This window comes from Callorhinchus milii, unplaced genomic scaffold (assembly GCF_018977255.1).
Source record: "Callorhinchus milii isolate IMCB2004 unplaced genomic scaffold, IMCB_Cmil_1.0 Scaffold16, whole genome shotgun sequence".
Taxonomy (NCBI): Eukaryota; Metazoa; Chordata; class Chondrichthyes; order Chimaeriformes; family Callorhinchidae; genus Callorhinchus; species Callorhinchus milii.
The window spans coordinates 8,688,571-8,817,327 of record NW_024704757.1 but is presented as its reverse complement, the minus strand read 5'-3'; the positions used below and the strand labels follow the sequence as shown (position 1 = coordinate 8,817,327).

Here is a 128,757-nt window from a genome sequence, read left to right as displayed (position 1 = left end):
GTTGCCAGTTAATTGAAATTTCTGGAGTGAATTTTGGTGAGAGTAAAATAAAAGCTAGGATAATTGGGAGGAAAAACTCCACTTTTCTTACAAATTACTAGATAGAGCCAGAGATTTATTAGTGTCCACCTGACTCAAGACAAGTGGGACCCAAATTAATGACTCAATCAAAGGGGACAGTTGAGTGTGAGGTTTGGTATGAAAATACAAACTGGCTCCATGTTATCTGGGTGCATCTTCGAAGCTAAATGTTTAGTCACCTGTTGGTAATTTTATGATTACAAGGATAAAATCAAACCATGAAACCGGACAGTGAAGATTCTAAAATATTAACTCAATATTCCTGAAATGTGTGGTCTTAACTTACCAAAATGTTAAAAGAATATATAAAGCCTAAAACCCCCAGTGTAACTCAAGCTTCACATTACAAGGAAAGGTAGGCAGGTAAGTGCACATTAAAACAGTTTGAAATTGTTGCAGAAATAAAATTATTAAACAAGCATAACTTTCTCAGAAAAATTCTCAACTGAAAGTATTATCCCAGACTTGTCTGATGGGAATGGATTTCTACACGTGGGTAAGCGTGCAATATTTGGTACATTTTTTCCCCAGGAAGCACTAGAATGCAAGGTTAAAGACCAGTTCAGCTTAGTGCTTGGCGTCTTTCTCCAATGAAGGATTTACTTATGTAGCTCTAGCCTCTTCTGCTTCTTATCCCCCAGCTTTTATAGCTACTGTATTTCCCCAATCAAGCAGTTCAGTGTTTCTACCATAAATACCATGACTGCAATTTAACCAATTATTGTGAATTTTTTATCAAGGCCCAACTTGTAATAGAGCAAATCTTCACCTATTCTGCTTAAGAAAGTGACTTGAACTGAAGCATCATTTCATGGACGACAATAGATCTCGTCTATCTTGCCCAAGTGGCTATTCGTGAATGAGCCTCAAGTTATTTGACCAAGTTGAGCTACCTTGCTGTAGAAAGGTTGCTGGGTAGAAAGCAGAAACATTTTCAACCCCATTACGATGTCATGGATATTGAAGTCAAATGTATTATACCTCTGCCCTGCAGTCAGTACATTTTCATGATGTAGATTTGTAAAACATCTGACTATCCTAATAAAGGTGTGGTTGGGCAATGATATGGAACTCAAATTCTAGGCTTAAATGTAAATGTGTTAGGTTAAAGTGGTTAAAAAATACCTGATGTGGGGTTTGAACCCACAACCTTCTGCCTCAGAAGTAGCAAAATCATCACTATTGTAAGCTATCAACATAAGATAGACTCCAGTGACAATGGGATCAAACTGGTGTTTATAAAGGGATTTTAAAAGGTAGTTAAATAACTATTCCTCCCTTAAAATAGGGCAATGCAGACAAGTATCTAAAAGTATCTCATAACTACAACTTGCAAACAGGAAATTTTCAGTAAGCAAAATTGCACCATTCTTAGCTGTGGGAACTCCACTCTGTATTCTATTTCTACAGCAGTTAATGCAGGTAAGGTAAATCTCTGTAAGGTACTTTCCAGTTTTCAGAATTAATTCTCATGTAGGATTCCTTATTTAGAAATTGCCAGGTTTCAGACTTGAAGAGTCAATCATGAATAATAAATTATAAATTAATAATAAATAATAAAAAAAATAATTTTGACAAGGGCACTATACATTTGATATAGTGCCCTTGTCACATCTTTGAGCCATCTAAAACACTTCACAGAATAAACTGTAAAGTGAATTGAATGTATATTTGTGGGCGAACGCGGCAGCCAATTGCACACAGCAATGTCCCGCAAATAGTCGTGGATCGAGTAACCAAATTTTTTTTTTGGAAGGGATTTATTATCCCCAGAAAAGCAATTCGCCAATCGACTAACATCCGGGTTCCTACTTACTTCTCGGTAAACAGAGGTGTGTGGAGTAAGGAAACTTGCCCAACACATCACCCCCCCCCCACCCCCGGGAATAAAACCCACGTCCTCTTGCTTGCGAGGCGAGTGCTCAACCCACTAAAAGCTACAGAACTCCCAAGTATGAATCTAGAAAATATTTCTTCACCCTAAAGGGCAACACAAATAAAGAATACATTTCCCCTATAAAACCAAAGAACCAAATGGTGTTAAAAGGAGATATCAGAACCCGCTCCCTAATTACCCCCATAAGCACTCCCTCTATTCAATTCTCCCTATAGCATTCTTGATTTTTATTCTAATTACTTTGGTTTGTGAAAACTTAGGATCTTCCCAGAACCCAATTGGAAAGGTTTCTATCCACTTTCTCTCATGTGAGGACCAGGAGATGAAAACTGATGGGTTATTTGGGGGTTAATTGCAAAATGCAATTACTACAAACACAATTTGCTAAAGTCGGCTCTATCGCTTTGGAGGAACTCTGCAATTCTCTGTGACCAGTGCACAACTAATACCTCGTTGCATGACACCTGGTAGTGTGACTTCTGATATCTCCTGACAATACCAATTGGTGCTGCAGCATAAAGCACCTGTTAAGAGTTCTGTGTGTGTGTGTGTGCGCGCCTCCAGGTGCGCTTACACCAGAGATGCCCATCACTGTGTCTGTGTGTCTGGAGCCACAGGTGAGCACAGGAGGAACCCAGATCCTGTTTGCAGACAGAATCCGCCCCTCCACCGTCTCATTGGAAGAGGGTAAAGTGTACGTGTACAAAACTCAGCCTGCGAGACATGATCCTCCAGCCCTCCAGCTCCCCAGCTATAACCATTCACCTTCCACCCCACCACTCTGAGGGTAATGCAGGTAAGGGGGAAATGCTTTTGTTGGGTAAAAAAAATATATTGCAGACACACAAAAAAAATCAGAACCTTGCAACAACACCTGCTGCCAATTTACCTGCCCTGCACCTGTCTTGTTATTCTTTTTTTTTAAAAAAATGAGGGGTTTTGACTGCCTGAGCCGATCGCTGTTTAATAATAATTGTTTAATTCTGCTGAACAGTTGCTAAGAGCAGTTTAAAACTTGCTTTGCCAGCGAATGATGAAAGCAGTTGGGAGGGAGCCCTCCAAATGAGCCATCATTTAACGTTGTGCAATTAGAAATATCTACATTTAAACCCAAATGAAGGCAATCGTTTATTTATTTATTTTGGGTGGGGGGGGGTGGGTTGGCAGATTCATTATTACATTCTCAAAAAAATTATTTGCTTATTATAAAAATCGCCCTTAAGAAAAGCATTCCCTCGCTTTAACTCGCTTCACAATGAATTCTATTTATCCAGAGAACAACGATATGTGATTGTACAATAGATTGGCCGCCCTCTTGCGTTTGTCTTCATATTTAAATGTGTTTGTATGTGTCTTTATATTTAAAGAAACACACACGCGCGCACAGAAAAGTGGTGACTTTTGCCCCGTGTGGTCGGTCCGTTGTGGGGTTTGTCACGTTTGCCGGCGAGGGAAGCGAATTTGCACGTCCATTTCTTTCTCGCGGCCGTTTGCACCAGAGAGCGAGCGAGGGAGCAAGCGAATGAGCGAGTCGGTGCCTGGCTCAGGGAGCTGAGGATGTACTTGCATAGATTGCACAAGCTGAGGTGAGCTTCTCAGGCAAACAACAACAACAACTTACACTTGTGCAGCGCCCTTCACGTCAGGCAGACAGACAACCAGACACAGACAGACAGACAGCTCCCACAATGAGAAGCCGGTTCAGCGGTGGTGGCCACTCGGAGATGGACCTACGCTTGCAAACCCAGACCGACACCAACGCCTCCACTTGCAGCAAAGGCCAGAGAGAGGGGCAGCGGGCACGGGGCCGGAGCTGCAGACAGGCGGGGGCTGCCCGGGGCACGAGCCCCAGCGGGGGGGCAGAGGCGGCGGTGGGGACGCGCAGGAAGCATGCGCTCAGCGTCCGCGAGCGTAACCTGCGGCGAATCGAGAGTAACGAGCGCGAGCGCCAGCGAATGCACAACCTGAACGCCGCCTTCCAGGCCTTGCGGGAGGTCATCCCCCATGTGGAGGCCGACAAGAAGCTGTCCAAAATCGAGACCCTCACCTTGGCCAAGAACTACATCAAGTCGCTCACCACCACCATCCTCAGCATGTCCAAGGAGCCCTCCCCCCGGCCCCTGTCCTCCAGGGAGCTCAAGGGCTCCCAACCCCCCCTCGCTCGCCGCCTCCCTTGGAAGGAGAAAAATATAAGAACGTAAGGAAGCAGGGGAATGAAGAGGCCACTCGTCCCATCAAGCCTTGATCTGTCCACAGACGGTGATTAATTTACCCATTTCCATCACCCGAAGATTCTCCTGGACCATATCTGAAGATTTCAGAAGGGCAAGGGGGTGGTGGGAAAACGACTCATTACAAAGCTCACTCTTAAAGTTTCTCTACTGTTTTAAAAGGAACCCTTTCCTCGATTCGGTTCGACACACGCCAACATTCAATGCCTTTTCCTCTGTCCTGATGATATCAGGTGAACTGCATGTCTGTACCTGTGCGGAAAGCTTTTTTTTTAATTATTGGAATTGTACAGAATGAGGGAGATCTTACCTACACTGCATGGATGTTAACGGGTGCTTAAATAGAAAATCCCAGTATTTAAGGTCTTGGACCTGTGATTTGAACAGTCTTTTATTCCAAAGTGAAGATGCGAACAGAAGACAAAGCAACGGGGACCAGCAGAGCTGCCACTTGTCTTTTTCTAAAGAAACCTGAGGCAAATCCATCTCTCATCTTTTAGTCTTGTATTTTTAATGAAATATCTATCTTTTTAGTTTATGAATGTTAAGAGTTTGTAAGAAACAGTGTCACTTCATAATTGCAAACCTCTACTTGATTTCCCCATCTCCAAATAGACAAGGACACAAGCTTTTCATTTAAGGATTATATGACCCACGTCCTTACAAATATTCCATAACTTCCAAGCACCATCCTTTTATGGGCACATCTGGATTAGATTATTGTAGTCGATATGAACCATGAATTAATCATATTCAGAGGGATGAGTGGTAACTCACAATTTAATGAACGAGTTTAGATAAATGTATCTCGAGAGTTTCAAATTCCCATTTGGAACTCGGCAACCTTGGTTTAGCTGCATTCCAAATATTGTCCCCTGAAAGAGCAGTCTCTCTAATTTCCCATGGGTTGTACAAACCAATTCTTTTTCCACCACCCTCCCACCTAAAATGGATGCTCTGTCCATGATGTTCTCAGCTACATACCCATCGCTCGAAACTTGTAGCGAGTTTTGCCACAATATCAACCAAACAAGGTGATCTGACTGATATACTCACTGCCAACCCCCCCAACTATTGTTAGTAATACACAAAGAAGTTCATCCCCCTCCATAATATACATTACGTTTTGTAAAAGAAATGCACACAGATCACAAGGATATGCTGGAGCTTTGGAGTGAGATTGGGAATCACTGAAGTTTGCATTCATCAGGACATGCTCACTTTGATCAAGCACAGAAGTTTTAACGACAAAAAGTATTGTAGGCGTCTTTTTGAAGATTCCTAAAGTACCCAAACCGTCAGAAATGTCAGGGGCAGCTGACTACCATTGAGCAGAGATGCATTTTCATCCCCAACAGGTCTGCTTTGCCCAGAGTGCTCAAACAGCAGTGTGACTTGGTGGACAATCTCGAACAACCCTGTTCTTACAATGTTAAGGCAGCATTAGTACTGGTCAATAGCAAACTCTGAAATTTCTCAATCTCATGACAAAATCATTTCAATTATATGGTCACCGAAGCCTGTGTCAAACTGAACATGATTGACTTGGCCAACCTGTGAGGTTCGTTCAGCACATTGTGCAAACCATGTCCCACAACTCACACAATGTAATGCACATTATTTGACAATAATGAGATGCTGGCACTGCCTGGATATATAAATTACATATATTTTATAGTTGTGCTCTGGGAATATTTTTAAAAGAATAGCTTATTCTCAGGTGAATCAGAGAGTTCATCGGTTTTACTATTGCAAAAATCCTTAAAATGTGGAAAAGCGTTCCGGGACGCCAGCTGGTATTATGTGGTTGTTGAAAGTGGCTTTAAGAATCATCCTAGATTTACTCTGGCTCTTGCTCCTGAGAATGATAAAATCAAATGAGCAGTTTTTTTTTTCCACTATGAAGCCCATCTTTTGGTGCCAAGGTCAATGTAACTCTTACCCTTGATTTCTGTGCCAAGAATTATTTTAAAAATGTAGTTTTGTTTAAAAAAACCTAAAGAGGTCTAGGCCAGGTACTTTCAGTTATAAACGTACAGTGGAAAGCATTCTTTTTCTCTGTAATTAGAAAACGGAAGTGATCTCCTATCTGTGGGGAGATGTGGGTTTAGTTATTGATTTTACTTTCCCCAGGGATGAGGGTTATATAGTAACAGCTGAGTACGCCACAGTACAGAGGCAATTACATGCATAACGTGGTCACTTGTAGATTAGTTCTTCCTCCCAGGTCAGTGCAAAATTCACACAGAAATGGATGCAACAAACTTGGAACATCAACAACCATTGGGATAACCATCGAGTGGGAGGCGAGGTGAAAAACCTCACTGAGTTAATATCTGCAAAGCGGGGGGTGGGAGATTATTAGATACTGTACTATGTTCAACGTTTTAAAACCCCCATTTTAAATGAAAGTCAACTGAACTGTCCTTAAAGTGCCTCTCTCATACTTCCCCTGCTCCTTGAACAATTATAACTTCACAGAAGATTGTATATATTTGAAGTGATGAAACATTGGCTCAAATAGTATTTCATTTTGTGAAATTAAAACATCTGGGATCTACATTATAGTATAATAATGAGGATTGACTATAGTCTCTTTTGTTAAACTTTAAGATTTAACACTAGTATTTCCTTTTTTTTAAAAAAAAGAGTCGAAAGGATTTCTTTTGCTGAATTATGCTGTGTGGAGCTTTCTCTCTCTCTCTACCTTGCTTCAAATTAGGTCTAAACCCACAGTTTTTGCTGCTCTGCGAGACTGTACATTACCAATAGTTAATTGGCTTTTTTTTTAGAAAACAGCCAAGGCTCCTGTGCCAATACCCTAAGGGTGGACATTGACATGGCACAGAGGGCAACCTGGATACAAAGGCTGCAGCTCCATAATCATAGTCCAGTTGCGCTGGAGCCAGGCAGGAACTGGACTGAGTGCGCTCGGTGTTACATTAGCTCTTGTGTGTGTGTGTGTGTGTATATATATATATATAAATAATACGGCATCACTCACTGCTATAATCTCAGCATTTGTTGATAAACATTGCATTGCAGCCTGAGACTGATTCCCCACAAACAGGGTCGCGTTAAAAATCCAGCGTTAATGACAGGCGAGTTACCAACACAGTTTGGGAACAATCTTACCGCACGGTTTTGCAATGTAAGAGAGTGGTGAGTAAGTCGCCGATCAGACTGCATCCTCTCTACTAGAAACAAGCAGCTCGCTTTAAAGTTAACTTCTGCTATTTGTGCAAGATTTAAACAATTCTCAGTGCAATGAGACCAGGCCGTTGCTTCAATACTGGGAGGGGGGAGGAAGGGTTATCCTTTCACCGCTTAGTTCTGGGTTAGAACCCACCTAGGCTGAATATGCGTTGACAGTGTCCTAAATAAATTTGGGCCAGCTGACTGGATACATACATAGCTGCCCCACCAAAGAGATCCGAACAATGTAGTGAAACATTGTCCTTTCAACTGAAAGACTACAAGCAATGGTTAGTTGATGAAATAATATTGTCACTATTGTACAGGCAGTGTATAAAGGGAATCATGCGTCTAACCAGATATATTTAAATTGCTTGGTGTAATTTTCCAGTTCTGACATGTCTGGAAAGAAGGTGCCCCGAAATGGAGTGGAAATATTGTCCCAAACTTTATAAGCGTTTCTTGGACGTAGGAATGAAAGAAAAATTATAAACTTGCACCTACTATAGTATGTACATTATTTCACTTCCCCATTTCAGTTGCTAGAAGTTGTTGGTTTTACTCATGATTATTGTGTGTTACAGATGTAGAATGTACTTTTAGATTTAAACCCTGCCAAGCAACATGTGCCACCTTTTAATATCTTGTATTTATTTGTTTGTATAGTTGTAGGACCAAATTGGTACGAGACGCGTTTTACACTTCAATGTGAACCAAAACGGAGATTAAAAGTATAATAACTCTTCGCAATTTCACAAGGAATCAATTGTGAATTTAAACACAAGAAATTCAGGCACAATGCTTGCGTTGAAACTACAAGTATACGTTGGAAATGCCTGTTATCAAATGTGATTACATCAAGTATTTTTTTTCTGCCAAGATCACTAGAAAATGGCTCTGTTGAGGCCAAGGTGCACAAACAACCAGCAGCTGATGCCTGTCTGTCCACGTGGAAAATAGAACTCTAGCCCCAAAATTAGGGAGGTTAGGGAAGCTCTACAGATCAAGGGCAAAAACAGCTTATTGTTTCTGAACGCAGTGTTCTAGTGCACAACAAAGCAGGCCCACAATGTACAGTAATCATTCATTAGCTACAGACTCTTTCTTGCCTTCACATGCCAATATTAATTTCTACAGGGTTGCAAATCTGTCTCAATTTGGGTAAATGTTAGATTGTAAACAGGAATTCGACGTAATCGGGCTTCAGCGAAAGGTAGATTGTTAAAAGATAAAATTAGAAAACTGCAGAACAGTTCACAACTCTCCCAATACATGACGCATTCAGCAATTGATTGCTTGTGATAAGATGCTATAAATATTTGCAAATCGTAAGCATTTCAATATTTGAAATTACATTTTTACATTTTCCTATCCCAACCTGCAGGGCAAACAATCAAATCAAAACTGTAAAACAAGTTACCTTGTAAGTAAGGCGGTCTTAATTCTTGGAATGACAATGTCCTTCACACGTTGCTGCGTACTAACACTTTTAAGTCCTTTTTTGTTGTGGAAAAAAAAGGGAAAAATGTCATTATCTTTGAGGCAGGAACCATGAGCTTGAAGGATAATGGCAATAGGGCGAGGCAAGTGGGAATGAACGAACAGCTTACTCTGAGTACGTGCAGACGCTTAAATTACTCAACTGATTTCACCTGTGGTTTCCTGGTCATAGTTGCTACTGTGATGATTACTAAGAGATTCAATGGATTTTGCAATGAGGCAGATTGCTGGAGAAGGGCTGGTTATTATAGGCTCATATAGAATTGATTGGAAGTAACCACATTTGAACCTGATCCAGTCATCACCTGACACTCACACAAGTGTACTTGCAACAGGAGTCACTGGATAGTTGTGATTATAAGTGGAAACGAGCCTGTTTTTTATTCTAGCTATCACAGGGGCCTAAGGCCAATTTTACTGTTCCAACTGGATCATTGGTTGTAATCATCTAATTTAGGGCCGGATCCTTCCAATGTGCACATCCTAGAGCTACAATAGACTTTGATTGTAATCCACCAAGGCATTGAGGTAGCTCAAAAAAATACTTAAATAAAAAGGATTCAAATAGAAAATAGGATTTAAACTGTGATGACCTGACAGTACAGCAGTTCCCCAACATTACAATCGAGTATCAACCTGGACTATAGGCAGCTCAAAGTCTTGAAATTCAATTTGTACCTACAGTTGTCTGACCCAGAAGTGATGGGGTTAACTGAGTCAATCTGACATGTTCTCACACACATTGAATTATTGACAGCTGCTAATATTCAGACATTACTACAAAGAACAGATTTGAACACGATCATGAATGCAATACTGATCAGGTCTAGATGTGCAAATTGTTTTACAAACGGCATTCGTTTGCGTGATCAAAGAATCAAATGAGTAGCTCAGTCTTTGTTTCGACCAATCAACTGTATTAAAAAGCACACACAATATCAGCAAAGCACAAAGAAAAGGAATTCATGTCATATGGTATTCTGGTAAACACTGCATTACAAACAGTTTGTTGTAATATACATTCACACCTGCATCACGTTCAGCAAAAACATTTACAAGCATAAAGAAACCCAAGCCCCTTCTAAAAGTTAACAAAAATAAAAAAGCCTTTTTAAATAAAAAGTATGCATCACTTTGTCTGCTTTCATATAACTTAGCACATGGTTAATTCCAGCAGTGTTTTCAAAGACTTCAGTGATCTACAGCACTTTATTATTCACACATTTTGGAAAAGAATGGAACCACTGTGAAATACATTGTTAAGATTGGAATAAACGTAAGTCAAAAATTCCCACCGAACAAACCTTTTCACGCTGGAAATGTCTAATTTTCATTGCCACTCTTTTACAGTATGTACGTATTTTTAACATTATCATTATTGGTTTACTGATGAATTAAATCACATTAACTGGGTGTAGCAAATGACCAGCAACCTAAACACCTCGTGATAATAATAAACAACAAAGATACTAGAAGTGCTTTGTGTAGAAGATGCAGAGAGAGACCTGGCGTTTGGAGTTTCACATCATTCTTAACAGTCCGTAACTTTTCTAAACGCAGCAAAAATATAGTAACGGTGTCACCATAAATAATTGATTATATTAAGAATTAAAGCAGTTTGCAATTTGTGTTTACAGAAATACACATGCAAAATAATCCATTAAATTCAAGAATCATCAAACATTACACATATCAAAAATACAAGCCCAACAAGAAAAATACTTTCCACGCCTGTAAGTCATTCTCACATTATTGTTAGGGACTTGTTTTGAATACAGTGATACAGATTTAATGGGTCAGTATTGAAGAGGACAGGTTTTGTCTACAGAAGTGTTATCTTTGATTTTTTGCTTTGATTTCTAAATAAATCACTTTAAAACATCCACTGATTGTCAACAAAGTAAATCTCCTCACTTTAAATAATTTGTCATTGTGGACCAATATCATATTTAATTTCCCCTCCCAATTTTCTCAATGCACTACTGAAGGCAGTGTTTGGATACAATTCCACAGACATTGGTAGCTTTCCAGTATCTCACCCAAGAAGCTGTTCTTCACTTGCAAAGTTTAAACAGTAAGTATGACAGCATTACAACAGAGCCTAATCTTATGTCAAAGAACAATTGATCATAAAGAGTGAAAAGCCTGGATGTTTTTCCCACCACTGTTGAAATCAGCTGACTTAAAAGACTTGGGATGAACCTTGGATCGTTTAGCTCTGTATGGACAGGTGGAGCATTTACTATGGAACCATTACAGTAAAAAACATTAAATATCTACTCCAGTTTTAGTGCTAGTAAGTGGACAATTAAGCCTCTGGGGTAAAGTCAGTTAGAGAAACCAATGTCAGGCTGAACACTCGGTTGCACCCACAGAAGAATTGTAACACATTAAATATTAGGTGGATAACAAAAATCCAGTGTAATACCTGTATCCAACACTATTGATACTCTGCTCGTGCAATACAAGTCTGTGGACAAATAATAACTATAAATGTCAACTCCTGCTTATTTTTTTAAAAAAACAATGTTTTCTATGAATCAGTCATTTTGGATTGGCAACAATAGTCCTTGGTTATAGTTCTGAATGTACCTGAGCAGATCTGAGATTCAAGGCAATAATATTTTTATTATTCCTTCATTCCTTTACTCTCCTCATCCCTTTGGTGAGATTATCCAGCAAATAACTGAACCATAGAGACACAGACGATCCAAGGTTTGACCCCTGAGCTGTACTGGTTTTGCTTCTGTGCTGCACAGTCTGAAATAAAAGCCTTCTATATTTAGATTTCAACCAAATTTGGATCCGTTATGATTTGTTTAATTGGGGAAATGGGTCAATACCAAGCTGATCTCTAACATGAAAATTATGAAAGAATATTCTCTCTTTTAATAAATGGGTTAGACTCAGATGGATGAAGTTGTTCTGGGTAAAATGCTAGTAGTTATTCAGACTGATAATACAGAAAGTAGATACAATTATGATATCAACTGTCAACAGTTAACAGCATTTTTATTAAGTTCCTGCTGTTTGTTGACAAATAAAGTGCTCAAAGAACTATTGCCGCCATATCCTTCCTGGTTAGCTGATTTTAGTGGTGTGCTGTGAGGCGTCGGGGGAACATAATGATGTGCAGGTTTCAAAGAGGTTCCTCTTACTGTAATGTGGTCCCATCCACCCTTAAAAGATAAGAATATCACAAAGAGTTAACTCATTGGAATACATCTAATTCATAAATAATAATTAATCATTGCATTTGATATGGTGCTTATCAAGGCACAGAATATAGTGGAAAGTGTAGGTGCCTGTGTACGTTGCAGTACACATTGACTGTGTACAAGGCAGTCAATGTGTGCACAGCAATGTCCAATAAATACCTATGAGATTAATGACCAACTGGCCCAAAAAAAGTTCTTTATGGAATTTTAACACATTTGAATTTAAGGGTCTGCAAGCTATTTGTTTGCAGGATGCCACATAGTGTGCAACAATCCTGAATTTCCCTTCCCTGTCCTAGAGACATTGAGACCAATTATATTACCCCAAATGGTAATATAAATCATAAATTATATTTATTCATCTGATTCTAACCCATTTAGTAAAAGAGCCCCGGCTGAGATCAGCTAACGTTGCATAGTCTTTCTAGTCTATATGGCATAATATTTCACTGGACCTTTACCCATTAATCCATCAGAGGAGATTGAAAGTAGTCTTTTAGAAGCATTGCTATATAAATGCAAGCAAAATATTGAAATCTTTGATACTTTTAGTATTATTCCAGACTGATTATCATAATGTGCAGAGATATTATTCTAATTTGTAAGGCTTAAATATACTTAACTACCGGCTAGTTAAATCCTGTTCAACTTACTCCAATTCCGTAGTCCCAAGAGTGACCCATAGGCTCCAGTGGTTGGACTCCAGTGCGGTGGCACACTGTCCCACAGCTCAAGCTATGGCTACCTTGGACTTTGTCTGCAGTTATCCAAACCTGCATCAAATAAATATCATTTTGGTTTATTGCCACCTAAAACAATTCTTCAAAAGACGTAGATAAACAAGTACCCAAATTCATCAATAGCAGCTTCAGAAAGATCTTTGACTCTGTATTCAACACAAAAAAACACCTTGTCTGGATTCTTGTCTGAAATGAGAATGTCCGAGTCCATTATTTCTATAAGATCCAGTCGTCAATGTCTATCTCAAACTGAAATGATATTTTAGGATTCAGACGAGATGAAGGAAGGAAAGATTCTGTAGGTCTTATTGTTTTTTGGTCAGCCGGGTGTCTGACACGTGCGGAAACCCATTACCATGCTTAAGAGTATGCAAACCAAGCTGAGAATTCCATGCATCCCAGACAGATTGTTGGAGGGAAGTTAGGCCTTAGTTAAAGAGCATCTTGAAGGAATAGATATGCCTCCCGATTTTCTATCTCTGCAGTTTACCAGAATATTAAAATACAATAAACATGAATAGCGAATCCATGAAACAGATACATTTTTGCACAATTAATCAAATGCTGACCTGATCAAGAGGCCCAACAGAGACTTTGCGAACATTATTGGAAACGTATTCCCAGCTGGATCCTTGAGGATAACTTGGTGCAATACCTTGGCGATACCACAAATTACCTAGAATAAAAGTACCAAACTATTGAATTCAGTATTCTGCAGAAATGAAGCTAAAAGTTACATCTCTTCTCAGTGAAAAGGTAGAGGGATATCAGCGAAAAAAAAACTACACATGCTGGAAATGAACAGCAGGTCAATTAGTATTTTCAGGAGAAAAACAGGTCAGTGTTTGGGTAGGTTCTTCATCAATTTTCCTCTTTTAACTGACTGACCTGCTCTAGATTCTTAGTATTTCTGTTACTTCATGTACATACAACATGTTGGTGTTGGAGAACAGAACATCCAATGTCAGAATCAAACATTTCTAGAGTGAAGCCCTTTTCTACTCTGCCTCGACAATGTTTTACCTCCTGCATTAGAAGAGCAATTCTTTCCCCACCAGTGTGACATTACAATTTCTCACATCTCTGTGTCACTAACAACTTAGTCCAAATTGATGCCATGTTTCTGCTGTTGACCCATGCTTACTGACAATGCCTGAGGTCATTCAAACTCATTTCAAACAAAACCTTAACATCAGCAAAAAGAACAGAATTTAAACCCATCAGTCTGTCCTGGCTTCAATTTCGCACCCTACTCAGACTCAGTACTCACTACAGGAATGCCCTGCCGAATAGCCCTGTCTATATTATTTACCATATTGACATCAATGGATTCAGATTATCAATGTATCCAGTGAATACATATAGTGCTGCAACTTACCATTGTCATCCACAGTAAACACGGACATCTGACCCACAGAGACTTGTTTGAGTTTCTGCTTGGCAGGGGGAGGCATGTGATACCAACAATCACCTGATTAAACAAAAAGATACAGCAGCCGATGAAGAATTCCTACAAAATTTGTTTAAGCAAAGGTAACCTATCAGTCACCATAAGAGTATCAGAAGGTACAGGTTACCAAGATACCTACTGAACAAAAGAAAGCCCATTATACCTGAACAATGCACCCAAAAAGGCTTTTTTTTAAAAAAAAGAACATGTTATAGAACAGTGACACGGTCCTTTGCACATTGAGGCTACGTGCAGAAAGTGTTGCTGACATCACATCTTGTGACGGACATGAGCCGTGCACAGGAGGCCAGCCAGTCAGCTGGAAGCCAGAAGTGTTCCATGCTTCTATGTAGCATAGATCCATGGAATAACTACACCACAAACAGACCCAAGTTAAACTGAAGTGCTATTTAACGGCATTGGGCTGTATTACAGAGCATGAGTCTGTTCCACATAATTTTCAAGTTGAAGTAGTTTTAATACTGCAATTCAGATTTAGAGAAGTGCTGCTGAACCACCACTAGGAGGCAACCTGTTACCGCTTTGACTTTGTATCACTTGTAGTGCAACTTTGACTAAAGCAAAGCAAACCTTCTTACTCCAGTTTAAACAGTTCTAATCTCCTTTAGAACTTAACATTAGTGAAGCAACACTTACAGCTCTTCAGAGTGTAAACAGATATTTAGTGGAGCTCTGCTTTACTCAACCTTTACAACTACATAAAAGTTGTTTTTTATTACTTTACAGGTTTATATGATGCTTGTAGTATAACTGTGTTACACTATTTATATTTACGAGTCTAAATAACACTCCATGAAACTTGGAATGCCCAACTAATAAAATCCAATTTGTTTAAGTTGTTCTAGTGGAATATGTAAACCAGCTTGCTGAGGATTGTGCTGTAGTTCCAGCATTAAACATGTAAAAATCTAAACCAGAAAAAATATCACTTTCAAAAATCAGACGTTGAATACTTAAAATACTTCCAATACTTGGAATTTTTCTGTTATTTTGGTAACATATTCAGATAGTATATACTTTTTCCTTCTGATGTAAATGAGGGCTAGCAACCTGTATATTATGCATCCGAGGAAAGAAAAGTTAAAGAAACACTTCGCAAAAGGAGTGAAGAAAAGCAAACATGAAAGTAAGTTAGAAATATTGGTTACAAATTCAATGGAATCTCGTAATGAGGTAGTTGGGAAGCCATTTCACTGCACATGCACACAGAAAGATGGCCAACTCCGTCAGCATTTCAAACGCGCCTACATTAACAAGCATCAAATACAAGGTGGTGATGTTAATTTTGCACAATACATTGGTTAGGAGCATTGCATTTCAATTTGTGCACTTTATATTAGAAAGGACAGCTCAACCTTGTAGAGGATACAGCAGAGATTTACCAAGATGATACCACAGTTATGTGCGTGAACATGAAACATTTCCTTTCATGATGGGACTAGAGCATATGAAGGAGCATCAAATATAATGTTTTTAAAAATATATATAAATGGCTCTGATGTAATAGAGAGAACTATTGTGTTTACCTGCAGGGTTCTGCGAAGAAACTGATCCACGGTAGAAAGCAGCACCATCTCTGGCAATGGCCCAAACCTGGTGGTAGGCACCAATAGAGATGGATACGAAGGGTTGATCTGTACCAATGTGCAGCCATGATGTTCCCTGAAATCCAGTTTACTATTTAAGATATGTTTTGGTGATGTACACAATTAATTTACAAAACATGCTGCAATTATTAAATAACCCTCGAGTGATTAAAACAATAATTTCCCAAATTCAAATTACAGTAAAATCTGAATTTATATTTAGATTAGATTACAATCTTGAAACATCTCCATTTAAAAAAATCAATATAGTATTAATTTCTTTAATAGAGGGGCGTGAGATTGTGGAGTGCCTGTCACGGACAGCCCAAATGAGGTGTTTGAGTGAAATAGATAGGTAATTGTAAAGTAAGTTCATTAAAGAATATGGAAAAATAGAAGGTTAAAAAGATAAGATTAATCCATGAACTAATAATCAATAATGGCCCAATGGCTGAATCAGGGAGCAGTCAGAAATAGATAAAGGGCAAGCACAAATATTTTAAAAGATGCAAGAAAAATAAGAGTGAGATCTGGGTCTTTTACAAAATTAATTTGTGGATACATTTTGCAGTAGAAAAGGCAAATAGAACAACAAATTACACTTGTATAGCATCTTTCACGTCAGGAGGATGTCCCAAGGCCTTGAAACAATAGGGAGATGGACCGCAGATAACAACAGATGGAATTGAAAAAAAATTGAAAAAAAATATTAAAGAGGGACAGAAAATGCCACTGGTGTTTTCACATCATATTTCACAAATGGGAATGTGGAAGTTGAGATGATCTAATCATTTGTCTCAAGATTGTGCTCTCAAGGAGCTCTTGCTGTTAGTAAATGTACAGACAATCATTCTAAGTTGGAGAAAAAGTTTTGCCCTGTCTGTTGAGTTTTATTGAAAGCACCCAGGCTATCCGTGAAGAGACTCAAGAAATTAAATGACTGGAGACACCTGGATCAACCCCTTGATTGTCCAGCGCCTTTCATGTCAGGATGTCCTCCCGACATGAAAGGTGCTGTATAAATGCAACTTGTTGCTGTTGTTGGATCTGAGGGCACTGTTCAGTATTGTTCATTGGGCATTGTTCATTGTTCATAAAGGCTGCTCTAGAAGACTGCAGGATAAAAATATCAACGTTGTATAAATGTGGGAATAATAGACCACTGAATCCAACATTCAACATGTGGAAAATGTTCAAGGTGGCATTGATTTTACAGGATAGCAACATATACGACTAATATGTTATGCCTGTCTGTCAAGGTGAATGCATCTATAGATAACAATAACCCTCTACTATCCCCCAACCTCAATCATATGCCTGTTTTTGAAGTCATTGGAAGAGAGGATTCTTAACTAACCAGTTTAAAATGTGTTTGCTTACTGATTGGTTTTGCTTTGTTACTCCAAGCCTACACAAGACATCTCCTTTGCTGCTGATAGCCCAAAGTGCTGCTTCATCATCCACCTTCTGTGCGAAACTTGGAATCAGTGAGATATCCCGAAGTGGTATTGGTGGAACTTCAAACCAGGGTCCTGTCGTAACTATTTTACACTTTCTACCAACGCAAAATAGAAAAGAGTAGTTGTTCAGTTTTCTATTCTAACACTGATTTGTTCTCTACCAAATAGACTTGTAGTTTTAAAAAGTTAAATTGAAATAAAAGATTTACAACCAAGTCTTAAGTTTCAATATTCACCTTGCCCATCGCCGACGTCGTACAAAATCCTTTATTGTCTTATAACCGTGATAAGAGCTGAAACAGAAAATCTTGTTGGGCAATGAAGGGATGCAATTTACATGTATTAAAACTTTTTTTTGGATAAAGCTGGAATTTTTAAAAACAATGATTTAATATAAAAATTCTACCGATAACTATAAATCTTTTAAATATATCAAATGGGTATGGGGGCTTCACAACAGTATAGTTTTCGTAATAGTAATAGAAAATAACTACTTTCACGGCCTTCACAGAATACGTTGCATACATTGCACGGCAGCAGCAGGGTTCCTTTCCAACTGCTCTGTGCTCTTACAAAAATATCAACAACCTTTTCAGACCCCCCAGAAATATACTTTTTGTTCCATTTCTAAAGTCAGAGTAATCGTTGTTACTACTCAATGGTGGCATATAATTTACGTCATTCAGGATATTCAGCTTTACTTAAACATGCATTTAATTAGCATGCTTTGAAAGCCAACATTTACTACATGCTTTCTTTGGACTCTGCACTATGAATTACAATGCAAAAAGGACTATTAGTTTTAAGTGCCTAAGTTATAAAGGCAACTATTAAGAACAGAAAATAACATATAGAGCTTCAATAACTTCAACAGAAGAAATTTGTTTCATGACAAAAATGTTTCAAGTGCACTCCAAGTTTAGACGACATACACATTGTGAGAAGACAATACTATTTCTGATGTAAATTAAGAAATTGCCAGCACCGTGCAAGATTTAGAACTATAAAGTCCAATTTTTTACAGTTCCAGACAGATACTTACGCAGGAAAATCTGCTGCAAACTGCCAGCCTTCCCTGTCAGTACCACCTGGAGCGTTGAAATCAATATACCAATCAGAGACCTGGCAACAAAACACACACAGCATCTCATCACAGCTTCAAACATCTTGTCAAATTTGAATTCAAGATCCTCATCCTCACTTTCAAGGCCATCCATGGCCTTGCCCCTCCTATCTCTCTGACCTGCTAACTCCCTACCAACCTGCCCGCTCCCTCCATTCAGCGGGCTCCAGCCTGCTCCATGTCTCCCGCCAGACCCGCCCTACCATCGGTGGCTGGGTTTTCAGCCTCTCTGCACCCACACTCTGGAACTCCATCCCACGTTCCCTTCACCTCGCTTCCTCCCTTGCCTCCTTCAAGGCCGGTCTCAAGACCCTCCTCTTCGATCGTGCCTTCAGTCGCCCTCCCACCTCTCTGCCTTCCCTCAGCCCTCCCCCATGCTCGGGTCCTGATCCCTGACTGTTCAGCGCTTTGGGACGTCCTCCCGACGTGAAAGGCGCTCTATAAATGTAATTTTGTTTTGTTGTTGTCTTCTAAATAATATTTACAGAAGTTTGCAGCTGCTGAGACAGAAGCAAGTTTGACGGATGGGTTAAATCCCTCACCAGCAAATGTGAATATTAGGATTTGTGCACGTTTGCCTTCGGAGCACCTAGGTTATCAATAGAACAGTAATTTAATGCCTTGCGACTGAAACAAGGTATCATATTCTATTTGCAGTTGATATAGTGCCTTATCACGTCTTTGAGACGTATCAAAGCACTTCACGGAATATACAGGTACCGTAAAGTGAATTGACTGTATATTTTGTGGGCAAAATATGGAAGTGTTTAAAGTTATTGGACGTGTTCGATAAGGTGGACATTAATAGGTTGTTTCCATTCCTTGGTAACGTCCATACCGAAGGCGTGTTAAATATAAGAGGGTGACTGACGGTCTGACGGAGGGTTTAGGAGGCTATTCTGGACGGATGAGATCAGATGGGCCGAAGGACCTTCTTCATCCAAACTACTCTTGTGAGGGAGGTTCTTTAACCAGAGGGTGGTGAGAATGTGGAATTATATTATTATTATTATTGCTTCCAGAAGCCATTGGGCAAAGCAGAAAGCATTTAAGAGGAAACTCGATGCATCCTTGAGGGAGACCTGTCTCATCGGCGTGACATAAGAGGGGCGGACCTGGAAGTGGGGAATTCTTTTCCACATGGAGTCAATTTCCACATGTATGCGGATAACACCCCACTCTACATCTCTGCCTCCACCCTTGACTCCAGGACCACTGCTGTCCTGCCAGAATGTCTGTCAGACATCAAGACATCAACCACAAGGGACACTGTGAGGCACACTTACCCATATCCACTGTGACGGTGGTTTAGTGTGTGCCTTTGTACATTCCTGTAAACCTGATGCATCACTCCACATATACCTATCTGTTGGCAGGCCTCTGCAAAGAAAATGTTAAGTTGAACCCCGAAGAGATATACAAAATGAAATCTGTATTATAGCACATAAAGTACAGCAAATCTGTCGCCACAAGAAATTATCTAACATTAACTAATATTCAGATACTTTTCTTGCCTCAAAACCTCTGCGAGTAGAGTACAGAACGCAATCTTCTATGCAAGTATGTATCTAAATCACATTTCATACCTACTGCTGTATCCACTAACAGGATTCCAACGCTGGTTTTCATAAATGTAGACACACTTCACATCGGTCTGCGTGTAAATATTATCAGTGCTGCCAGCCAGGCCTGAAGAAACAAACGGCTCATGTCACAAAAATAACACAGATTTCTGAAATGCCTTCAACATTTCCACACAGTTCATTGCCTCAGATGTTCTCCATGAGTAAATGTTCGAAGAAACTATACAAATGCAAATTGTCATTGTTGTTGGATGGATTAATACCAAAGCAGCTGATCTTGAATTATCACAACCTGCTGGACTTTCACAGGCTAGTTTCCTCAAAGCAAGCTCAGCTCAGGAAGATCTCACATGATGTCTTCTTACACCCTTCAAGGAATCTAATTTTGGACATTCTTGCACTAACGTGACACTACACTTACAGACTGCTATACACCAACATATGAAGATTATAGCACTGTTTAGTAAGTACAAAACGGCAGTTTGAAAATAATAAAGACAAGGAGAAAGTGAGTGAGACAGGGAGAGAGTGAGTGATGCAGAGAATTATAGGAGAAATTTCCAGAGGCTAGGTGCATATGTGGCGAAAGGAATGGAGAGAGTGAGGAATGTGTAGTTATTACATAAAAAGTAATGTTAAAGAAAACCTTGAAAGAAACCGCCTCCATATCCACCAGTGTAAACCCAGGCTGTGTGGTTGTATCCAATACCCCACACTATCCCTTGATTGTTACATTCGACTAAACGAAGATGTCCTCCAATCTGACGCCAAAACCTAAAGGAAGGAAATAAGTTTGAACATCTACAATACAAATTTACATTTATATAGCACCTTTAAATCAGAAGGACATCCCAAGGCTTTTGACAATACCCGTTTTGGTACCTGAGTTGGGGGTGGGAGCTGAGAGGGGAAGGAGGGGAAAGATAACTAAATGGCAAAGAGGAAGGTTATGGGACAGATGTGAGAAAAAGGTGAGGAAGGGAATTAGAGGGACTCCAGGCTGTAGTTCCAGAGAGAGGCAAATGGGCTCAAAGTCCCACTGCCAATGGTGAGGTGGGTAGGGCCGGGCACAGAACATGAAGCAGAATAGTCCCCTCTGAACACAGGGAGCGCATATGCACAAAACCTGTTAGGTATCTTTATAAGAATTTGATACAATTAAGTAGGGAAGTTTTGTAGTCTGGAGGACGTCCAGATTTTATGCTCCCTACTGCCCTTTCCTGTTTGGTTAATGAGATTATCAAATCTAATGTCGTGAAGTTCACATTCCAGAGGCAAGGAAATGGGATTGTGGCTCTACATTTCTTTTTGTTTTAGTTGGTTGTTGGGTGTAAAGGTAACTATTGTAATTTGGAATCTATGGGTGATTCCACTGCCTTTGCCATCCCCTTTTGAATGGCTTTGCTGTGGGTTTGTTTGCACAGGATTAATGCTCAATGTTTGTTCTCCATTTGTAACTCTTACACATACCGAAGAATTTTTCCTGCCCTTTCAAATAATATTAGCTTATATTTACCAAACAAACACTGTCTTTATATCAAAAACTGATCTGGCGTTTAAGAAAAGTCAGCCTCATCTCCAGAGTAAAAACTTACAATTGATCCGATGGCATGGCATGTGATGTTGATTCCAGACTCTGAGTTGGCTCACTGACAAAGATGTCTCCTTTACAAGTGATGGACCAAATGGCCTGACTGGATGGGGATCCTTGGATTTCTCGGCTGTCACAACATGCTAAACTCAGGATGGCAAGCTGGGAAAAGGAACATAAAACAATGTAATACTACAGTGAGTACATAGTTTAAGGAGTCACAATGACTTACACACTTTGACTTGTAGACTAAGTGCTTTTCATCCTGGGACAGTGAGCTCTGTATTTCTTTCAAACCACTTGACAACCAAATGATTACATAAGTCAAATCACAACTGCATTACCTAGTTTAGGACATCAGGTAAATTGATCATTTCAGTTCTTACGAAAAGTAATCTAACAAATGAAATCATATTTGTTAAAGGCCCATGATAGTCAAGTTGCTGCAATACTTTGATAAAATTCTGTGCGGTGCAGAGTTCCCTGACCCAATATATAGCCCCTAAAAATCAAACCAAAGGCTTTCAACTTGCTGATCCAAACTATAAAGGCAATTACATAGAACTCAGCTCCCAGTATGTTTTCACAGATGTATAATAGTTTGTATAATTCTCAGTTTAAGAAAAATGTATCATTCAATAGAGATTCCAGAATCACTTTTTTTAAGTAATGTTAACATTAAGGTCACCTTGTGGTTTCCATAAGGCAGATCTTTACTATTTTGGATACTTACCCAATCATTCATTTCCTGCTCAGTGCTGGTTGCTAATCTAATTGGCCATCTCTGTTTTGTCCTCTCTGGGGTGTAAATAGCAAATGAATGCTTGGTTTCAATGGCAATCGGTACCAAAATTGTAACTTCATTTAAAAATAAGTGCAGGTACTGTAGTGATAAGAAGACAAAAATAAGCCTGTCAGATACTTTCAAATAGATTGGATTAAAGGAGGTGTGAGTTTCACTCAGGTAATAGCAGCCTTAACGCTGAGCCAGAGGATGTGGGTTCACCAGCTAGACAGACACCTCAACGTTGTACAGAGTGAGCGTTATTCAAGGTGCTGTCCTTTGGATGAGACATTCAAACGTTTGCCTGATGTAATCCAGATGGATCGCCATGGAAGTATTTTTAAACACATGGTATTCTTCCACTTTGCGAGCTAACTTCCCTCACCACAAACAAATTGGTCATCTCATTGCTGCCGCAGATTTGCTATACCACAAATTCTAAATAACTCACCGTGTCAAGTGCTTTAAGACTGCACAACATTAACCGCCATATCAAATCCACATGCACTTGTTTATGCAAAGCACACAATAGCTGTGTTTACACATGGTCCTATGCTGCTGGGAATCTGCTGTCAGGCATCTACTAGCTGCTCAACAAAATGGTGGACCTAGCAGGGTAAATTTGCTGGCAATTTCTGTAAGGTAGAAAATCGACAGCACTAACATGAGATCCTTTCTACACCTTAATGACAAGGAATCAGTTTGTTATAGCATGGTACGGTTAATTGCAATCTTCAAATCTTATTCTTTGTTGCATCTCTTCATTATGATTCTCTTTAGGTCTCCCATATCCGACACGAAAAATGTAGCAAGCAGCTTAATTTCCATTTTTTGCCAAGTTTCTATCTCTCTGGCTCCGCGCAAGTGCTGATGCTTAGTCACAAGGAAAAGAGGCAAGCAGTGCAAGAAGGAATTACGAAAGGGAGTGAGAATACAGAAGAGGTAGAAATAGATGTGTGCTGCAAAATCGATATTAAGCTTTCCATCAGCTCTATGAATGCTGGGATAAGCCTGCCCCTTAACAGCAAATTATACTTGTATAGCTCCCTTCACGTCGGAAAGACATGCCAGGGCGCTGGACAATCGGGGGTTTGAAACCCAAGCTGGGGTCAGAAGGGATGGAGGGCAGGGGGCGTGGGGGTTGGTGGTTGGGGGTGAGAGAGTGGCCGAAGGCACGGTCGAAGAGGAAGGTCTTTAGACAGGACTTGAAAAAGGCAAGAGAGGGGGTGAGGCTTTTTCTTGCTGGAGAATAGAATGAGGGAATAGCAATAAATCCATTCTCTGCGTAAGTCTGGACAACAACATATGAAATGGGTCAGAAAACACATGAAGCAGTTGGTCTGCCAAGAGCCACAGTGAAACACCCCGCTGGATTTGAACATTCTACCAGTATAAACCAATCGCAGTGCATGGTGTTAGAATACAACTTTACAATAATGCATAGTTTACAATGCAAGAGAGAAAACGAACTCACCTTCTTTTCATCATTGAATGTATAGTAAATGAATAGGATGCCATCCCGTTTACCATCATTCCCTGTAAACTGTTCCAGTGCAACCTTAACATCTATCCACTTATGTGGTTTCCCATCTCTCCACCACTGCAAGCTTCCCTTCTTTATCCACACAGACTATAATAGGAGAGGGGAAAGAGAGAGAGGGGAAATAGTAAAAAAAATAGCAGTTAGTCATTGCAACCCACAAGTGTATGTTCACAGATGTATAAATAAATGGACCACATCCCAGCCTACCCGTTTTCAATCTAATCACAGAATTTGAGACAGGATAATTATCTGTGAAACACAAAATTGCTGAAGATTTTTTGATTAAAAGATTGACACAGATGTAACTAGGATCCCCCCAATATTACAATGTACAGTAAATACAATTGAATTTAAGCTACTGAGACCTCTGGTGCTGAGGAAATTGTGCAGCTTACACTGCAGATGCTAATTATAAGTACCAGCCCCACTGATTAAGGAAGGTCACTGTAGGCTAGTAATGCAAACACGTCACTAGCTCATATAGTAAGATTGAAAACTCAGCTCAAGTCCAGATAAATAACAATTGTAGCAATATTTGCACCTCCTTGGAATTTTATACAGAAAATGACTTTTCTGGCAGAGGAGACAACACACCTTTTGCTTTTAAGCACCGCTGCTCGAGTCCAAGGTGGTGTGGGACAGGCTGAACAAACATTTGGAGCCATCATCAGCATTGCACATATTATAATCAGAAAAGGAGCAGTCTTTCCTGATAAAATATGACGTAGAGAAACTGCAAGCTGTTAAGAATTCAAGAGTCATTCTTAACCAGTTTACCTGCTCCACAGCCTGCTCGTAATGCTTAAAGTTCTCCAGTTCTCGTTTGGTCCTTTCATTTAATTGATGAACAATCTGTTTCCGCCAAACTGTTTGCTGGGTTGGAGAATAGGGCATTGAGAATGACTGCGTAGAGAGGGGCTGACCTGAAAATTATGACAAAGTAAACATTGTAACAGAGATACTTTGAATGTTGCTTTTACTTATTGTTTTCTCTGCTTCTTTGAATTTCTCACTCCCTTCCTCTGTCCTTTCTTACCATTTTTTTCTTATTCTGAATCATGCTGATAGGAAGTGCTTCTGATCATGTTTTGTATTTGCATATCTTTTCAAACACCTACCACTCATTACATTAAACAAAGCTTGTTTAATAATTAGTTTTTTTTCACAGCTTCCAGAAAAAAAAATATTGCTGCATTGTACCCACATTTCATTTCACTTATTCCTGACTGGATATTAACCTCCAGCATTGGCGGTAGCATTGGCATTAACAACAAATATGTTTTAGAAGAAGATTGCTACCTGAATGGACAGTGAACCAATTCAGCTGTGAGTGAGATTCTATATCACAACCCCCTCCACTGATCCAAGCCCAGAGTGGGCGCTCCTCGGACACGTAATGCTCTTCAATTCCAAAAGAATAGGTTCCTGCAGACGAAATGCTGGATGTTTCAGTTAAATCTGAAGTTATTGTGTTTGAGTCGGAATGAACACCTTCATTGCTATCCCCTGGAGGACGATCTCGATATGTCAAGTTCTCAGATCCGTAAGCAGAAACGACTGGTTCCAAATCTGACGGCGTTCGTTTTTGTGAAGAGTCTTCGACTGTAGAAACCGTCTCAAGTACATTCAGATGAGACACAGTGTTATTTTCACATTTGTTCGGTGTGGTCGATCCAGAAGCAAGGATCTCTCCATCTACTGCAGTTCCAGGGCAACTTACATTCTCGCCAATAGATTCAAGAACATTTTCAGTTTTCTTTGCTAATTTATCCATTTCAGAGGAAAATTCAACATCAGTATCAGTGGATCCTAGAGAAGGTACCCTAACTTCATCCCCAAAGAAACAGCCAGCGCTATAATCAAACGTAAAACATAACACTGAATCAACATTCATGATTGTAAATTCAACTCATTATTTGCAAATTTTTCAGATAAATGCAACCGAGTCTTTGAAGGCACATTGCATAGTAATTCCCAGGAAATAATATAATTTAATTTACGTAAATATAGTGCCTTGCATGTCAGGAGGACATCTAAAGAAGTAAAGAATTCCTTTACAGTTATGTTACTTTTTGCATTTAAAGTTTGGACAAAAGGTATTCCCTCTGGATTTCAGCTAAACTTTGAATTGAAGCTAATGCAAACATTAATTTCTGTATGTGATGCAACCACTATGACAGAAGAATCATACTTCAATCACATTCTTATCTTATTATTGATAATATTAAAACCGGGTTACAAAGAACCATCCTGAATTTTGAGAAAAATCTAAATCTATGGATGGTTGCATTATTACGGAGAGTTACCTTGTGAGACTGTTGGCACTGCCTGCGTGAGAAGCTCGGTCAGTTTCTCTATTAACTACTATTGGTTTCCATGTCTTTCCACTGTACTCCGTAGGTGTTATACCTTGACGAAAATAGATAGTGCGATCTTCATAGCCAATTCCCCAGACCTTCAATTAGAAAGAGACAGAAATAGGATGTGATCCTAGAACTCAAAATGTGCATTTCATTTTAGATCTGACCCGAATCACATTTCAACAAAAGAATTAGCAACTCAGTGAAGAAACACAATACTGAATGAAGTTAAATGAAGGTGATGGGAGCACAACCCAAACTGACCCTTTTTGCAAGAGTATTGTTGTAAATGAGCAGAGAAACCTGAGGTGTACTAGGCTTTTTCAGGAAAGGCCAAAAAAAACAATAAAAATAATTTGGTCACTCAATCCCCGACTGTTTGTGGGATACTGGTGTGTGCAAATGGCTGCCACATTTCTCCCACAAATGCAGAATCAATTTACTTTACCGTATATTCTGTGAAGACGTCTTGAGACGTCTCAACAATGCAATGAGGCCCTATATCAAATGCAAGGATTATTATATATATATATATAAACCAAAGATAAATGAGCAGGTAAAATGAGCATTCTCACCTGATCATTTAATCCCACATTCAGCATCACCATCTCGATATTCATACCAATCCAACCTGCTCCAATGGGATTCTCTGAACAAACACCTCTTCGAAACCAAACCTGTTAAAATAACGTTCAGTCAACCTATATCCATCTTGAATTAAGTTTATTTTCCAGTTTTTGCTTCTAATAATGTTGTCCTCCAGAATGCAGTACTGTTAATTATTATCCTGACGTCCTCCCGACGTGAAAGGTGCTATACAAATGTAATTTTGTTGTTGTAAACTTTTGTTGTTTCTTACAAACATTTCATGAATAGAGAGGAGTGGAGTGCAGAAACGAAAATTTCAGAGTACGTGTTGAAATGGCTCAAAGTTGCATTAATTATTGTCTGTGCATATCAGTTACATATTTCTGATGAAACATTTGAGATTGTGATATTTTATTGTATACTAACTATAAATACTGGAATGGCAATTTCACATGTGTAACGTGACTTATGCACACAAGTACTAAGAGTTTCGCATATATGTACTTACTCTTCTGTCTCGTGAGATAGCCCACAGTACATTGATGCCAACTGAGACATGGACAATGCCATTGTCAGAGTCTGGAGGTTCAACGATCTTCCAGGAATTCCCTGTATACAAGTACCAGAGAAATCAAAATGTAGTGAAAATATCTCCATTATTATAGATTGGTATTATGAGGGAATGGAAATCAAATAAATTCAGGAGATAAGGGAGAAAACTGGAGCAAACAGTAGATTAACATGTCAAATTAGAGGAGAATAGTACAAACATCACAGCTGAATTACAAACATCTCCCATGAAACAGGGGCCGTACCTTTAGGGTTTTCTCGGTTTACTCCTTCCCGCACCATCAACTGACCCTCCCATAATACAGCACACAACAGGTCACCGGGGCCACAGCTGATCTGGATTACTTCACCAAGAGCAGGAATTTCAGTCCATGATGAACCCTCAGGATTCTGATCATTTACATTTTCCCTGTAAAATATCTGAAAAAAATGAACATACTGTCAATTCTGCTTAATTGTTATTTTCCCCTGAAAAAAATACTCTTTAAGGAGTTAATAAATGGGTCCAACCAACTCTTCTTTGGCTGAATAAATTACTGGGATGTTTGCACTTGGTATTTTTAAACACATACATTACTACAATGCTGTCCCAAATATATTGGCTAGAACTTTAAAGACCTTTCCAGAATAGCCAGTAATCAGAAAACATAAGATCAAATTCTGATCCCTGCTCTGTCCTATCAATCTCTGTTGGGCAGCAATACAAAAACTTACGGAGAGAGATGTAATCATTAGTCAGCCCCCTTGAAAAGGTGTGTGTGGGGCAGACAATGATAGGATCATGCTTAACAGTGAACTCTCCACCCCCCTTGGTCAGCTATCAACACTCACTGTTCAAGTTAAATGTGAAGAACTAGCCTTTGGGGGGAGATACCAGAGGCCTGACATGAAGTGTACCTCAACACTAGTCACAACCTTCAGAAGAAATGGAATGAATGTTTTTTGAGAGACACACTAATCCGTAAATTGTGACATTCATGATATGTGGTTGGTGGAATACAAGTGCAAGTTGTTGTTGCAGTAAATTATACAGTATATTCAATCTTTGGTGTAACAGAAAAGCACAGACAAAAACGAGTCTTGAACCAAGTTTTGAAGGAGGCACACATTTATCAGGCAATTCTTCCATAAAGTAACCCCTAGGAGCTTCATGTGACAAAACTATTTACTCTATGAAATCATTTACTCTATTTGGATCTTAAAAATGTAACAATGGAGATTATCTCAGTACAAAAGTAGGATTAAAACAAATCTGATTCAGGAGACATCCATCCTAAAAGAGGAACTGCCACTTGTGCTACATTGACACATTTCAACACAAATCGCGGTAGTGCTTTGTGTGTTTAGGAAAACTAAATAAAAAACATTTGGCAACTGTTTTTCAACATTGACGACCCCATGAAGTTTCTGAAATGTACACTGTACCTTCCCTTGTACTGTAACAGCCCAGACTGAAAGATGTCCTGCAGGCTCATCAGTAATTTCCCATCCTCCAACTGTGATGTCATTAAAGGGATCTGGTAGTTGTTCATCTTCTCGTGAAGGAATCTGAATGGTAAAGGATTTAAAGACCGTACATAACAAACTTCCATTTCATGTTAAATTTGCCCACAAAATATAGTCAATTCACTTTACAGTATATTCCGTGAAACCCTTTGAGAAGACTCAATGACATGATAAGGCACTATATCAAATCAAGGATTATTATTAATAGTAAATATTAACTCATAATCACACAGCACTGGGCAGCCTCTTAGTATGTAATGGTGCATTGTAGTCTATGATTATTAAAACACTACTGTTACCTGAAACAAAATAGAACTGTATACCTTAGCCCACATGTCACACGACTTGTATTTTCTGTATCGGATCCATCGTCGGCGACGCACACAAGAATTCCATCTTTTACCTTTTGTGTAAGTTGCAGGAAAATCGATAGCATACGTCCAACCCTAGATAACAGATGTGATGCAGTTCTGATACAGATAACCATCATCAAGCCAAACCTTATACAGAATTCTAATAAAACTGATGATAATTAAGTGAGTGAAGCGCACACTGACACTCATGATTTTAATGGAACATGTTCCACTATGTGACGTTCTGAAGAGAACCAGACTCTCTTACCCCTTTTTCCGTTGGCTCTCCTCCAATATTTTCATCCACATACCAGTCAGATTCCCATTTCCAGTGGTCAGATTGGAGCTTGAATTCAGGGATCGGTTGATGTATCAGCCCTGTGACATCGCTCCATTGCCAGCGGTCACTTGGAAGCAATCGTTCGCTATAACCATCCACAGGATTCCAACGCTTTGTAAAACAAACCCCAAACAAGGTTTGAAGCAGACTGTACACAGAAGTTACTTTTTTTTAATAAATTGACATACACAAGCTGTCATTCCTTCTAATCTAACATTGCTATGAAGAACAATTTACATTATTTCCCTACTGAAATATTTATACCATATAGTCCATAAAGTAGTAGGTTTGAGCCTGCTTCAGTTCGGTCTTAAGCTGAGCTCCCTGAATTTAACTGAGGCTGGAGTTTGGTGCTAGAATTGCCCTCAGTATCTCTGGATGAGGAAGGGGATAGTCAGCATGGGTTCCATCATGGGTTCTCATTGCTATTTTCTGAAAACATCTTTGTGTTTGTTGGATGAGAACAGCATCACATTCAGCTATTGCCCTCCACATAATCAAATAGCCTTCTAATCCTCACTAAGCTTAACACATGAACAATGCTCACTTGAATGAGGTACTGAAGGTACTCTGTGAAACGAAAAATGGAGTTAAATGTTTTCAGAGGGGGATACAGGAAGAAAAATTGAAAACTGAACCAATTCCATACCTGATTTTCATATGTCTCCTCTTGATATCGGATTGGAACATCATTGAAGTAGATACAGACGTAGACCTGTTGGTCACATGCTATTCCCCAACAACACTGTTTGACAGCTGCCAACCTCTTAAATTCTAAGTTCCCATCTTTGCACAACTCCCAATACTGTCCAGCTGTAGATAGAGTATACACTCTTCCATGTACATCCACAGCCCACAAGAGGGAACTAGGCATGGCAATATCTAGTAAGAAAAAAGGAATGTGGTGAATAAATTAGACCATATACCAAAACCCTCATATCTCAATTTATTCCAGTATCGCAGCGTTAATATTTCAGTGTTAAATTTGTTTATCATGAAACCAATTCTAAAAGATAATTAACAAACCAGAAATTTATTCGGAGCAATCTTTGATGATCAGTCTTTATATCCAGTTATCCTCTTGCTATGCTGTACTGTCCTCAGTTCATTAAAAATGGACATAAAGCCCAATGATGAATTTTCCAAAGTAACAGTAATGACATTTTGGAAAATTCTGGCAGTGGTGGGCGGATCTTATGTGTTAATGTTACCATTAAAAAAATATTGCTGTGGGAGACAAATCTCCCCTCACTCTCACTCTGCCAGCTCTCTGTCACTTTCTTCCTGGGTACTCTGTCATTTTCCTGACTTGTTCCTTCCGTAAGCCCACACTATGCAGCATCTTTCTTGGCAGCTGATTTTGTCTGCAAGCTGGTCTCCATTCCAGTTTCATTTTACACAGGTCCCTGGGACCTGTAACCATATACTGTTTCCAATAACACTGGTCTCTAGTATTTCTCAGTGAATCATGGAAATAAACTGCTTGTACAACAAATATTGTTGTGGCTCACACTGGAGGGTGACCCTGCATTACCCAGTGGTATATTTTCAATAAAATGCTATCCAGCATTTATTTTGTGTTTCACACAATACCTATTAAACCTGTCATACTCCAAATCTTCTACTTAATATTCCTATCACGTTATCAATGAAAGCCTACTTGTTTGAGCTCAAATGGTGATCAGATATGCCAACCATAGTTTTGAGTGTTTTCAGATAAACCAGAATTACTCAATGATTACTCATTGCAAGATCTAAGTAGATGCTGTATTATGCTGGAGAACAAACCTGCTGGTGAAGCCCAAGGACAATTGCCGAATAAAGGTTCTACACCAACAATTGCATACCCACCCACAATTTAAGAATGGCCAATTCTTTAAGGGGAAAGAAACGATTATTTATCTCTTAGAATAAGAATATATAGTTTTGATTGTTCCCTTGGGACGTCCTCACGACATGAAAGGCACTATACAAATGTAATTTGTATTGTATAAGGAACAACATAGGAACTCCTTAACTCATGGAATTTCAGCACTGATCACGACTGGTAAAAGAGAATTCAAACATCTGTTATATCTTCGCTTACCTTCTGACATTGCTTAATCGGAGGTCTAGTTGGATATTTAGAATTAAGACACTACAGCAACTTTATAACATTGATTTTACATTGGTGCAATGGAAAGATATACACCACACTGTTAAGTATATGGTTGTTGTGTGTTTCTTAAAATAGCATGAAAGCAATATCCTACAAACCTGAATTAAAATACTTTTGACTTTTTGGGAGGTGGGGGCGGGCCGGGGGGCATTTCACCTGGATTACCGTGGGGCCTCAAGGATTTTCAAACGAACACATTAAGGAAATGTGTACCACCAAAAACGTGCATTTATATAACGACAACAACAAGATCATAGTTGTATAGCGCCTTTCACATCGGGAGGACGTCCCGAGGCGCTGTCCAAGGCAAAGGAGCAGCCTGTCAAAAGAGCTTACGATACTGGACACCGCGCAGGAAAGCGACGACGACAACAACTTGCGTTTATAGAGAGCGCTTGACACGGGCAGCGCCTCAGAGCGCGCAATGGCGAGCGGAGCCAGACGGAGATGACCGATAGGCACGGCCGAAGAGGAGGAAGGTCTTCAGTCCTGATCTAAATGAAGGGGGGGGTAGGGGGTGGGGGGTAGGGAGGGGGGTGGGGGGGGTAGGGAGGGGGGTGGGGGGCTAGGGTGGGGGGTAGGGAGGGGGGTGGGGGTAGGGAGGGGGGGTGGGGGGGTAGGGAGGGGGGTGGGGGGGGTAGGGGGGGGGGGGGGGGGGGGGGGGGGGGGGGGGGGGGGGGGGGGGTAGGGAGGGGGGTGGGGGGTAGGGAGGGGGGGGGGTGGGGGGGGGGGGGGTAGGGAGGGGGGGTGGGGGGTAGGGAGGGGGGGGGGGTGGGGGGATTAGGGAGGGGGGTGGGGCAAGGCAGAGGGGTTAAAATTTCACATTTAAATCCATGCCTTATAAGGAGGTTGAGGAGGATGTCGGGCTCGGCTGAAGAGGATGCGGGGAGACAGGTAGCAGCCACCAAGTGGTTCGAGGGGGGCGGTGGGGAGATGGCAAGGGCAGGGGGGCGAGGGTGAGGGTGTGGGTGAGTGCCAGACAGCAAGGCCGAGGGTAAAGGCAGCAGCAGGTACAGCACTGGGGAGCAGACAGACAGACAGACAGACCCGGGGGGGGGTGATGGTGAGGCCCGGGGGCAGGTCAGAACCTCAATTAAAACTCTGAAATCCAAACCCTCCCCGGGGAGGCCTCGGGCTCGCCCTGCAGCCCAGACCGTGACCGGCCGAGAAGCTAACGAACACTCACTTCACCGGAGACGGCGGCGGCGGCGGCGACGGCAGCACCACCGCACCCGCCATTCAAACCGGACCAGCTTCCGGAACCTTCTCTGTTGACATGTCGACAGCAGTCGCCGCCCGAACTCCCGCCTCCCTCGGCACTCTGATTGGTCGGCTCGGGCTCGGGCGCGCCTCGGGCTCGGCTCGAATCGAACGGCCTCATTGGTCGGCTGTGCTGCCAATCAGCGGGCGACGCGTTGACGTAATCCGCAATGCGTAACAGCGTACCCCTCCCTCCCTCCCTCCCTCTGGTCCAGGGCAGTGCACGGGATGCTGTTGATGAACCAACCCATTGGGTGGGTTGTCTGATCTGCCAGTTCATGCTGTTTGGGATATGATGTACCACCGCGCATTGTAACCTGCACTAACCTAACGAATGTAATAACCAATGCGCGTCAAAGCGCTCTGAGACGCCGTCCGGCGTGGAGGGCGCGATATACATCCGCGTTGTTGTTGTTGTTGTTGTATGAGGCAAATGTGATTTCAATTAATAGAAAGGAATCCGACCCGGTCTTCAACCCTCGGGACCCCTGCCTCGACTCCAGATGCACATTCCTGAGCGATATTGTAACCTTGGGTACCCAGCTAGGACTGGAGGGGGAAAGGTCTGCAAAGCACCCATGTGCCAGGCCTAGGAAGATCAGGAGCAGACTTCCCAATTAAGGAGGATAAGCTGCTCAAAGAACGTCCCAAGGCCAGTCCTGAATAACATCATCATAGACAAGACAACGGGGACTCACCTTATCAACCCCGGTCGGGCTGGCGCTAAAGGGTATGTGTGGGCACAGCTGGAGACGCACAAGACTCCCGTGTTTTCATTTCAAATTAATTCTTGAGACGTGAGAGACACTGGCAATTATTGCCCATCTCTAGATTAATAATAAATAATCCTTGCATTTGATATAGCGCTTTTCACGTCAGGAGGACGTCCCAAAGCGCTTCACAGAACACACTGTAAAGTGAATTGACTGTATATTTGTGGGCGAACGCGGCAGCCAATAGCGCACAGCAATGTCCCACAAACAGTCATAGATTGAAAATGACCAATTTATTATTGTTTTTGGTTTTGGAGGGATTATTATTAGTCTCTGTGTGGAGTAAGGAAACTTGCCCAAGGTTTTGCCCTCTGCCTGGAATTGAACTCAGGTCTCTCGCTTGCAAAGCGAATGCTCTAACCACTGAGCTACAGGACTCCACAATTAGATGGGTTCTGACGAAGGGTCGTGGACCCGAAACGTCGACTCACTTTCCTTTCTCCGTAGATGCTGCCTGACCTGCTGAGTTTTTCCCAGCTCTCTCTGTTTTTGTTTTAGATTGCCTCGAATCCTTCCCTTTAAATTGCTGTTGTCATTGTGTGCCCCGCTCCCAGAGTAAACTCATTTTTTTCTTTCTATAATATTCCGCTATTGCCTTCTTTTGTCTTGTGCCATCAACACCTCTGATCTCATCATCTTCTGTCCTCCACCTAAATTTTTCCCTTTTCTTTCCCTTGCCTCCTTCTCTGCTTGTCCTTATAATCTGAAGAAAGTTAGCTCTCATCCAGGACTTGATGTCTGACAGACATTCTGTCAGGACAGCAGTGGTCCTGGAATCGAGGGTGGAGGCAGAAAGGTAGAGCTGGGTGTCATCCACATACATCCGCGTTTTCAAGAAATTAAATGTATTTCATGGTAAAGAGGTACAGAATATAAATGCATGTTGTGACTCAAGGGCATGAGTGCCTCATTCATATAAGGCAGTTATTACAGCACAAGCCAGATCATTTAATTTTCTCATTTTCACCAATTTATAACAGAAAACAAAATTAATAAATCAAACATTAAAAAAATTGACATTCTAAAGTTTGACTTTATCCTTTCAAGATAAAAAAATCATCTTCTACAGGCTTTTCTTTGTGGATTTCATCTAGTTCCCTTCTTCCTTGATTTCTCGTGGTCATGAGCCAACTTAGATGATAAAATCCCAGTTTATTCTCGTGCCAGCAGAATATTACAACGTTCATTATAAACAATACAATGTGGGCTTTCAGACATAATCCTGCTCTAGAGCTCTGGTTTTCCCTGATGTAGTAGATTCAAGCTATGATATTTAATGTGATTTAGACATTACAGGCTGGACAGAAACCCCAAGTACACTATTATCTTCTCTGTTGAAGGAAAACATTCTTGACACATGTTAATTCATTTGTTCAAAGTAAACAATCAGCACAGCTGTTGAGATCATCTTATTGATAATATTTTTTCAAAACCTCATAAAGGCTATTTTGTACTTAAAATACTGTAGCAATGAATATGTGCAAGTATCACTGGAGGTACAGATTTCCCCCTCGCTCCACTCAGAATATCCTCCAAACTCTTTATAAGGTGATTATCACTGGGGTAATTCCACAGATGCTGGCTAACCCGCTAGGCATGTTGCAAGTGCCCAATCGTCCTATGCGAGTCTGGAGAGCAAGTGTCAGTCAATGTAGTGGATGATACATCACAACCAAATTCAATACTGTCTTTACTTTCCATTGGTGACACTGAATAACAAACAATGTCAGATTGGTTCAATTGGTAGTACTCTCACTTATAGTTCAGAAATATGAGTTCAAGCTCCTTGTTGAAATTTTGTCAATCCATGGCCCAATATTCCATTGTGGTGTTGGAGAACACTTAATTGTCTGAGGTGTCATCCTTCAGATGAAATGTTCCCACTGGAACTCCTTGTTTCAATTCCTTCACCTTGTCCCCATTTGTCCATATTCAAATCACACTTGAAGACTTTCCTCTCAGACTGTGCCTACCGTCACCTCCGCTTTCTCCCCAGCTCGACACCCAAACCACGCCATCATTAAGCGCTCCAAGACACTACCCTAAAGTGTAGCTATATAAATGCAAGTTCTTGTTGATGTTAAACCGAGATACAGTCTTTTTGGTCAGGTATATAATAATAATAATCGTTGCATTTGATATATCAATAGTTCATCGGTATGCCAGTAGATGGCGGTGCAAATGATCTCTACTCCTAAACAAGGAAAACAAATACAGCCAAAGTTGCTGCTCCTGAAATTGAAGTCATCAGGGAGATGGTGGTCCTGTTAGCAAGCAAGGACAGTAAGGCTCATCTGTGATGGTTCCCCAGATTCTTACCGATATGCACCTGTTAGCTGTGTAAGCTCACACGGGAAGAATGGATATTTCAAAAAAATATTATCCTACATTATCCTGCATGAAGGGTGCTGCATAAATGCAATGTGTTGTTCTGATTAAACTATATAGTAATCCTTGCATTTTGATATAGCAGCTTATCATATCATTGATATATATCATGTTACAGGATATACTGTAAAGTGGTTTGACTGCATATTTTGTGGGTGAAATGTGGCAACCAGTTGCGCACAACAGTGTCCCACAATCAACCATGGAGTGAGTGACCAATTTTATTTGGAGGATTTGTTGGCCGGAACACTGGGAGAAACTCTCTTCTGCTTTCGATTAGTACCATGGGATCCTTAACATGGGATTTATGTGATTCCAAGTTGTGCCATAGGGCTTGAACCCACAACCTTTGGACTCAGAGATGAGAGTGCTACCACTGAGTTAGAAACACATTTATAAACAAAATAAGCTTTCCTGTCTCATGCTCTTTGTTTATTGATGGTGTAATGCTGATACGTCATAAATGAATCACAAGACAGCCTTTGGTCTGTAGTCAGTAAGTTTCTGCCTCAACCACATTTAGGTCTGCTGGAATTAAGAAGCCGAGTTCAGATTCTATTTATTTTGGGGGTTCACAGTTAAATCACAACCTGACCCATCAATAATTCTTACATATTTTTGCATTATAAATTGTACTTATTTTGTTAAGATTTATTTCTGGTTATTAAAAATGAAATGTTGTTTGCATTTCTAATTTAATTTCCTCCATAATTCTATTCATTTATAATTCTTAGCACAAGCTTAACATTTCAAGATAGAGTTTTAATACAACTTGCACTTATAATAACGCCTTTCACGTAAGAGAATGTCTCAAATTGTTTAGTTGGGCAGTGTACAATAGCAACCAATGAGGGAAGGAGGATATCGAAAGGTGACTAAAGACAGCGTCAATATGTTTTTATAAGAAAAACAATTTTCGGTCAAAGTTGGCATAGTTGAATAAGGACTCTTTGACTGATAGCTGTGCAAGATTGTTCTCCCGGTTGCCATTTGGTGCACTACCTTCCACAAGGATGAGATCAGATCTGCCAAAATATCAAGCGAGTCATCAATGAATCTTTGCGGGCTGGGGGAGAACGAATGTGTTGGGGATTGTGACCCTTTAAGACATCCTCTTTAGGCGTCTGTAGGCTGGGAAAGAATTAATGTAGTCAGGAATGCTATCTCTTTAAGGCAGGCTGCATGGAGAATAAAAGTAGTGTGTGTGGGGTGTGGGCAGTATCTTTTAAGGTAGACTTTACAACTTGTGGGGAGTATGAATTTAGTTGTGGATGGGGAATGTCCCTTGAATGCAAACTTTGCAGAATTGGGGCGGAGGGGAGAGGAACTGGGTGGGGGGAGGGGGAAAGGGGGAGAGAAGTGGGGGGAGAAGGGGAAGGGAGGGAGAAGGGAAAAGGGGGGAGAGGGGAGAAAGGAAGGGGGAGGAGTGGGCCGAAGCCAATGAATGTGGATAGGGGTCTGTATTCCTTTAAGGCAGACTTTTCAGTTTTAATAACAATAATAATCCTTGCATTTGACATAGGTCCTTATCACATCATCGCGACGTCTCAAAGCGCTTCAAAGAATATGCTGTGAAGTGGATTGACTGTATTTTGTGGGCAAAATCAGCAGCCACTTCCTGGATAGCAGTGTACAGTGGTAGATTTCGTGACCAAATTCAAAATGTATTATTGTTTTCAAGGGAATATTACACCGGAAAGGCTTGGGAAAAGACAATGGATGTAATGGGGGGGTGGGGTCTGTGTGGTTGAGGGCTCTGGGGCGCTATCGTGGATTAGGGGGCGCAATATTAAATGCAAGTTGTTGTTGTTGTGTTCCTTTCAGATAGTCTTTGCAGGCGGGGAAAAATAAGAGACACAAACACAAAACATTGCAGATGCTGGAAATCTAATAATAATAATAATTTATTGCAATCATTTATTATTATTATTATTAACTTATTGTGCTTGGAAACCTGAAACAAAAAAAAACAGAAGTCGCTGGAAACACTCAAGCAGGTCAGGCAGCATCTATGGAGAAAAGGGGGGGGGGGGATCCCCCGAAACGTTTTCCTCCGTCCACTGATGCTGCCTGACCCTGACCTGTTCTTTGAGTGTTCCCAGCGACTTGCGAGAGGAGGCGGTGTCCCTTTAAGGCCATGTGTGGTGTGAGGGGGGCGGGGCGCGGGGGAGGAGGGGGGCGGGGCGAAGGGGGGGGGCGGGGCGGAAGGGGGGGGGGGGGGCGGGGCGCAGGGGGGAGGGGCGCGGGGGGGGGGAGGGGGTGAGTCACGCGGCTCCAGGTCACGTGCTGACAGTCTTGTGACTGACTCGCGCCGCTCGCTCGGAGTTGGGGGAAAGAGTCAAATCCCGGGGAGCGCGAGGCGAGGCCGTCACGTCACCACCCGACCCCCCCCTCACCCCCTCCTCCACCCCCACAAACTTACTTGTGTTTTTTTAATAATAATAATTTTTTTTAATATATCAATACGATCATTATTCCGTTCTGTTTTTGGTGGCTGTGTGTGTGTGTGGTGGGGGGAGGAGGGGAGGAGTGCCCCTCCCGGACGAGAGACGACTCTCTCAACCGCCTGTGAGGCTCGTGAAACAGCCCCTCCTCTCCACCTCCCCGGTCCTCCCGTTCCCTCCCTTTAATGCCCAAGTTTTCCGGTAAAAAGTGACATAAGTCCATCGTAACGGTTTCCCGCTCTCTCCCTCCCTCTCCCCCCCCCTCTCTCTCTCTCACTCACTCACTCCTCCTCACTCACTCACTCCTCCTCTCTCCGGGAAGGAGGCGATCTCCCGAGCAGCGATGGATAACAAACCGCTCTTATCGGAAAGGCCGCCGGCCTACGCCGCCCTGCCAGCGGGTTACGAGTACGGTCAGACCTACGGGACGATCACGCCGCCCGGTTACCAGCCGCCTCCGCCGCCTTACTACACGCAACCAGGTGCGGCTCCGGTGCCCCTTCCCTCGGTCCCCGGGTCTCTCCCTCCGGTCGGTGGTTTAAAATCACGGGGTGGGGGGGGGATTCCCGGGGGGGGGGGGTTTCCCGTCGAGCGGCCGCTGAACCTCTTTATTCGCCTCAGAATAGTCTGGGGGGAGGTTTTACAGCCCTGTGACCGCTTGTCATTCCTTCTGAACCCACTTTTTTTTAAAAAAAACCACAATTAAAACAAACTCCCGGGTTTGGGTGACTCTTGTTGTTGTTGTTGTTGTTGGGGACCGTTTATCTACGTGTGAGTGTGTGTGTTTTTTTTTCGTGTTAACGACGCCCGTCTCCAGCTGCAGACACCGAGGTTCAGAGGTCTCTCTGGTGTAAAATTAAGTGTCTTTTAACTCGGGGAGGATTGACGTGTTGGTGCCTCTTTAACGTCTGGTTATAAATAAGCCCTAATAATTTGGTCACTGGAGCCATAACTGTTTGTGGGACCCCCGGCGGTCCGCCATTGGCTGCTGTGAATGCACTTAACAGTAATATCCTGCGAAGCGCTTTGAGACCCCACTGTGACTTAATAATATTAATAATAACAATCCTTGCATTTGATATAGCGCTCTTCACGCCGGGAGGACGTCCCGAAGCGCTTCGCAGCACGCACTGTAAGGCGCTATATCAAATGCAAGGATTATTATCGTTGATCAGCCATTGGGGTTTGCAAACTCGGTATTTCGTTTTTAATTTTAGTTTCTGCCTCAAATCAGCAGGTGCGTAACTTAATTTGAAGGTTGTTTTCGTCCTGTATTTGGTAATTGTGGTTTGCGATCTGCTGACAGATTGCTCAGATAACTAGATCGGTTAATGAATTTCTTATTTCCGTGAGCGATGACTATCTGGTATGTTGCTGTTTCCTTTCACATGAGTAATGTGTAAAAAAAATGGAGGCTCCATAGTTTGCTTGATGTAAAGTACTCCCGAGGTTTGGGAGCAGGATTGTTTACTAATGCTGATTTTTTTTCCCCCCCCTTGTGATGTTTTGATTTTTCTACTGAGCAGAGGTGCCAATCGCCCTCCTCCACCTTGCTTAAGTGGCTAACAAATTAACAAATGAGGTGTGATTGTGAAGCTGGTGCGTTTGCTTCTGCGTCTATAACTGTGTGTGTTTGTGGGGAGGGGAACTTAATGTTGTATCTTACCATTCCTATTCTCACCTGGAGCACCTTCTTTTGGGTTAGCTGTGCTTTTGACAATTGCAGAAACACTTCCACCATGGTTGCCGCATCCAGATCAAACCAGAGATCCACCTATGCTTGGAAATTTCCTCGTGTTTGGAATGGAGTACACACACTCTCCTCAGAGGAACATGCCCCGCTTATCTAATTCTGGAACCTGTTAGGGGCAGGTTGGCAAAAGCTGAGGCTTGAGGATGTGTATTGCGGTAACAGCTGGAATTTAACCAGCCAAAACTACACAACATATTGGGGATCCCACTTGGCAAGCTCACGTTGCTTGTCCAACCCGGACCACCCTAGCTGTTAGGGCTTTGGTTTGCAGGGTTTGCAAGAGCTGAGTGGGAAGAATCCCTGCTACCAGCCACTCGTTCGCCTTTCCCAATTCTACCGATGAGCTAGACTGACTGGCAGTAATTAGCAGTGTTTTAGGACACTGTGGACCCGTCTGGCTCAGGAAGCAAGCTCCTATTTACTTTGACCTCTGCCATTTTCCCCTCCCAGTAGATGAGCACTTTAATCACTGCATGAGCAGCAGGACCCCTCCTTAATCTGGGGAGTTCAAGCTAATTGTAGTGTCCTAGCAGAAAAGGTAACGTGGCACAGACTGGATATCAAACTGCTGTGTAAACTGACTATCTATTGTAGAACATCTTGTTCCTCTTTAATCCCTATCACTAGTTCTCACTGGTGTATCTGTGGGGGGGTTATTTTATTTGTAGTGTCTTTTTTAAAAAAAATGTTTGCATCTTCTGTAATGGTTCTCCTATCTGGTTTCTAGGTTACAATCCTCCTCCTCTTCCACCATTGGGGCTTCAGCAGCCCACTTGCCCAGTGCCAGCCTTTCCCAATACTTACATCATCACTCAGCAGCCCACTCCCGCCTCAGTCGTGGTAGTAGGCGGATGTCCAGCATGCAGGTAAAACGAGATTTAAAAAATCTTTTTTTGTTGTGATTTAAAATCACTTGCTCAGCAATTAGTAATTCATACTCCACAAGAAGTTCATATCCTGGGTTCACTGGAGCTGTGTGAAGCACTTTGAAGAATCCTCCCAATATGGAAGGTTATATTAAATGTTTTTTGTCCAGCTGGGTGCCTGAGATATATGGAAACCCATCAACATGCTGAAGAGTATCCAAACAGGTTTCTATGCATCCGACCTACACATGGAAATTCCGGAGAGATGAATGGAATGCCCACTTTCTCTCTCTCTCTCTTTCTCCCTGGAGGGACACATCCTGCTTACCTAATTCTGGAAAGTTTTAGATAGAAGGTTGGGAAGAGCATATAGGCTTGGGGACCCCAGAATGTTTATATGACATTGTGGTTTAAACCTCTTGGGTAGTGTGATCCATCTGTAGAAAGTTTTTAAATCTTGTCTTTTCAGGATTTTAGTTTTAAGAAGTAGGAATTCCTAAGGCGGTTTTCTCCACCTTACTCCCTGCTCACAGTCCACCCTCACCACTGTAAAATGCTTCAAGATGTCATTCTACATAAAAGGTGCTATATAAATGTGAGGTGTTGTTGCTTAATGCTTTAAGAGATCTGATAACTATTCAGTTTTCTGTAACTGAATATCTGCTTTATAATCACAAGGGAAAGTACAGTCGGAGCTTCTAAACTTTTGTATGGGAATCAAAAGAGTTGCATGCACACAGCTGGACAAATGGAAAATTGCAACAAAGTTGAGCTAACAAATGACCTGGACATGTTCCGTAACCAGCACATCCTCATTCGTACAGATTTGTTTTAACTGGAAGCCTTGTGACTTCCATTCGTCATTGTGAACTTTCAAAACACCAGTTGCCACATTTTCAAGGTTGTACTGCTGAAAAATGTAAACAACAACTCGCACTTATATAGCGCTCGTCATGTTGGCTGCTGTGTTTCACCCACAAATATACCGTCAATTCACTTTACAGTATACTCTGTGAAGCGCTTTAAGACGTCTAGAAGATGTGAAAAGCACTATATCAGAGGCAAGGATTATTATTATTAATAAAATTTCCATGTTGGTTTCTAAATTTGTGAACCACGTTTAGGTGTCTAGATTCATTAGTAATTAAAAAAAATTCTGCTGCCCAATACCTTTTTAAGAGTGGTCAATGCAGACAGTTATCTTAAACGGTCACTTAAGAATCTCCAATTGTAAACAGTGGAAATCTGTTTTTTATAAAATGTTTTTAATCTGTGCCACTTTATACAACATCTTTCACGTTGAGAGGATGCCCCAAGGTGCTGGACAGTCAGGAACTAGGATCCGAGCTGGGCGTGTGTGTGGGAGGAGGGGTGGTGTTTGGGAGGATGGAGGGCAGAGAGGGTAGCCGAAGGCATAGGCAAAGAGGAGGGTCTTGAGGTGTGCCTTGAAGGAGGCAAGGGAGGAAGTGAGGTGAAGGGAATGTGGAATGGAGTTCCAGAGGATGGGGGCAGAGGGGCTGAAGGCCCAACTTCTGATGGTGGGATGGCCAGATCTCTGGGGTCATGGAGGAGGCCGGAGCCTGCTGAGCGGACAGGTTGATCAGGAGTTAGCAGGTAGGAGGGTTGGGCAATGGAGAACCTTGAAGACGACTATGAGAATTTTGAACATAATCCTCTGAGGGATGTGGAGCTGGGTGAGGGTGGGGTGTGATGGGATCACGGAGCCTGGTGCAGGAGAGGACACAAGCTGCAGAGTTCTGGATGATCTACAGCGTGTGGAAGGAAGAGTCGGGAAGGCTGACAACCAGGGCGTTGGCATAGTTGTGCCTGGTTGTATGAGTTTTGGTGGCAGTGGTGGAGTTGGGGCAGTGTTGCGGAAGTGGGGGAAGGCAGAGCGAGACATGGCGTGGATGTGGGGGAGAAAGGAGAGATGACGGTCGAACAAGACGCCCAGGTTCCTGACTGGTTTGGTGAGGTGGAGTGTGCATCCGTTGATGCTTCCGTGCCTGAGGTGCGGAGGTGCTGGCGCGAGCCAATCAGGAGAGCCTCGGTCTTGCTGACGTTCAACTGTAGAAAGTTGGCACTCATCCAGGCAGTCTGTCAGGACATCAGTGGTCCTGGGGTCGAGGGTGGAAGCAGAGAAATAGATTTGAGTGTCATCTGCATATATGTGGAAGTTGACCCGATGATTGCGGATGATGTCACCAAAGGGAGCAATTATAGGTTGAAGAGCAGAGGATTGAGCACAGAGCCTTGAGGAACACCGCACAAGATGGTACGGGGGCTGGAAAAGAAGCCATTTGTGGAGGCCAAGTGGAGCCGGTGTGACAGATAGGATCTGAACCATTCAAGGACAGACTTGTAACTGATTTATGTAAATAACTGATTCCTGTGTCCCTATATTCCAAGTATTGTGTTCTATGGATTGTTTATAGTGAGGAATCTTTGCTTTATACGGTCAATTCACTTTATAGTATATTCTGTGAAGCACTTTGAGACATCTCAAAGATGTGATAAGGAGCTATATCAAATGCAAGGATTACTATTATATTATTATTTAATGTTCTGGGATTCATCTTTCCACACCAGCTGCTCTGTGGGGCATGTTATGGAGAGGAGCTGAAACAGCTTGGAATTTAGTCAGGTGGGAATTTTGGATTGGTCTAGGAGCAGATTCGCAAGGGCTGTCCCACCCTGGGAAAGTTTAGGGCTGACTGGATTGTAGTTTTACTGTGTCAACCATCCATCCAGGAGTTGAGCAATTCCAAGATTGATTCTTTGCTGGTCCAAAGTTCATGGTTGAGCAAATCCAGCTCCTGGTTGTAATGATCACAGGAGGTGGAATTGTTCTGTGTATCATAACAGCAAATAGGTCATTGCTACTCCCATTGTTTCATCGTGTTATTTCCCTATTTCTAATCTATTTCAAAATACTTGGACCAAAAGGTATCTCCTGTTGTAATTTACAAATGACTTAAAAAGGATCTTTTGTTAAACAATGTACCAGTTATTTCTGCAGTTGACTTTTTACAAACATCAACAGACATTTTTGCGGAAGTGGGGGAGGTGTGGGGTAGGAGAGAATGTGAAGTGTATCAGAACAAGATCAATGCAATTGCAATTACAAGCAACACATAATGTCAGTATCAACTGCAAGGAACTCCCTCTCTCCTTTGCCAGTGCATCACTGTAATATGAAGTGTATTCAGGGAGAGAGCGCCTGTGATTTACAAATCAAATGAATTGAGCAGGTACTTGAATTTCGTTACGGAAATGCAATGTCTGGAGTTCAGGAATAGTTGTCGCTGACCATTGCAAAATTGGTGGGCCCTGCCGTACAGGCTGCCTGCAGATATGTGATACTTGCACAAACGACATTAAAACGGTCCTTAATTAAGTAGTGCCCCCTTGCTGAGCGACAACTGCATTGTCCTAAAAGTGCATCACATATACCACTCGAAATGATTGTGGTCAGTTTGCAAGGTGTTCTGTTTAATGTACTTGCATGTGGTCAGACGTGTATGTGTGGTTGTGTGTATGTATATTATATATATTATTATATATATAAAATATACCCAATTAAATTTGACCAGAACATTTAAGAGTTCAATTCCTGGTTCTCATTTTAACAAGACTGCTCCAATTTATTGTGGAAGACATTTTCTCTGGTCACGCTGGTGAGGCGCAGGGACAGGGTCAAGGACACTGGGGAGTAAAAATTAGAACATTGTAACATTGAATGTCCTTTTAAGAGTTGACACAAAAATGAGTAAATTAATTGAATCTGTTTTTGACCCTTGTTGTATTGCAGTTACGAATGAAAGAGCTAATGCAGTTTTTCATTGTCGAGACCAGCGATCTTTAGTGCAAGGAAAGTTTCAATAATAATGACATTTAATACAGCACCTTTCATGTTGGGAGGACATCTTGAAGTGCTTCGCAGGAATTATCATAAAAGTGGTGACTTTCTTTGTGAGTGAATCAACTTGTGGAGGGACTGTTTTTTTACGTGTAGCTTTTCTTTTGAAAGGTTGGAAACTTTTAAATAGAAACTTTCCTCACTCTTAATGTTGCTTCATTATGTGGCTGGATTAATATGCAGAGACTCCACCTTAACAAAACAAAGTTCAATCAGGCAAGAGGTAGGACGAACCATTTGAATTGCGGCCCGTGATCACCCGAGCACATCTATGCTCTTGTACTATCGGGCACATTCGCTTTGATGCCAATTGAAACAAGTAGCATTTCATTGGCAAGACTGAGCTTCACACATCCAAGTTAAAAATATAACCAGACTGAACTACACGCCAATAGGATTTGTTTTTTTTTGGGGAAAAACCAGCAATTCATCAGAATAAGGCTGAATTCATTGCTTTACTGTTAAATGAATTACACTGCTTTACTCCTAAATGAATGTAATATTTAATACTATTGACTTAAATATTTACTATTTAGTGAATTCATTACTTCACTATTAATTGAATTTAATATACCAATATTTACTGAATTAATTGTTATACTATTACATGAATTACAAATTCCTTTTGTAAAGAAAAAATGTCCATTTTCTCCTAACCAAAATTATAAAAAATGAGTTTTGGGAAAGGAAATTTCATAATCTTCTTTGGCAGCACACATGGCATTTGCCTCCAGCTTTCTCAACTCAGTCAAAGCTTGTCATTTCCTATTTTCTCCACTGCAATACTCCAAATTGCTTGGGTCAGGCAGGGTGTAAAGCGAGAGCAAATCAGGAAGTAGGATAGCATATAGACAGAGCTGGCAATCTTCCATGATAACAGCTAAGTTCTTGTTAATTGCTCAACTTCTCAGAAATCAAAGTGAACTTTAATCATGTGGGTAGAGCATTGAAGTATTACTCACTTCCTGTGCAGACCATTTGCAGCACAAAGTGACTTCTGAAAAGGGCTAAAGGATTATTTTGCAAAGGCTTTTTAAAAAATACATTAGTAAAATGGGTTAGCATCTATAATCACACTAAAGCATAAATCTCTTATAAACCTCATATTACAATAGGTCACCAAGACAAAGCTCTGTTTACAAACTGTCCTACTTCCTGGTTTGTTCTCACTGGAGGCAAATGCACTAGAACCTACAATTCTGCTTAAAAAGTGAGCATAACAGTACATAGAAATAACCTCCTTACACAAGGGCCAGATTGTTTGGTTAAGAGTGAGGAAAGTCCTTGAAGTGGTTTGCACATCTCAAAGTTTGTGGTAAAGAATTATTTAAAAAAGAAAGGTTTGTGAGACTAATGCGTAATATTATTCTTTACCACAAAGTTTTGAGATGTGAAAATTGCTTTGTGGAGCATATTTTGATTGACCATGATTCTGGGGTTTATTGCTCCATCAAGGAAAGAAAATATTGTAATCTTTGGTACATGGATCTTACTGTATTCTTCAGATTTTTATGAGTGCACATTGATATTTTTTCTCCTTTTTTTAAAAAAAACATAGGGTTGGAGTTTTGGAAGATGACTTTACATGCCTGGGCGTGCTGTGTGCAATATTATTCTTCCCCATCGGAATCCTCTTTTGCTTGGCACTACGACAGCGGAGATGCCCAAACTGTGGTGCCACCTTTGGTTAAAGGGAACAAAGTGACTAGGCTACCTGTGGCCAATTTTTCCTCTTTTACTGTAAATTCTGTATTATGTTTAAAACCACTGCCCATTACTTCATTCTGTATGATTTAACTCTATACCAACTGAGATGTTTAATAAAGATAACAGCATGACTGTTTACATTTTTGTTCCATGTTCCAATAGGAACATGTGCAGGTGAAAAAATTGACTTCCTTGATTCTTCAAGCAGTTCAGTGAAACATAGGTGGTTTGGATGCACTGCAAATTCTGGATTTCAACAAAAAAGACTTATTTACGGGAGCTCATTTTGTGCTGTATTATGTACTGCATAATTTGCTTGAAAATGATCTATTTGTTGCAAAGGGGCTTTAATTAATTATGCATAAAATATTTGTTTGATGTCAGACTAAAGTGGTATTAAAAAAAATCTTGCTTGAACCACCTATAGTTAGTTTAAAGATCTTGATAATGTCTACAGCTCTCTTGCATGTAAAATTTAAGTGTCTGGCCTCTTTGGAGTGTATCAATGTAAACTGCTGTGGTTTCTCAGTCTTCCTTGCTTTCTCTTTGGAAGGTGATGGTCCTCTGACTCGGGTGACATACTAAAGAATGTTTCACCAACACTGTTGCATATGTTTAGCATTGCTTTTCTTGCTTGGAGTGGGTGGCAATCAATGAGCTGGTGGAGAGTGGGAGATCCATTGAGGTCAGGGTGATGGAAGCAGAGTTATATAAAGATACATGGAGTTACTAAATGATGATCAGTCCACAACATTTTTTTTGCACACATTCCATTTTCTGCACTGAACTTGGAAGGTATGTGGGAAGACAATTGCACACAAGTGTTGTGAACCAGCCAACTAAAACTGCAGGCTATAGTGAGCTCTGAGACAGCCTTCAGAGGTCCACACACCCGTATAGTGACCAATTCATGAAATGTGGTCAGCAATGAATACAGATTTAAAAATTTTATTTGAAAGATAGCTTTTTCTCCTTGACCACAAAGCATACGTTTAACTTTTTGTACAAAGAACTTCAAGCTTGCTGTAGAGAATTATTATAACTTGGGTGGAAGTGCTATATTTTGAAATGTTTATCTGCATTGCTATTGGCCAATTTTCCTTTTTGTCTAAACTATCAAATTGTACTTTCTATGCATTGAGTAATTGGGTATGAGAACAAATGTATATTTCTGACTTACACTTGATTTGAAAACTTGGCTTTTTAAATGTACTGAGTGGAGTGCTTTACCTGGACGCCATATTTCATGTGTAATATTGACCATGTGAATGGCTTCTTTGGTATTTAACTGCAGTTTGTCTGGCAGTGGCCAAAACACTGTTGAATTCCCCTTTTATAGCATTTACAAATAAAATTGAAAAGCTAGCCATGTTGTGTTTTATTCATGGATTAATGAAGTTCATTGGATATTACTGCTGTTTAGTTATGATTCTTCAAAATATTATAGAAATTGTTTAGATAAGTTCGCTTAATTCACAAAACAGATTTTGTTTTGACAATCTTATTCTTGAATAGACCATGTGTTCCACTTTCTCCCTCGCTAACCTAAGTCTAACGTGAACAATGCAGTGCTCCCCAAATCAAGAATGAAACCTGCGATGTTCAGATACAAATGGATTTTGCTGTGCTTCAGCACAAGGGTATGGGGAGGCTGAATTGATACTCGTCATTTGCAGAAAGCACTAGAAGGGGCCATGGGTATTTTATATATTTAAACAATTATAATGAGTTCCTACATTGATGACAAAGTAGTTGTTCCATTCTAGTCTCCACTTAATTCTTCTGGCCTATCAGCACAGCAGTGGAGAAATGTAATATGAAGGCTTCAATACAAATGCAGCTTCCCATGATTTAGAATTTCATTCAAAGGCAGATTGGCTTTTCATACGTGATGAGCAGTCGGTAGGGAACAAGTATGTGTCAAGCACAGCGAGTTGAAGACTTCCTTTTTTACTTAACCAAATGTCTCACCTTTGACATGGGTCATACAGGTTTATATAATTCTGCCTCATCTGTGTAATTTCACATAGGAAGTGGGAAGGGCAAGTGAGTTTACAGTGAGGGGAGAGCTGGAACAATCATTTTTGTATTTGCGGGAACATATGAAAGTCAGTTGGCCATCTTTATTTTGAAGTTGGCTAAATTTCATAACTAAATAAATACCTTAAATTCTAGAACTTGCTTTTTTATAAAACTAATGAAATTGCCATGTCATGATTGGTTTAAAACAGTTGGAAGCAACTTCCAATGGATCCCGAAAACAGCTTAAAAAGATTATACACATGTTTAAAATCATTTATTCAAAATAAAAATTGAACCATTCTTACGATACAGATTATTGCACTTCAGCCATAGGTACAGTCTTCAGCTTCAGGACTCTGCCATCTATACAAATTAGACAATAACCTTGTATCATATAATCTACATCCTCCTGCTCTGCTGAGGATATACCAAATAAGGAAATAAGATCAGCAACAAAAATCAAACCATTCTCTCCTTCGCATCATGGAAGTCAGTTTAGACATTTGGAACTGTCTTCAGATATTTCTTACATAAAATGCACCATTACAAATATAGGCCTGATTAAGACAAGTAAGACTATCTACCACCTGGAAATAAGGGATGCTAATCACACAAGAGTGAGAAGACCAACAGGCTTTGCTCTCCTAAAACCATGCCTCTCACAAGCTAATCAGAGCACCACTGTGGCAGTCCAAGGCTATGAGAGCCCAGGATGGCATGCAGCTTACAATGAAAACATTGGAGACAAAGTACTATACTATCTAATAACTGTACATTGATATCTGTACTCTAATCAAAAATTAAGTTCTTTATATATATATATGTATAAAGTATTACTTTCCCTTCCTTTATTCTGTATATCTATAGTGCACTTTGTCAAATGCACTTTCATTAAATCAAAAACTACCTCATCTTGCAAGCTCTCCCAAATGTTACATGACAAACCAGTTTTATTTCCCATTATTCCAGAGGTAAACATCAGGTTGAATAATTAGACACGATTTGGGAATCACAATACCAACATCTAGTGGCAGATAATTGTCACTGCATTCAACGTTAAAACTACCACTTTCATTAATGCTCCACCCACCAGAGATTTCTTGGCTTTGTCAAGCAATCCAGTGGTAGTTTTACTAGTATTTTGGCCATAAATACTTAAAACAATACGCTCCTTTTTNCTGAGCACTTTAAATCTGCATTACATTCAAATCAGATATAATGTACAATATTAATGCAAACTCATAAAAAGGATATACATAAATGCACAATAGTTTTAAGGTCAGTTAGAAAAAATGTTACATGTTCATAAACTCTGTGAAGTGCAACTTATTAAATTATCAAAGGAGACATTTTATAGATGATTAAGAGGCATTTTTTTCTAAGCCATTTGATATACTTTATATAGTTAGCAATTTATTTTTTAAAAAAGTTAAAGCATTGAGGTTTGCTAGAAAATGAGAAAGTGGGTCTCAAGTGAGAGTTAGAGACTTTATTTAGATCATTATTTATTTGACATTATTTAGATTCTGTAGACCCGTATATTGCATTAGCTTTCTAAACAAACATGTAAGTAACTGCTTATATTACAGTTAAGATTCATTTTAATTCTGGACAGACTATATAGTACAATAGAAAATAAAGTAGTTAATCCAGTTCCATTATCCGTCTTTATGAACTTGCAAAGTTACATACATTTATTGTGCTTTCTTTCCATATGCAGTTAATATTGTTCTAGCAGAATAAGAGTTGAAATCAAACTTTTGCAAAATTTACAGCCATTAGATTAGGAAATGTAATGCTTACACTGCATAAACTGGTAGCACATAGTGGCCTAAAGTTCTTGTGTGATGGTCGATTCCAAAACTTAGGAGCATTCAGTTATTCTGGCCTTAATTCTTGCAATTCTTTGCATTTGATATAGTGCCTCATTACATCAAAATGCTTCATTTTTTCTGTAAATTGCAGTGAATGTGTATTTGTAGACAAACGCAGCAACTAATTTGTGCACAACAATATTCTACAAACAGCCATGAAGTGAATGACTATTTTTTTAAATCTGGAGAGTGTCGGCCAGGACAATAATGAATAGTTTTTGAATAGTGCCATGGATATTGACCCAATCATTAGTCAAATTGCATTACATGTTGTAGCAACTAGAGTGGTAGACTATGGGACTCACAACCAGGATGAGATTTTGAATCCCAGTCTTAATAGACTTACACACTCAATTGAATCAATTAGTGAGATTGATCGGAGGAAAAAACATTAATTTTACTGCTGCCTAAATGGTGCTTCCCTTTTATTAGCTGCCCAAACCTAATGTATCCCAATATTTCACAGTACTATACCCTGATTCCTGACTTTACAATGACCCCTGCTTACTATTTTACTTGGTAATTCACCAACAGATGTAAATAAGAGTGACTCTGCAGGAATTGGCTACTCTGGACATGTGAGACATTCTACCCAGCAGCTGTGGTAAATCAATGGCCCCCAGGAATTGACAATTGGGCACCAGTAAATATCCAGCTAAATTAATTTTATTCACTTTGCATCACTTGCACCCATGGAATAAAACAAAATATGCAATTAACTACAGAATGATATTATGATTCCACCAAGTGCCTTTGAAACAGTCTTCAGAATCCCAACTGCAGGTATCTAGAAGGCCCTTTATTTGAGCACAGAGCCACAAAGCCCTTAAAGTCTAGGATTGAATACAATTTGAAACATTTAGAAATAAAGAGAACTCCCTCTCCTCAGTACTTTGACTCATGATCTATACTTATAAATGGGAAAATCCTAGTGTAAGTGCACTGCATTAACCATTCAGCTACAATAGGAATTTCATTATTCATAAAACATCATTTCCATCTTACAAGACTGCAACGTTCAATTTTAGTGATCATTTTTGCAAGCTTCCTTTGGTCACAGATCTCCATGTCCAAACAAAAACAGATGCAACTTCTGTGATTCTAGGAACATAATTGGTTGCATCCAAATTCGGAAAACATTCATTCAAATACTTCTTAAGTGGGGTCAAACTCCCAGAACAGTGGGAAACATTAATAACACCTTGCATAATTTGAAACGTCACAATGGACTCAACAATGCCACGCTACATCACAATTGTATATGCTTTTATGACAGTTTACAAAGAGAACAGGAATGTAAGTTAGGATTGATGCCAAATACCCGAAGAATTTTTACATATTCATTCAACTTCATCTCCACAACATATGGCTCAATTTTGCATAGAGGTGCAAAGGCTTTTTTTTTAAATGTTGCACATAAAAAGGATATGGGTTCTGGCTGTGCTGAATGCCCAGGAATACCTGGGGTAAACTTGCAATAAAGCATTGACCAGCAAGCTTGCGGTTGCAAAAGTGGGGACAGGAGAATGTAAAGTGGTGGCCACCACTTGTGAGAACATCAACTCGGACAGACACTCGTAGATCCACAGATATGTGATAAGAATAAGTTTCATTTAGTGTCTATAATTTAGTTTTAAGACACTGTCTGTGTGTTTATTCTTAAACATTTTAAAATACTTACCATATTTACCATCTTTACATTTATATGTAATTCCACAAACTCAACTGATTTCAGATGATAATTTTTCTACGTGTGTAGGACAATATAGATTTCAGTTACTCCTTATCTCACATGTAGGTGAATTTTGCCCCAACAGAGTCATACTGCTCTCTGCTCCCCCCACCTCACGCCGGGCTGCAACCCAAGTTTACATTGTGCTGGTACAGAAAGGCTGGTCTGCAATGTTTCTGAGAGGCGTAAAGTAAAGAAAATGCACCATAATAATTAAGAATGAAATAGAGGGGATTGCAAAGAGCCTTTATGTCCTCTTAAACTCTGCTTCTACTATCTACTGAGGTGGAAATAAATAACTGCCATAATTTTTCAATCAAGTGATCTAAGAAAATGTCAACTTGCTGATATGAAAGTATTTTTATAAAGTTTATAATGACCTCGTTCAATGGTGTGAAATGGCACTTTGGTCCCTGAATAAAGGATTTGTGACAGGCACTGTTATGAAATAAGAAACTAAACTGAGCACTGTGATAAATACATCAAGGTCTGAACACTTTTAAAAGCTCTTCCAAACTTAAAAGTACTGCAGTAGAATCCAGCTGTTGAAGACTGCAAGTTTGTTACTTAGATTCTATTCTGCTGTTATCCAATCCACTAAGATGCCAAAATAGACATACTTGAAAGGGTCCCCTTTTTTAATGCTTGATGAGTATTTTTTAAAAAAATCACAACTCATTTTAGATGGCACGTTTTGCTTTTTTAAAAAAAACAAAATCTGTGGTGTCTGCCTTTTATATTTAAATTCTTAAATCTTTTGGCTGATACATTCAAATTGCATCTTGGGTAAACTGAACTCAGCAAATTACATTTCATGAATACACAGATGAGTTTCGATGATCATAGGTAAAGTATAGGTTCTGGGCAGGCTAACAGCCTACAATGCAATACGGGGGAGAAGAGGATGAGACAAGATTCGGAACTGTACATTTTTGGGTAAATGAAGTCCCAGCTCCTAAAATCTCCAGATAGAATAAAGAGTTGTGTAGCGGGAAAAGAAACAATAAAACATACATCCCTGAGAAAAGAATTGGGACGGGTTATAATTAATTATATAAGGCTGGTACCCACACCCTCCTTACTTTTCCCTCCCCTTGCCATTAGATACCAATGGAAAATATGTAGCAGTGTGTCACTAGTTTCATCAACATCTGCCTAAGAGCTCAAGGCCTGTTTCTGTTACGCGATCAGAGGCAAATCATGGCCGGCACCCTCAGAATGGCTACTATAGTACGTGCTATGGCTGCTCCAGACATACCTAGCTCATGAATGATCCACAACAGGCTATAAAGTGTACAGTTTTTGGCTAGATACCAAATAGTGAAGCAAGAATATTTCTATTTATAGTATATGCAAACAGAAAACAGGTACATGAGAATTTTTCGGTGGCAACAGCATTTTGAAACAGAGAACTCATGTCCCAATTAAAAAATTCTTTAAGTATGAAGAGCTGTAAATGCTGCTTTCTTCCACTAGTAGATTGTCTTCTGTCCCACCATCATCATGAACATAAAATAGTAGCATTTTGCAATGAGATGAATCCAGAGATTAATTTTAAACAGAAGCATAAATAACTTGATGTTAAACAAATCTGCAAAGATTTTGTGCAGAAGGAATGATCCAAACATTCTATATATAACATTCATTTAGAATGGCATCTATAGGGTTTCCACCAATACACAGAGAGTTGTAACGCATGCCTTAAATAACTGGTGCTGATCTATCATTTGTTACTGTTGGTCGAAGTTTTACAGTAGCAAAAGGATTTCCGTCACTGAAATAAGAAAGATAAACAAATGGGTAAAAGATTAGCATGTGTTATCACAGTTTACAATGGGAAACATTACAGCAATTTACAGGAAAAATTACAGGAAAAAATAGCAAATTGTCACCTTCTTTACCTTTTGTATTTTATGATTGTGGATCATAACATCAAATCATGATGTGCCATAGAGGCCAAGACCAAAATACCCCAGGTTTAATTCCTGGTCATGTTGAGTTATCTGATCTCCAGTCTGGGTAAGATCAGGGGCACTATAATAGCCTCAGTTTCCTTTCTTGTAATGTTTTCCTCCCATCCCTGGCTTGGCTGTGTAGGTGACTAAAATTCTCTTTGCCTCCTTGTTTGGTTAATTAAAAGACTGTCAGTGCTTAGGGAACCTTACCCTAGTATGAGACACAACTAGTGTTGACATTGCTTACCTCAGGAAAGGTGGTTTCATGATGCCATTCATCTCAGAATTCTGTAAAAAGGGAACGGATTATTGAAACATCATAAAATAAAGGGAAAGCATTTTTAAAAATTTAGTGTTCACATGGAGATTACACTGCATTATTTAGACTTCCAAAGCGCTGGTTACAGCTGTGTTGACATCATTGAAGAAGAAATTATTAAGACAAACTCAAAAGGACAATACAGTATAAATAGAATACTGGGCAGATGTCTTATGGACATTACATTGGATGTTAAATTAAATGTCATATTTATATGTTGTTGTCACTCATCTTCTTTTTGTTTAACCTCACAGATTTTGTAATTGAGGTTTACTCCATCACTTTGAATTCAAATAAATGGCAACATTTCAGGACATTGTAGTAACCAATCCAAAAGGTACCAGTTATAGAAATCCCCCCACAATGTAACAAGGTACAACCAGGTAAAGCCACCATCAGTGGCAATTAGAAACAATAAAACTAGAAACTGTAATAGATTGAACTCTATCTTTTTTAAATAGCTTAATGCATTTTTAAATTTTATTTAGAACGGCAAATTCTGATTAAATCATTGGATATACTGAATTAAATTGTATTAGATAATAGTGTCACTGGAGTTAGCAAGCGAAACTCAAGTAAGCGATTATGTATGAACTGTTTAGGTTTATGTTTCCTTTATAATCTGTCCCACTAACATTTCTTTCCCATTTTCCTTATAATACTTATTTTACATGAACAATCTTGTACACTGTATTCAAATTGGCTGCCGTGTTAATATACAAAATACAAGTTTTTACACTATTTTCAATGAAGTACTGGCATTTTACATAGCAGCTCTGATGTGATTAAAAATGAGAAAGATTGTAACTCTAGTAGAGATTACATATTTTGGATGAAATGGGTCAAATACATTCCTGCACTGCATGAACCAGTTCTAAAAATACAGAGATCGACTTGTTCCTCCGCCCACCCGTTCACTTTTTACAGTAGTTTTTACAGTTAAAAAAGTATTATTTTTTTTTTTTTTTTTACAGACTTCAACCAGATGAGGGCAGTGTTTAGTAGGAGAAGAATTTCACACACCTTAGCAGCCTTCTACTTCTCAGATGATGTAGCAACATACACCAAAGAAACTAACTTGACAGCTTTTACATTACTAAGCTATCAAGTGTTTTTCTACTCCTTCAAATAATAGAAAACAGTGCTGTAAGTTGTGTACAGAAAATGTGGAATGGTCCAGCCTAGAAGACTACAGATAAAATAGATATTTATAGAATTAATTCAGGTTTAAAAGGAAGCCATACAGACTGATGAGCACTGAGAATTGTATGGGTAAGAGGCAGTGGTATATTTTCAACTTTTAGAAGTGCAGTAGATCCTTTGAAGGATACTATGTATAGGAATCAGGAATCTTATAGATAGGATCTCATACATGCATTCACTAGTACTCATGTATTAGCCTATAATGTTATCTTTCTATTTTATTTTTAGCGGCAAATCTGCTTAATTTACTACCGAACATGATTTATAAATGGGATGTCAGAATCAATGTGATGCAAATACATACAGAGTAAACACAGTGGACGCAAATTCCATTGGGATCATTTCTTTCAAAACTCTCATGAACGTTAACTGGAACATTTTGAATGTTCAGTCAGAAATATTAAAAATGTCTAATAATATTCAAAACTATACACAGAATTTTGATATTCTGCACAACACTGAAATAAATGGGTGTTTTTATCCCAACTGAAAGTGAAACACAGTGGGCAATAATAAATCTGGTTTCCCATTTCCCAGTAGCAAAGTGGGTTCGCTCCAGGCACTACAAATGCAGCTTTCCTTTCCTGTAAAATGTACCCATCGAATAACTCTCAAGGGTGTAGTTAAACCAGTTGTATTTTTTGAATACTGCTACTAAATGCTGAAAGCATTCTTACCCAAAGGCACAAGCATGATCCTTGAATCCTAATCTGGATTTTAAACGCAAAGAGGAATCAGGAATCGAACAAGAGCCTCGTTCAAAAATCTTGCTATAAAAGAATTGTGCGCACTAAATAGATTGTTCCAACTGCTCGTTTTCAGGGAATTGTCAGAAGTGAAGTAAGCCATGATCAGTGGAATTTGTCCTGTTCTCCCTTTTTAAAATACTAATTCAGTGCACTCACAGATTTTTGGGCCAGTGTGTTCTGTTGTCAAAGTCAGATGAGATCTAAATATAGACACATTGTTAACGTACTCCTGTAGATATGATTTTTCTACCCAGCTATGGTGGCACCTTTTGAACTGACCTTTTTTTGTGATTTGAAGCTGTATACATTGACATGCACGATTATGATTCCCTGCCACATTCAATAATTTTATAGGGGTTGTATTGAGACAATTTAAGTATGCATCATCCCTCCATACATTTTTTAACAATATAAATGAAGCCTAAGCAGCCTCTTGTAAAATAATATGGATAGAGGCAAGGAATGTTAGGTCAGATTGCAATGGACTAGGCAATATACAGAACTGGTTCAAATGGGCTGTGAGAATAACACTATGTGAGTTTCTACTCTTAATCTCAAGAGTACAGTACTACTTTTCCCAGATTGTGGTCCCAAATCAACACCTAGTTTTACAGTATAACCTTGAAATGGCCTCAGTCCAGTCTCTCTCAAATGATTTCAGCTATGTCACGCAGTAATTGTTAGCAAAAAGAAAAGGATGGTTTGATACATCAATTATCGGGAACACTGCACCATTAAAGCTTGGTTACTTTTATTCATTCCTTGCATTTTCTATTCTATCCCCTTAAGCAAACATTTAGCCTCCAAGCATCCATTTTGTATGATAGGATGGAAATAAACAATCTGCATACAATATTTCTATGCATAACATTTCTTGATCAACCTGAATTTTCTTTTATATTGCATATTAAAAAATGCAATTGGATACTTCAACTACATTGTTCGGCAGAAACATTTTTTTNAAGACAACTTTTTTTAAGGCAATATTGTCTGCACTTTTTTAATATCACAAGAGAGTATAACTAAAAAAATGTATTCTTGTTAATTATACACTCTGGTAGATACAATAAATCAAAGCTACACACACTGCATTTTTAACAAGACCAAATACAATGCAAAACTCCTAAAGAACATTGTGTAATTGAAAGCCATTCAAAGGGCGAAAGTACAGAATCCACTGGCTATGCGCCGCAAGAAACTGGGCAACTTATTCCCACATTGCATGCCCTTTTGACATTAAACATTAACTAGTTGTGTCAAGATGTTGGAGAAGGTTGGTTCTCATTTCAGCCAGAATTACCTGTTAATGTCACATGAATCCTCTACCAAGCAGTACACTGACTGCTGGGCCAAGCACTCTTTTTCAATTGCAATAAATCCTTAATGGAATGATGAAACAATTACAGTAAAGGACACATTGATCCAAATGTTAAAACTGCAAGTTCCATGCACAAAAAATTGCCTATTAACAAGTAACCTTTGCAATCGATCACCAATTACTGCTTTTTAAGAGTGGATTTCAATGCATCCTGTCTAAATCTTGAATTCCTGTATGTGTGGGTAAGATTTCCATCACCTACAGCATATCTGAGGAATTGCATTCTCTTTCTGAATGTGAATAAACTGTAGTACGTGCTGCATGGAGTGGTGCCCCCTTTATACCTGCAAGGCACAGGTATTTGAAAAAAATCAAGAATAGTGGGGATTTAAAAAATATCCTTTATGATTTGAGCAAAATCCAAAAACTTGGATTCTGATCTCATTTTCTCAATAAAAGTTCAAGTAAATTTTTTTTTATTGGCATCAAGTATGCTTTTTTAAATTAGTTGTTATTGGCATCCACTATAGTTTTATTGGCATTCAACTGTGACTGGTCAGAACAGCTGTTAATATACATGCATCTGAAAACAGTAGGAAAGTTGAACTAGGCACATTTACATTATTTGAACAGAAGTAAAGTTTACTTCAAATTCTGAAAACTTGAGTCCATCCTTAGTTTTTAAAAATATTTTCAAATTCTTTGATGGAATTGGAACTATTGATGGATAACTTTTAGTATCACCACTAGTATACTTAATACTATTAAGATATTAAAACGTGTTGAGGTTGTACAGATACAATTGTTAGTTGAAAAGTAAAACCTGCATTGAAAGTGGGTATTCTGTGGATTACGGAACTATTTAAGAATATTAAATAATACGCTTCAAACTTTACAAAATCATCAAAGTAACAAGAGGGAAAAAAAACCTCCTTAGAATAAATGGAGTGTCACTGCAATAAGACAGAATGCTTCCTCAGTCATTATGCTGGAGGCAAAGTTACAGGAAATCAATTGCATTGTGGTGACATGGTACATGGCAGCACAGCATCATGCAATAGCCTACAGTGAGGGAAGATGCAAGGCAATGTTGGTGAGAACGGGGAAAAATTAATATAAAGCCAGAGGCAGGGCACTATCATGTACTGTACTTTTCAACTGCTTACGAGGCGATGTTTAGCAATGCCCCGAGATCAGGTCACACTGAATGGGAACAGTTGCGGATTTGCCTGAGGAAACCAAAATAAAATAACTTGGTGGGGTGGGGGGGGGAAGGGGGTGGCAAGAAAAGATCAAATCTTAAACAAGTACTCCAAGTGCCATACAATATATTCTGAGACTTAAAGCAGATATGATGCTGGGAACAATGCCATTCCGCACAGTTGCCAGAGGCAACTCACCCACTCACTGACTTTACCTCACTTCCTTTGTGATGCTCGTGGTGTGGTTGCACCCACACCTCAATATTTCCAATTACTCAGGCGCTGTTACAAAAGAGCATTGATTTCAGTTGATTTTATTGAAATCACTGTGTCCACTGGGGAAGCTCCCTCAATAGAAGTGGAAGTTATGCTCATTGTAACAACATTATTCATGTTAAGAAGATGCACGTTTATTGGATTACAAGAGGATCAGATTTCACCAGATTTTTTCAGAAACATTTTAACATAACCCTTTGACAATCGTAATATCTGGGTCAAACTAAGCCTTCAATCATTTCTTTTTCATTTTTTTAGTGAGGTCAAGCCACACTATTTTAAAAAAAATTATCGTTTTTAAGAATATAAAGTGTGGCTTGATATTGCTTTTGTAAAGGAACAAATTCAAGATGATTTCACAGCCTAATTCTTCAATCAGATTGTTTGCCTTCTACAAACAAAACATTTGTTATATTTCCCATCTGCAGTCTGGAGGTAGAGCACCGAAAATAGCACAGGTAGCGCTCAGCTGCTGTTTCTAATTATAACCATGAGAGGCCATAAAAGCCATTGAAACACAACCCATATTTTATAGTTTTGGTGTCAACAGTGCGCAGAACAGTATTCTCTTGGGCACCAGCTAATAGTCAGTACTAAAGGAGCAGAAAATCATAATCTTGATTTTTAAAAAAGTGAGCCTCAGCAGTAGATTAAATTTCTTGCTCAGTGACCAATTTGATAAATTATATAATAATAATCCTTGCATTTGACTGGACTCCTGTACCTCATTGGTTAGAGCACTCGCCACACATGCGAGAGTTCTGGGTTCATTCCCAAAACCTTCGGCAAGTTTCCTTACTCCACAAGCCTGATAATCAACTCTCAAAAAAAACCTACAATAATAACGACTGTTTGTGGGACACTGCTGGGCGCAATTGGCTGCCGCGTTTTGCCCACAAAATATACCGTCAATTCACTTTACAGTATATTCTGTGAAGCGCTTTGGGACGTCTAGAATACCTGAAAAGCGCTATATCAAATGCAAGGATTATTATATAATAATAATAACGCTTTTCACATCTCAAAGCGCTTATCTATATTCAGGTAAATGTGAAATAAGGATAGTGCTAAGGTTTGAAACCCATTGTACCAAACTGGCTATTCCATTCAGTCAGCGAGCAATGGCCTCCTTCATATCTTCTGCCTTACCTGCCTATCTTCAGCCTATCTGGCCCCCCTCTCTGGAACTCATCTCAGAGTTCCAAATCGCCCCTTCCTTCATGTCTTTCAAGCTCTGTGTTAAGGCCTTCCTGTTTGACTGCACCTTTGGTCATTCCCTCTCCACCTGACTCCCATCCCAGCTCAAGTGCCAAGTGGGCGTCTTCCCGACTTGAAAGTCACGATATAAATGTAAATTTATGCTGTAACTCTTAGGTACACTCTTGCATTTATTGAGCTCACATAGTTAACAGAACAAATCAGTAACTATCAAACTGAGTTTGAATACGTTTGTAGTAAAAGAGAAAGCTGCCACAAGGAGGGAGAGTTCAGGTCAACTCATCTGTCACTCAGCACACTGGGGGCAGTAATCGTTTTGCAGGCACATCTCTTTGTTTCTTAAACAAGGACCCGAATGAAGCAACTGGTGTTAAGTAAATCTGTTATGAACTTTGAACTCCAGAATATCAAGGTAACTGACATGTCACAAATTGTCTTGTATAGATCCTCCCATCATTCTGAAAGTAGATGTGCATCAAATAGTTGATTAGGGGAATGTTTGTGTACTCAATTTCAGATAGAGGGAAATTTTCACATTTAGGTGGTATGCGTAGGTGGAACTCAGTCTGATCTGAATACTTGAAGCAGGTGATGGATTTCCAAGCATGTCAGATAGCTGACAAAAAAGACAAAATCTGCTGGTCACAGCTTCCACGCTGGGTTTGCATACTGTCAAAAGCACACGTCAATAGAATTACATGCATTTCATCAAATGTTTGAAGATGCTTCAGTCGAGCTGCTTAACAGAAACAATCCAACAAACTGACCATTTGATTTCCCCAGCGCCCCCACTGCAGTTAGATGGAACCTTTACTATAAATCAAGTGAACAAGTTATGAATAAAAGACACATATATGGCGTTTAGTGGACAACATTGATAATAATTATTATTAACATTGATAATCTTAAGAGGGGAATATCCATTCATGGATTTACGATTTTTTGAGCAGCTGAGTATCAGTTATCATCATCATCATCATTTATTATTATTATTATTATTATAACACATAATGCTTCAGTTGATTTGAGTGGTACTTACTGAATTTGTGTTGTCCTGCTTGGGTGCAAATCCCCGGCTTGTGGCACTGTTGTACAAATTCAGTTTTGAACCTTTTGATGGATTCATATTCTGATATGAATCAGATGAGACCAAGTAATCTGGAGGAGGCAGGACAACTTTTGACCTCTCTGCAAGATTCAGAGTGCTGATGCTCCGAACTGGAACTGGGCTAAACCAAAAACAGAAAAAAATGTAAAAGGTACTGCTTTGCACAAGAATGTAACGCAAGCGACACTAAATTTTGAAACAATTATTTGCTCAAGTCTAAAGTTACCACAGGTCAGATAATGAAATACTCATAATGTCCTGGCTATAGAATTTCTTAACCAATCAACTCCAGACTACTTCTCAATAGATTGGAATGTAGTTCTACAGGCACCAGTAATCAGCAGTGACATGCAACATTGCCCATTAGTATGAACACAGCGAGCCACTGCAACTTCAATTCAAAAAATATCCCCCATAAACAGATTTATCCAGTTAGTAGAGGCATACAACAACAACAACAACAAGATTCCATTTATAGAGCGCCTTTCACGTCAGGAGGACGTCCCAAGGCGCTGATCACAAAGGTTCCTCTTTCTGTACTGAGTTAGTTAATCTCACTCAGAGTGGTTCTCTGGGCACAAGAATTGTGTGAGTCCCAAGTTAGGGAGGGAGGAATTAAACAGTCAGCATTCTTAATTCCTATCCAGCAATCCTTGTTGGAAATCTAAGTGTATAGACCGTATAAGGATAGGATTGTGATCTCCTGTGACAATTCCTCCCCCTTTACCTATATTGTCCAGCAAGCCTCACACATGTATCATATCTCTTAATTCCCATTTAAAAAATACTAACTAATCAAATCTTAGTTTGGTAAGAAAATTGAACTGCATTGATTCATTTGAACTCTAGCCTGACACCACTTCATTAATTATGTTAAATTTATTATTTTTATTACATACTAACTTGTAAAATTTTGAAGTTTGTTAATCTTGGAGTTTGATAGACTGAAATGCATTTACAGCAAAGGTATTTATAAAAATAAAATAACTGATAAAAATAATAAAACTCCAGTGTGCAAATATTTTATCAGACACACTTGCTGTGTCGAGTAAGGATTACAAACAGGAGATATGGTTAGTAATTTAAAAGTTTAAAGACTCTTGCTTGACTAACTTTGTACAATAATTAATGCCATAACAGTACACACAATTGTTAAATCACAACTTAATGCAATTACAGAAACCCAAAAGTCTGACAATGATGCAATTTATATTTATCATTCACATTGGAGGGATGTTTCAAAGCTCTCCACACTGCTGGCTGGATAACCAAAGGGGAAGGGAAAAGATGATTGAAGGAGTGGTCAGAGAGGCAAGTCTTGAAACAGACCTTGAATGAGGTGAGGGAGAAAGGAAATGAGAGGGGTTCTGGAATTCCTGGAGGAATTCCAGGAGTTCCAGAGAGTGGAGGCAGATGGTTGAAGGCCCACCCCTAATAGAGCAGAGAGAGCAGAGGACATGAAGGTGGCTGGCGTTTGCTGATAACTATTGAAAGGAAAATTTATAAAGCAAATTAATATTTGTGAGGAAAGCGTGCATATTCCAATCCAGAAAAAGGAAACAGGGAGATTTCATGTATAAACGGCATCCCTGTGGAGCTCTCAGTCTGGTTAGATACTCTTAAGCAGTGTTGTGTTTTAATACAGGCTGCCAAAATAGTCTTGCTGCCAAAAAAAACATTTGTGGGACCTTTCTAGCACAAATGGCTATCCCATTTTCCCAGAAAAATGTCACTATTCGACAGTAATTACCTGTGAAGCACTTCAACATGTTTATTTGATAAGGTTATTTAAAAATACTTTCTTCTTTTTTACTGGCTTCTGTTCTAAATGACCCTATTCAAATTTGATGACTAGAATTTTTACATATCATTGACCCATTTTGCATTGAAAAACTCAACCTAGTGAGCACATTACATATGAAACACTGCAATGTTTGTGCATATAAAAAATAATGGGTGTAAACTGTTTATTCAAGAAGAGGTGTAGAATGCATTTGCTGAATTATTGAATTCTCAAAGGCAAAAATCAACTTATATAACTCCAGGTTAACAAGTAATCCATGGTAATTAAAGCTCTAAATTGGAGTAAAAGGTCATTTTGAAAAACATGATCTAACATGCCACCAGAAAAAAAGGAACAACAAAACAAACAGCATGGCAATGCACTCAGCGAATAACAGTTTTAGTTGATAGCTAGCAGTCAAACCTAGGTAACACGTTACTCTTTGCAGGGTTCTTCACCTGAAGTGGGGTAGAAGCTAGGAATATCATAGAATCATACAGCACAGAAGGAGGACATTCGGCCCATCTCGTCTGTGCTGGCTCTGTGAAAAGAGCTATATAAATGAATCCCACTGCCCCGCTCTCTCCCCATATCCCTGCAAACTTGTCAATAATTATCTACTTCTCACTTAAAAGATTCATCAAATCAGCTTCCATCACCGTTTGTTTCAGCAATGCATTCCAGATCTGAACAACTCGCTGTGAAAACGTTTCTCCTCATCTCCCCTCTGTTTCTTTTAACAACTATTTTAAATTGGTGTCCCACCCACCAGTGGAAATAGTTTCTCCTTGTCCACCCTATTGAATCCCCCTGTAATTTTGACTAAGTCTCCTCTTAACCTTCTCTGCTCCAAGGAGAATAATCCTGGCTTCTCTCGCCTCTCCTCATAACTGAAGTCCTCATTCCTGGTACCATCCTGGTAAATCTCCTTTCACCCTCTCCAATGCCTTGACATTCTTCCTAAAGTGTGGTGCCCAGAACTGAACACAGTCTCTGGCTGAGGCCTAATCAGTGTTTTATAAAGGTTCATCATAATTCCTGACTTTTGTATTCTATGCCCCTATTTATAAAGTCTAGTATGCCGTATGCTTTTTTAAAACAGCTTTATCTACCTGTCCTGCCACCTTCAAAGATTTACTTACATGAACCCACAGGTCTCTGTTCCTTGACGCCTTTAAGATTGTACCATCAGTTTATATCGCCTCTCCTCATTCTTCCTCCAAAATGCATCACTTCACATTTCTCCACATTAAACTTCATCTGCCACGTGTCGGCCCATTTTACCGGTCTGTCTATGTCCTCTTGCAGTCTGCTACTATCCTCCTCACCACTTACTACTTTTTGTAGCTTAGCATCATCTGCAAACTTGGAAATTGTACTCCCTATACCCAAGTCCATGTTATTTATACATCAAAAACAGCAGTGGTCCCAATACTGTCTCCTGGGGGACACCACTGTACACTTCCCTCCAGTCAAAAAACAACTGTTCACCACAACTCTCTGCTTTCCTTCCCACAGCCAGTTCTGTATCAATGCTGCCACTGTCCCTCTAATACCGTGGGCTTCTATTTTGCTTACAAGTCTCTTACGTGGCACTTTATCAAACGCCTTTTGAAAATCCATATAAACTACATTAACTGCACTACCTTCATCAGTTTCCTCAAAAAACTATCAGATTTCTTAAACCCGATTTTCCTTTAACACATCCATATTGGCTGTCCTTTATTAACCCATATTCTTCTAAGTAAAATTTTATTTTGTCCCAGATTATAGTCTCTAGAAGTTTCCCCATTACTGACGTTAGACTTACTGGCCTGTAGTTCCCAGGTTTATCCTTCTGCCCCGTTTGTACAGGCGAGTAACATTTGCAATCCTCCAGTCCTCTGGCACCACCCTGGTGTCCAAGGAGGATTGAAAGAACGTGGCCAGAGCCTCTGCTATTTCCACCCTTACTTCCCTTAATAACCTAGGATGCATCCTGTACGGACCGGGTGACTTATCAACCTTGAGCGCTGCTAAGCTTTTTAGTACCTCCTCGTTGTTCATTTTTTTCCTATCCAATTTCTCCAGCCTCTCCACCGATACTGTGGCATTCGCTGCATCCTCTTATTTTGTGAAGACAGAAGTAAAGTACTCATTCAGTCCGTCAGCCATGCCCTCTGCCTCCACAAGAAGATTTCCTCCTTGGCCCCCAATTGGTCCCACCCTACCTTTGACTAACCTTTTATTCTTTATATGCCTATAAAATACCTTAGGGTTCTCTCTATGTTACCTGCTAATCTTTTATCTTACAATCATACAATCCTCTTATTTCCCTTTTCGGTTCTTCTCTGTACTTTTTATATTGTATTTGATTATTTTCTGTATTTTGGACCTGACATTTATCATGAACCTCTTTTTCTGTTTTATTTTAATCCCAATTTCCTTAGTCATCCAGGGAGGTTTGTATGCCCTTCTTTTCCCCTTTGTGCGAATTTAATTGTTCTGTCCCCAAACTATCTCCTCCTTGAAGGCTTCCCATTGCTTGTTAGCTGTTTTACCTGCCAATCTTTCTTTCCAGTCCACCGTTTTTAAACTCACTGAAATTAGTTCTCTTCCAGTTGAGTATCTTCACCTTCGATTGTTCATTTCCCTTCCATAAGTACTCTAAACCTAATGGTGTTGTGATCATTGTTGTCCAGATGCTCTCCGACTGAAACCCACTTGCCCCTTTTATTCCCCAGAACCAGATCCAGGATTGCTTCCTTCCTCGTTGGGCTGGAAGCAAACTGATCCAAAAAATTATCCTGCACACATTTCAGGAACCCTTCCCCTTCCTTGTCATTTGCACTGTTATTTGAACACTCTGTTACAACAAAAACACAAAGAATATCAATTTAACCTTTCAACAGACCTTTTGAATATGTGCAGAATTTCTCAGTATTGGATGAAGTTCCAGTTATGGTGAAGTTATCTTAACACATTGCCTTTGATCTGTTAATTATATTGGGAGCTATGTTCGCTCAAAGCTGCAATCACTGAATGGTTGAGATAGCAAACTGGAAAATCAAAGTTTGAGTGGTTTAGAGATTATGAACTCTAATCTTGAGCATAAGTAACATATTACAGCAAACCGATTATTGGAATGCAGGATTCACCACATTTTAAGATTTAAGTGTAACATTTTAAAATTGGTTTAAGACAGCAAAGGGGTTAAATGTACCAAGATTGAGGAAACATCCACTTAAAGCCAACACCCTCATTAACTAATATCTACTTCATGATTATAATAATCCTTGCATTTGATATAGCACTTATCACATCTTCAAGATGTCTGAAAGCACTTCATAGAAGCGAATTGACTGTATATTTTGTGGGTGAAATTATCTAATTATCTATTAGTAGTTTCATACTCAGGAGATGAAAGTCCTTGACTTGATTACTTATTAGTCGTGGACCATTACACTAAGTTAATATTCTAGATACAAAAAAAATTAGGTACTGCTAAAGGAGCAGCTTGGGTGGGATGGCAGGGCACATAGTTTAATCAAGATTATTTTCAAAATTATGAAAAACATCCAGTTTCATTACTACCCTAAAGATACTACTTAATAAAATGTAATGGAATTTTGCCTATGAGAGAAAGAGTAGAGATTCAACGAATTAGAGTGGCTGTACTCAAAAAGTTATTTACAGATACTGTAATTTTTATGATTGTTTTGAAATGGAGGAATAAATTCAAAAACAATTTCAAATACTCAAACTGAATTTTTTTTTGATTGTAAAATACTGTATTCTGCCGATACCCAAAATTGTTCTGCGGTTTCAGTGGCAGGTTACCATTAAAAAGGGCAACAATGAAGCAATTATGCAACATAATAACAATCTTTGCATTTGGTATAGTGCCTGATCACGTCATCAATATGTCTCAAAGCACTTCACAGGATATACTGTAAAGTGAATTGTCTCTGTATTTTGTAGGGCGAATGAAGCAGCCAGTTTGTATACAGCAATGTCCCACAAACAGCCATAGAATGAATGATCAATTTTATTTGGGGAATTGTTGGCCAGGACACTGGAAGAAACTTTCTTTTCTTTTCGAATAGTGCCAAGGGATCTTTAATGTCCACTTGAACAGGTAGACGGGATCTCTGTTTAACATCTAATCCAAAGGACAGCATCTCTGACAATGCAACACCTCCCCATTATTGTGTCATATTAGACTATGAGATTCCAAATCCCGATGTAGGCTTGAACCCAGTACTTGTGACTCAAGAGGCGAGACCACTACCACTATACTAGTTTAAATATGTAAAACTGCATTGTTGGTTGCAATTTGTGATCTGTGCACAAGTAATCTCCAATTCCCAAGGTTTAAGCTGTTAAAATTCTATTTATGACTTGAATAGATAATGGTGTATTTTAGTGTGCATTCAGAGTGCTGTACAGGGAGAGCAAGACTAGTTCTACAAAGTTCTTCTGAACAGCCTGGTGCACTCAACAATCAGTCTCTGGTGAACACATAAACCATATTCTAGCAAATTCAATACTTCATTTGATCTCAAGTGAACTTATTTAGGACATTCTTAATCTTATTCCCAATGAACACAAGGATAAAATTCCTCTCAAAAGATATTGATAGCTTTTAACATAAAAGCTCTATTGATTCCCAATTTACTGTTTCTGGAGCTTCTATTTTGACATAGTAATGTCAGTTTTAGATTTTCTACTCGACAATGAAATGCTTCTTTGTACCGCTTTCCCAGAAACTAAGGCCCCAATTAAATGAAAGTTTAATTTAAAAAGAAATTCAAAACATTCAAATACTGCGAAGTATTGAATACACCCCTTTTTGAAACACATTTTCCTGTGTTTTCCTTTTAGTGGTCGGAGTGATTTATACCTGGTATTAACAGCTACCCTTCTGTTAAAATATTTTCCTGCTGTCATTAATCATTTAGCATCAAAGGCTGGAGTAGGCTAAATTGGAAGATTTGCCAATGATTTCAGACTTTTTTTTCTGAATAGCTTGTTCAGGTCTGCCTCTCTTCCTGAGTGTAGTTGGGTGTTCTTTCCTCTGGTGAGACTGGACTCCATCTACACGTTGACATGACAATTAGGTGACCGACAGAGATTTTAAAGAAAGTTATCAGATGCAACACAGTATGCACAGTTATAACCCTAGGGTGACCATATTATTAGTCTTCTAGTCAGTAGAAAAAATACACTGATTGTTTAGGATTACCGGTTTCAATTCATTTTTTTCAAATCATAATAAGTATGGATTAATTAACAGAAACAAGATTACTATGATGCTTCAGAGTCATACTTGGTGGTTGACTATGATTTTTTGTATTCACAATTAAGTATTAATATTTACTTGGTATTTACTTAATATAGTACAATCCTATAATAGAATTAATACAATAGAACCTCACTAATCCTGTCACTCAAGTAACTGGGCAAAAGTGACCTACTTTGTCATCTGACCTGATTACTGAAACCGGTCGGGTGATTCAGGTCACTGATGTAATGTTAAGGACATTGGTAAAGGGCAAGTGTGATGAACATTCAACAACCATACTTTTACAATCTCATTAAAATAAAGGCATGCCACATTTAAAACAAAAGCTGTCATGTATTCAGCTTTCTTTTTGAGAACGCATCCAACTTGTGTTCTGCCAATGCCATAGATAACAGCTAACTGTCTGTGACTTTTGCCCTCACTGTTTTTGATGAAGTCCACTCTCTCATGTAAGGACGATTCCTTCTGTGGTGGCATCTTTACAGCACTTACCAAGAATTGGCCGCAGGAGCTCAGATTAGGCCATGGGCACCAGGCAAAGTCAATTTTCCACCCACTCCACGCACCGCGCATGTGCAACTGATGCCCACTCCACCCACAGTAGCAGCGTTGAGGAAACAGCACGAGAAGCCCGAGGCCTAGTGTACTGCACTGGAGAAAAGGAGTTTGCCTTCTTAAGTTCCTTATGTCACTGTCAAGCACTCATAGCAACTGCAGAGTAAAGTTCACTCTCCTCTGCCCTAATGATGACTTTACCCCACCCTTAGACGGTGATTCATTAACAGGTTACTATGTATTTTTTCCTTATTTGTTGTCTGCTACATAATGAGAACTGATTCATTTCTAAAGTCAGATGAAGTCCTTAATCTATGAGTAATGTGAAGTTAACAGTTGTCATAACAGCTTTCATTCATTGTGTACATGCCAGCTTTTCATAGAATGTATACAGTAACTTAGAATCTTAAGAGCACAGAAACAGACTGTTCAGTGCATTAAGTCAGGATGGGAGGGAAAGTTTATGAACATTTACTAATTGTGCAGGATGTAAAGGAAATGCTTTTAAGATGTGTTTTCATAAACAGGAGACCATTTTCTACACAAATTAGCATAATAATTACAATGTCAAAAATGCAAACACAAATTTATAAATGTAGACATGTACTAGTATTTTAAAGGCAATACGAAGACATGTATTTCCAACCAAAAGGATATTTGCGAGGTTGATTTATGCTCCTAATAAGTCACTGCTTGGACAACCTTCAATAAACATTACAAGATAAGTGCATAGAAATGACAAATGCAAATTACTGAACGCACCCAATACATCACCCTGGCATGAACCTATGAAAACAAAATTTCAACAGCGGTGCAACACTGTATCTGGAACCACTCCCTAGCCCGCTCAGACTATTGGAACTGACTCAAGATTCAGCAAAAAGTGAACGAGTTTAAGAAGATACATTAATAAAGAAATCAAAGAGGAGTTCAAAACACTCATTAGACAAACTCTGTCCCTTACTGGTTAATAAAATTCAGACAATAACTCTACTCAGAGCGCTTTACAGTAACGGATCCCAGGACCGAGCCAGGGGGAGCGGGAGGAAGGTGAACAAAGGCGCGGTCGAAGAAAGGTCTTCATCAGAGTCCTGAAAATGGGAAGGGAGGGAGCGAGACGAAGGGAGTGAGGAAGACAGTTCCAGAGCCTTGGGTCATAGTGGCTGAAGGCACGGCCGCTGAGGGTGGAGCGGAAGACTCAGGGGCGAGGAGGAGGCCAGACCCAGAGGAACGAAGGCAACGGGTACTGTTTTGAGGAGAGAGGAGGTCAGAGAGGTCGGGGGGTGCAGAGGAGTGCAGGGACTTGAATACAAGGGTGAGGATAATTAAATCAAGGGTAATTAAATTACCTTTGATAGTATTATGAGGCAGCCAAATGGAGTCAAGTGCATTAGCAGAGAAAACTAACATGCAACATTCAAAACTATCAGAAATTCAGGGTAACCTCAACTCTGTTGCCTCCAGAAAATACAAACCTCCCTCATAACCAAATATATTATTGGTTCTGAAAGTTTTCTTTGATTGAGAAGGAGTCACAAACAAATTTCCTTGCTCCTAAATTCAATAGTTTACAACAAATTACATTTGTATAGTCCCAAAGCGCTAGTCAATCAGGATCCAGACCCAAGTTGGTGGTTGGGATCAGGAGGACTTTAAACACAGGTGTAACAAGAGACGCATTGTTCTGGCAAGCTTTATGTACTGTATGGCTAAAGTGCAAGTCATCAGTTTATGACTCCTACAATGAGATTACTTTAATAAAATAATAATTACATTTGATAGAGCACCTTTCACATCACGAGAACATCTCACAAGATTGGTCTAGATGTAGAAGGCCCTTTGCCCCATCTGATCCAGAATACCCACCCACTTATATCCCATCACTGCTGACTAAGATTAAGCGAAAGGACCTCGGTTCGATTTGCAGGTGGAGCCAAACCATAGGCAAATTTGCTTACTCCAAATGCCTCTGTTTACCTAGCTATAAGTAGGAGCCTAGTTGTTAGTCGATTGGTGGATCTCTTTCAGGGGTAATGATCACTCCAAAAAAAAAAAGTTATACATACATACATATTATATATAAATAATGTGGTCACTCAATCTATGACGGTTTGTGTGACACTGCTATTAGTAATTGGCTGCCGCGTTTCGCCCGCAAAATAGTTAATTCACTTTACAATGGAGTCCTGTAGCTCAGTGGTTAGAGCACTCGCTTTGCAAGCGAGAGACCAGAGTTCAATTCCAGGCAGGGCGAAACCTTAGGCAAGTTTCCTTACTCCACACGCCTAATAATAATAATCCCTCCCAAAAAAATAATAAATTGGTTATTTTCAATCTATGACAGCTTGTGGGACATTGTTATGTGCAATTGGCTGCCGCGTTCGCCCACAAATATACAGTCAATTCACTTTACAGTATATTCTGTGAAGTGCTTTGGACGTCTAGAAGATGTGAAAAGTGCTATATCAAATGCAAGGATTATTATTATTACAATATATTTTGCGAAACACTTTGAGACAGCTCAATGACGTGATAAGCACTATATCAAATGCAAGGATTATTATATATTACCGCCTGACAATGATATATTGGTATCCCAACAACTGATTAAGCATTATAATCCCTCATCCTGTTCACCTTCATTTACCAGGCATTGGCTCATGTGTACACCCTATCAAGCTCTCTTTGTAGGACTTTTGCTTTATCCCCCGATTCAATAATATAAATTTAACTATCTTATCCTGAGACTGTGAATCCAGGTCATTAATATATCGAGGTAACAGGAAGGATCCCAGTACAGATCCCTGAGGCACCCCACTTAATATCTCCCCCATTTTGACCTCAAAGTGCTTCACAAGATTTACAATAAAGTGCAGTTACTGTGCATTTTGTAAGCGAATATGGCACATGCACAGCAATATCCCACATACAGTCATGAAATGAATGACCAATTTTAAAAAGCAGCTGTGCTTTCTAAATTCCGTAACCTATATTCTTAAGAGTCTTTTGTGTTTTTAACAGAATATTATTTTACTTTATTTAATTCAAATCATCAGACTGCTTCACGGTTCAGTAATGAAGTTTATATATTTTTAAACTGTGTTTACATTTTGTCCAAGTTTAATGTATTATGTTTGTTCAACATTTCTTAAGCTGTAATCAGATTCAGTGGAATGCACAAAATTAGAGAACGCAGGAAGTAGGGTAATTTTTAAAGCATGACCATGTCTATGCTTGTAATTATTGCTTCAGAAGTTTGTAGTTTTTAAATTGGTCCACAACGTAATTATATCAATCATGCAGCATATTGGGATTAGTTAAGAGGTTGGCTAAAGGTAATGAATAACTACAAAAACACATGACACAGGTTCAGAACCACCTACAATGTCCAGAAGCCAGAAGATTAACAATCTTGCTGTTCCCCTGTTCTGGATTCTATTGGCACCTTCCTCCATTTTCTTCAAGAACATTAAACTGTGATATTAAGAAGCAGAATTTACTGAATTTCTTTATTCCAAAGACTAACATAAAATGTTGTAAATTCAGTGAAAAACTGTTCACACCCAGCTATCAAATCTGAAACCGACTAATTCCACTTCTGCCAACTCTCACAAAATAGGTTTCTTTGGGCTGGAGAATCACAGCGTAAGGTTCCCTGAAGCAAAGTATCCAAGAATGCAATCTCTCTAGTATTTAAATACTCTATTCATATACTTAAATGTTATTCAAGATGTTGCTATTGTTTAAATGAATACTGTTCCATTACTGAATGCAAACCAGCAGGTTCAATATCGACATTTCTGACATTTGTTTAGCCCTTCAGTTTGGGCATATAATACTTAAACGTTCCACACCGCCATTTATTTAAATTGAATCTATTTATATAAGGAACCAGTCTTCAACAAATCTTCCTAAATAAACTGCCCCAGGCCTCTGTCAATGCTTTTCTTCTCTAATGCAAATATAGCAGATGCCTAAAGATTTCAGGTTTAGATAGAGGATGTCTCACTTAACAGTTTGTTTTAAGTATCAAATGATTAGAAACAAATTGAATATGGAAAGAAAATCTAGGAAAATACTTCTATTGTAAATTTGTTCTAGCTTGAAAAATCCTTGTCTGGCTTTAAAAATCTCCAGGACCTGCCAGCTCCTCAGTTAGTTCACTCCAGTGGTTACTGATCAAGAGGAACCATGTATGTCTTAACATTAACAGAAATAAATGCTTTGAATTGGCCTGGTATGGTCCTCGGAATCACTTGACAATAGGGAAGTGTACAACGGCACATTACTCTTAGTCCAATAGCATCTCCTTTCACTTTGGTTTGGATAACTTTAATAGCACAACCATTGCAGACAAGTACACTCAACTACGAAACATAGTGAACATAGGAACATAGGAATTAGGAGGAGTAGGCCATTCGGCCCCTCAAGACTGCCCCGCCATTCAATAAGATCATTGCTGATCTTCTAACCTAACTCCATCTGCCCGCCTTATCCCTATATCCTTCTATCCTTTAGAAGAGTTGACGACCAACTTCCTACTGGGCAATTTCAGAGTGGTACTGAGAGGAGTGGGGGCAGATCACACAGGTAGCACATGTCAGCGACTCAGAACTTTAATCTCCATTCTGAATCCTTTGAATTTCCTTTACATTCACAAGGTAGTATGGGGGGGGGAAGGGAATGAAAAAGGTTAGTATATATAATCCATTTCATATAAATAATAGCAGCCAGCTGCACAGCAGGTGCAGGATCCAGAATCCAAGGCACAAGGTCACAAGACCATTATGTAAGATTGCCCAGGGGTTATTTTAAGCCTCAACAAACTATACATCTGAGTCATGATTGAGGATGAGATATAAAAGATTCCTTCATCCTCATTTTTCAAACATAAAAATAAGAGTACATTTGAAAATAGTGCAGATACTTTTTAAAAATCTAGTTATGTGACTAAGTTTACTGATAAAGAGAAAATGATTGCAATACATGTGTATCAGTAAAAATAATCAGAAAATATTCTGTACAAACAGTACTGATTGATATGAATTTTCATTTTCCATAGGACTTAGGAACAACCGCAAGGACCATTGTTTGTGCTAGCAATAAATCTAATGAGTAGTGGCAGGGAACATTTGTATGAACTTGAAACAAATACTTCTGCTCTTCCAAAGTCTCAATTATTAAAAACGCATGCGAGAAAGTCACCAATTCTGAGTGTTTGTTTAAAACCACGACTGCGTTAAAATGCTTTACCTATGTGCAGGTGACTGATCTCGAATGCCTTCTAGAGTCCTGGTGTAGGAAGATGGAAACCACCCTCTCCTAAGAAAGAGGCACACTGAGATTAGACTTGGAACACCAATACACTGCAGATATCACTGACAATAATAAATGAAACAAGGGTAAATATTTCACAAATACAGTTTTTTAATAATACAAGTTGAATATTTTTCATCTGTAAGAATATAAGTCAGTCAGTGGCAGAAGCTAGATGAACCGTGCTTTCAGTTATTGCGAGTCCACATCTAAACCATGCTGAAATGGGGGGGGGGGGGGGTGGGGGGGGGGAGGGGTTGAGAAGAGGGGGAAACAGTTATAATGGGATTGTTCTGCATGTACTCTTAATTATAAACTATGAACACAGGACCTGAATTCCAAGTTATAAACATTTTCAGAAAAAAAAATTATGGCCCAATTTGAGATTTGGAATGCAGTGTTCCTTTAGAGCAATAACTTGTTAATTTTGGTTTGCATTTTTTTAAATATCATGCATTTCCAATAAGATCTAGGGTTTATTCTGCTACTAACAAGAATATCTTGGCAAGTTTGTTGAAATTACCTTGTGATTACTGTTAGTTTCTCAAAACAAAAATTTAGATTTGTAAGAACTTTTACTTATAAGCATTAATAAAAAGGGCCATTTATAGTCTGTACCTTGAAGCTAAAGATTACAATAATCCCTTTAGTATTACAACAATCATTGGATTCTTAAAACATCAACAAGAGATCAGGGCCTCTGGAATTCTTTAATCCTTAATGTAAAAGGAATTAACAAAAGATACGGTATTGTTGTTTGTAAATTGCAGGACCACAATCCTTTGGATTGGGGTTCAAATTAAGTCAGAAACCATGCCTAAAGTTTGGGTAGTTTAGGTTAGCAATCAGACCTCCAAAATTGGATAACTACCAGTAATTTACAGACAGATATCCAATATTATAAATGTCACAATTGGGTTTGAAGAAGGATGGCCCTTTAGACTATTTAATAATAATACTTGCATTTGGAATAACACTTGAACACATCGTTGAGACGTCTCAAAACGCTCCACAGAATATACTGTAAAGTGGAATAACTGAATATTTTGTAGGTGAAACGTAATCTCTGCCTTCCAAGATATCAACTTCTGCTCCTCCGTCCAATTCCATCAAGTTGTTGGTTAGCTATGCAATACAGCCTTGCAGTTCTCCACTGTACTATGTCTAGGGCCTGGGAGGCTAACAAATAATCAATTAATACCTCAGAGTCTCAACTTCTATTCTAACCATGGAGTGCATGCATCTCCAACTGACACTGAATGCTCCACAGAAAATACCTGATAGTTAATTCCACTACATTATCGTACCAAAAACGTGAAAAATATCTTAGAAGTCCTATTTGTGAAGTGCTTTTCACGTCGGGAGGACATCCCAAGATGCTGAACAGTTGGAGATCAGGACTCGAGCATGGGGGGGGGGGGGGGGGGGGGGGGCAGGGCTGGAATGAGGAATGGCAGGGTTGGGATGAGGGAGGGTAGGGGGATAGGAGAGAGGCTGAAAGCACGGTCGAAAAGGAGGGTCTTGAGTCGTTCATTGAAAGAGGCAAGAGAGGGAGCAAGGTGAAGGTATTGATTCTTAATTGGTGTATCGGAATTATGAACAGGATCACACCATTTTCACTTGGATGGTCAATCAAGAACTAGAGATAAAAGTATAAAATAATGAGCTTCAAGCAAGCAAGAAATATGCCCACAAAAGGATTAGCAAAACAGAGTCCCATTTGATATTAACTTGTTTTGAAAAAAAGAGCTGAGTAAATTCAGGAGTTAGATTGAAGATCATACAAAAAGACAGAATTAATAAAACTTTCAAGAAACGTTATGGTTCCTTGCTGCCGGACCATGGAAATACCATTTTTACAAAGCAATTTTGTGCCTCGCAACATTCAAATAGAAACTTTAGGAAGTTGCAAAGATGCCTTGAGCTCTGTCCCGGGTGAGTACGCCCTTGCACATTGGCATTTGCCAATTACTTAAAAGAAACTTTGGAGCCTTGCTGTACTATAATGACTCAAAATAATACTAACTTGCAAGCCGTCATCAAACCATTAAAGTTTAGGCTGAGGTTGGAAGAACCCATGTGCACATTTCAGAAAAATAGTGGCTCCATGTACCAGTGATGCCTCATTAACCAGATTAAAATATAACACAATTGTAAACAGTTTTTTTTAGATTAAGTTAAATGCCATTGTAAATGCACATTTGGAATATCTGAAGATTTCCACAAATTCTATTCTATTAATCAAGAAATGCTTTTCATATATGCATTTCCCCGGTTGTCCCTGCAAGCCATTTTCGTCTGGTGTTTACACAACTTCAATCACCTTTAGAAAGCATTATGTAAATATAAATAAATCATAGATTCCCAGATCATGTGAAATTCTAAAACTGAAGTTTACAAAAAGAATTCAGATATGTACAAAATTAGGCCCTTCCATTAATTTCAAGTATTCCTGTTTATGTCCAAATGTTTTGCATTGCATTTTTTAAATTTTGCTTGTAAGATGGTAATACAGACCTCAAAATTACCTGAAGTCATACCCAAATTCATACTCATAATACCACTGGCTTCTTTCATACTTTGTTTTAGCGCACATATCTGCAAATAAACTATTCAAGTCTCTATTGGGTGATAAAAGAAAGCATTGTGATAAGCATTGAGTAATTGCTAAATCTTTTTCTGAGTATCCTTCTCGGTGGGTCCAGTCTATCAACTTGGTGAGGGCAGGTACAGGACTTTAGAGTGAAATAGTTCCTGAATACAGCAGTTAAAAATCATTGATAGTTTAAGGCTACGTCACATTGCATAGCCTCAAAACTTTTTGTAGGGTTTTTAAGTTGACAATGATTATTCTGAAAATTCCACTGATTTTTAGTCGTATTAAGAAAGTTTTAAAAAACAGCATTCAAGTAGGTCAGTTTTACATCTCAGAAGTTAAGAATGTTATCTGTAAAACTAATGCAGTTCTAAAAACATATTTGCATTACAATCAAATTACTTTTATATTAACTCATGACAGTGCACTGTAAATGCTAATGAAGTGTATGCCGTTCTACTTAATAAAATCGTTAAGACAAATTTAATGTCAAGTAAAAACAGAGCGACTCACATTTTTGTAATGTCGTGCTCTCCATATAGCCAGCCATCTTTTTCCTCTGGTATAAGGAGGGTGAGAACATCACCTTCTGAAAAGCTCAGCATTGTCTTGTTATTTCCTGCATTGTGTGGGAAGATGGTTTTCACCTTTGGTCGTTGAACCATATTTAGTCCAGTTGCAACAGAAGTAGATCTCTGTAAATGGCTATCCTCTGTGTAAAGATAAAACAAATAATTAACTTTGTAAACCATTTCATAAAATTCTACATTTTATCTGCCTGCATGTAGATAGATCTACAAGTACATCATATGAATGTAGGAATGAGAAAAAAATGATATTTAATTTTTAATAATAATCCTTGCATTTGATATAGTGCTTTTCACGTCTTCTGGACGTCTCAAAGCACTTCACAGAATATACTGTAAAGTGAATTGACTATATACTTGTGAGCAAAACGCAGCAGGCAATTGTGTACAGCAGTGTCCCACAAACAGTTGTGGATCGACGCGACCAATTTTATTATTGTTTTTTTTCTTGAGAATTATCAGGCATATGGAGTAAGGAAACTTGTCCAAGGTTTCGCCCTGCCAGGAATCGAACCCAGATCTCTCGCATGCGAGGCGAGTGCTCTAACCACTGAGCTACCGGACTCCAGTTTATCTAACTTCCTCTCAAGAATCCCACTCTTGTTGCACAATAGTTTTCATGACTGAAACCTCCATTCTCTGTTCAGTCAGGGATTCATAAAATTTCCTTTTGAATATCTCAAAAGTGAATAAATTGCAGCACTAGGTACATAATTAAATGACCACACACTAAGAAATTTAACATGTTGCTTCTGCAGCTTATAATGATGTTTTCTAAGTTTTCTATCCTGGTTTTCCAAAGGGAGTTTCTCAGTGAGTGATTATTGGAGAGCAAACAATTGCTAGTTTAAGAAATAATTTTAGTTGTAAAAACACAGTCCAAATGATCACAGTTAAATCTAAAGACTCAAGAAGTGTAGTAGTTATGGTGGTAATTTGTACCTTTGTATATTCATAACTAGCTGTACCCGTTGCAGCTTTGCTTGCAACCAAAGGATCCAATAAGGAATGTAGATTGACACACAGACAGACATTTTGTCTTTATCTATACTCAGCTGGGAGGACTCCCGTGGGAGGACTCCTTTCCAATATCTCTCTGCCTCCCTCTCTCTCAGTTTCTGTCTCTCTCTCAGTTTCTGTCTCCGTCTCGCTCTCTCTGTTTCAATCTCGCTCTCTCTGTTTCAATCTCGCTCTCTCTGTTTCAATCTCGCTCTCTCTGTTTCAATCTCGCTCTCTCTGTTTCAATCTCGCTCTCTCTGTTTCAATCTCGCTCTCTCTGTTTCAATCTCGCTCTCTCTGTTTCAATCTCGCTCTCTCTGTTTCAATCTCGCTCTCTCTGTTTCAATCTCGCTCTCTCTGTTTCAATCTCGCTCTCTCTGTTTCAATCTCGCTCTCTCTGTTTCAATCTCGCTCTCTCTGTTTCAATCTCGCTCTCTCTGTTTCAATCTCGCTCTCTCTGTTTCAATCTCGCTCTCTCTCTCAGTTTCTGTCTCCCACCTACAAAACACAGTCACTACACTTTGTAATATATTCTCTCTCCCAGTCTCTCTTATTCAGTCTTTCTCTCTCTATTCACACATGGGAGGACTCTAGCTCCCATGACAACCAGAAAAAAGTGCCTTACATTTGTTCCAGAAAGATGCATCTCTCTGAAAGGTGTGTGCTTTCGTCTGTCGTTATGTAGTTGCAGAATACGATGCACAGCTCATATTCTGGGGCTTAATTAAAGCATTTTCTAGTATAGCTTATCAAGGATAGGAGATCCCCCAAAAATATGCCCACGCACTGCCAGTTGCAAGACCTTTCTGATGAGGTATAAATTATGTCTCTATGTCAATCAGTTATTGCGCGAGTGTCAGATATACTGACACACAGGCAGACACTTCGTCTTTATTAGTATAGAAGATTGAAGAAACTTTTGAATATTTTAAATAGAATTGATTGATCAAGTCTCTGTGTTTGCCACTGGTTACAACACAGCTGGGTATCAGGCAAATGCATTTGGAATATATAGAATTCTTACATTTAGTGCACGTTTGTTCAATTAATTTTCTTACCTGGTGCATCAAGGGTTTTCTCCATATTGCTTATGTAATGAGTTGATGGGTTGAACATATCTGCTAGGGGACTTATCTGAACTCTTCCTGGAGGAGCTGGTGGTATTTTCAAAGTATTCTGTGCTGAAGAATCATATCCCTAAGAAAACATTATATCAGTGTTATTAATTTGCTTATATATTCAATAGTGAAATCTGGGTAGTGCAATCTTATAACAACTGCTACTTAAACATGGGCTAATATTTGTCTTGGTAGACACCGGGATCAGTTCAATTATCAGATTATTGGGCACATTTGTACCACATAAAGCAAGGTTTGTATGTTCTTCCTTTCACTCTGCTTTTGAAATTGAGCAGCAATCACTGAAGCACAGAAAAGGGGAGTGGATCAGCAGAATTAACAACCAGTTATTTTATTTTTACATTTTGACAACAATGATAGAGACTCACTTAGCCTAAGGTGTCCTGATCACCACTGTTTTAAAAAGTGCTACATCCTTTTTATGTATGAGGATAAACTGCCTCTTCATTTGCAAACATTTATTTTGGCCTTCCTCACATCAGGCAGAGGGCGAAACCTTGGGCAAGTTTCCTTACTCCACACAGAGCCTAATAATAATCCCTCCAAAACAAAAAACAATAATAAATTGGTCATTTTCAAACTACGACTGTTTGTGGGACATTGCTGTGCGCAATTGGCTGCCGCGTTCGCCCACAAATATACAGTCAATTCACTTTACAGTGTGTTCTGTGAAGCGCTTTGGGACGTCCTCCCGACGTGAAAAGCGCTATATCAAATGCAAGGATTATTATTATTATTATCAAATTCAGCTGGTTAGTTGTTCAAGTTTTTCAAATGGCAGAAAAATAGCACCATGTAAGCTTACCTATAGGGGATTCTTTGTTATAGCAAACTATGGTAGAGTGCTGATCTACTAACCCATTGTAATCAGAAGCGCAATACACACAACTTCCTGTGCTAAAAAATGGACACCTTCCAGATGGAGAGATCGCCAGACTTCACTTTCGACGTATGGAGCATGCATGCTATGCCAACGTCACTTTGTGAAAGAAGTGAAGTCAGTGGCAAATTAATGACCCAGAAGTCAGCAACTTTATCTCAACATGAAGGTGGCTTGCATTATCAGGGGTGCTATCTTTCAGATTAGAATGTCAAACTGAGGCCCCATCTGTCTTTTCAAAATTCTTCTCTTTTTGATACATGAATGTAAAGATCCAAAGAGAAGAGTTTGTCCCAGTGTCTTATCCAACAATCCCCCAGATAAAATGTTTGAGCATTGCTGTGCATAAACTGACTGCTGCATTTGTCTACAAAGATAGAGCCACTACACTTTACAGTAAAATCCTGTGAAGTGCTTCAAAATGTCCGCCCAATATGAAAGGTGCTATATCAATTGCAAGGATTATTTATTATAACTTATCATGAACCTTGAATTGAGACTGCATCCTTCTGTTTTGCACAAGTCAAGTCACCGTTGTTGAGTGTCCATGTCAGGTCATTGCCTTTTACTTACCATGAGGAAAGCCCTCCACTGACTGCTCTATTTGCATAGAGTTCTGGATTACAAGCTTGAAATTCCTGACAAGAGCAAATCTTTAAATCACACTGCCTTCTAACATTCCTTCCCTGCTGCACAGATTGAAAGAAGCACTGTCCTTTCAACTCTGGGGTATGCTTTTCAGTTCAGACTGATGGGAAAGCTATTTCCTTTCGTTCATAAAAATAAAGGCCATCTCAAACCCAATTTACAAAATTGGCAAACTTCCTCAGTCAGGATATAAAGGTGACTGTTGTGAGTAGTATAGTGCAATAAGAGGTACTATTTTAGTAGAGAACTTTATTCTGCATCTGGCCTGGGACATGCCTGATTTGTCATTCCCAATATCAACATTGGCCTCCAATATCAACATTGGCTGCCAAAAGGAGAAATATCTTTTACCTCCTCCAATACTCTATTGGAACACTGGGATGATCACAAAACGAGCAATTGATAAACAATGCGAATCCTATTTCCTGTACATTGTAAATTAATGAGGAATGCTTTGGTCACGATAGCAACTGTACCACAGAAAAACACAAAATACTGAGATCATGATCACAGAAGAATATCCACGTTGTCAGAATTCTAGAAGAATGCTATCAAAGCTGCGCTCCATGGCTGGTTGAAAATAAGGATCACTGTGGTCAGGTAAAACACTCCAAACATCAATAAAGCTGTATTTTCAATAACACTTATTCACCGAGTCCCAGAAACATTATGGTCAAGCAAATAATTATTTCCCAAAGATCATTTTGAGCTGAATATTCCTGGCTACAATGTATTCAGGAGGAATAGGGAAGGAAAAAAAGGAGAGGGTGTGGCAATGTTAGTCAAAGATACGGTTATAGCCGTGGAAAGGGTCGAGGTGCTGGAGGGCCCCAAAATGGAATCTATCTGGTTAGAGTTAAGGAACAAAAAAGGAGCTGTTACGCTGGTAGGGGTATACTAAAGACCACCAAATAGTGGGAAGGAAATAGATGAGCAGATCTGCAAGCAGGTCTTAGACAGATGCAAGGCCAATAGAGTCGTGATAATGGGGGACTTTAATTATCCCAACATAGACTGGCAAAACAACAGCGCAAAGGGCAAGGAGGGGGAAATATTCCTAAAATGCATACAGGACAACTTTCTTGATCAGTACGTTTCCAGCCCAACAAGAAAGGAAGCAGTGCTAGATCTAGTTCTGGGGAATGAATCTTCACTTCGAAGAATATGGGTTTATTAGGAACAGCCAACACGGATTTGTTAAAGGCAGATCTTGTCTAACAAATCTAATAGAATTTTTCGATGAGGTAATGGAGAGGGTGGATGAAGGTAGTGCAGTTGATGTAGTTTATATGGACTTTCAAAAGGCATTTGACAAAGTTCCACATGAAAGACTTGTAAGAAAGATAGAAGCCCATGGTATAAAAGGGACAGTGTCAGCATGGATCCAGAACTGGCTGGGAGACAGAAAGCAGAGAGTTGTGGTGGATGGCTGCTTTTCTGACTGGAGGGAAATGTACAGTGGTGTCCCCCAGGGATCGGTATTAGGACCACTGCTCTTAACCAGATCCATAAATGATCTGGACTTGGGTATAGCAAGTAGCATTTCCAAGTTTGGGGACGACACAAAGTTAGGTAGAGTAGTAAACAGTGAGAAGGATAGGAGCCAACTGCAGGAAGACATAGACAGAATGGGCAGACACATGGCAGATGAGTTTCAATGTGGAGAAATGTGAGGTAATGCATTTTGGTAGAAAGAATGAGGGGAGGCAATTAATACAACAACAACAAGATTCCATTTATAGAGCGCCTTTCAGGTCGGGAGGACGTCCCAAGGCGCTGTACAGTTGGGTCAGGACCCGAGCAGGGGGAAATGGTCAGGGTGAGGGGAGGGAAGGGAGGGATCGAGGAGGGGGTAGAGAGTTGAGAGGGGAGCTGAAGGCACGGTCAAAGAGAAAGGTCTTGAGACCGGCCTTGAAGGAGGAAAGGGAGGAAGCGAAGGCACTGGGGGATAGAGTTCCAGAGCCTGGGGGCTGAGAGGCTGAAGGCCCGGGCACCGATGGTAGGGCGGTTGGGGCGGAGGATGTGGAGCAGACCGGAGCCAGAGGAACGGAGGGTACGGGCAGGTAGGTAGGGGGATAGTAGGTCGGAGAGGTAGGAGGGAGCAAGGCCGTGAATGGCCTTGTAGGTGAGGATGAGGATCTTGAATTCGATCCTCTGGGGGATGGGGAGCCAGTGGAGGCGAGCGAGGGTGGGAGTGATGTGGTCGCGAAGCCTGGTGCGGGACAGTACACGAGCTGCAGAGTTCTGAATGACCTGCAGCTTGTGGAGGGAGGTGCCGGGAAGGCCGGCGAGGAGAGAGTTCCCATAGTCCAGCCTTGAGGTGATAAAGGTGTGGACCAGAGTTTCAGCAGCGTGAGGGGTGAGGTGTGCCGTAGTCTGGCGATATTCCGGAGGTGATGGAAGGCAGTGCCAGTTGTGGCGCGGATATGAGGGAGAAAGGACAGCTCAGGGTCGAACAGAACCCCGAGGTTCCTGACTGGCTTTGAGAGGTGGAGAGTGCAGCCTTGGATGCTGATGCTGTCAGCGCCTGAGGTGCGGAGGCGCTGACGTGAGCCAATCAGGAGGGCCTCAGTTTTACGCACGTTGAGCTGAAGAAAGTTGTCTCTCGTCCAGGACTCGATGTCGGACAGGCAGCTGTCAGGACATCGGTGGTCGTGGAGTTGAGGGTAGAGGAGGAAAGGTAGAGTTGGGTGTCATCCGCATACATGTGGAAGTTAACCCCATGTCTGCGGATGATGTCACCAAGGGGGAGCATATAGAGGGTGAAGAGGAGGGGACCGAGGACAGAGCCCTGAGGGACACCGCACGAGACAGTGCGGGGGCTGGAGGAAAAGCCATTCGTGGAAACAAAGTGAAGACGGTGGGAGAGGTACGACCTAAACCACTCAAGGACAGGGCCTCGAAGGTTGAGGTGGGAGGACAAGCGGTGGAGGAGGATAGCATGGTTGACCGTATCGAATGCTGCCAATGGGTCGAGGAGGACGAGGAGGCAGAGGGAGCCCTGGTCACAGATGGTCAGGATGTCATTGGTGACCTTGACCAGGGCAGTTTCTGTGCTATGGAGAGCACGGAAACCCGACTGAAGGGGTTCGAATAATGAATGGGTGGAGAGGAAAGAGCGCACCTGGGAGGCGACAACTCGTTCCAGGACCTTGGACAGGAAGGGGAGGTTGGAGATGGGCCGGTAGCTTGATAGCTGCGACGCATCAAGGGAGGGTTTTTTCAAGGTGGGAGTGATGGTGGCAGTTTTTAAGGGAATGAGAACAGAGCCAGAGGAAAGGGACAGGTTGACGATGTCTGTGATATGTGGGGCAAGGAGGTGGAGCCGGGAGATAAGGAGTGGAGTGGGGATGGGGTCAAGGGAGCAGGTGGTGGGTTTCAGGGATAGGATGAGTTTGGTGACAGAGGGTGGGGAAACGGGTACGAAAGTGTGTAGGGGAGGATGGGTAGGAGTAGGAGTGTGGGAGGGAGGGAGTGGGGGGTGGGTGGATGTTGGAGGGGAAGTGACCGCGGAGTGAATTCCCTTGATTTTGGATTCAAGGAAATCCAGCATCTCCTCGCAGTGAAGCTTGGAGGAGAACAGAGAGACCTGCGGATCCTTAACGGTGGCAGGACAGGCAGATAAAGCTGTAAAAAGGACATGTGGGATACTAGGCTTTATAAATAGGGGCATAGAGTACAAGAGTCAGGAAGTAATGATTAATCTACTGGTTAGGCCTCAGTTAGAATACTGCGTCCAGTTCTGGACACCACACTATAGGAAGGATGTTAAGGCATTGGAAAGGGTGCAGAGGAGATTTACGAGGATGGTACCAGGAATGAGGGACTTTAATTATGAGGAAAGGCAAGAGAGGCTGGGATTATTCTCATTGGAGCAGAGAAGATTACGAGGAGACCTAATAGAGGTCTTCAAAATCATGAGGGGATTTGATAGGTTAGAAAGGGAAAAACTGTTTCCACTGGTGGGTGTGTCGGTGACTCGAGATCACAGATTCAAAATAGTATCTAAAAGCAGAGGGGAGGAGAGAAGAATTTTTTTCACGCAGCAAGTTGTTCGAATCTGGAACGCATTGCCCGAAAGGGTAGTCGAGGCCGATTTGATAACTACTTTTAAAAACGCGGTGGACAGGTATTTGAGGAGGACAGGTTTGCAGGATTATGGGGAAAGGGTTGGGGAGTGGGATTGACATTAATTGTTTTATTCAAAGAACCGGCACGAACTCGATGGGACGAATGGCCTCTTTTTGTGCTGTACGATTCTATGATTTTCCAAATCATTCATTCTATGCTGAGTCCCTTACCATTTGGTATCTTTCCACTGACGGAGAAGGCTGAGGAGTTCTTAATACGTAAGAGGCAGTGCTATAGGTATCGTCCATCAAAAACTCTGGCGTCTTGGTAGAGTCCAAGCATTTTTCTTGCCAGCTCACCAGTTTGGCACTAAGTAGTCCTTTGGCCTGCAGAAATAGAGATTAGCGCAAGTAAAATGTTATATTAAAAATGATTGAACCAATCATTTGAATAACCAGTCTATAGTCACATGGCAAATAAATCAACAACTTCAGGCTTTCTATTTCCAGCTATATATTCTTGAGGATATAAATTAAGGACATCAGTTAATATTACAAAATAAGTAATTGACTAGCACTGCAAAATGATAACCTTGACATCTGATCCTAATGGTAATTACCCCAACTGCTCAAATTTCAATCATCACCTCAGTTTTTTCTGCTTGGAAAACCCTAGTAGTAAAAAAGGCAATAAAGCTTTGCATAACTTCACTGTTTTTTGTAGAGACTGTAAACACCGCTAGTAAAACTTGAATGCCAAACCGGAAAATATCTGGATCTCCCTGCAATTTTTGGCAAACATTTTGGCACTTTTCTATTGGTCTAGCTGATGAGTAATCCTGTTGAAGGATACAGATGACGCTTTAAATCACAAGAGCCATGATGTACCCACAGACAAAAGCTAGGGTAAGATACCATACTTTGAACCACATATGAACGCAACTACTTGTTCACAAAAAAAATTGTAGTGGGTGCACAGGTTTGCACTGGAGGATTGGGAATGAGATTTTTTTGGATTAGGAAGCAGAAAATAAACCAAAATAATCAGGAGAAAGATTCATTTAAAACTGTAACGGTAGCAAGGTTGAACTCCACCTGAATCATAAGGCAGATGGAAACTGAAATTAATTTAAATTTGCGCTTGTCCTAAACACTAATAAGTAGCTGATGCCAGATCTTGGAAAAGGGCAAGATTGAAATTGAAAAGGGTGGCCTAGCAAAAGCACCAAGAATAGCAGACATCTAAATGTTTGCACTTGATAATTGCTTCCAAGAGGGCTTGAAATTGGAAATCTGATAGTACTAAATGGTGATATTTTAGCTCACTCCCACCCAACTTATGGAAACAATTTTCAATTTCATAGAGTATTGCCATTTTATAAATAAAACGACTTCTAAAAATCTTTTTGAAACATTCTGTACTTTCATTAATTAAATCATCCAGAACTCTGCAGCCCATGTCCTGTCCCGCACCAGGCTCTGGTCACCTTCAAAGCCCTCCATGGCCTTGCTTCTCCCTACCTCTGCGACCTTCTAACCCCCTACCAATCTGCCTGCTCCCTCCACTTCACGTCCGCTGCATCGCCCACTCTACCACTGGCAGGTGGGCTTTCTGCCACTCTGCCCCAACCCTCTGGAACTCCATCCTGCAGTTCCTCTACCTCGACCCCTCCTTTGCCTCCTTCAAGACCCGACTCAAGACCCTCCTTCCCCCTGCCCTTCACACTTCCCGATCCCCAGCTCGGGTCTGAAACACTGATTGTTCAGTGCTTTGGAACGTCCTTCCGATGTGAAAGGCGCTATACAAATGTAATTTTGTTGTTGTTGCACTCAAGCTAGTTTAATTATTCGGTTATACAGACCTTATCATGATAATTGCATATGTCTTGGGAAAAGTTGCAGTGTTTTTCTACCAGGAAACAGAACCGTCTCTTTTCTTCAAGTAAAGCCTCTTTGCAGCCGTCATTAATAAATTTCTGAATGTCATGTTCTCTTGAGCTGATGTTTGCTATGAACTGAAATGAAAGAAAAACTAAATACAATATTGTCCATTTTAAAACCCAAATATTTCCAAGGGATAGGATTAATATATTGAACATTCAATATTCATTAATTTCATTTTGTTCTTAGGCAGTTTTCTACACAGATTGTTTGGGTAAAAAAAGTTTCACTTTCAAATGCATTTCTTAAATGGTATTCCTTGAAAGCTTTTATAAAAACAGTCTGCATGTTATCAAAATAAAGCTCACAAATTAATCAAATTAATAGAATATAAAATTAAAATCGCAGAATGTAATCAGCAATTTAAAAATACCGTTAAAAGAAATGACAAACAAGGGTAAAGGCAGGAATTGGGCAGAGTTCTATTTAAGACCGGCCTTGAAGGAGCAAGGGAGGAAGCGAGGCGAAAGGACTGTGGGATGGAGTTCCAGAGTGTGGGGGCAGAGAGGCTGAAAGCCCAGCCACCGATGGTAGGGCGGGTCGGGCGGAGACATGGAGCAGACCAGAGCCCGCTGAACGGAGAGAGCGGGCAGGTTGGTAAGGAGTCAACAGGTCAGAGAGGTAGGAGGGGGCAAGGCCATGGATGGCCTTGAAAGTGAGGACGAGGATCTTGAATTCGATCCTCTGGGGGATGGGGAGCCAGTGGAGTCGGGTGAGGGTGGGGAGGATTGGGTCGTGGAGCCTGGTGCGTGAGAGTACACGAGCTGCAGAGTTTTGGATGATCTGCAGCTTGTGAAGGGAAGAGTTAGGAAGGTCGATGAGGAGGGAGTTCCCGTAGTCGAGACTTGATGAAGAAGCAGCAAAGAAAGTCTAAAAGATTAAAGTTCACATTAAAAAGATGAAGCAATGAAGCACAAGTTTGCGCAAATAAAACAAGGTGCTCAAGGTCACTGAAACTGAAATAGAAACAGTCCCAGACTCTCTGTTAACTTAGTATGAACCTGTAGTGATTTTAATCCATGGGAACTAAATTATATTTGTATTTTTAAACTTAGGATTTGTGGAAAGAAACCGAAGGACAATTAAGATAAAGCTCTTCCCTGTTACAAAAATACTATGTCTTTTTAGTATGCATGTTACACCCAGAAGAGAATATAGACAGATAATTGTCTATGCAAATCAGAAGGTTAACTTTTTTTTAAAAAACATGTTTCTCCAAAGGAGACTTCAGACAGACATTTCTGTATACCCTTCACCTGTTGAGGGTGTAACATGGAGTTAGCAAATATGTGGATGCCACTTTGCCTCTTCCAGTACCAACTCCAGGTTCCCTGTTCTATCAACTTGTCCAGCAGACATCAAGGCCTGGATGAGTATAAACTTCCTGCAGCTGAGTATGGACAAGATGGAAGCCATACTCCTTGGCTCCCGTCAACGTCTTCACTTCTGCGGATCTAAACTCCTCAACTTCCCTGGACTCTCCCTCAAACGGAACCAGTAGGCAACCTAGGCGTCTGGTTCGACCCCCAGCTGTCCTTCCTCCTCCACATCTGGTACCTCCGCGACATTTGCCCACATCTCACCAGTTCTGGCTAGGCTCCACTGGCTCCCCATCACCGAACGGATCGATCTACCACCTGCCGTCTCCCCTCGACTGGCACCAGTCTCCTGCTCGTCACTCACACCCTCTGCCCCACCATCGGAGGTCGTGCTTTCAGCAACGACACCCCAAAACTCTGAAACACTCTACCTAAATCCCTCTGCCTTGCTCCCTTTCTCCCCTCTTTCAAGACCCGCCTGAAAATTTTCCGCTTCGACCGTGCTTACGACCACCTCCCCTATCCCCCCCCGGCTTGGAGTCAGGCTCCACCACTGTTAATCTCTCTGAGACGCTATCCTGCGTGGAGGGCACTATGTAAGTGCAAATTATTGTTGCACATAGTTGTCATGAGCACTGTTGAGCCTTATTTAATAATGACTACCCAAATATGTGATATGATAAGCAGTCATCACAAAGGTGATTCTTTCTTTCTTCGTGGGCAACCAGGTGGGTTATTTTCCACCCATTATTAAATCATTGAGTGGAGAAATTACCCTCCTTGGTGTTTTTCACAGAGGGGGGAATCAAACTCTTTAAAAAAAGACGATTTATAAAGCGTAAATTGGAAGAAAATTTTGATTTAGTTTCCTTTTTAATAATCTATGGGGATTTTATGGCCCTGCATTTATCCAATTAAGGAGCAAAAGTGTGGAACAAACATAACAGGAAAACACTGATACAGCTAATTAAAGAGATGCTGAGAATGTCCACAATTCACCTTGGATTGGTTGTTTTCCAGACAAATTGCAACTTTCTCTCTGTCGTCTGCCAAGTTTCCGCTATGCTTTGGCAGACGTTGAAATCAAACTTTCAAAAGATTAAAATGAGAAAGCTAACTTTTTAAAGTTGTAAATAGTGATGGAATTTAGCAGGTAACTGGCATGCACTGCTGTAATTATAATAAACAGAGCATTGTTCTTGAATACCCAATAGATGCAGATGGTATGTCTACTTTTACATGACTTGCTAGTTTACTACAGTACTTGTGGAGCAAGTGAGTCAAGCAAGTGAAAAAAATACTTGCAGGCCTCAGAAAGGCAATATGACTGAATTTGGCTATGTTCCATTTACATACAGTGTACTGCAAAAACCAATTGGTGTCACCTACCAGGGGACTGACACCTTCTTTCTTCCTCCCCCACCCCCATACTGAAATTTAATTGGAGTTCAAAATGCATTTTTTTCTCACAAAATTTTCACTCCTCCCCTGAAAGTTTGACTCTATTATACTTCTGCTCCACTTTTAATGAACAGCGAGGCAAAAAATATGCATGGTTTCCACAGGCAAACATCATTCAAACCGGGGAACAGCTTTGGTTTAAAATTCTAATAGAGCCATTTTGTTTTTCTCAACACATTCCTGGAATCCTAAAGGTTACACCCAAGTGCCATTTCAAATTTTAAGTTTTTAACTCTTGTTAAGGCATTGCTGACATGAAATTCTATTTCTATTTAATCAGAGTTAAGATTGAGTAGAACTGTGAAAAATATTCAATGCAGTCTTTCTGGAAACTATTTCTTTAAGAACTGTGGAAACACTAGCTTCCAAATCTATCCTTCCATTTGTACTGAAACAATGCTCAGTTGGTAGCACTCCTGTGTTTATGTGTGAACCTCAACAAAAAGTGTTGACAGTCTATGTGGGCCTTCATATTGGAGCTCAAATTCTATTCTCATTTGCTCTATATCATATTTTGATCGTGACACTCTCCCTCACTTATCAATATAACCACAATCTTCTGAACATTACTCTATTCTTGCTTCCAAGCATAAATTGTTCTGTGTTATTCCTCCAAACATCCCATTTATCTTTTCACATGCATTTCACCTGTTAAAGCGCTGCATCACCTAGCTATTGATACTTACCTTATTGCTTTGCTATTCATTTCAAACTTGAGATGCACTGTAATATGTTCCCAAGTTCTGAATAGAGTACTCTCTCAATGAACAGAAAATACAGAAAATAGATTTTTTTCCATTAAGTGACTCTTTATATAGAAAAAATACCTACCTCCTGTTCTTTGTATTCATATTTATGTGCATTTTTTGTCCCTTGACTTTTTCGTCTTAGTTTCTTTAGCTCTGCTTGAGACTTTTCAAGAGAGTCCTGCTTACTTCTATGTTCTGTTTGGTATTTCTTAAGTGTTGCCTGCAAACAAAAATGACAAAACAACAAATTTGAGATTCATAGTATTTAACAGTTTCATTTCACATATAAAGCATGCTCGTCACAATCAATGCACACACGGATGCATGTGAAGCTTCCAAAGATGGGCAACCATTATTGGAAAGTACAGGTGACCGTAATCAATACCCCACACAGGAACATCTCCTTCTTAGTTGATGGCTTTGAGGAAATTTACAGAGGTGACCAGAGGGAACATTAATCTACTGCCTACAGGAATTAATATGTTACAGATTTCCATAGTGCTTTCAAGAAGGCCCTTCAGTTGGTTAAAAATGCTCAGCCAGAGTCCAGCTCAGTCTACAGAAAGCATAGCACTATAGAGCCATACCTTCCTCCCACATGATATAAATAGAACAGACATGGCAGATAGCAATCAGTGCTGCATGCATTGTACAGGTTTAGAATGAAATTCTGAATGGTTTCTGCCTGATATCTTTCTATGGAACAAAAAGTACAGCTATCTTTTGGTAAACTATTTTGAAAATCTATTACTGTCCTTTCTGTTCCCTGTTAGCTATTTATTCCAAAGATCTTTCAGTTGCAGGTTTTTGAAATGTTTAATTAATGTCATGTTAAATCAGTCCTGCAAATCCTATTTCACTAGTTTTAATAATAATACTTGCATTTGATATACACCTTATCATGTCTTCGAGACGTCTCAAAACGCTTCACAGGATACAGTGTAAAGTGAATTAACCATATATTTTGTAAGCGAAATGTGGCAGCCAACTGCGCATAGCACTGTCTAACACACAGTCGTGGATAGACTAACTGTATTAACCAGATTGTTATTTTGTGGGGGGGGGGGGGAATTATTACCTCAAGGAAAACGATTCGCCGATCGACTAACTTCCTACTTGCTGCTAGGTAAACAGAGGCTTGTGTGTGTGTGTGTGAAGCAAGGAAACTTACCCACCGTTTTACCCTTCTCAGTCCCATTAGTGTGTGTGCTCACTTTCATTGCTGTGCTTGTGCCCATTGGCATTTGTGTTTTATGAGTAAAATTGCCATCGATCATTTGGAGGCAGTCAACAGGCAGGCCAATATTTGCGAGTTAGATGGGATTGTAAGGCAAAAATATATTTAGCCTTTATAGTGCACAAGACCAAACATTTTGCGTATACTTGAAAACATTGAAAAGTTTAGCCCTGAGGTGGGATTTGTTTAATCCTAAAGTAAATCTGCTTGCAACCAATTGTTACAATATAAAATACTTACATTCATGTATTTCACATCCAGTTCTGTTTTTCGATCCAATTCAGCTATGATCTCTCTATGGAACTTCTTAAACTTGAAGAAAAATAAAAAAAAGGATTTTAGTCAGATGGGTCTGATTAACAGGGGTCTAAAAAGTGGCAATTTCAATCAGGATTTCTTGAATTTTACTTAAAACGCAGAAAGTATGAACTTTCACAAACAATAACATGTAAAAACAAATAAGCATAAATGTTGTGAATACATACACTTTCTTCCAAATCTAGGTTGAGCTTCTTGTGCACTTCTGAAATATCTGTTAAGATGTGTCCTGTGTTGGGAGGAAGTTGGAAGGGGAAAGAGAAGAAAGTTACTACTGTATTGCAGACAAAATTTTACACTTATTGCCTTTGGCCAGCTGCCAGGAATATGGAGTTGCTGCCTATTCTTAGGTAGCACCTCTAGTCTTTTCTTCCTGTTCTTTCCCTCTACTCACCAAATGGAACAACAATTTAAAAAATCCTTAAATTTGATATTATGTCAGGAGGAAATCACAAAGTACAACAGAATATCCTGTAAAGTGTAGTAACTGTATTTTGTAGGCAAACATGGGAACCAATTTGTGCAGAGCATTGTCCCACAAAAAGCACAAAGTTTCAATTTAATCTGGGCGATTGTAGATCAGAGGATAGTCTCTTCACTTAGAATAGTGGCATTTGATATTTAATATTCACCTGAAGAGGCAGATGGGACCTTTTATGTCGCATCAAAAGGATGTCACTTTCAACTGCTAGAGCTGAATTGGAATTGTCACTTCCAACTGCTAGCGCTGAACATTTTTAAATGTTTATTTACAAGTAGTTTGGTTTCACACTTTGGTGATGGTAATAAACATTAATAAAAAAGCCTTCCACCAGACTACAATATTATGTAATTTATTGACATGGTTTTCAAACAGGATGTTACAGCTTTAAAGGGCACCTCCCTACTTGCTTAGCAACAAGCAAAATTGTTTGGTAAACATCTGTCCAATGCAAATTTTACAACTGAGCTTCCAAATATAAGCTTTTGTGAGGTGGGTGGAACACTGCAACAGTGAACACTGAAACTTGATTGTGCTCACCTTGGATTACTCATACATGATTAAAGTGCCACAACAATCAATGATTCTTTTTGCATTCTATTATAAGATACGTTTAGTAGTGCACAGTAATGAAGTACTGCTTGTAGTTTTACTTTATTTCGTAGAATTATACAGCACAGAAGGAGGCCATTCGGCCCATTGTGTCTGTGCCGGCTCTTTGAAAAGAGCTATCCAAATCAATCCCATTCCCCTGCTCTCTCCCCATAGCCCTGCAAACTTGCCCTCCCCAAATAATTATCTATTTGAACTAATTTAAGTAGGTCGATTCCCAAACTACTATTTTCCTATTTCTGGAAAATAATATTAGGAAGAGGTGGCCTCGGTTTGAAATCTAAGTTACTTGAGGCACTAGACACTAAATGATATCTGTTTGATGTTAAGATAGCTTAAAAGCATTTCCTTAGACTCTTGAGGCTGGTAGAATAAACTGCACCCAAAGTACTTAAAGAGTGATGCTGGTGTTGTTGCTTGATAAAGGCTAAAACCCAAATAGCTTTAACTTAAAACTACCTCCTCTTTTAAACTCGTGTGATTCAAATTCCCTACTGTCTGGCTGAAGTACTGATTCCCCCCCCACTAACTTGGGATCTGACAAATACAAATCGTTACAAAAAAGTGTAAGGTTAGATGGGGAGAGTGGTGGTGGCAATCATGTTTTTTTCTTTGATGTTCCCAATTTTCATGGGGCTGCTAATATTAGTAACAGTACCAACAACAAATTACATTTGTATAGCGCCTTTCACTTCAGGAGGACGTCCCAAAGCGCTAGACAGTCAGGGATCCGCACCCGAGCTGGTGGTTGGGATCAGGAGGGGGCGGGGTGGGTAGGGGTGGGAGGGTGACCGAAGGCACGGTTGAAGAGGAGGGTCTTGAGACAGGTCTCAAAGGAGGCAAGGGAGGAGAGGGCGAGGCAGAGGGATTGTGGGATGGAGTAATAATGCTTGTATAGAACAAAACAGTACTGTAGTATCATATTACTTAAGATTTATGGTAGCACCTGAAGCTTGAACCCAAGGGGTTCATTAAAAGTTGCCTGTCCCCGAAGATATTTAATATTTGGACACATATGTCAAGTTTCTAATCTGCCCATTCTCATAAAGGAAATGAGTGGGGAATAAAGTCACATAAGAACTTTGATCAATACCAGTGTTAGTATACAAAGAACAAGGTTAATATTGTTCAATATAAGTAGCATAGAGTTATCTTTACTGTAGGACAAGAAATACATTTCCATTGTTAAAGAAAGTTAGTTTTAAATGAAATAATTATGCAGAAGCCTGTTCCATGACTATGTTCATCTGAAATATTCAAGTTCATGGTTATTAACTAGTATGAGAAATTTAAAAGATTAAAATCCCCCATTTGGTTTCTAACTGCATTCTTAAAAGATGAAATTTAAATATCTTATTGACAAGCACTGGTTTCAACTTAGTAAGTTAGTCATCAATTGAAGGGTTTTAAAAGAAAATTTAAATATTGGGATTTAAATATTGGAACTTAAATAGTAAATCTTACAATAAATTCTGTGAAGTTCTTTGCAATGTCCTTCTGACATGAAAGGCGCTATATTAAACGCAAGGATTATTATTTAATTAAATCTAGAACCATCTAGACCCAGTTGGAAGTTCTCCCCATCTGACACTCATTCATTTATATACATATCGATTTTTTAACTAAATCAACCCCTCCTCTCCACATTAATTGAATAACCACTTGAGGTTACTGCTAAGGGTAGACTCATACATGAAAATTGGTCACTTAAATGAGATAATGAAGGCTGCCGTGATGAGTCACCACCTTCAGACAGGAAAGGTATGAAAAAGGGTCTATGCTATTCCAGGTGCAGCTTTATCTATGAACTTAATTTATGATCTAACAATTAAAGTGAATTATCCAATTGAGGTCACGGTTTCCAGAGACTTTTTGGAAGATGTAATCAGCCTATCTCTATGGTACTAGAACTGTCACTCTACATAACCCACAAAACGAATATATTCTGCCCATATTGTAACCATGACTTGCATTATTTAAAATCCACGTTTTAAATCTGCTTATCATACAGCCAGTCACGGTTGGTTTTAGCATAGAAACATTGAAATTGGCCTATGGTGGATACCAATCCATTTGTACATATTGACTAACAAATATTTTGCAATACATGTTCAATAATTAAGTCCAAATGGATAATCCAATGTGAAACCGAATTCTTTAAGCTATCGCACAATTTCTCTCTTTGGATGGGAACTGGAAGGAGAAGTTGACCTTTAATAAATGACTTATATGGAAGGAAATTCCAGAGAAAATTTCTGATCAAAGCAATCCAGCTCCTTCATCTCAGAATACCCCAGTGATTAATATATTCAGCAGTTTTATTTCAAGACTCCTTTCCTGTTTTGATTTATGTCAATGCAGCCAAGCTGATCCAAACCCAGGAAAATGCAGCACTTGAGGAAATATAATGCTATGCTTTTCTAGTTGGTAGCTACAAATAAATGAGACAAATTACCACTTTTTCTCCATATGACAGCTGTTTTGGAATCAGCAAAGTAAATCGGCTTCTTGCTGCCCCCAACAGCACCTCCCATCACTTGATCTGGCTGCAGGAAGGCTGAACACTCAACCTAGTCACACAGGCAACAAAGTTGTCTTCAGCACTGCTGACCAGAAAAATGTGAGAATTCAACTTTTAGTGTGCAAGGTTAAGTATATGCTGTTTCTTCGTTGCCTCACTTTTGTAGAATCGTGTAGCCTGGTGAATGTCAGCTTAGGTGCCTTGCAGTGATCTTTTAATTGAACTTGCACTGGAAAACATTATTTGCCCAGTGTGACTCCCATCCAGTCTGCATACAATGTGTGAAAAGTCACACCGGAATGTTTGGACTGAGGCATATGAGAAGTCAACACAGAAAGAAAAGCTAAGAGCAACAGGTGTTAGTATGGCTTGTTTGAATCTCTGTGCAGATCTGGCACTCGATAAATTAGCATCCAAGTGTTTAGAGCAATGTGTTAAAACCTCAGGATAAATATGGGGAGAAGGTGATATAGAAAGTTTATTCTGTGCCAAGTTTGACAAAAACCAAAAGTCCTTATTTACTGTACCAAATAATTACAGAAAAAAAATCTAACTTTAAACTCTAGTGTTTATGGCTAGAATGCAATTATCCTTTACAGGCATATCATAAATGAAACTTTAAAATGGCCATTTAAAATTTGCTTAGCAACAGGGTCAATGAAGAGCTGCAGTACACGATATTATTAATGGTAAAAATATAATGTCAAAAAAAGATTAGGACTGCTCGTAGAATGAAGGCTGCTTTAAAATAGAATGAGGGAAAATAACAGACATACACAAAGCTACATGGCTGCACTTTGATTCACAATGCTCAGATTTCTGCTAAAACTGCTAGATCACTAATCTGACTGGAATCATCACTCCACCAAACTGCAAAATGATATTCTACAAAGTAAAGCGTTAACAGAAGCTTAGAGTATTAAGTAAAGAACCATATGCATTGAACAAAACAGATGCACAAACTGTTTCTACTCTACAGATTCTTCAGTGTCAATTAACAATATGCAAGATTTTGCATTGACACAGCTTTGTCTTTGGTCATTTAAGTTACTACAGCATCAAGCTGTAATTACTTCTTTAATTTTGTGTAAATTTCAAACAAGCCACAAGCCCAGAAGACATACTTGGATTAAGACACAAATCCAACACAATACAAATTTCCATTCATCTTTCACTTCAGGTGGACATCAAATACATTATGAGTCCTTTGAAACATCCTTCCGACATGAAAGGTGCTAAATGTGTAATAGTTTGTACTGTATGAACTATCTAATGGTCAAGCTGTTGGGTTGACCAATCTGTGTGTGCTCCAAGATGCCACCCCTAGCAATGAATGATCAGAAGGGAGTTGTTAGTTTGTGGTAGTCTCAGCATCCCAGTAAAACAACCAGCTTGTATAGCACGTTTTATATAGGATTTCTGAGCTCAACAGAGTGGGGTTGTTGTTTGGGTTGGAATCCAAGGTAGGAAGATGTATATCTGCCATTACTTGGCAGGTTAGCACCACTCCAGGACACTGCTCACAATAAACCATCCAACCTGGCTCATTGGAGGATGAGCTCATTAGTCACAGAGGACTGGAATTCTTCCCACTCAACTCCTGATAATCTCGTAAACCAAATTGGTCCCTGCTAGACAAGTAAGGACCAGTACTCTTCAATGGTTAGCTGCATGGTTTTAGATGGTAAAACTTCAGCAGTACCTCAATGCATATTCCAGGATCCTCAAGCCTTAGCTCTTGCCAACATGCACTTAAATTTTCCATATGTGGGAAACTATACACTCCATACCACACAAGCAGGCTTTAAACATATCCAGAACTCTCATATTTAGAACTCCTCTGGTTCTACTATTCTGGACATGTTGAAACAGCCTGTCACAATCTATATTGTCTTGCCCCTTTAGAATCTTAAAGTCAGCAATCATGTCACCTCTAAGTCTTCTCTTTTCCAGCGTGAACATGCCCAATTTACTTAGTCGCTTCTCATAGTCCATTCCTTCCATTCCCTCAATCATTCTGTATCTTCTCAATTTCTCCAAAATCCTTTTTGTACTGCGGTAACCAGAACTGTACACAGTACTCTAAGTATGGTTTCACCAATGATTTATACAGTGGCAGGATTACTCCACTATTTCGGCTTGCTATAATAATCCTTGCATTTGATATAGTGCCTTATCACATCTTCGAGAAGTCTCAAAAAGCTTCACAGAATATACTATAAAGTGATTTGACTGTATATTTTGTGGGCGAAATGGGTTTCCGTGTGTAACAGATAAACAGCAAGCCATTTAAATATTGAAGTGACCCTTACCGAGTTCTCTGGAGACTGGAGACTGGCCAGTCAGGTCTCCTAATTTTGCAACGGCATCAAAGTATGTCTTTCCTGAAGTCACCATAGCTATGAAAAAAAAATACATTTGTAAAATTGCAATTATTCTGTAGAGAAAACTTTTTAAAAAATTAACAAAAAGGGAAGGAGAAATTGAAAAAAAATGGTACGGGGAAAAAATTGAAGAGTAAACAAGGGAATTTAAATATGAACAGTAAACATGACAGTTCTATTCTTTTCATAAAATATTGCACATCTTCATTGCTGTTCGTAACAATTTTTTTATACTGCAAAACTTATCTTCTACCTCACCTGAAGTGCTGAGAACGTGGGCAGACTAATCAAACAATCTTTAAATATGATATAGCACCTCTAAAGTAAAAATGTTTTGATACTCTGCAGGAATTGCCGTCAAGTATAGTGATTGCATTTGTAGTTAATTTGTACACCACATGGTCCTATAAAGTTATAGTGAATGACCAATTTATCTGGAGGATTGTTAGCTAGGACAGCAGGAGAAACTTCTTTTTGAATAGTGTCATGGAATCTTTTGACAGCCACCTGAATAGGTAGACAAGACCTGGGTTTTACATTTCAATCAAGGGATAGCATCTCTGACAATGGAATGCTCTCCCAGTATTGCAGTAAACTACTAATATAGACCGTGAGCTCACTCCTTGACATGAAGCTGGAAAATAATCCTCTGACCTAGAGTGAAGACTTGTTTTATTATGCCACTCAAGAAATACGAGATGGTGACTATCTACTAATGTTTTATAATGGAATGTTCTATTATAGAATAGGAACCCCAAAAAACAAATAAAACACAAACTGGCATATTTATTACTGCAAGAGTACAAGACACTTCAGTGCTTAATCCCAGAGTCACTAAATGTCACTATGAAAGAAAGAGCGAGAGAAAAAACATTGAACAACATTCTATAATTAATATTTACTAATTGAATTTTAATAGATTTTTTTCAGTGGAGAATTAAAGATATAATTCAATCTCCTATTAGTACTGCACAATTTTTTGCTTTATCATATTTTAACCTTGAAGAACAGGCTGGATCAACCACACAGTCAATCTTCAGTTGAGACAATATTGTGTGGGTAGAATAAAGCGCACCAATTGATAAGGGAAGAGAAGGAAAGGATTTTCCTGTATATACTGAGAGCATCCAGTTATGTAAAGCTGTGAAGAAAGCTGATGAAATAATATTCATAACAAAAGTCTGGATTGATTGCTAAGATATTTGACTGCAATTCAAAAAGTTGATGTTGATACAGATTACTGCTGGGGAACAGGGTTCAAAATGAATAAACCACAAATTAAATGAGGGATCAAATAAACTTCAATTAGAACAAACTTTCTTTCCTCCATCCAATTTAGTGCATACACTTAGTGAAATAGACTCCCAGAAAAAGTAGCTGAGGTGGAGTTGATTATCTCATTTAAAAGAGCTGAATACATATCTAACTGAGAACAGGATAGAGAATACAGAATAGGGGTAACAGAAATAATCAAATGCATGATAGGACAAAATAGGTAGCTTTATGATGCAGGGCCTTATCTGAAAATCACAACAGGTTTGATTTGAATAGTGGAGATGCTTTTGGGAATCAGCGAGTACACTACACTTCTATAAACCTTACTTTCCAGCGCCTTGGGACATCCTTCTGACCCGAAAAGCGTTATACAAATGTAATTTTGTTGTTGTTGTTCTCAAGAACTTCTCATATCTCAATACCTCAATTGAGCCTGTATCCATGACCACCTGGGGCAGTGCATGCCACAATTGTGTGGATTTTTTTTCTTTCAGATTCACTATTAATTGGTCAAGTTCTAATTTTATCACCCTTGTCCTGGATTCTCCAACTAGTGTAAAGTCTCCCACGGTGTTGGGTGTTAAAATTTTCCAAAACACAACCAATCAAGCCCAAGCCAATAGTAATAATAGGATTAACATTAATCAGTTACATTAATAGGACTCAACTAAACCTGATTTAAAGGATTAAAGGAAAGTTACATATTAGAGAATTCACAGGGATCAAAAAAATTGGGATACAGAACATGCTATTGATAATGAAAATAAAAAATAATGGGAAGGAGTCAGTAAAAATATAACAAGGGATTTTGGACTTGAAAAGGTGCAAATTGCAGAAAATGCTGAACATGTCTTTGCCAATTTCAAAATAAGATAAAAAGGATAAACAATGCTCGTCTTTGATACAGCACCTTTTTTGTTGGGAACATTTTACAGAATTTACTGAGCACAGCAGTGTCCCACAGACAATCATGGATTGAGTGACCAAATTTTTTTTTTTTTTTAAGGGATTATTACCCCCAGAAAAGCAATATGCTAACTGACTAATAACTGTGTTCCTACTTATAAAATGGCAGCCACAAATCAAGACAGTGAAATGCTTTAAAATGTGCCCCCTCCCCATGAAGTATTTGGAAATTGACAGTGTATTTTGTAGGTGAACACATTGTGATAACCTAATTCTGTGTATAGAACAAGCTAAAAACAATTGCTCATCAAAACACTTTCAGACTGACTTGTATAGCTTGGACATTGTCAATTGTAATAATAATCCTTGCATTTGATGTAGTGCATCGAGACATCTCAAAGACTTTCATGGAATTTTACTGTGAAGTGGTGATTGTATTATTTGTAGGCAAATAACACAAGGTTTAACCATTTCTCCTAAATATTGCACTGGTAGGGAATGTTTTTAAATTGTATTTTATTCCTTTGACTGTCTATAAATGGCAGCTGTTTATTGGGGGAATCTTACTCAAAATTAGTGAGATTTTTAACCATCCCTGGTTAAACTTAAGAACTAAACCTAGTAAATGGCAGACACTAATCTAGTACCAGTAAATAACAGTAAAGTTCTGTATAGTCCGAAAGCACAAAATCTAGTTCAAGTCATGGGAGAATAAGATCATTTTTGTTCATCTTCAGATTCTTCTTGAACATGAAACCAATCCTTTTAATATAAATATTTAGAACAAGATTCCTCCAATAAATACCCAATATTTAAAGATTGTCAAAATAATACAATTAAAAACATTTTCTAATAATATTTGGGAGAAAGGGTAAAACCCCTTGACATGTTTTTCATAATTATAACAATGCTACGAATCAGACGTAAATGAGCATTAGGTTACCTGTCTATCCTCAGTTCAGTTATTAGTGCAATGTGGACACAAAGAGAATTGCAATCCCCCTCTCTCCCAGTCTATGATTGTTTTCTAAAAAATGCACCACGATTTTAAACTAACATAAGGTACATACTTCTGAGACAATGAGAGGTTTTATTCTTAGTTCTAAATGTGGAAGTGCAAAAGAGCCTAAGTGGGTTTATCTGAGTTAAATACATTTTGATTCACCCCAAACAGCAGAAGATACAAAAAACGGGAGGGGGTGGGAAGATACATTTGCTCTTGATAATAATCCTTGCATTTGATATAGCACTTTTCACATCTTCTAGACGTCTCAAAGCATTTGTGGGCGAAACTCAGCAGCCAAGGGCGCACAGCAATGTCCCACAAACAGTCGTGGATTGAGTGACCAAATTATTATTGTTTTTTTTCTTGAGATTATTATCAGGCGTGTGGAGTAAAGAAACTTTCGTCCTGCCGGGAATCAAACCCAGGTGTCTCGCTTGCGAGATGAGTGCTCTAACCACTGAGCTGCAGGACTCCATATCTAACACCTTTTCTTGGATGGCTTTACCCATATTAGTACATTAGTATATTTTACTCATCTAAATAACATACTAAAAATGGTGAAATAGAACCTATACATTCACAATAACATTTACTGACAAAAATGAAACCCATTATGTACAAAATTACTGCAATGCGCTTTCCAGAATTTATGTTCAATCATTAGGTTACTTTTTCTTGAAGCATCATTTCCAGAATTTCAGTTGAAATTTTAAAAACCTCAGAAGATCCAAAAATGCATTTCTGTTTGTCGTTGGTTTCATGTGACATGCAATAGCATATTAGATTTAAATTCTTCGATCACACAAATCAAAAAAAAAGACAGCATTGTAAGTAAAAGCCAGTGGTAAATAGTAAAAGCCAGTGGTAAATAGTTGCAAAGCAAAAGCCACATTCACCCAATATTTTCCACTAAGACTTATGTGAACATCAGTCCCATTAAGGAGCTTCAAGGAGTTTCTTACTGTAATCAACTCAGCAGGATATGATCAGTCTTCTAAGTGGTACAGCAGGTTTCACATTATTATCAAACAATTGGGTACAATCTTACAACTCAAAAAATGACAGTTTACAAAGCCTTCAAAACACATTTCAACAGATTAATAGCAGCACCATTTAAAATGTTTATATAATCAGGTGAACTGGCTTCCATTACATTAGAAATCACAAAGGGAGAGGGAAACACTAAACAAAAGTTGACAGAGATTCCTTCCTTGATGGAAATGTAATGCCACGTTTCAATTGTTAATGCCTTTATGCTAAGTTTTACTTAGATATGGAAGGGAAACAAATATGTCAGGAAACATTGAATGAAACACTGGCGACAGAACCTCGTCATTGCATCATAAATGGAGGACTGCCCACAAATAATGCAAGGCACACGGATTTGGGAACAGTTCCAGACAGTGGGGGTAAAGTGGTTGAAGGTCACCTTACTAATGGTGGTGGTGGTTTGGGGGGGGGGGGGGGAAGAGAGAAAGTGAAGACATAAATGAGGCCTAATTAGGAAGTTGGTCAGGGGACAGGACATTACAGTGTGGCTAGGGTGTGGAAGAAGTAATGAGCATCTTTTATTTGCTCCTCTGGAGATTAGGAAGCCTGTGGAGCCTTGTGAAGATTGCAGGTGATGGGCTAGCACTGAACCTGGGCGGAAGAGAATGTACGCTGTGGAGTTTTAGATGATCTGGAGCCGGTGGAGTGATAACAACAACAACAAAATTACATTTGTATAGCGCCTTTCACATCGGGAGGACGTCCCAAGGCGCTGGACAGTGTACAGTATTTCAGACCTGTGGAGGATGACCAGCAGGGTGTTGAAGTCAAGTATGGGGGTGACAAGACATGGTTGAGGGTTTAACATGGGGTGAGATAGGAATACGTTGTCTGCCACAAAAGATACTAATATTGAATATGTTAACACAAATAAATTCTAAAGAAAGTACAAACGTGTTGGTACATTTTTATCACTAAAAAGCATTAGCCATAGATAAGACCATACATATTTACAGCAATACACTGTACTTAACTAGGAATTAATGTACTGTAAATAACACAATCAAACATCAGAGTTTAAGATACTTGTTTCAGAGGAACACACGCATAAACAGCATGGTTGCAAGACATCAGTATGTTACTAAGTTCTGCTTGTTCACTGGAGATGTTTTGGGTATTCGGTGCGACAGTGTCTACATTGAAGTGCTGCAAAGTGCTTCACATTTCTAGATGGAAAATGCCACAATCACACCAGGCAACAATTTGTTTTAGCTTCAAAATATTTGAATTTCATTACCAAATAGTTTTGCATGCGATTTCCCTAGTCACTGACAGTCATTCCTGTTAGGCCAATTCCACGGAACCCTTCTCTCCAATAACTTACTGCTTTTTAAAAGTCACTAAATGGCATTCTACTAAATCTATACTTTAGATTCAACTAAACAAACAGAAAGCAGCAATAACAAAAGCATAGCAGAAAAAAAGTCATTGTTAGCATACAGCAAAATAACTCTCTAAGAGTTTTTAAACTGACTTTTTGTAGAACATGTTTGACTAAAGAATTATATAAAACATACAATGTACCCCATGATAGTACGCTTTAGTGCATGGATTTGGTTATAAATCAGTTGCCATGTGCACCTTATTCACTACCTGTGCGTGCATCCAGCCAGCTGGCTCTCACATTTAAATAGTTTACTTCCAGGTCTTTGGGTCACCATCACTTATCACTTCCTGCATTTATAGTGCACAGAAAGTGATGGTGTGGGAGGGGAGGAGAATAACCAAGAAGTCTTTCTTCCTTGGGAGCCAAAAGATGTCTCTTTTGTTTTTTTAAGAGAGGGCTGTGTGTTTTGTGGACGAACGTGGCAGCCAATTTGTGCATTATTCAGTGATTCTGCCATTATGCTAGCTAGACATTTCTCCTAGTCTTCCATCTACTTTGGTAACCCCAAACCAGTTCTTATCTTAAGTTTAGCTACACTGGCAAGAAAACTAGTGGGAAATAAGAGAATGTAAATTTTGCAGATCTGACACTATACCAGTGTCACACCAGTAAAAATGTGCCTCGGGAGATCTTTAACAGAGCTAAAGACCCATCAGTTGTTTAAGATTATCAACAGTGAAGCAATATTCTAACCAACATACACATCACTGGTTATCCACAAGCTAACTATCCATAATCAGGTTTTGAGGTCCAGAAAAAATTCAGCTGTGTCATTCGTGAACTTGCATGTGCGGTAACCATGACGGGATATATTTGGGCTGCATGATTAAATTGGGTTCCTGGAGGCTGGTGTAGCACAAAAGCAACTTTCATACTGTTGCAATGTATGGTTACAGTTGTGGAGACAGAGAGACAAGAGAGGGGGGTGGGGGGGGAAGGAGGGAAGAGAAGAAAGGTAGAGAAAAATTGGCAGAGTGAGAGATGTGCTTGTACAGTCTGGTTCTATAGAAATGTTTCTGTTTCTCTGAGCCAGTCTACATAAACAAGCAACTTTATTAACACCAAAGTCAGAGTTCCCAATAAACATGTTCCTACAAAAACATGCAAGAAATACAAGTGGGTTGGGGAAGAAAAAGATGGGAAGAACATTTAGGCTGTTCCTAAAGCAACTACAACTATAATCACAAAGACCCACAAACTCAAGCGTTTGGAATTAGAGCGAAATTAACTACATGAAGATGAAAGTCTCCGAATTGCCAAACACTGAGCTTTTCTAAATGTCTTCCTGGATATTGATGAAAAGCAATTACAGCTCTTAATTAACCTAGATATGTTACACTATTTAAAAAAGTAGGCAAGAAACACTGAACTCAACACACATCAAATACACTACAATTACTAATAATAAACCGCTTGTTCCTTTTCACAGAAGGCTAAGTAAACATTATGCTATTCCATAGGGTTTCAATAATAATAATAATCCTTGCATTTGATATAGCGCTTTTCACGTCGGGAGGACGTCCCAAAGCGCTTCATAGAATATACTGTAAAGTGAATTGACTGTATGTATGTGGGCAAACGCGGCAGCCAATTGCGCACAGCAATGTCCCACAAACAGTCGTAGATTGAAAATGACCAATTTATTATTGTTTTTGGAGGGATTATTATTTCCAGTGAAGGAAATGGCAGAGGGATTTACTTTGGTTTGGAATAGATCTGTAGTAAGCCCGATCTTTCTCCCTGTTCCCAGCCTGGCTAAGTTAGTAGCACTCTCGCCTCTAAGTTAAGAGGCTTCAAGCCCCAAGTCAAGGCTGTGGATTCTACATCATCTTCAAAATAGATGGATAAAACAGAACCTCAAAGCTCTGTAATGTGCACTCATCCTCTGGGAATCTTATTAGCTTCTTTTAATGTGTTCCCGCGCAATAGCCCTCAAGATTGAAAAAACAAGGCAGCATTATAAGCAATACTTTCTAAAACATTATGCAAATGATTACCATGAATTTTAAAGTAAAAATATTATGACATGGAAAGTTAGGTGGATGGCAAGAACCTTAATAGGATCAAAAAAAGTTACAGAAAAAAAAAATTAGACTCCTACCATCTTCTGTTTTCTATGCGAGCCAATTTAATTCCACTCTCCAACATACTTTTTAATATTCCTCTTTTTGAAGCACCACCCAGTTTCCTACTAAATTATGGACTTGCTTCAACAGTTTGCATCAGAAAAGTTCACAGTCTAACTATGATCTGTATAAAGGTTCTTTATCTAACTTCACAATTGATTTTATTTTATGATTATTCTAAATTTGTGCCCTCTCACTTGCCGACCACTTGAAAGTTGAGTTGTAACATCAAACACATCCTTGTTAAAGTATATTTAAAGATATGGAAGCATAGTACTGTGCCGATGTTTGTGCATTCCTTGTTGATTTGATATCCATTTTTCCATATATGCATCAATCACATTCAACAATATTTTAAATAATAAATGAATATTCCAGTTTCTTGTTGTCCTTATTTTTTGGGAGTTGAATTAGAAATGTAAACAAGCTTTATAACAAGTAAAATATGCTATTTGGAATGTGCACGTGAGTGAATTACCAACACCAAGACTCCAATCCCATTTTCTGCTAGTGGCGTCTGCAAATTCATGAAGATTGAAAAATATTGCCAAAGATCATTGCCCACATCTATGGTATTCATTTTTATAACAGATGACAATCTAGTTAAATATTAAACTAATTTTCATTGGCTTGCTGCCATCAGAACCAATAGTATCTATATGGAATTGACAATATTAGGGCTCCCTGAAACCAGAATCCAAACTGCTCGGAAGATGTTTCAGTATCAGGCAAGATGTAAGATTAGCTAATGTCATAGCAGCTTTTAAAAATATTCAATACATACAATAAAGGATTTCCACAAAAGTATATTTAGTCTGGCGGGAAAGGGAAAAACAGACAAATGAGAAAAGGAAAGAGGCTTGCATATAATCAGAACACCTGCTTATATCAAAACCTGACCTTTTCAACCGCTATCAACTGATTGATAGACAAAGAGCTACTCAGATGTATTTAAATTGGAGAAACTTGAACACCACTGTAACCTTCCGGAAAGTCCAGGCAAAATCTAATCAACAGTTAGCAGTTACACAAACCACAGAAAACCTTTCCTTGCCAATGCATTGGAACTAAATGGAAAAAGGATAAACATATAGTTGTAAAACCCTTCAATCTCTTTCCTTCTACTGTGGTTGTCAGCTGCAACTCGACGACCTGGAAGTTGGCCATTTTTCGTGTCCCACTTATGAAGGTGGTCAGTACGACAATAAAACCAGCTGACTGCATTATAAAAGGGGCTATAATAAAAACAGAAGTCGCTGGGAACACTCAGCAGAACGTGCAGATCATAGAGCAAGATGGAGAGGGGAAGGGGGATTGCGGAAATTGATTGGAAGCACAATTTTAGGAATGTTTTGAAACCAGGAGTGTATAAAATGAAAGGATTTGTGAGCTTTACTGTCTGAAAGCAGGCCTATAATAGTCTGCAATTTACTGGCAATTATAATTTTAACTGGGAGATCCATATTATGTAGGCCATTTTACCAACCCAGAAAAATGTTTTAGAGTGCCAGATTAATTGATTTTAAATAAAGTACAATAAAATAAATTTCTTAGACAGAAGCTGTTGTAATATTTATAATTAAAACATAACAAAGCCATTTTCATTGGAGCAGCCAGATACTTTCTTAATGCCATAAAATATCTCTTTTCAAGTCATGTTAGTTATGGGCAGTTTACAACTGAAATACAATCATACACCTTCAAACCATTTAATTTGTAACACTGCATGACACTCTTGAACCATCAAGTTTCAGAATAAATATTTTTTTAAACATAAACAACGCAGTTTAGGAAAACTTCAAAGACTTCTACTATAAACAAACCCAGTAATGGCCACCTGTGAAACACAATTTCCAAGTTGCCCAGTCAGCCCTACTATTAGTGGAAAATCAGATTTTCTGAAGAACAAAATAATTGGTACACAGGTGGTCACTTCAATATGAATAAGCTTAGGCTATTTCAAGTACATTTAGCTCAGAACTAGAGTGAAAATGCTGAAAAGAAAAATATAGCATATATATATGTATATATATATACACAACACAATATACTAGGGCACAAATATAAGTTATATATCCCTAGCAATTCAACCATCACAATTAGACCGCTTCTAAAAAACTAGAAACATTGGATCAGCAAAAATATACACAGAATGCAAAACAAAAAGGAACAGGTTCTGCTATTGTAATTACATACACTCCAAATATACAAATGGGTTCTTTACCTTTACAAGCCATAAACCTTCACCATAACTATTAGCTCTACAGTAAAGCAACCTATTAATTTCTTTCAGGAAATCAAGAATTGTATCACTGAACTAGTTAACCGTACTTATATCGCAGTATACTCCTTTATAAAGCCATTTGTATTAGCCACTCCAAAACAGTTGTACAAAAGGTAAATATTTGATGTGAAATCCATAGTAGCTAGAAACAATGTGTGTTAGAATCTTTTCCTGCAATACCATTGGTGAGTTTTATAAACTGAGTTATCTATTATAACATAATAAGTGTCCTTTAAAGAGACATTCCCAAAGGGATGCACCTTTCTTACCTAATTCCAGAAAGTATGCAGGTTGGCACGAGCCAATGCTTGGGGACCCCAAAGTTTGCATTGAGGTACTGCTAATTACAATTACTAGCATAAATTTTGCAGCCTTCACATATAAACGCACGGGACTAGCGAAAACCACACAGGGTGTCTTTGTAAACCCTCTCTGGCAAGATTGTATCTACTTGTCTGGCTAGAATCTGCCCAGCCATTAAGACATGGATTGCAGGGTTAATGGAAGCAGAGCAGGAAGAATCCCTGCCGCCAGTGACAGAAAATAAGAGTTAATGTTGCTGATCAAAAGTGCACTTGGCCTTGGTAATTTTGAGGGCAAGGGAGAATGCATCTGTTTCATTTGATATATTTTGCAAAATATTGGCACAACAGCTATTTACATACCACTTGCTGCAGCATAAACATTGTTTTAATATTATTTCGTAAGATAGTGATAAAAACAAAATAACAGAAAAATACATTAGTATTATTATCAAATATCCTCATCTATTTTGTGTACATTTTCATCATTCCCTCCCTGCAAGAACAGCACTGCTTGAAGGTTGCAAGAAGCAAGTGAAGAAAGTGGTTCCCTCTTGTGTGTGCCAGTAACCTTAATGACAAATGTAAATAATGTATGCTAAAAGTATGTTTTTACTGTTGTCACTAACTTACCATAAAGATTAAAAACACTTACCACTGATACTTTTTTCATAGTTTTTGCCCAGAACGACAAGAGTCCGTAAACCAGGATTAAATTGTTCCATTACAGTCTGAAAAAAATCAAAACTTTAGACTATAATCACACAAAGCATGAAACATATTGCCACCCATAACCAAAAGAAAACAATGAAAACCTGATCAGACAAGTCTTGAGTATTTTCCAACAAACCTTCTTATCTTGCTGCCTCAGCTACTAGATATATGCTAGCTGTTTATCAGGCGATAAGTCTATCCTTGTGCCATCACTACCTTTCTTCAGAGAGTAAATCCAAATTATCAGTATATTTAAAACAAAAAACAGATCAACTTCTAAAGAAGCAGATTTCCAAAATACCCAACATACTAAATGATGGTACTCACATTTGTGCTCCAATTAACCTGAACATTGCAACCTCTCATCCTACCACCACATAATCTCTTCTTCATGCATCTGTTGACACTGAACTACACATCAGAAAATTATGCATGTTTAAATAGGTTTGTTGAATCAAATTTTTTTTGCCATTAGATATCTCTAGTTTGCTGTGTCAATACTCAACAGCACAGTGTTTACGAAGTAAATTCAACATCAAATCAAACGGACTTCCCCTTTCTCCTCTTTACTATTCCACCCAATAACTCTGTAACAACAATTATAGATGAATACAAAGACGTTGGGTATTTTCTGACAGCAAAATCACTTGGCTGTCAGCAAATACCAAAATGACAATTTAATTGTTTGCCATCAGATATGTTTTCTAAAAAAACAAGTTAACTACATTTCTAAACAACTTATACCTTCTCAGTCAATTTAAAGCCAACGTGTGAAACTATTTTGATATTAGATCTAAATTTGTATACACTACTTTTCTCATCACGATTCATAAAGACTACATTCTTCACCCAGTCATTACAATTGTTATAAAAAATATTTCATAGACTTAATTTAAACCAGGGCAAATAACCACAGTACTGTACATATAATTTCACTCATAAGAGTCAAAGGTACCCATGATAATATTTAATAAATACCTTGTTTAATTAAATACAGTACTGATTCTATTTGGAGTTTTTTGTAGGATATACTGGAATAGACCTAGTATTTGTTATAGCACCTTATCACATCAAAAACATTTCAAGGCTCTTCTCGGGATTTTTATTGTTAAGTGTAGTGCATGGACTTTGTAGGTAAAACGTCATGAAATTAATGACCAAATTTATCTGGGCCAGGATACTCCCATCTCTTCCAAATAGTGTAATGGGATGTTTAGGGTTCAAATGAAATGGTAGACGGAACTTTGGTATAATGCCTCATCCGAAGGACAGTAGTACGTACCACTGACAACGTAGCACTTGCCCAACAAATCAGTGGGGTGGCAGTTTATTGGGATCTCAATCCCCCCCCCCCTCACCCCCGACAAAGCAGGAAAAAGTGCGAAAACGCATGGGATGTTTTTTTTTCCCCCCCCTTTTTAAAAAGCACCCCCAAAAGATGAATCGGACGGAGTTTCTCCGTACTTCGGAAAACGCTTTTCGTACCAACGACCCCCCAAAACCAACGCTTTCGTTTCTCCACGTTTGCGGGGCACACCCTGTTGGAAAGGTGACTAAACAGGTAGGATCACTTTGGCCCCTACGACACAGACCCAACCCTCTCTCTCTCTCTCTCTCTCCCTCCCTCCCTGTTTGTCTGTCTGTCTCTCCCTCTGGGTGACCTTTCGCCAGTTCCTGATAACAGCAACAACAGTCACTCCCCAAAACTGAGTGAGTGAGTGAGTTGAGCACCTGCACGAATACGCACCAGCAATCTCTCTCTCTCTTAATCATCCAATGTCACTAATTTCTTTTTTTTTTGGGGGGGGGTGCGTGGTTAAACCCTCTGCTTTAATGCTATGGATTGACCGTCAGCAGCAGAGCAGCAGCAGCAGCGACGAAAAAATAAATACAATTATTTTTTTTAAAAAAAAATAAATAAACCACAAACAAACACAAACAATTTGACCAAAACGTTTTGGGAAGAAACCGCACGAACTCGGGACCGGAATGATAAACTCGAGCGAGGCAGTTTGGTTAGTTAGTGAGTTAGTTATTAGGTAGTTAAGTCAGTTAAGTTAGTCGTTCTTTTTTCGGTCGCGCAAAAAAAAAAAACCCTGTTTGGGCGACCCCCACAAGAGTGAGTGGGTGGGTGGGCGAGTGAGTGAGTGAGTGGGTGGGCAGACAGGCGGAGCCGGTAGCCCGGGGGTGGGGGAGTAGGAAGAGGGGGAAGCGGTGGCGACGGCTCCCTCGCCTCCTCTCCCCTCACACCCCCCGCAACCGGCGGCGGCGTCGCAGCGCTTTACAAACACCGCAGAAAACACCGGCGTTCAAACCGTTTTGACAACCGATATATTTCCACACGCCAGTCAGTCAGTCAGTCAGTCTCTCCCTCCCTCCCTCACTCACTCACCCCCTCCCTCACTCACTCACCCCCTCCCTCACTCACTCACTCACCTTGTAGGTGTTCTCCGTGAGCCGGTTGATCTCCTCGGGCTTGCGAGCCATCGTTTCCCTGGCAACGGAACTCCCCCCCTCTCCTCCTCCTCCCAACCGTCGCGCCGATTTAAATGGGTGAGAGAGAAAAAAAAACGATGATGATGAAACTTTGGCTGCTCAGCCGCCTTCACCCCCTTCCTCTCTCTCTGTGTGTGTGTGTGTGTGCGTCTCCCCGGCGCTGTGGTGTTCGGAGGGCGGGCGGCAGAGCGGTGTCGGACGGGCTGTTTGACGAGGCTGTGTCGCGCCTCAGGTACTTTCGTCCTCTGCCGCCGCTCGAGCTCCTCAAACTTCAGCCCCTTCCCCGCCCTCTCCACTGACGTCACGCCCCGCCCTCGCCACTGACGTCACGCCACGCAGGCCCCGCCCCGCCCGCGCCACTGACGTCAGGCCACGCCCCGCCCCTCCCTTCCGTGCGTGCGTCAGCACGCTCATGGCGTTTCCCCCCTCACATTGCCCCCCTCCCTCACCAAAAAAAATCCCTGAGTGGGGGGGGAAGGTAACAACAACAACAAATTGGATTTATCTATACTAATAAAGTCCGTCCGTCCGTCCGCCAAGAACGCAATAACCGACTGACGTAGAGACGTGATTTATACCTCATCGGTAAGATATAGATTGGGGAGTGTCGTGGGCATATTTGTTTTCAGGGATCTCCTATCGTTGATGAGCTATATTAATAATAATGTATATTATTACTATTATTATATACATTTAATACATATATATACTATATTAAAAAATATTTTTAAAAATGCTTTAATTAAGCCCTCAAAAAGGTAAGCATGGTATTCTGGAACAAAGTAGGGCCAGAGGTCACACGCCCGTCTAGAGAGCTATGTCTATACTAATAACGACAAAATGTCTGTCTGTGGGTCAGGAGTCCACTCAACCAGGAGTCCTCCCACTGAGGCCTTCCAACAGGAGTCCTCCCGAAAGAATATGTGTGCAAGTATGTGAACAAGGGATGCTGACGAGTTCAATAGCACACTTTCTTAATCTTAATGGATAAAGATGCCTAAGAGGTGAAGATCAAGCCTTTCAAGGATAAATAAAAATGCCAGGCGAAAGAGAGAATAACGATTAAATGAAACTGGTTGCAAGTGTAGCTGCAACGGGTACAGCTAGCATACAAGAAACCTCACATAAGTTGTATCAGTTGGGACCATACATCTTAATACAGTTTATTGCAAATCATAAGTTATGTCAAACTTTCATAGATTATAAACTCTTGCACGGGCTTTGGGCAGATGTATGACTGTCTTAGGCGATTGTACGATTTATACAGATCAGAATTATGAGAGTTTTACTGTATTGTGCCCTTTCACATCAGGAGGACGTCCCAAGGTGCCAGACAGTGATGGGATTTGCACCCGTGCTGGGGGTTGGAGTCAAGAGGGGTGGAGGGCAAGGTCTTCAGTTGGATCTTGAAGGTGGCAAAGTAGGGGGTGAGGAGGAAGAGGCTTTGGGATGGAGTTCCAGAGGGCGGAGGCAGAAAGACTGAAGGCTTGACCGCCAATGGTGGAGCAGGTTGGGCAGAGCACAGGGAGAAGGCCCATCGAATGGAGGGATTAGGCAGGTTGGTAATGTTTTAGTAAATCACCAAGGTAAGGAGCAGCAAAACCGTGGAGGGCTTTAAAAGTGAGGACAAGGATCTTGAACTCGACCTTCTGGGGGATGGGAAGCCAGTAATTGAGGTTTCCTTGGAGCTGAACTGGCTCCAATGTAACATAATAATCCTTACATTTGATATAGTGACTTTCACATGATTGAGACGTCTCAAAGTGCTTCACAAGATACACTTTAATGTGGTTTTGACTGTGTATTTTGTGAGTGAAACAGGGCAGCCAGCTTACCTGGTACAAAAGTTTTTTTGTTTTCTACCTCTTTACTACAATACCAGGAAGGACAATTGTGCAATCTCGGTGTTGACATTTTAAACAATACAGTCATGGCTTTGGAATGGTGAGGGAATCGATACTTTGGCTATTTTTAATTATCTTTTCAAAGGTATTCTTTTCCTCATTGCCATAAAAAGATTTATTGCATTTTATAAATTATAATAATAATAATCCTTGCATTTGATATAGATGGATTTGATGTAATTTAGTTTAATGCTATCGGAATACTGATTTTACTCCAACAACAATGACAAAATTACATTTGTATAGCGCCTTTCACATCGGGAGGATATCCCAAGGCGCTGGACAATCAGTTTTTCGGACCTGAGCTGGGGGGTCAGGATCAGGGAGGGTGGAGGGCAGGGGCGGGAAGGAGTGTGATCGATGGCACGGTTGAAGAGGAGGGTCTTGAGACAGGTCTTGAAGGAGGCAAGGGAAGGGGCAAGGTGGAGGGACTGTGGGATGGGGTTCCGAAGAGTGAGAACAGAGTGGCTGAAGGCCCGCCCGCCAATGGTGGGGTGGGCGAGTTGGGGAACGTGAAGCAGGCCGGAGCCCGCTTAGTGGAGGGAGTGGGCAGGTTGGTAGGGGGTTTGGAGGTCGAAGAAGTAGGGAGGATCAAGGCCATGGATGACTTTGAAGGTGAGAACCAGGATCTTGAAATATATCCTCTGTGTGATGGGAAGCCAGTGGAGTCGGGCGAGGATGAGGGGATAGGGTCACGGAGCTTGGTGCAGGAGAGGACATGGGCTGCAGAATTCCAGATAATCTGCAGCCTATGGTGGGAGGAGTTGGGGAGGCCGACAAGCAAGGAGTTTGCATAGTCAAACCTGGATGTTGCGAATGCGTGTATGAGGGTCTCGGCAGCCTGCGGTGTGAGACATAGGTGGAGCAGGGCAACGTTGTGGAGATGGGACATGGCATGGATATGGGGTAGAAAGGATAGCTGAGGGTCAAACATTGTAGACTGGCTCAGTGAGGTGGAGTGTCCATCCTTGGATGGTTATGCTATCAGTGCTTGAGGTGTGGAGATGCTGATGGGAGCCAATCAGGAGGGCCTCAGATTTGTTGACGTTCAACTTGTAGAAAGTTAGCTCTGAGGATGAGGAGGCAGAGGGAGCCCTGAGCGCAGATGGACAAAATGTAAACTCCAGTTAACATACAGTATATTTCTTCCCCCCGGCACCTTCCCATGCCAGCGCAGGAGATGTAATACCTGATCTTTCACCTCCTCCCATACCACTGTCCAATTGATTTCAACAATTTCAGACCATAACAGCTCACCTTCCCCCTCCCCCACTTCTGTGACCAGCCTGACCTGCTGAGTGTTCCCAGTGACTTCTGTTTTTGTTACATACAGTATATATTATATATAAAATATGTATATACTGTATATTTAAACCTATACGCTCAATACGGGAGAAATATGTTCAGGTAACCTTGCTTTAATTTAAAGATAAACATTTCAGTTCCACAGTGAATGAAACAATATTCCATTAATTATTTATACATAAAGGAAAAGGCTGTGACAAAAGGGGATTATTAAACAGGCTGGGTGCAGCACTGCTCACCAGCTTGCCCTCTATCAAACCAATGGAAAATTACATGGATCCAGTTTATTGAGCAAAAGCACTCTGTATTTCATTGTCTGAGATGGGTAAGGAAACAGATAAGGAAATCCAGTATTCATGATGTTTGGTTTACTGTCAGAACATCTCCTCCAGAAACAAAAGAATTGCAAAGTTGTCTCTGTCTCAAACACTTACTTATAGTTGTTCTTGTTTAATTTATGATGCGACTCACTGGAGGTTTAGCTCTATTGTATACCACGCACAGTGACGCTTGTTTCTTTTAATCCTACAGTGATGTGGTGCAATCCAGTCATCGCACTAATTCCAATTGGCCAAGACTTTTCCTGTTAATTTCTGAGCATGTTCTGTCACAACATTTATTTCATAATGTATTTTTCCAGGTTAAGATCATTTTAGATAAGGTTAAAATAATAATTTACCATATGTTCATCACTGACACAAACTCTACTCATCAATGCTTAAAGGGTGAATAATAGAAATTGATTAAACTTGATTTGAAAACTGACTTACCTTGGGAAATTCAAAAATTCCAAAGTTTTGCTTATTTGTGAAGTTGGCGAATGGAATTCTAATCGTATTTAGGGTAAAGCATGAAGGAATTATACTCGTAATGGATATTAATATTCAAAAATTTGTAATCTAGAGTCCTTTTATTGTCTGATGACTTTTGCTTTTAAGCACATTGCTGTCTATGAATGGTTATTTTCTGAAGTGTTCCTCCAGAGATTGTAAAATTGGCAACAGGTATTTCAATAATGACTGTTTCTGACACTGCAAGGAAATCCTCTCACTGTGTTTCCATAGGGAGTTCTGTATATAGTCAATTGTCTGACACAAGCAGAAGCCCATAATTATACTAAAGAGTGTACAAACTGACTGTAAATTCCATTGACACAGTGAACCTCACATAAGTCGTATCGGGGGGACCATACATTTAATATGACTTATGCAAAGTATGAGTTATGTCAAATTTTCATAGAATATAAACTCTTGAACGGGCAGGTGTACAACTTAGATGATTTATTCAGATCGGACGTATGCCAGTTTTACTGTATGTCATCAACACATGGAAATTTCCCTTTGTCTGGAATGGAGTAAACGCTCTTTGACCAGTCGGCGAACCCCGCTTCCTTAATTCCACGAAATATTAGATGCAGGTGGACAAACAGCCGAGGCTTGGGCACCCCAGAGTATGCGTTAGGGAACCGATGGGAGTTTAACCAGGTAAAACTGCATTGCTTGCCATTGAGGATACTGTCTGGCAAGCTTCCCACAATTTGCCCATCTCGGACGACCTTCTCGATTAGGACTTTGGCTTACAGGGTTAACAGAAGCTGAGTGGGAAGAATCCCTGGTCCCAGTGGTTGGTCTGCGTACGAGCCAGGCTGACTATCCATAGTGCCTTGCAATACTGAGGATCTCCCGGCCTCACGAACTGAATTCTACTGAAAAGGCCCCAGAAAATCAACTCAATTTCAATAGTCTATTGTCAGGCATTGCACCCAAAGGAACCCCTCCTTCCTCCCTCTCTGCCAGAAGGATAGACACCAGTTTAATTTTATAGGCCGTTACCGCCCTCTAGTGGCCCGTTTCAATTATGTTGCAAATGTACCTGCAAGTCGGTAAATTTCAATCATGTACTGTACTTTCAAAAGAAGCGCATAAGTATTTAACATTTTTTAGTTGAATAATATATGGAAGATGGCCAGTCAGAATCTCACCAGATGGCTCACTGGGTTCATAATAATCATCATGATAATAATCCTTGTCTTAGCCCACTGTGATATAAAAATGCTTCAAAATCTCCGCAGGTAATGGGATTATTCAACCTCTTCGACCGTGCCTTCGGTCTCCCTCCTTTCCCCCCATCCTCCACCCCTCCCTGATCCCGACGCCCCCAGCTCGGGACTGAAACACTGATTGTCCAGCGCTTTGGGATGTCTTCCTGACGTAAAAGACGCTATACAAATGTAATTTTATTTGTTTGCTATCAAGTGAAGTGATTGTGTGTTTGTGGGCAAACGTGTCATCCAATTTGCACCCTGCTGGTCCCACAAACAGCCATGGTGAACGGTTAATATATATGTTGGCCGGGAAACTGGTAGAAACACCCTTTTTATTTTTGAATCGTATCATGGAACGTTTAACATCACCAAGGATTCCACAATCGGCGTCATCTCCCCTGGGGGCAGGGAAGGGGAAAAAAATCAGTGTTTCCACTTTCGTTTGCTCTCCTTTGCTGGAAAGGTTAGTGTTGGAATATGACAGCATCAAGCTCAGTTGTAGTCAAGCAGGCTGCTGACTGGATTCATATGAAAAACTATCACCAGGTGAGAACCATTGCCAGGAGAAGAGAACAGTGGGGGGAAGTCAAGTTAATAAGTTAATAGAGTTAAGTTCCAAGTTAGACCTTCCACCAGTGTTAAACAGATAAGCACTGGAATCTCTGGTATTTACTTTCCAATCATTTAACTCCTTATCACTCTCCCCGTTAAAGGCAATGGCAAGCAAATTACAATTTGGAACAGGGTGGATGATGTTGACACTTCTTGGATGTGATCTGCTTTGCTGAAGGACAAAAAAGGTGTGTTTTTTTTTTGTTTTAAGGTGTGGACATATTTGCTGGCAATGGGCCATCCTTTTCCCAAGCAGAACAAAGGGGAGATAATCTTAAAATTACAGCTAATCCCAGAGACTGTTTCTTTGCACAATATTGTGGGAATCTTGGGAGTGCACTGTTCCCAAAGATCATAAATATAGCATCAATTGAGATGTTTAGCCTGTCTCAAGACATACCTCTTTGACTGTGCTTTCCTTCCCCTACCCCCCCCGTGGCTCCCATTGGCAGCAAGATTGTCCAGACAGCAGTGCCAAGTGCTTTGAGACGTCCTCCTGACATGAAAGGTGCTATATACCTGTAAATTGTCTTGTAGCATATTGGTCAGAGTACTTGTCTCGCAAGTGAAAGGATCTGGGTTCGATTCCTGGGTGAGGTGAATCCTTAGGCAAGTTTCTTTACTCCACATATTTCTGTTTACATGGAGATCACAGTGCCTGTAATATCTCTATTATATGGTGCTTTAGTGTTGCAGGAAGTGAGATAGACAGCTGTGTCAGGTTTGCTGATGCCCACTATTTACAGCAATGACCTTCAACAGCAAATGTTCTCATCCCTAAAGCTGAACAGCTAATAGATCAGTGTGATAGCAGAGGACATTGCACAGACCGGTCATAAACTTACTGACAATCCACCTTCACACAGTGGGGATCGTCAGATTCATTGATTCATTCATTAACTCGGGTAACAATACTCTGAATTCATGAATCTGTTTTTTGTTCACGAAATTCAGCAATAGCCTTAAAAGTATTAACAATAATTTGGTCACTCGATTCATGATTGTTTGTGGGACACTGCTTTGTGCAATTGGCTGCTGTACTTCGCCTACAAAATATAATAGTCAATTCACTTTACAGTATATTCCGTGAAGCGCTTTGGAGTCTCAATGATGTGACAAGGTGCTATATCAAACGTGATTATAATTATTATTAAATTGTATTATGTTTAAAAGTGTAGATAACTAGGAAGGTACTTGGGGACATAAGAAGGTAATTGGAGGTCAAAGCCAAAGCCCGAAACAAAACAATGGAATTCTGCAGCTCTCAGTGTGTTGAGGACTAACTGCTGCCACTTTGTGTTTGTTTACCTTGTAAGTGCACTTTCCAGAAATACTGCTGCTGTTATCAAAACTGTCCAGGTTTCAAATGGATTGGCACGCAGGAGAGGCTCAGACCATGTTTTTATTTAATATCCTGAGAGCTGTGCTGGCTCCAGGACCTCTGTTGCTGCCAATCTACCTGAAAGGATGTACCACGGAAAATCCAGCGAACATTTTGCCAGAGGATTGAAAAATCATTTTAGATTTACAGACAAACCGGCTGCAAAACCAATCTATTTTAACTAATGTGCAAAATGTGTATGTTGGTGACGAGCAGAGTTTATAACTTCTTGTTCTGCTTTAAAGTCTCTGCTCCTTATTGTGATAACATTATGATTAGCAGGCGGCACAAGGCTGGAAATCCTGTCTGTATCAACCTGAGAGCAGTGCAGCATTAGAAAGAACATGCATTGATAGAACCTTGTCACATCAAACATCTCACAGTGCTTTATAATAATTGCTGTCAAGCATAGTGACTTTTTTGTGCCGACAAAAAAACTGCATTGAGGATGTATTTGGACCCAGGCACATCCATTTGCTCTTTTCCAGTTATATTTTTAAGATCTATCTCAAGATGTCAATGTAAAAATATAACAAATAATAAGTAACCTTAGCATATGTTCTGGTTAATTCTCAGTTCATAATAAATGTGAGTAATAATAAAATAATTGTCATAAAAGTGCTCTGATGTGAAAGGTGCTATATAAATGTAAATTTGTATTTTATGACACAAACGATAATCAAACCAATGTAGAAGATGAAATAATGATCCTTCCGTTTGATGCAGGACCTTATGTTGTCGAGATGTCGCAAAATGCTTCCCAGGATTTATTGCAAACTGTAGTGATTGTATCTGTGGGCAAATGGATCAAGACATTAAAATAAAGAAATTATTAGGCAAATGAGTAGTGCCAATAATACCTGCTGCTCAGTGACAGCGTGAGATATAAACTTTCTGCTCTCTCCACATGGTGTTAATTGGTACGAGTTTCTCTCAGTGTATTTGCTATATTTCATTAATTTCATTGGTCCTGATCCCTGACTGTCCAGCGCCTTGGGACATCCTCCCGATGTGAAAGGAGCTCTATAAATGTCACTTTATTCACCTTATGCGATAGAGCAAAAAAAAAAATGACCCAAGATGTTTGCCCGAAAGCACGGAATAATGTGTTTCCTGACAGACAGGAGGATGTTGATAAAGTCATTCAGCGGTCAGATGGTGATGTTTTTTCTGGTTCATGTAAATGTTTCCAGCTATTGGATAATCTATCGCAGATTGATTTATGCTCCAATTTTTCATTTACAACTTATAAACAGATCAGAGGCAAATATGGAAAATAGCACGTAGCCTGATAAACAATGGGTAGAATAGGGTCTGGTCCTTCTCTTTCCACACTGTTTGTTTTGGGTCAGCCAGGATTTTGACAAGGGTGTGGGACCCCTATTTACGATAAAGTCTCCAATTACCGAGGAGTCACAGAAGCAGAGTTTTTGTTCGCCAGTTGCGGATCACGCAATCTTTTTCCCAAGGGATGGGCCGAACACTGCACTTGCCCGTGCCCGCAGAACACAGATGTCATGGCAATGGGGACCCAAAAGGTTTCTGCTGCTTGTTTAGCTTGGACCACCCTTCCTGTTAAGGAGCTGGCGGTCAAGGTTATTGAGAGCAAAGGGAAAAGAATACCGTCACCCAGTGGCCAAATTGACACACAACATGCAGGACTTTGAAAAGGCCATTAGACGGTTATGAGTAATAATAATAATCCTTGCATTCGATATAGCATTTTAAAATGATTTTTTCCCCCACCTGAACCTATGTTGTTTTGCTCTTTGCTGAATCAGCATTTGATAAGAAACCGTACTTGACCCAATCCTCTTTGAATGTTTTGATGAAGTCAGTATTCCCATGAGTCTCTAAGCAAGTGTTAAATACTAGTTCATGAGTGTGCAGGATTTTACTATGAAGTGTAGTAACTGTGAATCTTGTAGGTGAATACCTCCCTTGATCTATTATTTATTATATCTACCTTATTTATTCCCTTCATTATTAAAACAAATGTACTTAATCATATTATCCATGTTATGCTTTTCAAAATGAAAACAATCCTTTTCAACGCCTATGTATCTATCAAGCATAGCAGTCACACCTGGATGCATTACTCCATTGGTGCGTCACAGATCCCTGAGTTTAATAATTAACATGTTCAATTGCACACGCCCGACATTTCATTCACCTTAGCAACTTGCTGTCCTATGACAACCCTCTCAATCCTTGTTTAAATACAGTCAATTCACTTTACAGTATATTCTGTGAAGCGCTTTGAGACATCTAGAAGACGTGAAAAGCGCTATATCAAATTGCAATGATTATTATTATTATATTATCATTAACTCTTGCACCATAATACCCTGTTTTTTTTCTGGACACGTAATGATGCATCCTTTATTTTGCAATGATGGGATAAAATTTGCAGTGTTCCTTAAAACGTTTCTTAACTTATTATTTAGGGAACAAAGTTATTTAAGGGACTCCAGCAGGGTGGTGCACCTCGCCAGGTAAATGGTTTGCTCTTTACAGGGTCCCAGTGCCCCTGGTTTATGTGACTCTGAGCGGAGCTCTTTATTTTCCAAATTTTAAGTCCGACACAGGCCATATTACTTTGTTTAATATTGTTTTATTATTTCAAACAAATGCTGCGGAACATATCCAGCATCCAATTTAAGATTGACTTTAAGAATTTTTCAGAAAATCTGCATGGTCTCACATTTTAAGGCTGTGGTCTTCAGGCTAAGACCATGAGAAATGTTAGGGTTTTTGTTTGAAGTTTCTTTTAACAAATATCTATTACATTTGACCACCAGTAGGTGTCACAGCAGACAGCAATAAACTGTGAGCTCCCTGTTGGAACTGAACTCCCAAAATTGGAATTGGGAGGGATGTCATCAGTTTTACGTCACTGCAAGTTTTGCGATAGTTTCAGACATTTGGGCTGTCACTACAACAAATAGATGTTTTCTTTATGTCATGCTAAAGGGATTTCCAATAGCTACATTATAGAAGTGAATAATAATAATCCTTGCGTTTGATATAGTGCATTTCACGTCTTCTAGACGTCTCAAAGCGCTTCACACAATATACTGTAAATTGAATGTGTTGTGCAATCTGTTATGAAACCGTGCACTTGTGTTCTGTTGGGACAGACGGTTGTTTTGATGTGGACCTTTTGATAAATGCTGGGCAATCGATAGCTTGAAAAGACAGTTCAAAAGAGGGAGAATCTTTAGATCAATTGTATCAAATCCTGAAACCATTTAACTTTATAATTTATTGTTTCTGTTAGATCATCGGATAATCCAACAAATTCAACTGTCATCGGTAACCATAGTGGCTTCTAAACTGATTGGAATAATTACTTTTATGAAAGCATTAGTAATGTTCTTTACTGGTAATGAAAGTATTAAATTGCGTGAAACTCGTTTGTATCTCGAGAACTAAGTTTGTGACACAAGAGTCAGAAAAGATAAGAGTGTAGTTCAGATAAGAAAATGTAAAACTGAAGCTAAATAATACATAGGACAAAGATGAGTTAGGAGGAAAATCGGGTTTGCAGAGTAAACCTAATGCACTTTGTTTAATATTTGAGTAGCAACTTATAATATTGATGCCCCCAAAAGCTCCACACAATGAGTTACTTGTGAAAGTGCAGTATCTAGGAAAATAAAGTAACTGATATGAGCCAGCAAAGTCTCACAAACACCAACGAGAAAAATTAATCAGCTTTTTTAAAAATAAATGTATTGAGGGTGAGAATATTGACCAAAATGGGCAAACTATCCGCTTTTCTTTGAAATGTCCCACATTTAATGTTGGTTTCAAAGGATGACAATTAACAGGTTTATAAATTGTGCTTTCAATTTATTTAACTATAACTGATGTTTGAGTAACGGTATCACCATGACAGTGTGCTGGCTATAACAACAACAAAATTACATTTGTATAGCGCCTTTCATATTGGGAGGACGTCCCAATCAGTGTTTTGGACCCGAACTGGGGGTCAGAATTGGGGAGGGTGGAGGGCAGGAGATAAAGGAGGGTGATCAAAGCACAGTCGAAGAAAAGGGTCTTGAGACGGGTCTTGAAGGAGGGAGGGGGCGAGGTGGAGGGACTGTGGGATGGAGTTCCAGAGGGTGGGGTTGGAGTGGCTGAAGACCTGCCTGCCAATGAAGAGGCGGGGGATGTGAAGTAGGTCAGAGCCTGCTGACCGGAGGGAGGGGACAGGTTGGTAGGGGGGAGCAAGGACATGGAGAGTTTTGAAGGTGAAGACCAGGATCTTGAACTGTACTCTTTGTGATGGGAAGCCATTGGAGTCAGGTGAGGATGAGGGGTTTAGGGTCACGGAATCTGGGCGGGAGTGGACATGGGCTGCAGCGTTCTGGATGATCTGCAGCCCATGGAGGGAGTAGTTGGGGAGGCCAACAAGCAGGGATTTGATAGTCAAACCTGGATGTTATGAATGAGTGTATGAGGTTTTGGCGGCCTGCAATGTGAAAAAGTGGCAGAGCCCTTTGATGTTGTGCAGGAAGGCAGAGCGGGTCATGGCCCAAATGTGGGGTAGAAAGGATCGTTGAGGGTCAAACAAGATGCCTAGGTTCCAGACCGGGTTAGTGAGGTGGAGTGTGCATCCTTGGATGGTGATGCTGTCAGCGCCTGAGGTGTGGAGACGCTGACAGGAGCCAATCAGGAGAGCTTCTGTCTTTTCGACTTTCAACTGTAGAAAGTTAGCTCTCATCCAGGACTTGTCCGACAGACATTCTGTCAGGACAGCAATGGTCCTGGAGTTGAGGGTGGAGGCAGAGAGATAGAGTTGGGTGTCATCCGCATACATGTGTAAGTTGACTCCGTGTCTGTGGATGATGTCACCTAGAGGGTGACATAGAAATTGAAGAGGAGGGGACCAAGGACAGAGCCACACAAGGTGGTCTGGGGCTAGAGGAGAAACTGTTTGTGGAGATGTGTGAGAGGTAGGATCTGAACCATTCAAGGACAGAGCCATGAAGGGTGAGAGGAGAGGCGATGGAGGAGGATAGTGTGGTCAATGGTATCGAAGGCAGCAGAGTGGTCAAGGAGGACGAGGAGGCAGAGGAAGCCCTGGTCACAGATGTACAAAATGTCATCTGTCACTTTAACCAAAGTTGTTTCTGTGCCACAGGCGGCACAGAAACCCGATTGGTGAGGTTCGTGAAGGGAGTGGCGGGAGAGGAAGGAGCGAAGCTAGGAAGCAATGACTCGTTCCAGGACCTTGGAAAGGAAAGGGAGGTTGGAGATGGGGCGGTAATTTGAGAGCAGGGATGGGTCCAGAGACGGTTTTCTTTTTTTAAGGATAGGAGTGATGACGGATGTTTTTAAAGGGGTAGAAACGGTACCAGTGGTCAGGGAGTGGTTTATGATGTCTGAGTAGAGGGGCAAGGAGGTGGAGCTGGGAGATAAGGAAGGGGTGGGGATGGGGTCGAGGGAGCAGGTGGTCAGTTTCATGTGGGTTATAGTGGTGGTAAAAGAGGAGGGGGAGACAGGTTCGAAGGTGTGGAGGGAGGGATGGGTAGGTGCCGGTGTGTAAGGGGGAGATGGGGAGGGGGTGGTAGGTGGAAAGGCAGAAGCAGCTGAGCGTATCCCTTTGACTTTGGTTTCGAGGAAGTCCACCAACACCTCGCAGTTGCTGTTGGAGGAGAGGGTGGGCGAGGAATCAGAGGGTGGGTGGAGAAGCCGGTTGGTGATGGAGAAGAGGAGCCTGGGGTTGCCCTTGGCATCCAATATTGTCTTGGAGTAGAACAACGATTTATAAACATGCAGAACAGCATGGATCAGGCAGAGTAGGAATTTCGCTGGATCTGTTGAACATCTAATGGTTAATAGCTTCACTACTGTACATGCACACTGTACGTGGCATTATTTGCTCAGCAATGTCAATATTACTGTCACATGAAACATCAACCTCCAAACAAACTAAGTGATGAAAGTACTTCCACTACATTGCAGAGTCATGTCACCAGAGGGCAGACAATCTTCCCTAGTTGTATGACATTGGAAGCATTTGGAGGGAACAGTATGTACAGAGCTTGTAACATCACTGTTGTTTATAAATAATCCTTGCATTTGATATAGCGCTTTTCACATCTTCTAGACATCTCAAAGTGCTTCACAGAATATACTGTGAAGTGAATTGACTGTATATTTTGTGGACGAAACGCGATGACCAATTGCGCACAACAGTGTCCCAGAAACAGTCTTGGATTGAGTGACTAAATTATTACTTCTTTTCTTGAGGGATTATTATCAGGCGTGTGGAGGAAACTTGCCCAAGGTTTTGCCCTGCCGGGAATTGAACCCAGGTCCCACTGAGCTACTTTATTTATGTAGAAGAAACACATTCATTCCCAATCAGAAAGAGTGTGGGCCCACATTTCTGGCAATGGCAGATTAACGTAAACTCTACTAATGGAGTGACCGCTCTAAAATTAAATTCTCATTTAATTTTGCTTTAGTTTTTCTTCCATCCATTTATAAAGGCTAAACATAATCACAATAAAAACAGTCAACTGGGAAAATTGCATAAAAACTAAAAAGGTGCTGTTGTTGATAGGCTCACTTTAAGGAAAGAGTCTTGTTTGAGAAACTGTCTGACTGGCTTTGTTCTGGAGAAATCTTACAACACCATTTTCAGATTAATCTTTAATTATGGGTTTACAAAAAACATTGCAGGAGCGAATGTGCTGAGGCATCACTGATTCTTCTATGTACAAATGTCTTGTGAGATGTTATTGCCCATCAAACCAGTGTCCACAGGGCTCTCTCATTATAAAATGAGCCTGCCTTACAAGAAGGTGCCTTGTAATGAGGTTGCTCTGTACTGTAGTATTAAATCCATATACTATATTCATTGGGGTATAAATTTTTGCGTTATTAACATGGATCAACATAAGGAATCTTACTTGTCCTAATGAAGGCTCCTGGATTCAATAATAAATGCACTAATCCGACCGACAGGATTGCTGCTCTATCATAATCTTCTTGAAGAAGTGGAATTCCCTTATGTTGCGGGTTTTCAAACAGGATTTCTTATTAGGAAAACTAGCTAAGAAATATTGCATTTTAAGCCTAGGTTATTCTGTTCCCCCATTGACTTGCGATACTTAAATCGCAGAAAGTGTTTAACCATCCAAAAATAACATGAATTTCAGATTCAAAATAATTACATTTTTGTAGGGCACAATGGGGGGGAGAGTCAGAATCATGATTTATTAACTTGATCTGTTAATTCTCAAGAAGCTGCTTTTCCGTTTGATCTGCTTATGAGGATGCTGCTGCAGTTTGAATTATTCCTTTCCTAAGGGTTAAATAAATTGATGTAGCCTTTTTTATATAAAAAATAATCTTCAGCCATGTTCAGTCAGCAGTAGGCAGCAAGAGTATGAAAATTAATTAGAACAAGCCAGTTTTCATTAGTTCAAACGCACCTGCAAGGCAAGCAGGCAAAGGGAGCTGGTAAAAAATAAACCTATAAATATTTTGAGTTTGACCAGCAATTTTAAGTTCCTGGCATGAGAGATAGCAATCAATTTTAGGTGACATTTCACACTTATTCAGGATTCTACAAGTATCGAAAAGCATTCAATAATCAGAATTCATGGCAGCTTAAAGCTTTACTACGTAGCTAAGATACAGAAATGACATTGTTCATTGCTCCTTTAACCCAGGTACAGCAGTGTGATGGCTTTATTTGCAATGGATAAATGAAACTGAATCAGTTATCTTAGGAACATAATAATAATCCTTGCATTTGACATAGTGCCTTATCACGTCTTTGAGACATCTCAAAGTGCTTCAAAGAATATACTGTAAAGTGTTGTGACTGTGTGTTTTGTGGGCGAAACGCGGCAGCCAATCGTGCACAGTTGTGTCTCACAAACAGTCATGGATTGAAGTGACCAACCTATTATTATTATTTTTTGAAGGAATTATTAGCCGGAAAAGCAATCTGCCAATCGATTAAAGGCCGGGTTCCTACTTACTGCTAGGTAAACAGAGGAGTGTGGAGTAAGGAAACTTGCCCAATGTTTTGCCCTGCCGGGAATCAAACCCAGGTCTCTCGCTTGTGAGGCGAGTGCTCTAACCACTGAACTGCAGGACTCCATCCATAGAAATAATAATAATAATCATCCTTGAACTGATAGAATTCAGAAAGCTCTCAAAGTGCTTTAACGAGCTAATTGTTGTCAAGCGTAGCAAGGTCCTCAAAACAATCATAAATTGAATGAAGATTATAATGGGGTTACCTTCTATTCAGGTAGGTTCTTCTTTTAAGATTTGGAATAACTATTTTTAAAATTATGTTTTTGGAGGCTGAATTTTGTGCTTAGGAAGGTACACTTTGCCATTCGGGGCATCCAGGAACAGCATCAAGCACACTGTCAGGTGAGGCAGGGTGAATACAGAATAGAGCTTCATTTACTCTGCCCGCAAAATTTCCCTGAGCACTAAACTTGTGCTTTCACCAGTGTCACTATTACTGATTCTTCCAGCAGCCATTCTGAGGACCCCACTGCGTAACATTGACAACTTAATGCTGATGTAAGAGGAGTATCCCATAGCTATTGCTCTGGGACTCTACCCTGTGTAAGGGGTGCTATATAAATGCAAATTGTTGTGCTGTGATTTGGGGCATTGATGTCCATGAGGAACTGGGTTCAAATTGTCTGGATGCATTTCATAAAATAAGCAGTTGACCATGCAGAGGGCTCGTAGAAAGAAACCAGGTCCTGCAACACTATTGGACATTGGATCAGCTGACTAACACACAGTTACTCAGTCTGCCTGTTAAATCACATTAGAAGTATATTGGGCAAGACTTGAATAGATGGCATCATTATTCAAGAGTCATTATTCTGAAATAAATGTTTAATGAAAACTCTATTTTATCTATTTCACATTATATCTTAATTTAGCTGCTAAGGTCTCCACAGAAATTTTAATTTGCACCTAACATGGTCTCTGTGATCCTTGAAGCACAGGGTTAAGGCCATTTCTAGCTGCTCTGAACTGATAGCTGACTCCCAGTTGTACACCAATTATTGCAATGAGGTAAATCCATCGCTACATGAGTGTAAAGGGTCAGTGATGAGAAGAG

At 39.9% G+C, this 128,757-nt stretch overlaps 3 protein-coding genes across 4 annotated transcripts; 1 reads left to right on the top strand and 2 right to left on the bottom strand.

Annotated features, from left to right (window-relative positions):
* Positions 1 to 9,800: 9,800 nt before the first annotated feature.
* On the bottom strand, positions 9,801 to 33,162 carry tecpr1a (tectonin beta-propeller repeat containing 1a). Its single transcript, XM_042341114.1, has 25 exons — positions 33,065 to 33,162; positions 30,370 to 30,602; positions 29,649 to 29,831; positions 29,351 to 29,473; positions 28,947 to 29,069; positions 27,767 to 27,941; positions 27,460 to 27,560; positions 26,939 to 27,040; positions 26,310 to 26,458; positions 25,303 to 25,856; positions 24,781 to 24,926; positions 23,935 to 24,090; positions 22,410 to 22,559; positions 21,681 to 21,838; positions 20,732 to 20,859; positions 20,089 to 20,191; positions 19,789 to 19,882; positions 18,422 to 18,501; positions 17,616 to 17,672; positions 17,300 to 17,474; positions 15,860 to 15,995; positions 14,241 to 14,333; positions 13,432 to 13,538; positions 12,776 to 12,895; positions 9,801 to 12,083 (listed from the first exon to the last, which is right to left on the bottom strand). Exons 2-25 carry the CDS (start codon positions 30,592 to 30,594, stop codon positions 11,898 to 11,900), a joined length of 3,624 nt encoding a protein of 1,207 aa, XP_042197048.1. The 5' UTR covers positions 30,595 to 30,602; positions 33,065 to 33,162; the 3' UTR covers positions 9,801 to 11,897.
* A 5,638-nt stretch (positions 33,163 to 38,800) lies between these two features.
* bri3 (brain protein I3) lies at positions 38,801 to 48,353 on the top strand. Of its 2 annotated transcripts, XR_487895.2 has the most exons (4): positions 38,801 to 39,225; positions 41,224 to 41,362; positions 45,174 to 45,334; positions 46,840 to 46,904. XR_487895.2 is itself a non-coding variant. In XM_007893561.2 (3 exons), the coding sequence occupies exons 1-3, from the start codon at positions 39,087 to 39,089 to the stop codon at positions 46,970 to 46,972; spliced, it is 411 nt and encodes a 136-aa protein (XP_007891752.1). In that variant the 5' UTR covers positions 38,802 to 39,086; the 3' UTR covers positions 46,973 to 48,353. The 2 variants fall into 2 exon arrangements, 1 of the variants encoding a protein (XP_007891752.1); XM_007893561.2 differs by lacking the exon at positions 45,174 to 45,334 and having other exon boundaries at positions 38,802 to 39,225; positions 46,840 to 48,353.
* Positions 48,354 to 53,314: 4,961 nt separating this feature from the next.
* On the bottom strand, positions 53,315 to 112,673 carry LOC103178693 (BAR/IMD domain containing adaptor protein 2 like 1). Its single transcript, XM_007893560.2, has 14 exons — positions 112,331 to 112,673; positions 109,836 to 109,911; positions 98,773 to 98,859; positions 93,014 to 93,075; positions 92,769 to 92,840; positions 91,374 to 91,511; positions 87,684 to 87,836; positions 86,053 to 86,208; positions 80,143 to 80,281; positions 78,012 to 78,210; positions 74,840 to 74,908; positions 61,896 to 62,085; positions 54,819 to 54,859; positions 53,315 to 54,390 (listed from the first exon to the last, which is right to left on the bottom strand). Exons 1-14 carry the CDS (start codon positions 112,379 to 112,381, stop codon positions 54,318 to 54,320), a joined length of 1,506 nt encoding a protein of 501 aa, XP_007891751.1. The 5' UTR covers positions 112,382 to 112,673; the 3' UTR covers positions 53,315 to 54,317.
* Between the last annotated feature and the right edge of the window lie 16,084 nt (positions 112,674 to 128,757).

What these genes read in the sequence shown, in the direction of transcription:
- bri3 (XM_007893561.2), top strand. Translation starts at nt 39,087, where the DNA reads ATGGATAACAAACCGCTCTTATCGGAAAGGCCGCCGGCCTACGCCGCC. An exon ending in GCCTTACTACACGCAACCAG is followed by an intron (nt 39,226 to 41,223) that starts GTGCGGCTCCGG and finishes TCTGGTTTCTAG; the next exon opens with GTTACAATCCTCCTCCTCTT. An exon ending in GGCGGATGTCCAGCATGCAG is followed by an intron (nt 41,363 to 46,839) that starts GTAAAACGAGAT and finishes AAAAAAACATAG; the next exon opens with GGTTGGAGTTTTGGAAGATG.
- tecpr1a (XM_042341114.1), bottom strand. Translation starts at nt 30,594, where the DNA reads ATGCCTAGTTCCCTCTTGTGGGCTGTGGATGTACATGGAAGAGTGTAT. An exon ending in TGGAGGCGGTTTCTTTCAAG is followed by an intron (nt 20,192 to 20,731) that starts GTTTTCTTTAAC and finishes TTGTTTCTTCAG; the next exon opens with GCCTGGCTGGCAGCACTGAT. An exon ending in CGACGTCGGCGATGGGCAAG is followed by an intron (nt 17,475 to 17,615) that starts GTGAATATTGAA and finishes TTGCGTTGGTAG; the next exon opens with AAAGTGTAAAATAGTTACGA.
- LOC103178693 (XM_007893560.2), bottom strand. Translation starts at nt 112,381, where the DNA reads ATGGCTCGCAAGCCCGAGGAGATCAACCGGCTCACGGAGAACACCTAC. An exon ending in ATGAATACAAAGAACAGGAG is followed by an intron (nt 87,837 to 91,373) that starts GTAGGTATTTTT and finishes CTTTCATTTCAG; the next exon opens with TTCATAGCAAACATCAGCTC. An exon ending in GAAAACCCTTGATGCACCAG is followed by an intron (nt 78,211 to 80,142) that starts GTAAGAAAATTA and finishes ATCTTTACACAG; the next exon opens with AGGATAGCCATTTACAGAGA.